The sequence below is a fragment of the Osmerus mordax genome, chromosome 20, assembly GCF_038355195.1.
Source record: "Osmerus mordax isolate fOsmMor3 chromosome 20, fOsmMor3.pri, whole genome shotgun sequence".
Taxonomy (NCBI): Eukaryota; Metazoa; Chordata; class Actinopteri; order Osmeriformes; family Osmeridae; genus Osmerus; species Osmerus mordax.
In genome coordinates, this window is record NC_090069.1 from 6,918,767 (window position 1) to 7,062,945 (window position 144,179).

The 144,179-nt window shown below is 41.2% G+C and overlaps 3 protein-coding genes and 1 long non-coding RNA gene across 7 annotated transcripts; 3 read left to right on the plus strand and 1 right to left on the minus strand.

Annotated features, from left to right (window-relative positions):
• The first annotated feature begins 1,167 nt into the window (after positions 1 to 1,167).
• On the plus strand, positions 1,168 to 5,706 carry LOC136964424 (uncharacterized). Its single transcript, XR_010879068.1, has 3 exons — positions 1,168 to 1,238; positions 5,464 to 5,514; positions 5,626 to 5,706. It is a non-coding gene; the product is annotated as an uncharacterized lncRNA (long non-coding RNA).
• A 19,813-nt stretch (positions 5,707 to 25,519) lies between these two features.
• st8sia4 (ST8 alpha-N-acetyl-neuraminide alpha-2,8-sialyltransferase 4) lies at positions 25,520 to 49,594 on the plus strand. Of its 2 annotated transcripts, none has more exons than XM_067258608.1 (5): positions 25,520 to 25,713; positions 27,770 to 27,901; positions 36,002 to 36,259; positions 45,219 to 45,512; positions 47,227 to 49,594. In XM_067258608.1, exons 1-5 carry the CDS (start codon positions 25,598 to 25,600, stop codon positions 47,504 to 47,506), a joined length of 1,080 nt encoding a protein of 359 aa, XP_067114709.1. In that variant the 5' UTR covers positions 25,520 to 25,597; the 3' UTR covers positions 47,507 to 49,594. The 2 variants fall into 2 exon arrangements, with proteins under 2 accessions (XP_067114709.1, XP_067114710.1); XM_067258609.1 differs by lacking the exon at positions 47,227 to 49,594 and adding an exon at positions 36,824 to 36,903 and having other exon boundaries at positions 45,219 to 45,278.
• Positions 49,595 to 59,333: 9,739 nt separating this feature from the next.
• Positions 59,334 to 111,568, plus strand: chd1 (chromodomain helicase DNA binding protein 1). 3 transcript variants are annotated; one of them, XR_010879052.1, is made up of 38 exons: positions 59,334 to 59,620; positions 61,299 to 61,432; positions 62,440 to 62,641; positions 62,747 to 62,863; positions 64,241 to 64,299; positions 64,399 to 64,542; positions 69,013 to 69,284; positions 79,190 to 79,415; positions 79,588 to 79,688; positions 79,832 to 80,010; positions 84,799 to 84,923; positions 85,081 to 85,297; positions 85,466 to 85,555; positions 86,942 to 87,132; positions 87,399 to 87,587; positions 87,830 to 87,992; positions 89,360 to 89,512; positions 89,747 to 89,818; positions 90,105 to 90,254; positions 93,532 to 93,680; positions 93,835 to 93,931; positions 94,025 to 94,120; positions 94,274 to 94,450; positions 94,706 to 94,866; positions 95,156 to 95,197; positions 95,320 to 95,453; positions 95,657 to 95,795; positions 96,510 to 96,660; positions 96,782 to 96,904; positions 97,497 to 97,634; positions 97,840 to 98,085; positions 98,219 to 98,356; positions 99,388 to 99,566; positions 99,893 to 99,992; positions 100,100 to 100,151; positions 100,308 to 100,548; positions 109,869 to 110,434; positions 110,586 to 111,568. XR_010879052.1 is itself a non-coding variant. In XM_067258122.1 (37 exons), exons 2-37 carry the CDS (start codon positions 61,380 to 61,382, stop codon positions 110,200 to 110,202), a joined length of 5,400 nt encoding a protein of 1,799 aa, XP_067114223.1. In that variant the 5' UTR covers positions 59,334 to 59,620; positions 61,299 to 61,379; the 3' UTR covers positions 110,203 to 111,568. The 3 variants fall into 3 exon arrangements, 2 of the variants coding, with proteins under 2 accessions (XP_067114223.1, XP_067114224.1); XM_067258122.1 differs by having other exon boundaries at positions 109,869 to 111,568; XM_067258123.1 differs by having other exon boundaries at positions 59,336 to 59,393; positions 109,869 to 111,568.
• Positions 111,569 to 114,276: 2,708 nt separating this feature from the next.
• Positions 114,277 to 117,699, minus strand: reep5 (receptor accessory protein 5). The gene is made up of 5 exons (XM_067258494.1): positions 117,490 to 117,699; positions 117,148 to 117,241; positions 115,743 to 115,881; positions 115,075 to 115,243; positions 114,277 to 114,638 (listed from the first exon to the last, which is right to left on the minus strand). The coding sequence occupies exons 1-5, from the start codon at positions 117,605 to 117,607 to the stop codon at positions 114,589 to 114,591; spliced, it is 570 nt and encodes a 189-aa protein (XP_067114595.1). The 5' UTR covers positions 117,608 to 117,699; the 3' UTR covers positions 114,277 to 114,588.
• Positions 117,700 to 144,179: the final 26,480 nt, after the last annotated feature.

A 144,179-nucleotide genomic window follows, 5' to 3' on the forward strand; every position in this document is an offset into this window, starting at 1 on the left:
TATAAAAAATGATTCCAGATCCGGAGAACAATGTTGCAGAATCACTGTCACATCTACACACCAGCCACTGTTGATGTAGAAACAAATACCACCGCCTTTGGTTTTGCCGGAGAGTGCAATGTCCCGGTCAGCTCTCACGAGTTGAAAGCCTGCCAGATGTAATGCAGTGTCCGGGATCAAATCGCACAGCCATGTCTCCGTGAAGCACAAAACGGAAGATGAAAGAAAGTCTCTGTTTTTCACCATCAGTAGCTGAAGTTCGTCCATTGTATTGCACAGTGAACGTACGTTGGAGAGGAAAAAACTTGGAAGCACTGTTCGGATTCCACGTCTGCGAAGCTGAACTAACGCTCCCGCCCGCTTTCCCCTTCTACGGCGTTTCACTGCATGACCAAAGCCTAGCCTAAGCACTGGCAAGAATTCCCACTAAATCTGCCGCTGGAAGCAGAAAAGTGGGAAACAAATCCACAGGAGTTGTAGTCCTGATGTTTAGAAGTACTTCTCTTGTTAGAGAACCCCGGAAATCTTGGCAGAACACTGAATTAACAGACAAAACAAGACCTAGCAACCGAGGCAGCCATCATCGGCGCCATCTTGGAAAGAGAGGTTTATCCAGTATGGTTTATCCAGAGATGGAGATCACACTGGACTGCTCTCAGTTCTGACACTTTTGTAATGTAGCCATAGTCTACATGAATCTCAATCACACACAATATTAAATGTTGAACCCAGCACGTATAAATGTAGACAATGTATGTAATTCATGTGCAGCTCAGCCCCAGCATGTCATTGGTCATCAATTTTCTCAAATGCAGGAACATAGCTTTAATAAATAAAAGACTGAATTTGGAATATAATTTAGTCTTTCATTCTTTACTATAAACATGTACAAAAGCAATCAATGTGTGATGTGTAACATGATTAAGCAAACATTCTTTGTACAGCACACCAAAGCTGTATGACACACAATGCAAATTTGTGCTCCAATAATTTTGTAATACAAAATTGTTAAATGTGACCAAAAGGTAAACGACTCTTAAGAGTTTCATTTCCAAAGACAAGTCATCACAGAATATTACAATTCTTCCTTAGCAAACCTGCCCCTCAGTCTGCCCCACTTTGCGCATGCCCATTTCAACGCATTGCTGAAACTGGGGTTTCAGAAGAGATTTTGCAGGGGTTCAACCGTCTTGTAGGACTACGCATTGGATTTCAACTGGAAATTAGCTACATCAAAGGTGAGTTTCTTTACAGAAATTGTTTTAAATTTAAAACGTATTTTCAGAAATTGGATGGGGCATGCTATTACGTATAGGTTTGAAATTGAGGCTATTAGCCTGGTTATCTGCTATCAGATTCACATTGTTTACGTTATGATTTCTCTAGCTTAGGTACTACCTCGAGGTAATAGGTTAAACCCTCCAGAAAGTTATGTTGAAATACTGAAAATGCATACATCAAAGTTTAGCATCTCACAAATCACCCACAGAAGAATCAGTGCAAATAAACGTTCAGAACTGTTAGAAAAAACCTTGTCCCAAAATAGCTTATTTAGCCCTGAATTTTCAAAGACTGTGGAGCTAGCGTGGCTGATCACGTTTTGATCACAGTCGGTCATGGCATGCACAGCAATGGCGTCTATAAAAGTATCATGTCACAAAATTTTTCAATTTGTACATGAAAGATTCAAATATTGTGTCTATTCTTCATGCCCGTGCGCTGACAGAGACATGGATCCGCCCTGAAAACACTGCAACTCCAGCTGCTCTCTCCGTCAACCACTCCTTCACTCACTCACCCCGCTCAACCGGGCGGGGTGGTGGGACAGGGTTGCTTCTTTCCCCACATATTAAATACACATCCACACCACTCCCTGTTACTCCCAAATCATTTGAACACCATTATGTGATGCTAACTGATCCTATCAAAGCATGCTTAATTGTTCTTTATCGCCCACCAGGCCCGCTAGCCGACTTTGTGGAGGAGCTGGACATGCTCCTCAGCGTCCTCCCGGATGATGGAACCCCCCTTGATAGTCCTTGGGGACTTCAACATCCACCTCCAAGGAACACAGGCCGTCGACTTCTTATCTCTCCTGACCTCCTTCGACCTGACGCTGCTGAGCACACCGGCGACCCACAAGGCAGGCAAACAGCTAGACCTCATCCTGACACGTAACTGTATCACTGACTTAACCTCTGTAACCCCACTGCATATTTCTGATCACTACTTTATCCAATTCTCTGTCTCTCTCCCTCCAACTCCTCCTACCTCCCCTCCCCTTGTAACTTTCCGGCGCAACCTCCGCTCCCTATCCCCCTCCCATTTCTCCTCTATTGTAACATCCTCCCTCCCCCCCATTGACGAGTTCTCGTCCCACCCCACTAACACTGCCACCGACACCTTGTTAACCACTTTAACTGCATCACTTGACTCTCTCTGTCCCCTGTCAACCAGGCCTGCACAATCTTCTCCCTCCTGCCCGTGGCTTACAGATGTTATTTATGAAGAACGGTCCACCCTTCGGGCAGCTGAGAGGAGATGGCGCAAGTCCAAAGGTGGTCTGGACCTTGATAAGTATCACTCCCTCCTCAAATCCTTCTCTTCTCACATAACAGGTGCTAAAACCCTCTACTTTCTGAACAAAATTAACTCAGTTTCAAACCCCCACAAACTTTTTTCTACCTTCTCCACCCTTCTTAACCCACCTCCCCCACCCCCTCCCTCCACCCTGACAGCAGACGACTTCTCCTCCTTCTTTGAGAAAAAAGTCGCCGACATTAGCAGTCGGTTCCCTAAACCCACCTTTCCTACCCTCTCACCCTCCATGACTGACCCAACTAAATGTCTAAACTCTTTTTCTCTCGTCTGAGGCAGAGATCTCTGACCTCATTCTCTCTCATTGCCCCACCTCCTGTACCCTTGATCCTATCCCCTCCCCTCTCTTTCAAACCATCTCCCCCTCCATCATAACTTTTCTTCTCCATGTCCTAAACTCCTCTCTTACCTCCGGAACCTTCCCCTCTGCCTTCAAACAGTCTGGAGTTACCCCTCTACTCAAAAAACCCTCCCTTAACCCTGCCGTCCTCCAGAACTACAGACCGGTATCACTGTTACCCTTCTTTTCAAAAACAATTGAACGTGCTGTATCTAACCAACTGTCAAACTTTATCTCTCAGAACAACCGGCTTGACCCCAACCAATCGGGCTTCACGACTGGCCACTCCACAGAGACTGCCCTCCTTTCAGTCACCACTGCCCTCCAGTCTGCCAGAGCGGCTTCCAGGTCATCCGTCATCATTCTGCTGGACCTCTTCTCTCAGTACACCACCTCACTTGGACCAATCATCACCTCCCATGGCTTCTCCTACCACTGCTACGCTGACGACACGCAGCTGTAGCTGTCGTCCCCCCCGACCGATCCGGGGATCTCAGCTAGGATTGAGGCCTGCCTCACAGACATCTCCGCCTGGATGACCGAGCACCACCTCCAGCTGAACCTCGCCAAAACAGAACTTCTCATCATCCCGGCTAAACCCTCCATCTCCCACGATCTCTCAATCACCCTGGGATCTGCGACGGTGACCCCTTCATCCTCTGCCAGGAACCTTGGGGTTACCATGGACGACGAGCTCTCCCTCACGGCCCACATTGCTGCAGTCTCCCGGTCGTGTAGATTCACCCTCTACAACATCCGGAAGATCAGGAGATATCTGTCTGAGCACTACACCCAGCTGCTAGTCCAAGCACTTGTCCTCTCCAAGTTGGACTATTGCAACTCGCTGCTCGCTGGTCTCCCAGCATGTGCAACCCGCCCTCTTCAGAGGATTCAGAACGCAGCGGCCCGCCTGGTCTACAATCTACCCAGACGCTCCCATGTTACCCCGCTCCTCATCTCTCTCCACTGGCTACCTATCATGGCCCGTATCAGATTCAAGACCCTGGTACTGACCTTCCGAGCAGTGAACGGGACTGCACCCGTCTACATCAAGTCTCTCCTGCAGCCTTACACCCCCACCCGTCACCTACGGTCTTCTTCAGACAACCGCCTGGTGGTCCCACCGCTCAAGACCGCCCGGTCCCAACACAAGCTCTTCTCCTGTCTGGCCCCCCAGTGGTGGAATCAACTCCCCACCTCCATCAGAGACACTGACTGTCTCTCCACCTTCAAGAAAAGGCTCAAGACGCACTTGTTCCGGGAGTACAACGGTACTTAGGAATGGTTCGCTTGACCCGATGTTAGTTCCTCAAGGATCACAATGACTCTTGCTTAGAGACGTAAAAAAAAAAATTGTACTCACTGTGATATATTGTTTTTATTATTGTTGCTTGTTTTTTTCCACAGGTACACTTGCACTTATAGCGGTTCATGTTGTTTAATTGTAACTTGTTTAACTACATGCTCTTATGGTTCTTCCCTTTGGCACTTACTTTGGTTGTTCACAATGTGTGCTTCATGTTTTGGCTACTCGCAATGTTTTTGTGGCTATCTTGTTGTTATGATCAGTGACCTATGCACTTTGTAAAGGTCTCTCTTGGAAGTCGCTTTGGATAAAAGCGTCTGCTAAATGAATAAATGTAAATGTAATGTCTATTCCAATATGTAATGATGGTATTCAATGACACAAATCTGTGTTCTAGAAAGAGTGGTCTGGAGTCGCAGAGGTCCGATAATATCAGCTTTAATGCAGCAGTTGGAAATCAACAAGTACAGAGCTCTGGGGTTGTCTAAGTTTCCCTACCCGCAACAGAGTTTGGGCTGGTCCGAAGTCTTTCCCTGCCCCAGCATATCATATACAGTGCAATTAAAACACAAGTATGAAAAGAGGGTTGAGCTTGTTCTCTTGTGCATCAGGGAGTTGTTCTTGCCTACGCGTCCCACCTGCTCGGGTGCCATCTCCACCCAGTTTCAAGGTTGTTTCTGAAAATGAAGAGATAGAGACACAAAGAACAGCCTGCTTCCCACACTCAGTGTGAGACCCTATGTTTAAGCCTGAGCACACTTCTAAGTTTCATAAGACATAACTTTAATAAGCACAATATATTCTTTATACATGACATATGTTTTTGGATAAGTTTATTAATTTTAACCTTTAGATGCGTGAGTTCTAAATATTTCCGACGCTTCCACCAGTTATTTTTCCAAAACGGCAGCTAGGTAGCTTTAATTAGCTTCCGTTACCTAGCAACCTAGCATAATACTCGTAGCAATGCTACTACCTGCTAGTGTTACTTGTTAGCCTACTAATTGTAAATTTTGAAGCCATACTATAGCGTTTGTCATATAGTTTTTGTCTATCGGAAAATAGTCGGTTGGACAGCGTAGCGTCACACATGTGCGACGCTACGCTGTGGGGCCCTGCTTTCGAACGATCACATATGTGCAATGCTACTCCTTTAATATCAATAGCAATATGCTAAAACTATGTACATAAACTACATTCCACTTTCATTTCTGTACAGATTATCCTACCACCGTCACACGGCCTAGCACTGTGTCCCTGGGAAATGATGGTAAAGTAATGAATGACCGTTTATAACAGTGACGATAATTGTATGAGCCATGGCAACCCTAAAGGCTTTGTTTTGAAGCAAAAGCATGACTTAAAACTTTTGCATCACCAGATGCCATACCCCTAGATGTCAACTCTGGTCTGGTGGAGGTGAACCCATTGGGGAGCCAGGAAAACAGCTGGCAGCCAGGCAAGTGCAAATATAAGACACTCAAAAAAATACTCAAAGCTTCTCAATAGCATTGCCAACTCATTGTAAGGCATACCTAAGTTGTTCTGATCGTGGCGGGGGGATACATATTTGTCAAAACAACAAATGTTGTCATACTAATGCTTTGTATACAACCATTCAAGGTAACATTTGTTATTTACATCAATGTTACAGCTAATCTAGAAGAACCACAGTGTATGCCAATCATGCTAACTCTTGTAAACTTGTTTTACTTGTCTTCAATGACAGACACATTACAGGTTATGCTCCGGAAAATGGAGACATTGGAGGAGAACCAGCGAGAGGCTCTCCTATTCAAGCGACTACAGGGCAGACACACTGAAGAGGTGCCAGTGATGGACCTACAGGTGGCCCAAACACAGGCTGAACTCCAAGACCTTGAGGAGCGCCTTAAGGTGCTGGAGTTGCGAAAGAGACTGGTAAGTGTTTGGAGATGCCATGAACTATGGCTTACACGCAGCGTTCAACGTTCATATTGGTGCTGACAATAAGTTCATGACTTCTAATTCCAGACGCTGTGATGAAGTGGAAAACGGAACTGGGAGAGAAAGCTGTGGAGCTCCTCATAGAGGAGACACACCCCGGCAGCCCATTCAAAACAAGCCAGGTGAATGAATCATGATTGCAGCTTCCATATCCAACCTTTCACATGGATATGTGACACAAATCTAGAATCACATATTCTTTTGATGATGTATATTTTTTTAGATGTGATTTTTTATGACTTGTATAGCCCCTTTTTACACGTGCAATTATGTTGATAGAACACTAACTTATTTTGTGTTTCATTGTTAGGGCCAACAGACAGGACCTGTAGCGGGGACTGGCAGAAGATTTTAATTCACTGTTTGGCACTTTGTTTGAAATAAAATGACAATGTTACATGGAAATGCTGCCTTGTTTATGATTAGCTGGAGTTAGGCTACACATCACACAAACATAGTCCTCCTAAAGTTGGCTACCATGTAGCCTATTATACAAGAACAAGTAGCATTTTGGGCAAATGAGGTCTGCATATGAACCGCCCCAATATAAGCAGTAGAATTGAGAAATATAGGTTACTTAGTTAACGTTGCAGTTATCGACTGGCAACGTCACAAAATTACGTTGCTAGGAGGTCGCGGTTACAGACTGGCAACGTCGGAAAATAACGTTGCCACGACGTCGCGGTTACGGACTGGCAGCGTGATTTTGTGACGTCGCCAAAGACGTTGCGGCAACGTATGTTTGGTCATCGAATGGCGTTGCGGCAACGTAACTGTGTTAGCTGGGTAGCTACCAAGACAAACACAGTCTAGTACTGCAGCTTCTCCACACAGGGCTATATCGCATTTTGCGTTGTTACTGACAATGATCGCTACCACTGAGCTTTTTATGAATGAGGGATTTTCCCCTAAATAAATGTCAAGCTTATTTACGTTTTTGGGAGCATATTTTCAGTTAGTAGATGGTACTATTTGAATCGCAATTCCATCTGAGATAGCTACTGCCGGTAACGTCGTTGTTAGAATAAGCTTCAAAGGGGGTTCTTTATTAATGAATGAATGCAATATGAGTAGGCTAAATGCCTGAAAATATCACGAGAAGGGAAAAACTTAAAATGACGTTTAAGTAATTTTTACCCCGGTCTGCCAAATGTATTCATTTTGATTCAACTATGAGGCTGCTGATCACCATTCCCTCTTGCAGGGGAAAGACAACTATTTCCTTCTACTCTTCACTCTTTGCATTTTGAGTGGTAAATAAGCAGAAAAAAATATGCTTTTAAATCTATGTAATCTTTATAAATAATAAGTAGGCTATGCATTTTTTATATAAAATATACAGAAATATCAGTTGTAAAAATGTCATTAAAAAACGGACCCCTCTGCAAGCAAGCACACCCTACAATTTCCCCAGAAATTGTACCCTCTCTAGTTATTAGGGGCCAAGCAGCGAAGCTGCGAGGCACCTATTGTAATTGGTAGTATTATTATTATTCTTCCGCCATGGGTGTCAATGGCAGCCCCCAGAAGCGCTTGGTCGAAAGTTGTGAAATTTGGCACACTCATTAGGGACAGTCCCCTGGTCCAATTCACAAAGTTTCATGTCCCATACTTGGGCACTCTAGCGCCACCAATGGGTCAAAGTTGGACTTGTGTTTACACACGCAACTTTTGAACCGTATGACCCATTTTCAAAAATGAGGTACCATTGGATTCCCTGGACCAAGACGAGTTCAACACACCCTATGGGGTCAATTTACGGTTATATAGATTTTCCGCTAATTCCGGTTGTATCAAAAACCTTTGAAAGCCTACTCCTCCTACAATCTTTGTCAAATCTTCTTCAAAATTACCAGATATGCTCTTCAGACCAAGCCGCACAAAAGTTATGGTAGAGCATTTTGATACCCACAACCGTTTGTCCGTGACAGCCAATCAAAATCAGCAGAAAAGCCACCAAACAGGAAGTGAAGTCATATCTCAGCAGTTGTTTGAGGCAGTGAAACTAAATTTGGTACGCGGCCTCGGAACCTTATTCTGAGAATGTCCTCGAAAGATTGTGTCATGTGACTAAAAGGGGGCGTGGCCGGAAGCATAAACGTGTTTTGGCTAATAACTGTTGAAGTGTTTACCTTAATAAAGTAATTTCTTTGTCTGTTGATGTCTTGTGAGATATCAAGCCTGACTATTAATAACTTTTCATAAAATTCGACTGGACGTGGCCGCCATTTTGGATTTCATGGAAAAGTGTAAAAACCTTTTGCACGCCCCAATTTTTGTCCAATGTTTACCAAATTTGGCAAAGATGATCTTTAGACCCAGTTTCACAAAAGCAATCAGATGGATTTTCAATTTTCAAAAACGTTTGTTCGGTAGAGACGATCAAAAGCGGTGGCGAAGCCGCCAAACGAGACGCAAGAGCATATCTCAGCAACCATTTGCGCAATTGTCACCAAACTTGGGTTCCATCGTTCCCATGAGGAGCAGAGGAGCCTGCAGTGTTATACCAGAAAAATAACTTTGAACTCTCAGTACTCTTGAACGCAAACATATATTTCAACCAAACTTGGTGTGTTGGATGAGTGCAACAGGTTGTTGTGACTTAATTGTTGCACAAGTGCTATGGAGGCCATGTCCTGCTCTGGACTGCTTGGCCCCTCCATTGCTGCTTGCAGCCATATTTAGGATTCCTCCGTAAGGAGGAAACCTATTATTAGGGTTCCTCCGGTAGGAGGAAACCTATTGTTATTGGTGGTATTATTATTATTATTATGTTTTACCCATGGGAGTCAATGGCAGCCCCTAGACCAGTACCGTAAAAAGTTGTGAAATTTGGCATGTTGAAACTGCAGACCATTAGTAACTAACATACCAAACATGGGCCATGTGAGACAATAGGTGGCGCTACAGGCCACGCCCCAATATGTCAATTTTCAAATTGATGCCATTTGCAGGCCATAAGTCCCAAAATTCTGAAATTCATTACATATGCCTTATTTCTCATGAGGAACAAAAAAGCCTCTGGAAGCTATAACGGCAGCCATATTGGATTTTTCTGTACAATAAAGATTAAGGAAACACGTTTTTTCGCTACTCCTCCTACATTTTTGGTCGAATTTTCATCAAAATTTCCATAGATGATCTCCAGACTGAGCCTCACAAAAGTTATCGTAGGGATTTCTGATTTTCAAAACCGTTTGTCCGGTAGAGCCAATCAAAATCTGCAACAAAGCAACCAAACAGGACGTTTGGTCAAATCTAAGCAAATCTTTGAGATATCAACACCAAACTTGGTATGTCACGTGGAAGACACTACAACATGTTACCATGTGCAAAGGCAACTTCATACCTCTAAAAATGATTGATATAAAGCAAATCGAATTTATCGCTAACGCTAAAATAATGCATTACACATCCGCCGGCCAAAAACTTATACTCTGATCCAATCACAAGGTCATATGAAGACTCTTGAGAATGTTTAGTATACAAATCTGAGAAAAAGTTGACTGTAAGATGAAAAGTCGATTTTTAGTGAATATTTGAAACATGCATGCTTGGCTAATTGCTCCCCTCGCCTGCTCCAAATTCTCACACACTCAGCCTTCCCTTGACACACACGCTTTCTTGAAATTGTGTGCTGACCAAGCCCCCACCCTCGTTTTTTAGCCCCTGTTTCATTTCGCTTCCAATCGCAGCTCGCCGTTACCAATATAAATTCTTTTTCGGCGGCCATTGTTGTTTTCAACTGGAGTCCCGTAATAGCCGTGTTTGAGGCAGCCACTTTCGGTAAGTCCTGTTTTTACACATTTTAAGCTAGAATTAATGATTGGGTTTGTGAAAGTACACTACTCTTGAATTATTGTGAAGGTTTAGCACTTTTAGACCTTTTAGATCGTGATTCTGAAGTGACGGAAAACCGAACTCGAAAAGTAGCTACTGTAGCTCTAGCTTTTTTCCTCTCTGTTTTTAATTCGTGAGTCATTTTGCATCTCGGCGAATTGTTCATCAAAAAGGTCGAGGAGAGCAGCCTTTAGGAGAAAAAGCACTTCCCCACAGACCTGCCGGCTCATAATTGTGATTTGGGGCGTGAAAGTCTTTGTAATAAGCCTATGCGGCAGGGAGACCGCATAGGCGCTTACATTGTTTTGACGTTAGCCTCAGAGTCAGGCTCGGCTCGCCCACTGGCAGTGTGTAAACAATTTTGTATTTCACTCAATTCTACTCCAAAAACGTCAGGGAGGACTGCTTTTTGTAGACAAGGGCCTGCTAAAGATAGTCAGTATATCTGATTTTTCAAGGCGAGCCTGTTTCATTCGTCATATGCCCTGAGAAAGCGACCTACGTTAGCCAGGCTAGTTTAGCCAATTTCGGTAAGTCAGGCTATTTAAAAGTCTCTGACAGTCAGAATCACTGTTTACAAGCAAAGGTCGAGCTGGTCTTTTGTCAGATGTGTATATATTGACCAGTTTAGAGGTAAATACTCTTGCCAGAGCCTGGAATCGAACCCGTGTTTTGAGTGACTCCATGGGTCTCCATGAGGTCAACCCATTTGGATTCAAGTTCAAGTAATGACACTGCATTTCACAGTCAAAACTGAAGTTTGTATCAAGTGTAGATGGGAAAAGCTTCATTTTTCACAACTGACATGGACCCTTTCTTCACTTTGACAGGTCTGGAGGGTCATGCAGAGGCCTGCTCAACAGAGTTCAACAGAGGATGCAACAGACTCGAGGATGGTGAGATCCACACAGACCCCTTGCTGGACTACCCCTCTCTAGCTGGACAGCTTCTCTTCAGACCTGACCCCAGGACAGCTTCATCCAGCTGGCCTGCCTGCCTGCCTGCCTGCAGGCCCTGCTTGCCCCTGCCTGCCAGCCCTCCAGAGACAGTCACCCCACAGACACAGTAGCTCTGCAGCCTGCTTTTTTGAGGACATTGATGAAAAAGGACAAGCCAGCAGTACTTTGATGAAAGTCTAAATGTTTAATCCTTTCCATGTGCCAGTATGCCAAGCTGCTGACTTTGTGTCTTAAGTGATGAAACTAGTTCAAGTGATAGACTTTTGACCTGAATCCAATGATTATTCATCTGAATAAAAACCACTCAAGAGAAGTACTGCTTCTTGGATCATTTGTGCTCCACATCAGTACATCTCACACATTTGCCTTTGTTTCCATGGGATTCATGGAATTGTTAGTTTCTGCTCCACCATTTCCACCCTAGTGTAATAATAAGTAGGGAGTCAGTTGGCTGAGCGGTGAGGGAGTCGGGCTAGTAATCCGAAGGTTGCCAGTTCGATTCCCAGTCATGCCAACTGACGTTGTGTCCTTGGGCAAGGCGCTTCACCCTACTTGCCTCGGGGGAATGTCCCTGTACTTACTGTAAGTCGCTCTGGATAAGAGCGTCTGCTAAATGACTAAATGTAAATGTAAGTATAATTTAGAAAAGCAATTACATTTTTGTGTTATCCTTTCGCATTACACACATTTAGTCAATGTTCTTAAACTCAACCGATTATTGTCATTTTACCATACTGTTCATATTGAACAGACATCAGTGTTTACTTGGAAAGATGACTGTATATTTCCACTTTTGATTTGTATTTCCATCGTAAGTTTGGTCTTTAATTTCATTTGGAAGTGGTATTAAAAGGTCTTACATTTAACTTGTTTATACCTGTAGACACCCTGTGAAGCCCCCACCCCCCACTCCAGAGACAGTTGGTGACAGAGAGGTGCAGACATTAAGTTAAACATGCCTTAAGAGTAGAGTAACAAATAGAGACTAAATGTGTAAATGGCTGTTGAAACTCAGTTCTGTGAGTTGGTACATGTCAGTTTAGGCAAAGGTAACCTTTTAAACCTCTGGGGCTGGGTTGCACCAACATGGATTAAATTAATCCTGGTTTAGAGTTAATCTAGGGTTAGTAAATCTATGTTTAAACTGGTTTATAATTAATCAGAGATGTGTTGCACATCTTAATTTTAACCTTGGATTAGTTAAACTAGTTTAAACAAGGGTTAAAACAGGATTAGTTTATGTTCAATGTCCGCCATGATGGATTCCGACGAAATGTAAACAAATTCACAACGTATGTTTAACAAATAGCCTTTGGAACTAAATAGCCCTAAATGAATGCATGCGCTCTTTTTCCTATAGCAGCTTTTTGAATAAATACCGTTACTGATACCGTTAGTTACCGTTTATAGCCTAGGCTACCACTACAGCGGCTATAATAAACTACGTTACAAATAGCCAGCTAGCTAGCTATGGCACGTCAAAGAGGGTCAAACTTTTCAACATTTGAAAAGATGTTGCTGACTGAATTGATGGAGGAGTTTGGGGTAATAATTTAGGACAAGAGGACTGACAGCAGTACTCTAGAAAAGAAGGAGCGGAACTGGGTCCGGTTAGCTGAGTGCTTCAATGGCTCTACCGGTATTAAAGAGACGAGGGACAGGGCGCAACGTAAAGGCTGCTGGAAAAACCTCAAGACTAAAGCCAAAAAAGATGTGGCGGAAGAGAGGCGTAGCCAATTTCAAACAGGCGGAGGACCACCAATCAATGCTACGGATCCTCTGTCAAAGAAGATCATTGATATGATCCCGCAGCAGATTTCCCCCCTCCCCAACCCCTACGACGATGACGGCGCATTAGATGACAGTACAGCCACAGAAGCTGCAAGTAACTACGAACTCCAACGCCGTTGGTTGCAGCAATAACGTGACAAAAATGACGAAAATAGGCTATAATTTTGCCTACAAAGCATTTGTTAGAGCCTATGTATTACTGTACATACACCTCAGATGTTAATAATTTTCTAATTGAATAGCACATCATACTACAGAAATAACAGTTCCATGTTCTCTTTAGTAGCCTATGGTAATTTATTAAATTAGTTATTTCCTATGTCATTGGACGTCAGAGACCTCAAGAGTAAAGTGCATTGTGCATAGTTGTAGGTAGCCTCCTAATGTTTTTTATGTTTTTTTGTTTTGTCTAGCTGACACTATCATCGTACTGGAGCAAGTGGAGCCTCATGGAAACATCAAAGCAGCAGCATCACCTGTGAAGCCCCCTGCTAAGCACCCTAAGCTTAGCTCTCACCAGGAGCTTCTCACATTAGAGAAGGAGAGATGCATGCTCGACATATAAAATGCAAAAATTAAAAAAAGATGTCCTGTTGCTACAGAAAGAGGTCCTAACTCTTCAGAAGCAGAGGCTACTGGATCTAAGCCAGTCACAAGAAATAGAAAGATTTTTGAATGAATTCTGAAACTGAAATTGTGTAATGTATTTATTTGCAGCATTCTGCACTTGAGCATCTTCCATATCATCCTCAAGTGGGTGCTCATCCATCCTGTCGTTCTTTATAAATAAATAAATCCACTAGGTGTCCTCCAAGGACCATAATTGCCTTCAGTGCAAAGTCTAACAAGTTGTCAAATTGTGAGATCACTCACTTTTATCAATCTCATGCTTTTTTCTTTGACCAAGAAGTTACAGAAATCCCGAGGAGAGTTGGAGAAAGGTGGGGGCTAAAAGAGTCCAGTTACGTTGAGATCTTACAAAGGTGATCCCAGAGGGTATACCCCTGGTTTATAAATTGGTTCTAATACAATTGGAAGAGTTATACTAGAGCAAAATTAAGTGAATAGACGGTAAACGCTAAACAGCTGTGTTGGTCAAAGAATGGTTTGAGGAAATGTATGTGAAAAATTATGAGGAAGCAATTGGAAAGTTACATAAAGGATTGAGAGATTTAGAGAGGTTCATGGAAGGTTATGAAATAAAACAAGAACGTTTTGTGGATGTGAAGAGATGATTGGTTTAAACACTGATGTTTTGAAGAGGAAACTATGAATATACTTTGAAGGTATATGGGATAACATTTTAAGTCAAAATAGTAAAATCTAGGGTTTTTAAGAGTTTTGATAAAGGTATTAGATAGAATTTGGTTAAAAATGAGAAAGAGAAAATAACTAAATGTACTTTTATTTGGAGTTTAATTGTAATTTGGTTTTAAGTTTTATTTGAGTTTTATCAGAGACTGGCATACTGTTTGGGATAAACAGTTAGGCTGTGATAATGTTGTATTATGAAGAGGGTTATTATAACATTAAGTTCTGAAATAATTTGGGAAGACTCATCAAGTCTGATAAATTGTGGTTATGATGGTTTGAGCTAATTGGCTCGTTTTGAACTGCAGCAAAACGAGTTATGAAGTTCTACCTATCTGACCTTTATAGAAAATATATTTGGGAAAAATGTTTGGTTAATAGCTACATTAAGAACATTATTTGGTCTATATTTCATTTAAGAAGCGTACGGATTCTGGTTTGGCATAATGAAAATTGCTTTTATCATATCTTTGATAAAAAGAGGTGTGATTTGGTAAAATAGAGAATCTAAAACAATATTGGTCTTAAACTTAACTGTTTTAAAAGACAGAAAAGGTTTTTTGGAGTGAAAGAAATTAGACTAACAGTTGATTTTCTAAAGAAGGGAACAAAGAAACAGATTGTCATTTCTAGGAATGACTAATAGGAGTTGAATATGGGGGCTCGTTATTAGATGCTGTTACATGTGTTTGCTCAACAATAAGAAAACTGAAGGGAAAATACTGCCTGGTAATTATAGATACAGTATGTTTACTATGTGAATTGAAGTCTTTCCCAGTCCTATACCAGATGCATAACACCATTTGAATTGATTTATTGGAGATCATATGTAATACCACAACTTAAACCTTTCACATAGCATGATGAAGAGGCGAATCAAATGGTTAACCAATTTTATAAAAAATGCTAACTAGAAAAGAGATGTCTTCTGCTAAATTCTGTTCCAGGTGAAGCAGTAAACCAAAGAGTGGAGGAGTCAAACGAGGAGATTGGGTATTGATTAAAGTTATCAATGAAAGGAGGGATCTTATGAAGACTTTAAAATATCCTGTCTAATTTCTGTTTTTTTATTTGTTTTGAATTTAGTTTATTTTATTACAATTCTAAAAGCTTGGCTAAAGTTGTATGTATGTGGTGAAGGGGGCCTGTGAGCATGTCCAGGTCTGCCGTGGATACATGGATGTCGAATGTCCACTCTGGAGTGACGGTGGGTTTTCCCCTATAACATCATTAGGGTTTTCCCACTGTGTCCAGTGTGTCCACACCACTTGGCCATAACGCTGCATAGTCTCATCATTATTGTTGATTTGTATGTCAACATTGTGTAATCGGTAATGGGATATTTTTTTAATTTGGGTTTGTTGTCACACCTTACTGTTCGCATCTCATTTGACTCAGTTACTGCTTGATCATGGGAGATAAGGTGAGGTGGGACTGTAACTCTTTTCTGCTTCAGGACGAGTCAGACCGGCGGGTCTGACTACATAACCCCTGTTCTAAGGCCCCATTCCCCTGGAGACAATGTCCCCCCCCCCTTTCTCACTGGATGATCTACCCCTTCCCCTTGGAGACCCTGCCCCATCTGCCCCTATGCCTCATCAGACCTATGAGTGATCTGCCCCCCCCTTCCCCTTGAAGACCCTGTCCCACCTGCTCCAATACATCATCAGATGTTCGGGGAAGCCTGTTGTACATTTATGGACAGGACCATTCAAGGTCATCGAGAGAACCTCACACGCCCTAAGGGTGCTGGGGAAAGGAAGTACGTGGTACCACTGGAGCATGTGTTGTGCTGCTCCAGAATCCAGTTGTACGTTGCAGGAGTTGGTGGAGAAGGGCCAGGAGGGCCAGTGAACCTTTTGCTATTGCTACGAATGTGAGAGTCCAGAAAAGAGGGTTACGACTAGGTCAAGAGTGATACTGCTTGACCACACTAGAATAGTACTGGACTAAGAAGGTTTCCGCTATTTTACTTAAGAGTGGGCTATATCAATATCAACATGATTGTTGCTCTATCCCGTGTATCAGGTCCCTGTGCAACAGGATCATTGTCTCGGCTGAGGAGAACCCGACGAAGGGGTTCCAAATGCCATTGCTGGGGCTGGCTGACCAGGACGAGGAGGCGGTGGTTGGTCCGGGCTATGTTGATTGATCTCTGGTGTTTTCAGAGATCAAAAGAGGGATTAAAGAATATATTGTGCTTATTAAAGTTATGCATTGTGCTTATTAAAGTTATGGACTTAGAAGTGTGCTCAGGCTTAAACATTGGGTCTCACACTGGGTGTGGGAAGCAGGCTGTTCTTTGTGTCTCTATCTCTTCATTTTCAGAAACAACCTTGAAACCGGGTGGAGACGGCACCCGAGCAGGTGGGACGCGTAGGCAAGAACAACTCCCTGATGCACGAGAGAACAAGCTCAACCCTTTTTTGATACTTGTGTTTCAATTGCACTGTATATATGCTGGGGAGGGACAGATAGCCAGTTGGACTTCGTGAACCAGCCCAAACTCTGTTGCGGGTAGGGAAACGTAGACAACCCCAGAGCTCTGTACTTGTTGATTTCCAACTGCTGCATTAAAGCTGATATTATCGGACCTCTGCGACTCCAGACCACTCTTTCTAGAACACAGATTTGTGTCATTGAATACCATCATTACATTGGAATAGACACATAGATTTTGAATCCTTCAGTGTTTGGAGGAGGAGGAATGCTGCCTATGACCCTAAAAAAAACATTCTCGCAACATTATTCTTTGGGGGTGTTTTTCTGCTAAGGGGACAGGACAACTCCACCGCATCAAAGGGATGATGGACGGGGCCATGTACCATCAAATATCAGGTGAAAACCTCCTTCCCTCAGCCAGGGCATTGAAAATGGGTCGTGGATGGGTATTCCAGCATGACAATAACCCAAAACACACAGCCAAGGCAACAAAGTATTGGCTCAAGAAGAAGAACATTAAGGTCCTAGGTGACCTAGCCTAGGGTCTCCAGACCTTAATCCCATAGAAAATCTGTGGAGGGAGCTGAAGGTTCGAGTTGCCAAACGTCAGCCTCGAAACCTTAATGACTTGGAGAAGATCTGCAAAGAGGAGTGGGACACAATCCCTCCTGAGATGTGTGGAAACCTGGTGGCCAACTACAAGAAACGTCTCACCTCTGTGATTGCCAACAAGGGTTTTGCCATCAAGTACCAAGTAATGTTTTGCAGAGGGGTCAAATACTTAATTCACTCGTTTTCTGGATTTGTTTGTTGTTATTCTGTCTCTCACTGTACAAATAAACCTACTATTAAAATTATAGACTGATCATTTCTTTGTCAGTGGGCAAACGTAAAAAATCAGCAGGGGATCAAATCATTTTTCCCTCATTGTATGGATGATATTCACCTGTGAAAAGCTTATTGGGTTCGCGGATAGTGTATTGAACTGGCTGAAATCATACATCACAGGAAGGAAGTTTTATGTTAGTTTAGCTGACCATAGGTCCAAGAAACATGAGAACTGCTACGGGGTTACTCAAGGAAGCTGCTTAGGTCCATTACTTTTTTCTCTTTATATGTTACCACTCGGCGACATAATCAGAGAACATAACATCGATTTCCATAGCTATGCGGATGACACACAACTATATATATCCACTGAACCCAGCGATGCAACAGCCATCAATTCCATTACCAACTGCCTGTTGGCAATAAACAAATGGATAAATGATAACTTTCTTAAATTAAATGAAGACAAAACCGAAGTCCTACTATGTGGCCCCAAATCCAAAAGAGAGATGCTTATTAAGAATCTTGGAGGCTTAACCCCCTGTCTTAAACCAGAGGTGTCGAGTCTCAGTGTAATCCTGGACTCAGATTTGAATTTCATCTTTCACATTAATAAAGTGACCAAAACAGCTTTCTTTCACCTGAGGAATATAGCAAAGGTACGACCATTCATAAACCAAAATGCAGAGAAGTTAATTCATGCTTTTATATCCAGCCGGCTGGACTACTGTAACGCACTTTTCACTGGTCTTCCCAAGAAAACCACTGAAAGACTACAGCTCATTCAAAATTCTGCAGCTAGATTATTAACCAAAACTAAAAAGGAGAGAACACATTAGTCCTGTCCTAGCTACTTTACACTGGCTCCCTGTTACCTTCAGAATTGACTTTAAGGTCCTTTTCCTCACATACAAATCTCTACACGGACAAGGACCTAGCTACATTGCTAACTCCTTTATAAACTACACACCAGCTATAACACTGCGATCATCAAATGCAGGCCTATTAGAGGTCACCAGGGCCCCGTTCGTCGTAAGGGTTGAAGCTAAGTTAATCAATTGTCCCTTTAGTCCGTTAACATTAGCGAGATGAGTGAGAACAGCAAATATCGGTTCGTCAACGGCTGATCCGCATCCAAATCATGTGGTTAATTTCAATCAGGCTAAACTTATCAGGGAAATTGCACGTGCACGTCCTACTTCAAAAGGCAGGAAAGGTCGATCACCAAAACCGTGATTTTCTAACGGTATGATGGCGGAAAAGACGAAAGAGAGAGCGGTGATCGGCTATTCTCGCCATCCGAGCAAACTATTATAATGAGTCTCTAGACAATAAGCATATAATCATGGCTAAGTCAAACACCGCCACCGCTGCCAGAGCAAAACAAGCAGCTTGGGAAACAATTGCCGATAAGCTAAATGCGAAAGTTTTGGGGAAATGTATAGGCTCATCTTAAGTGCCTCATTAACCCAATCAATCATATCACATTTCTTTAATTGTGCCTGCTGGTATAGGCTTAATGGAAATTAATAATCGAATGACATCTTGCTAGCGAAAATAATGATCTCAACTCTTTCAGAATAAGTAGGCTAAATAAAAACAAGGCGAAAGAGTATCTTAATTGATACGGATTCATAGACAATTATGAGGATATATGTAGGCTACTGCGCTTATATCATGTACTATATATGTGTATATGCATGTAGGCTTATGTGTAAATCCCTCTTTGATGTCATTGACTAGGACATGGCCAGGGAATATGATGAATTGATTCATCAGCTGGTTAAGTGCCAAGTACACTTTTCTTACAGCAACGCATGCTGCGGCTTTGCCAATGTTTTCTGCATCGCCTATACTGTATAAAAATGTAGCCTATAGCCTACCTGACGCAAAAAAACCTCAAGGCTATGCAGTCTGAAGCACAGTTAAAGTTTCAAGTAGCTTTATTGTCAATTCTTCACATGTCAAGACATAAAAAGGAATCGATATGACATTTCCCACAGTGAAACATATAAAAAGCACAGGCACAACAGATAAGACAAGACATTTCGTAAAACATAGCGTTACATATTCACATACAGCAGCATAAGCTCATAATAAAGCATAAAGCTTGCTGCGGCGTGTGATATTTGCAATGTACGGCCCGAGAAGGTTTTGCAAATAAATGAGTCCATGTCGGCTGAATCGATATCGCTCAAACAAGAACTCATCCGTGTGAAATAAAGGATCTTGGCAATCTCGAAGAACTGTATTGGTATGGAAAGCTAATCGAACTAAATTATAGCTCCTTGGTCAACTGGGTCTCTCAAAAAGGGAGCTGCCATGTTATTTTCTGGGGGTGTGGCAAGCTTATCCAGCTACACTTACGTTAACCTGCTCTGGAGCAGGTTAGTGCTAATTGATATGTTACTATGGTGATTTATCGAAAGTTGCTTCCACGAACCAAAAAGAGGGGCGTTTTTTTTTATCTTAGCCTGAAAATTAGCTCGCTAAACCGCTTAGCGAGCTACGACGAATACCCCCCAGAAGCAGTCATAAGAAGATTGGTGATTCGGCCTTTGTCAATTACGCCCCAAAACTATGGAACAAATTACCCATAAATATTAGGGAAGCAAACACTCATTTTTAAAAGACAGCTTAAAACCTAACTTTTTACCGAAGCATTTAAGTAATTTAATCTCAAAAGGGTTTTCCTACTTTTAAAGTTGTTTTCTCTCTTGAACAGAGATCTTATTGGGATATTTATTTTTGTTTGAATTGTTTATCACTTGTATTATTGTTTTTATTGATTTTATGTAAAGCACCTTGAGCTACAATTCTTGTATGAAATGTGCTATATAAATAAAGTCTTACTTACTTACTTACTTACTTACTGTCAATTGGCATCAAATGCGAAGAGAGCAAGCAAATTATTGGGTTCATTATTGGGTGTGCTCAAGCCTTCGGCTACGGACAAACGGTTTTTCTCTGCAAAAATGGTGCAACAGTGGGTGCAACTCTGTCCCACCAGTCAGCCAGTTGGTTCCGGCGTCACATGGACTCCGGCGGGCTAATCCTGCCGGTCCTGCCGTTTCCACCAATGGGTGAGCCGGGTGGGTGAATTTTTTTCTAAATTTTGGGCCAATCGTGGCTCGCCGATGCGCATATTATGCGGGGCGGCCATTGCGAAAATAATTCTACACTTTTCTGCAGAAGGACTGCCGGTCAACGTTTACCGTGAGTGCTCTCTCGTTCGAAACTTTGTTTTAAAATGATTTGTCATAACGGTTAACGTCGTGGTCGTCTTGTCGAGCTGTGGCGTGAGTTTGAGCCGTTAAATGTGTTCGGATCCTTAGTTTTAAGCGTCCGAACGTGGTCCGCGCAAAGTTTGTAGTGGCGAGCTGTCTGGTCTGCCGTAGAGACGTTTTAGCCTGCGACTTGGAGCGCTGCTTTTGAGTGAAAAATGTCACCCAAAAAATTAATGAACCGTGGTGCCTTGTCGAGAAAGCGATTTAGAGTCGAACCGTCGTCTCGGATTTTTGATTCGGGTCTCGAAAGTCTTAGAATTTGAGCGAGTTCGGGTCGCCCCCCCCCCCCCCCCTATTCTCAGGCGGCAGCCATGCTAGCGAGCGTCTACTGGTAGAATTTTCATAATTTTGTAGCTCGGTCAATTGTACGCTAAACAAGAGGAGGGCAGTTTTGAGAAGCTACGACTACTGTGATCAAGGCCAGGGGGTTACGTTTTAATGTGGGTTGCTGTAAAAACTTTAAATTATGGTGCTACGCGAGGGCCCCGCCGTTCTCCGTTGTGATTGCGGCAGCCGTTTCGCCTCCGCGGCTCATGAGTATTTTGCTAATTTCGTACCGGGGTCAATTTTGCAATAAAAATCAAAAGGAGGGCAGTGTTTTAAAGGTACGGCGATTGCGAAGACTCGGATTTTAATCTAGGTCGCTGTCAAACTCGTCGTTTGCGTGCAAAGCGAGCGCCCCCCCCCCCCCCCCCCCCCTATATTACATTGACGTTTCTTTTCTAGCGTCACTCGGTCCCTTTAACGAGCGTGGGTGCGCAGTGAAACCCGTTTACTGTCCATTGGAGCTACGATAGCCGGCTAGATGATCCTATTCGACCTTTTGAAGTTCGACACTCTAACCTAGGAGCGGGAATCGAACCGGCGACCTTGGGATCGACAGGGGCAAAAGGTGACATTTTGATTGACGGCTGAAAAAGGGTCACTGTGTTTTTGTCTCTTCTAGATGGAAAAACACATTTGGATTCGAGTTAAAGTATCGCTGCTGCATTTCACAGTCCAAACTGTAGTTTGTATCACGTGTAGATGGGGAAAAGCTTCATTTTCCACCACTGACAATGACCCTTTCTTCACTTTTACAGGTCTGGCCGGTCATGCAGCGTGCCACAGAGGATGCAGCGTGCCACAGAGGATGCAGCGTGCCACAGAGGATGCAGCGTGCCACAGAGGATGCAGCGTGCCACAGAGGATGCAGCGTGCCACAGAGGATGCAGCGTGCCACAGAGGATGCAGCGTGCCACAGGTGGATGCCGAGAGTAACACGGACCCCTTGCTGAACTACCCCTCTCTAGCTGGACAGCTTCTCTTCAGCCCTGACCCCCGTATCTAAGAGGACAGCTTCATCCACCTGCCCTGCCTTGCCTCCTCGAGGCAGAGGAAGCTCGACGTGGATGGTGTGGTCCACGTCCTCCCCCGCCTCTTCGACGCACTCGTCCTCCATCTCGATGTCTTGGCGGCCTCCTCGTCCGGAACTTCAGGGTCCTGCAGCACTCTGCCTGTCTGTCTGACTCTGGGAGTACAGGTACTCCACCCCCAGGAGTTCTCCTGTAATGAAACGGGGAGAGAGCTTTGACACACGAATGCAAGACGGACGAGACGGAGTGCGTTTGAACGATGCGCCCGCGTACTCTCTCGGGGCGGTGTAATCCTTAACCGGACTCACCCCGAGCACCCGTCGGCTCCGTCCGGGAGGAACGCCCGAAAGTGGAGGGCGTTTGCCATGGTTCCTGAGATGGACCCCCTCGTTCCACCGGTCCGTCCGGGAGGAACGCCTGAAAATGGAGGGCGTTTGCCATCGTTCCTGAGACGGACCCAAACACAGAGGTGACCCTGGAAACAGAGGTGACCCTGGCCTTCGCCTCGTCCGGCCGCCACGGGAGGTCGACGCCGTACACGGTCAGCGGCCAGACGGGCGAGGGGCCCGAGGCCGGAAAGGGCTGGCGCTCGCTGAGATACTGCATTGTGCGCCGCGCCTCGGTTGTTGTTGTTCCACGCGAAGAGCACCCGGCCGATCCACCGTTGTCGACCGGTGCTGAGCTTTCCCCGCCAGAGCGCTCTCCCTCAGCGTGGAGATGACCTGAAAAGGGAGAGACGGAGGGTGGTTTTACCGTCTCTTTAATTCCCAGCATGCCGCGTGGGGTGTAAAATGTTTGCTTTGTGACAAAACCTAAAGCTTTAAAGTCATTTTCCATCGCTTAGCCGTGGCGTAGACGCTCGTATTGACGAGGGGGTGTTTTGCATTGGGGGATTTCTGCTTTGAACACGTCACCGTCTGTGGGCTTTGTGAAAAACGGCGCAGTCGTTTTCGCCTCGAGCCAATCGCGTGTCCCGAAAAGAGTGTAAACTAAAACTGTGTATTCAAAGAGTGTGCTTAAGAAACTGTATTCAGAGAGTATGCTTAAGAAACTGTATTCAAAGAGTATTGGGTGAATGTGTGAATAATGGGGGAGAAAACATGCACTGCTGTTACATTGAGTTGTTGTTGTCGTTGTACATTGTCTTGAGAAACATTGTGACTTTTGTCCTGTTTTACTGTATTCAAAGAGTACTGTATTGGGTGAACGTGTGAATCGTGCACTGTTGCTGCTACGTTGTTGTTGTTGAATTGGCAAAATACATTGTCTTGAGAGACATCATTGTGACTTTTGTCCCGTTTTCACATTCGAGATACAGTTGTTGTTGAAAAGATTGACTTGTCTGATTTATTGTGAATAAATAAAAATGACGCTTTTAACGTCCATCCGTTGCCTCTTGGATATTTATTACAGACGACACCTTTTTGGCCAGGTCTCCATTGACCTCCGTTGAAAACTAGCCAAAAAACTAGCCAAAACAGACGTCAACAAACCCTCCCATGCACCTACATTTTGCACACGTAGGAGTCACTAAAACCTCCTTTTGACCTCCGAGCACATGGCTACCTGTTGACATCTTCGTCCGGGCCTTCCTCCCGAAATCCTCTTCACCCTACTCATCCAAAAGGTGAATAACGGGCAGTTCCCCTTTCGCGAGAGTACAACCATTGTTCTCTCTTATATACATTATTATTTTCCTACCCCTAAGGATCCGTCAATATTTGGACTACATAGACAACGTCGGTGTCAAAAGGTTCGTCTTGTTAGCGATTGCGTTGCTTCTATTGGAATTTACGTTCCGTTGCACGGTTTAGGGGCAAAACGTGCCATCTGTGCACCTAGGGACCTCAGTGCTAGCCTAACGTCACAGCGTCAGCACACGTCAGAACACGTTAGCAACAACGCAATTTTAGTAAGACAGACAGTGATATCAGCGAGCCCTCAGCATTAGTACCGTGGCTAAAAGTCTGGGAAAGTTGAGGTTACTTTTCGCTAGGTACCTACGAACATGTCTTAATCTGCCAGATAAGTGGGTTCCCCTTTGTTCATTTGGTGAGCAGTCTCACGAGCCCTACTTACCAGGCGTCATGGAGCCGACCAGATAAATACTTATTTAGCACTGGTGTTGCTACCTGCATATATCTACAGCTGGCAGCTGTGTTCTGTTTTGCTCCTAGATTCAGACCTAGCCCCGGTAAATTGTAGAGCTAGCTAACTACTAGACTTCTGCTGTGTGGGAATCGCAGGAGCTAACCAGTCGAAGGGCGTACAAAAATACATTTACATTTTGTCATTTAGCAGACGCTCTTATCCAGGGCGACTTACAGTAAGTACAGGGACATTCCCCTGAGACAAGTAGGGTGAAGTGCCTTGCCCAAGGACACAACGTAATTTTCCCATCCATTTCATTCTTTTCGCATCAGCTTAATCTTGCTAACTCCCTCCACAACGATGGTTTAGGGTCGTCTCCATGGCAACAACCTTGGTACACGCGCTTGTGTTTGAGTAAGAGAGCATGCGCGACAACTGAAAACAGCACCAGGGCCCGTCTATGGAGAGCCTGTCCATTCCCTATTAAGCCCCATTGTACCGAATTTGGTTGCAGTTCCACCAGAGTTCCACTGGGGGTGATCGCCGGCATGAGGCAATGAGTGCAAAATGAATGGGAGTCTATGGAGCTAGACGGCTAAATTTGTCTCTTTCGCCTGATTGTTGAGAAATCTCAGATGTGATTGTAGTTTTTGCAAGTTCAACATGGATTGTAGGTCGAAAGTTGAATGAACGATTACTTAAGCAGGCAATCTACCGGCCCAATTTATGAGCGGGTAGAGTGGCCCACCGGGAATTCTCCCGATGGCCACTCCGGGCCTGCCCACATCTCAACCATTTGGACAAAATTACATATATTTTATAGCAGTAATCTGTAGCCTACATATATTTGCTACAGGTCGATACCACTCAACTTTGATTTTTGGACCACAAAACAACGTATGGTTAGTTGGTAAGAAAAGAGCCCGTAGGCAACCACTGTGGAGTGCAACCAACCATATTGAAATAACATATCCCAAGTCAATCCTTTTTTACGTCGTAATTGTGTTTAGAGGACCATGAGAAATGTGGTCCCAAACTCAAGTCCTGCTGTTGTAGCCTACATCACAGCAGCCAGACAGTTCCTTTTCCATCTCTCTACTACCGCCGGTTTAGTAAATCGAAAAAATAAATTAGTATCTGTTACATTTCCCGTCTGGCCGCACTCAGGCTGCTACTGATCTCAAACATTACTAAAAGTCAATGATGACGTCCCACCTTAACACCATTGGTTCATACAGCGATGGATATTTGCATGTACAAAAGCGCGTGAAGGGATTGGATAGTCTACTTTTCCATCACAAATGGGGCTCTGTAGGATGGGCATGGCGTGCAGCTGCTGAGCATTTGAGCAAGTAATGGAAATACGTGCAACAGAAGGAACTGGCCCGGGCACTGGAGGGGAAAACAGTTTTGCCAATGAAGAAATTATTAAATTAACCTATCGTTAAGATTTTAATACCGAGATGTTGCGTCTCACGCGGAAACGTTGGACTATTTGCACTATAAGCATCCTTCTGATTTTCTACAAGACAAAAGAAATATCTAGAAGTGAAGAACACCAGGAAGCTCGACTCAATGGGTACGATACGTTCTTTTGCCATTATACGGCCAATAGAACACACACAGGTAGCCTATTATTCCACCATGCGGCAGTGCCTCTCTAGTCTACCATAGACATGTCGAAGGCAACCAGTTTACTGCTTTTGTTTTTAAGAATTACTTTGTATTTATGTAATGTCTTGCTTGTAATGTCTTACTTTGACTTTTCTGCTATGGTCCAGTAAGTACATGGCAATTGTATTGAGATGGGATATTTTCCTTTGTTTGGACAGAACAGGCAATCACTGTCACACTGATATTTAGTCGCAATTGGCGGTATTAATAGTTAATTCTTTGCCAGGTGCGTGTTAGCTACATAATCACACAATAAATGTTGATATGTGCATTTTTGTGGGGGAGTTTCGAAATTATCTCCCTCCCTGAATGTGCTTCTATGAGACCGTGTCTCCTTCAAGAGCCGCCAGGCATACAAACTGGGGCTATATCTTAGTCAAAACCACATTGAAGAATTGGTCTCAGTGTACTATTTTGTACATCCTCAGGCCTACTAGCTATATACACTTTAAGAGACAGTACCTACTTAAAGTTCAATAGTCAAGTAATCACAAATTCTAAATAGCTGATTTGTTAAAATAGTTTGTAGCTACAATTAAAACACGTGAGATCCAAAGACTGGAATTTCTGTCCCGTGTCACACTGTTTCAAGGAACATCTTAAAGAGATCATGTATGAACAAGTTGAATGAGATCCTTCAGAACATTCAAACTGATGTTCCAGTTGAGAGGTTTCCGATGAATGAAATGCAGTATCAGTGTAAAAAGTTTTTTTTTTGCATTAGGTCCAGTTGTGATGGTGACAATTGCTCAGACATTTGGTTGTTTTTGCACTAGGGGATGAAAGACAGGAAGGTGTTGAGGTGTGTCTATGTTTCTGTCTGGTAACAGTCAAAGTAGCATTTTCAGAAGTAAGGCCTGTGGTTTCCCCTTTAGCACTCTTCAGCATTTTAACAAAGTAGGTCAAACAAACAAACAAACAGGAAGAAATATTTTTTAAGCAGTTAAGCAGTTCTGGCTTGCATTATCTAGACATATGAAATTGTCCCATTATAATAATATAAATATATTTCACTTAAAGTAGTCCATAAAATGTTTTTATCTAGAAGACAGTTTTATTCAGTCAGATGTTTAGCAAGTTTAATAAAGCAGAACAAGATCTCCAGTATTTGTGTTGATCAGACAATGGGGTATTTCCTCTCATGAACTGTACACATCTGCTGAAGTACTTCACAAGAGATTTTTATCTAAAAAGAATTATTGCTCACCAAATGCCTACTGACATTTGCTATCAAGCTGTAGAAGCTATGGATCACATGTTTAATCTTTATGATAACATAAGACAGGCAGAGGCAAAGCATTGGTTGGCATGTTGGGACAAGGATGAGGGGTTGAAGAAAAACTCAAAAGTAAGGTTAATGGTGTCCAACTCCAACCACCAGACACATATGTTTAAAAGGTTGTGTTATACTGGGTGACTATGTAATGAATTTAATTCCCCTCTCCAGAAAGTTCATGTGAAAATTAAGACTCCAAGTGTAGCTCAAACAAGGACAATAGACCGCAAGACAACAGTGGAATAAAAACAGTTGAAATTAACTGTGGCAGTCTTTTAAAGAATACACAAAAACATTTAAACAATGAAGCAGGATGAAAGATTCCACAGAACCAGTTCTGACATAGAATGAGGGTACTACTCATTTGATGCTAGTAAATTATGTTATAACCAATACCTTAATAACGGTCGTCAATCCATCAAAATGAATGGAATTCGATTGTGTGAGAAGTCCTTATTTTAGCACTACTACCGCATGTAAAATTGTATACAAAAAGACGGTTATTGTTGAAAATGAGCTGTGTTGAATTTACCTCAAGAGTTGCATGGGACTGGACCGTTGATGTAACTTGTATTGAGTACACTTAAAAACTGTTTATATTTCAAAAAGGTCAAAGTGTTTCAGATAAGGTTTTGCTAAAGACACAGACTTGACAACTCTTCTTTTCTCCTCTCACAATTCTCAGGGAGAATGAATTTAGCACTTTCAGACTGATGGTTAACGGCTCAGAGAAAGGCTTCAACAGGAGAGTGCCTTCCTTTCCCCTGCACTCCATTGAAGGATGGCGAGTCAATTCATCGCTAGTCGTCATGATAAGGTGAGTATGCCCCTTTAGTGTTATTGATGTTGGATTCGAGTGGGTCGCATTGGCAAAGGTAAATGTCTTTTGTAGCGGGATGGAGAGCAGTGTGTTGGGACATGGGCCTAAAATAACCCAACTCCTTCATTAACCCTGTCTATAGCAATACTTGTCATAAACTGTGTACATAGCCGGGATCTCTTGAGGGGAGTGGGGTGAACACATTGCCAGGGTCAATCTAATACTTTGTTGCTTTCATATACACCATATTATGTAGATTAGGCACTGAACCAAAGTACACATCTACTACCTTGACTAAACTTAGGCTTATTTCTTACATTTAAAGGGGTGATTGACTGTTTTTTGGGGGTATTTCACACTGTTCCTTAAGGTCTCCGAATAGGAGACGCTGATGCTTCCTGTGAATTTGTCCTGGGGAAAAACCATAGAGTTAATATTACTAGAGGAAGCAACTTTTGTCTTCCAAGATGGCGTCCCCATTCATTTCTATGGAAAGTGCTCAGTGGCGCAGTGAGGCAAGCAAGAGCACGAAACTGGACCGCGCCATCTTTCCACTCTCGGTAGACTCTTCCGGTCTAGCTTTAAACAGTGGCTCTTTTTTTCCCTAGCTCCGAGACCTCGTGCACGCTTGCAACTAGCTGTACACGTCATACTTTGCGACAACCAGTCGCGAGCATAGATGTATATGGTTGCGAGTGTGTGAGCTAAGGCATTGCAGTGGCAGAATGGGGTACAAGTCCGATAAGAATCAGAGACATGATGCAAACTTTACGGAAATGTATGCTGTCACTGTATAGTATTCCTTTCACTTGGTTTTTAGAAATAGGCTATAGGGCTATTCTAGATGGAACTCATCACATATGTTGCTTTTTTTCTTTGTGATATGAGTATGATTTCCAACGCATTGTATCGGATTAAATAAACTGTTAACATGAACACTTAGCTCCGTTGTTGTTCTCGCCAGGCAAAGAAAGCTTAATAGTTGTTTTTGTAACAGAAATCTTCCATAATGCAGACTTACCGTAGCTTACTGTCAACTTTATATTCAAACGAAATGCCACAAAATTCACACTGCCTTCAATTTAACATCAGTGTAGAAATGTGGCCTGTGTTTTATATGTTCAACCTACAAAACCAAACGCCTATTAATGGATATAACGTGATCTAACAAGACTTGGTAATAATGTAATACATTGAGAAGTGTGTCTAAAATATAGTCTACTTTATTGAACATGTGCCTTTGAAAGGGGCATATTAACAGAACTATATACAAGACGTCACTAGAGTCACTGAGGACCTTCATTGTCCCTCAAAAGCAGTCTGGCTTGATGACACGATCAAAAAAAGAGTAATGAGTGTGTTTAACAAAAGCTTCTGAAGGCAATACTAATATTATTTAAATATATATAATTTCCTATTGTGGTTATCAGTTAAAGTATTAATCTTCGTCTTTGCTCCAGATAGACATGTCAACAATCTATGCTCACGCTTAACATAATATAATATTTGCCATCATGTCATGAAAGTTTTTACGAAAAATCAAATCTGTTTAAAAATTACGGGAATAAACTATATTAACAACATTTCATGTATGTGTGACAACCATTTGCTGAACTTGCTACAACAGGGCAGGCAACTCAAGCTATTTCTTTCACCTCCAGGTAAATCGGCTATCGGCCAATGTGAACTTTTGTGCTCGTGCCCTGTTAGTATCCGCAAGCACATTTGCAGGCAACTTTTATTGACGTAAGCAAATACATGGGTTGCTAGTTTACCCATTTCGGATTGGTTTCAAACTTAGCAAAAATCAGGAAAAATTATGATATGAAAAAGCTAGTAGTATGAGCCAGGTTCGAGAATCGAACAAAAAATATTGGGGGAGATAGTTCTGTAAATGTTGCCTGGAGTTAATAGAATAAAAACAACCGGAAGAGCCGGAAGTCTAACAAGAAATGCAATATCATCTACATCCACCGGGGCCGTTGCTTCAAGCCGAGGGGCGAGGGGTGGGGGCTTGGGAAAAACGCTAGGTTTTCTACTTTATGGTATGCCCATGGATATATAGATGAGCTGCGCGCTGATTGGTTCGTTTACAACGGGTGAAGCTGCGGAGCAAAGACGCAACACGGCCAACCGCACTGGAAGGTGGAGACTTGAAATAAAAATGTTCAAATTAATCTATTGTGTTTTAACAATACAGTTATTGTTCTGTGTTTTGAACAGATTGACTAGATAACATTTGAAATGATTACGTTAGTTGTTTCCACTTCTGTTGTCGAAGCAAACAGGATCGACTTAGGTGGGTAACGTTAGCAGTAAAGCTTAGCAAACAAACTATCGTGATTCAACTCAGCTTCAGTTAGCTCTAGCGTCACTGTGTCCAATCCCGACCGGTTTTTAGCTAACATTCTGATAAAATGCCACTTCAAATATTGATAAAAATAATCGTATCACGTTTTCAGCTGATTTACTGATTTCATGTTAATCTTTAACTTCTTACCTTTCGAGCTAAATATTGTTTAAAAATTTAGAGTTAGCTTAGCCTTTACTAGAGCCGGTCAAAAGACACTGGCGCCGGTAAATTAGCCATGCGCTACCCTTGTCCAAACCCGACCGCACTTCTAAACACTGGCCGCTGCTGTTTTTCTGGGGATATTAACTTGATCCAGGGTCACCAAACTGACCATCAATGCTGTCAACATATCCGGGGACGTAGTTATGTCCTCCACAATAAGATATCACGCTTCAACATCTCCAAACTATGTGATAAAATCTCAATTTGACTGTATACCACCACCTGCTGGATGTTTTGTTGAACTCTCAAAGTTTGCTAGCCCCCATCCCTTCATCCCCTCGACTACAGATCACGTCACACATGATTGTGTATTTTCATTGGCAAGACAAAGTAGTGTTAAGCTAGCATTGAAATACACTCATATGCTAACCCATAGTAGCAGTACGATGACAACACAGACACACTTGTCAGAGTAAAGATCGTCGCCCGAGTGTCGCCGAGTGGTCTTTCGGCCAAAGTAACTTTCCTATATTATTTAGACATGTAAACGTCCATATATGTTCATGAAATTTTACACGTAGATTGTTTGGTATGCCTAAAATAATACTACTTACACTTTGCTGGCGATAGCAAAAGAAAATGCTGGCAAAAAGACCAGAAACTGAGTGTCCAAACCCCGTTCGGGTTTGGACAATAGTAGTTTACAGCGGTCGGGATTGGACACAGTGACGTTAGCTATCTTGCTGAAAAATAGATCTGGACAAAAACATGCATCTTGAATTGTAGATTTACATGACAACACAGGTTATTTATTTGAATGAAACACAGTCACAAACATGAAATAACGTTAGCCCCATTGCCAATAAACGAAATCATCACACATTCTACCGATGCTAGATACAGGCAGGATACGTTAGCATTGCTAATAACTGTTAGTGACAACATCATACTAAAGCTTGCTGTTGTGATGAACATACATTTTTTAATTGTGAGATTTGCATAGGAAAGAGGTGTCAATGGACTGAGGTTCACTGTATGTCCATTTTACCCACTGAACTGTCATTATTCAACTGTGAAAAGGTAAATTCGGTTCTGCAATCAATGACCCCTTTAAAGATCCTTTAAAGTGGAATTAAAACGAGTTCTCCACACCACAGAATAATGTGTTATTAACTACCCATCCAAATTCGAATGAAACACCGACAAGTAGTATGTTAAATTAGGCTTTGAAATCGTAAGAAAATCAGCAGTCTTCTCTGTTCGAGACTGGGTGGGCGTGTCGCCTGAAGGAGCTGATGCTCGGCCCCCTCGCTGGAAGGCCCCACCTCTCTCAAGTAAGCTACCTACGACCCAGATAATGGACGCTACGTCAAGCCGAACAAAACAGTATAGAATTCGAATTTATTTGTTCAATGAGTGAAACATACAGATGCATATAAATGAAATGTTCCCCTGAGCTGTAACACAGGAGTAACAATTGACACCAGAGTCAGCAGACAGTGAGCTCTCCAACTACTTCTAGCACCATTTCACCAAAATAACCATCATTCTACACCGAGTAGCCTAATATCAAGTTAGCGGTTTGCACTAACTCATAGCAGAGATACCTCTGGAAAAGTTATCTAGTATAATTATAACAAGCACACAGAACTGAGTGATGAACTGTTGGCGGCGGTGGATGGTCCAGGTGCGACCGGAGGATGAACTGGGGGATGCTCGGTACGGCTCCGGGCTGCAAGAGAAGCCGTGTGTTGGTGAACCCCGTCTGTCTCTGGTCCATGTTAAAACTGTCCGCCGTGAAATGGTCAGTGCAGAGGCGGCTGTTGGAGTTTATCCGAAGCTGTCCATGAGCATGGCTCTTCACAAAATCTATCCACCTATTTTTCCTTTCATTATCAATAGGGAACTTAAATGGCGTTGCAGCGCAGCTGGAGTTCTTGCATCAGGGAAGATGAAGTTGCGGGTGGTGGGAGACATCCAGAAGCTAGCTAGCTAGCTGATGTAAGCTACAATAACAGTACAGCAGCAGGAGCCATTCAGTGATCTGACGTAGATTGGTCGAAATGACGTAGATAGGTAGTTTTTTTTGCTCCGCCCATTAAAACCTGATCTGAAAACGGAAGAGAAACTGTTCTTCGGTCTAACTCCACATTTCAGTGCGACAAAGTTTAGCCCTTTGCACATGCTTTCAGGAACTCCTTTCGTACGTATATAATGTACTTAGAAGCAAAACATGGAATTTACTTTACAGGATCTTTAATAATACATCAGCGATATCGAGACAAGCCAATGGGCTTGATTAAAACAATCATGGGGTATCACAAGCCTATAAGCCATATATTATTAGTGTGGAGAGTGAGTACCATTTAAATCACAAATGGAAAGTCACACTGGCATACTCCACAATACTTCTATATAAAAGTGCAATTCATAATTTTCACTGCAGCCCAGAGATGTATAGTTCCTCTGTTTCTCTCGATCCTGTCCAATTACACAGACAAGTGTCTGTCTCTGGTGAGGTCACTCCACTGACCTCTATCAGGGACACACCTAATAGGGTCTTGACATTACAGCTCATACTGGTGTGCCTCGTTTTGTGGTGAGGAGACATTTTTTTTGTTGAGGAAATGTGCTCTGTATGCTAAGAATAGCAGCCTGCCCCTTCGTTCCTCTCTTGTCTAGGGGATTTTCTAAGTAGGGCTGCAGTATAATACTCCTTGGAGAAAGATGTCCGAATGCTCAAACAGCAAAACGTCATTACACAAGCCTTTTGCTAATTTATCCTTTTCAGGAATTTGTTTTGATGCAGTTTTGTTTGTCATAGTGACAGAACCAATAAAAAAAATTGCTATTTGACTCACTTTGAGTAATGTAGGCCACATATTTGTTTTCAGTTTTCAGATTAATGGTGAAGCACTGATGCATCATTTATTCTGTTTCAAATTTAGCCTTTTCAGGAATTTGTATACATATATACATTAAAAAAAAATACATACATATATATATATATATATGTATTTTTTTTTAGCTATTCACCCCATACTGATGACTTGAAAATATGTTTTGATCTCTAAATATCAAATTTATGTAAGTATTCAAACCCTTTTGTCAGTACTTTGTAAAAGCACAAACACTATGCCTCTTCCACCTGCACATTTGGTTTTGGGAAGTTTAAGTTCCTGAATCAAGATTGCATAGGGGACCATTGGCACACTGCGGTCTTCAGGGGCCTCATGTATAAAGGATTGCGTAGCTTTCATACCAGAAGATGGCGTACGGCCAAAACTCAAAGTACCTACGCACAGAAATATTCACATGTATAAAAACGGTCGTACGCCAGGTCCTGCGCACCTTTCCTTTATAAATCACAATCAACGTGAAATTGACCGCATGTGAACGAGCCACTGACCCCGCCTTGCCTCCTCCCATAAATGAATATGCAGATGGACTATAAATGCGCTCCTGAGGTCATTTCTTTGTCTGAATTACCGTATTTCTTTGAATATACGCGCCCTCGAATAAACGCTGCACCAAAAATGAACGTTATTTAATAAACGCTGTGGCGTTTATTCAAAGAAATACGGTGACCGTGAGCTCGAGGTTCTGACAACAGAGGTGGAGGCGAGAAAATGTGTCCTGTTTGTCGGCCTGTCATCGGGTATTAGGGACAAAAGAAAGTCGGCGGAGTGGAAAACTGTCACTATTTGCGCCCTTTCTTGTTTTTAACCTGTAGCACTTTAAGATTTAGCTAAATGTAAAGTGCTTTACAAATAAAATCATTATTATTATAGGGCCATACATGATGTGGGTTCAGAGAACCGGACCATGGCAGAAATTAAGAAGAAATGGTCCGATGTAAAACTTAAAATGAAGAAACGAGTGGTGGCGCATCGTAACAGCATGGCAGCTATAGGGTTAGCGTGACATGCATTTCCTGAGTGATTTTGTTGTTCGTTTGACACCCTCAAGTTTAACAGAAGTTATTAAGTGGTGGCGGATTAAACATAAGGCTATATAGCAGTTCCCGTTTTGGGTTTTGGCATTTTGATGTGATCATCCATATTAATGATCAAACTTTTATTTTTATGTTTTTGAATAGTCAACGCCATAAACGTAGTAGTGGAAACTTTATTTTGTAATGTTTGGTGAGTTTCGGCACTTTTCAGTTAGAATTGTTATGTTATAGAGCCAGACAAGACTTTGCGGACGGTCCACACATTCTCACGTCTGCTCAAAAGTTTCCGTGACGGCCCGCACATTCTCACGTCAAGTAAATTTTTATACATCACCCCGTGTGCGTGAAAACCGGCGTACGCAAGCTTTTTGTGCGTACGCAACATTTATACATGAGGCCCCAGGTCTTGTCACAGACTTTCTGTGGGTTGTAGTGATGTCATAGTGATGTCATTCATCACTACACCATCCAGTGCCATCCTTTCTGTGACTCTGTTACTAGGGCTTACATTTTTATCTTCTGGTAACACAGTACATGTCCAGGACAGCTATCAGATGTCATTTATGCTGCTGTGTCAGCTCATCTGTTGATTGTATGCTGATACATCAGAGATTTGCTCTCCTCAGCATGGGCGGAGCGGCTTCTGGGGCTTCAGCCCTGAATGTTTTCTCAAAAGCCCCAGAATCTTTTAGGTGAAAATTAGCGTTGTAATTTTCAGCAAATATAAAAATGTGTCCAACGTAATGTTTATTTTACATAAAGCTCATTAAACTATTTTGTGCAAAAACAGAGTCTATATCTAGCATCACATTATACTCAGACTATGTCCTAGATTGGGGCTAAGCCCCGAATGTACTGGCTCCGCGTCTGCTCCTCAGGGTGATGAGTTTTGTTGCTGGGAGACACTACTATAGGGATTCAGTCCAGGCTTTGACTGGACTACACAAGGACATTGAGAGGCTTGTCTCAAAGCTACTCCAACATTATCTCGGCTGTGTACTTCAGATTTTTGTCATGCTGACAGTTAAATCTTTGAGGTTGATGTGTTTTGGAGCAGGTTTTCTTCATTGATTTCTCTATATTTAGCTCCATTAATAACTTCAATCCTGACCAGTACCTGCCACTGATAAACATACCCACAGCATGTGCCTCATCAGCATGTGCCTCATAATAGGGATGGTATTGACCAGCTGATGAAAGGTACCTGGGTTCTGGTAGGCGTAACGCTTGGCTTTCATGCCAGTGAGTGCCACATGTGGACGTTTCCTTTGATCATCTTTGAAATGTCTCTAGGACAAGTAACTGAACTCAATTTGGAGTGTCATAGCAAAGGGTCTTGTTGAGTATAAATGTTACAAAACAAATAACCTCTAAAGCTTTTTTTTATGTGCCGTTCTAAGGTATTGTATGTAGATTGATCTAAAGTATTCTAATTTAAATGAGATTTACCACAAACTAAATGTGAAAAGCAAGACTTGAATAGCCTACTTTAAGGGTATAATGAATAAACATAGCTTAGCTGTTAAATGTGGAGTATGCCTTTTGTTAAAATATGCATTGGTAAAACATGAAGATCAAAAGATCTAGAAGATAACTCACAAATCTGCTTTATGTGCTATTTTTACAGGAAGGAGATTCTTCGTTTCCTGGATGCAGAGAGGGATGTTTCTGTAGTGAAGAGCAGTTTCAAACCTGGGGACACGATACATTATGTCCTTGACAGACGTCGGACGCTGAACGTCTCACACACACTGCACAGCTTGCTACCCGAAGTCTCACCGCTCAAAAACAAGCGATTTAATACTTGTGCCGTGGTGGGCAACTCTGGTGTTCTTCTCAACAGCAGCTGCGGGAAGGAAATTGACAGCCATGATTTTGTCATACGGTACTTCTTCTTTTTAAACTATCTCTGTATTTAGTTGCTGTATTTACGTTTATTGATTTTTATTCAGACCAACATACAAATAGAGCATATAGAAAGTATGGCAGAAAGTCAAGGTTCAGAAGTGCATAGTTCTCAAAGTATTTTGGTGTTCAGAGTCAAGGATTGATATCCAGGCACAGTGCAAAGTAACTACGTCACAGCTACCAGGCATATTGCAACAATAATAATAATATCAAGTACAATATTACATAGTACAGTGCAGAATGGGTTTGGTTATAATCTGAAGTGCAACACTACACAATTTAATGGGTGCTGTCTCTTACAAGGGTGTTACAACAGGATCTCAAATATAAATGTCAAGAAAAGACACATTTACAGGTATTACAAAAGTAATGCACTGCTAAGATGCTTTTGTAGTAGTTAGTCCAGGTGGAGCTTGAAGAAATGTGTCTTGAGACCTTGTTGGAAGAATGGTAGAAATGGGTAGATCGTTCCTCCACTGTGGAGCACGGAAGGAGAAGCACCACATGGTAGGAGTGTGAGGACCCCTCTTTCTCTGTGCAGGGGTCATGGGACCACGTCACAGAGCAAAGCCCTGAGTCGGTGTGTACGGCTGGATGAATGCATGTTACAGTAGCCACAACGTAGGTAAGGGTCAGGGTTTTGTTTTATTTAAATATATTTTCAGGCCCTTTTTGCTTTAATGGGAAAGAATACAGTGAAGAGAGAGAAGGGGGAGGAGATGCAGGAAATCGTCTGGGCTGAATTCTAACCCATGCTCTTGCTGCAATGTCTTAGCCTACATGATATGTGCACTCGACCGGTGAGCCATTGGGGAGCCTCTGGTCAGGGTTTTGTGCCTGATCCTCTGCAACTGGCAGTGGAGCTATCTCAGCAGGGGAGTTGTGAAGTACTTGAGATGCTTGAAAATGAGCCAGGCAGATGCCTTTAGTCTTAATTAGTTAGTCAAGACTAGTACTTCCTGACAACGTCCTACTTCTAGTTCTAGTTTTTTTTTTACATTCCACAGGAATCGGTTTGGCTTGAATGAGCAATAGAAGGAATGTCATTTTTCAAGGTGTTGTGTAACACCTGCATTAATTTAAAACAAGCCACAGTAATGGTAAGATTAGCAGTCATTTCCAATGACTGTCAGGCAGATATTGGGTCAGCCCTTAAATAAAAATGTCCAGAAACTGGGTTCAAATGATTCCCCCATATGCCTTAACAGGTTGTCTTGAGTTGTATATGCTGTTTCAGCCTGCATTCAATTGTGAAATGCTGTCAAGTGCTCCTATAAAATAATCCATTACAGTAGTTAGACATTTAGTTTTCTCTCTTGCTCAGGCCTACTTAAAAAGATACTTGAATGGTTTGAGTTGAATTCACCTGACACTTATCGTTTATTTATGGAAGTTACATACTGGTTTATGTGTTATACATAATTATCTGTGACTAAGTAACACGAAGCAGTAATATGTGTGGACCATAGACTGTAAAAATAATGGACGGCATCACAGCTCCCCAAAAGCGAAGCCAAAACATCTTGATCCCTCCCTGGTGGCTGGCTGCAGTATAGGTCAAAAGTCCCACCCCTTGCATGTTAGCGTATGGGGTAGGGCTGGGCGATAAATCGATAAAAAAAAATATCGAAGTAATGACTTCTCTCAATAAAGATATCGTAACATTAATTCAGTTTCAATAATATCGATAATGTCGATAGAGAATAATTAGGAACAGCAGTCCATTAATTTCTGTGATGCAGCAGGAAGTTGCGGAGAAATAGTAGCCTACGCTCACTAAAATATACTGAGGACCTCGAGTGGAGTAGCTAATGTTAACTGCGGAAAATGAGTCTTATTGCCGAAAACAGTGGCAGCGATAGCCATGGCGAGGGAGCAACTTCCAATGAAGAAATTATTGATAAAAAGGGTTCGTCTTCTTCAGTTATTTGGAAGTGGTTTGGCTTTTTGAAATCCGACAAACAGCAGAGCAATGTTCGGTGCAAATTGTGTAGTAAACAAACAGGTGGATACCAAGTCTGGTAATGCTACAAACTGCAAATATGGTCTACAAACGCCTTTGTAAGCAGAGATTAGTTAAAACGTTTGTTAACCGCGACAAAGCGTTTGCAGACCTGTCAAAGTCCATATTTGGTTTCTTATATACTACAACAATACGTGGGAAAATCCCAAATCAAACCCGACAAATATGGAGCAGACGCCATGTTAACATCTCCAAGGCAACCCTTGCTAGGTCCGTAAATCGTTTGCGGACCTTTGGAGAGGTCTGGTTTTGCGGACTTCTTAGAATGTCTCTGGACCAATAAGAACAGCGTATTGGTCCAATTATAATACTAGTATATAAGAAACCTTTTTTACCAGCTGAAGCAAAATCACTTGTTGGAACATGCAGAAAGTGTGAGTTTGCGCCAAGGTATTGATAAAAAGCAAGGTTTTAAAAAGCTTTAATTACTTGACCCCAGGTACGTGCTCCCTGGCCGCAAATATTTCTCTCACACCGCACTGCCTAAACTTTATGCCGAGTGTAGGGAAAAAGTTGAGGAAGAGACTTATTTTGCTACTACTACGGATCTGTGGTCTATTGTCTTAATTATCGTTATCAAATGGAAATATAAATATCGGTATCGATAATTTTTTACCCATATCGCCCAGCCCTAGTATGGGGCATGAGCCAAACCAAAAAAACATGCATGGTTTCTGTCATTTTAGGTTGTTCTTATCACGCAGATGTCTGTTCAAGTGCTCAAAAACTTAAGCAGCAATACATAAAAGTGCGTGATGTTTTATGGAAAATGGTAGCTCGGGGGACGGGAAAAATGTATTCCCATGGCTTGATATAATCCTGGGTACAAGACCAACTAGCAACCCAAAAAACTTGGTCGTGCAACACCAAATCATAACAATTAAAGATAGTAGGGGCCTATCGCAATACGCTGCTGTTGCTCCATTGTTGTTCGTGACAATGTGATTGACAGGAAGTGATTTTCCCTCAGATTTTCTGTAGGATAGATAAACGACTGTGTCATTGTTTTTTTTCACAAATGTTGGTTTGCTTAACACAGGACCGTGTGAACATTAACCGGACCTAATGAAAAATTCAACAAAGTAGCAACTCATCCACTGATTCGGACCAAGCAAACGAACTATAGGTGTGAAAGCACCCTAAGACACAATTTCTCAGCTAACAACTCTACTTCTGTCTGGAGAGGGCTCAGGAAGATCACCAACTACAAACCCAAAGCCCCCCACTCCATCAACGATTCTTGCCTGGCCAACGACCTGAACGTTGTCCCCGGTGTTCACCAACATCTTTAACACCTCCCTGGAGACATGTCTCAAGTCCTCCACCATCATCCCAGTGCCCAAAAAGCCAAGGCCAACAGGACTTAATGACTACAGATCCGTTGCCCTGACCTCCATAGAAATGAAGTATTTTGAGCGCCTGGTGCTGGCACACCTCAAATCCATCCCAGACCCTCTTCTGGACCCCCTGCAGTTTGCCTACAGAGTCAACAGGTCTGTAGATGATGCAGTAAACCCCTCCACTTCACCCTCCAACACCTGGACTCCCCGGCATCCTACGCCAGGACCCTGTTTGTAGACTTCAGCTCTGCTTTCAACACCATCATCCCAGCTCTGCCTCAGGACAAGCTCTCCCAGCTGCACATGCCAGACTCCCCAGTAGGTGGATCACAGACTTCCTGTCTGACAGGAAGCCGTGCGTGAAGCTGGGAACACATGTCTCTGACTCCCGGTCCATCAGCACCGGATCTCCTCAAGGCTGAGTCCTTTCCCCTCTGCTCTTCTCCCTGTACACCAACTGCTCAACCTCCAGTCATCAGTCCGTAAAACTTCTGAAGTTTGCGGACGACACCACCCTCATTGGGCTCATCTCTGGTGGGGATGAGTCTGACTATAGGTGGGAAGCTGACAACCTGGTGACCTGGTGCAGACAGAACAACTTGGAGCTCAATGCTCTTAAGACAGTGGAGATGGTTGTAGACTTCAGGAAGAATACAGCCCCACTCAGCCCCATCACCAGGGCTTGACATTAAGGCTTGTCTGGGACAAGTGGATTTTTTTGTAGGGCAAGTGGAGGAGAAATTTACTTGCCCCACTGGACAAGTTAAAACTCAAACAAAATAAAATGCCATGTTACTTCACGTTATGTGCCACTCATTCCGTTTATTTTTATTTGACCAAATTCTGCATTAGCAAAACACAAAAGTGGCTTTGTCCCAAGATATCTACAGGCTTGCAGCTAATTTAATGCTCAAAACTTGAACGGGGGCTTATTACTTAAAAGAGGAATTATTTACTGTGTCGTCTCAGTTACACTATCAGGGCTTGGAAATATTGTGACTTGCTAAAGTAGGCAAATGGCTAGTAGAACATAACATTTCATAATTATTTCAGTCAATCAAACAGCTGCAAGACCCAGTGAAATTTTATATACAGCTAGCAAACGTTAGCTGGTGTTAGTGTTAGCTAACCCTTGATTTTGTCTGCAATGTGTAGTTTTACAAAGGCAGGAAACGTGTGTCCAGTTCGTCAGTTCATTCACCTGGCACAAATGACAATGAGTTGGGACTCCGTAGTACAGTAGCGCGGATCACAACATTTTATGCTAATGTAAGAGGGAGATGACATATTAGCTATCCACACTTGCTATTTTGAACTTCGATAATATATAAATTCAGATGTGCATAATTACTCAAACAAACACACTATTTACATAAGGACAGAATGTGGAACACCTTTTCATAATCAGTATGGATTTAGGACGTTCAGTCATTGCATTCTAAAATAATAGTGTAGAAGCTCTCTTTATACACAATTTCATCTTGGTGAATTCTGCACCAAAAAGGTTGAGAAGGACAGCCTTTAAGAGGGAAAGCAATTTCCCCATTGATCTGTCGCATCCAAATGTTGATTTGAGTCACGAAAGTCTTGGAATTTGAGGGAGAATGCGTCTCCTGCATAGTCTTAGGGCAGCAGCTATGTCTTGGTCCCCCGTTACACTGTTTTGATGTTAGCCTCAGTCAGACTCGGGCCACTCACTGGCAGTGAGTGTGTTCACAATGTTACATTTCACTCCATTCTACACCAAAAATGTCAGGGAGGACTGCTTTTTGTAGATACGAGCCTGCTGAAGATCTCGGATTTCTTTAAACGAGCCTGTTTCTTTCGTCATTTGCCTGAGAAAGCGACTTTCGTTAGCCAGCCTATTCGAAAACCATTCAAACAGGTTGACAGCAGTGGATTTTTGGAACTACAGCAAGCTACTTGAACCACGTGATCACGTGTCGGCGAGACCAAAGTGTGTAGCAACTCTCTTTTTGTATGGCTCTGGGTAGGCTATCCTCAGTATTTGCAAGCTAGCTAAACTTATACTATATCTAAAATAATTTTGTAGACATAACAATGGATTTTGCCACAAAAAGTTGGTGTTTTTTATTTTTTTCTACAATTTCACTTTCTGCCCGGCAGAGGCTGATTTACAAAGGGATCCTTTAAAGGTGTATACTTTACAGTTGAATATTAGCTTATATTTAATTACGTACATTTAACTAATACAAATGCTGCTAATGCTTGCTAGGTACACAGATGCCGACGCTAGCTATCTAACGTCAACACTAAACATTTTTTTTATTATATGATAAATCTTTACCTGGACAAGTGACTTTGTACATGGACAAGTGAAACGTTAATGTACTTGTCCAAAGGAAAAGTGCCTTAAAAAAATAATGTCGAGCCCTGCCATCACCCTGTGCGACTCCCCAGTCAACACTGTGGAGTCCTTCGCTTCCTGGGCACTATCCTCTCCCAGGACCTCAAGTGGGAACTGAACATCAGCTCCCACACCAAGAAAGCACAACAGAAGATGTACTTCCTGCAGCAGCTGAAGAAATTCAACCTGCCAAAGACAATGATGGTGCACTTCTACACAGCCATCATTGAGTCCATATTTGCCTCCTCCATCTCCATCTGGTACATACTGGCAAGGTTTGGCCGTCTGCGCCCCCCCGGTCGTTCGGGTACGAGTCTTTGGATAATTTTTCACGTAACCTGCATAGGCTCAGAAGAGGAAACGGAAAGGATTTGTTTATCTCATTCACTTTTGCGTGACTACTAGGTTAAGTGAGACGTGAATGAGTTCGTTCACAAGTAATAATTACAGGTTTTATCATTTTTACTTTTTTTAACTTTACTTTTTTTAACTTTACTTTTTTTAAACTTTACTTACAGTTCAGTGCAGTGGAGCCCTCACGTATCACGTTGCCGTGATAATTAAATCTAGTGTGATAATGAATGACCATTTCAAGTCATAAAAACTCATGATGTATTGTATTTAATGCGTGAGTTTTTCTTTTTTAAATATTATCTGCCATACATGTGCTATTTCCTTCTATCTTACTTATTTTATATTGGCTGGTTTAGATGCATTAAGATTTCTTCCTGATGAAACAATTATCCAAAGACTCGTACCCGAAGACACAGTCGGGAGATGAACAAATAATTTCTGTTACCTCTACTTAGCCGCAACAGTCCCGATGCGCAGCCACGAGAAAATGAACAAATCACTCTCTGAGACTAGGGCTTGGCGATATATCGAATATTAGCGATAATATCGCTATAATTTTGACTACGATGTAAAATTAGAAAATATTGTTATCGATTTTTTCTTTTCTTTTGCTGGTCGTTGTGTTGCTTGTGTTTAAAGATCCCCGTCTGGCTCCTCTTTGTACAGACCCACACAAACACACACTCAACTCCTCGAGCAGAATTTCACTGCACACGCAGTTAACTTTTTTAAAAAGTTGAATGAGTTAATATCTCCGCGTGTAAAATGATATATGCTCTCAATTTATGATATGAATCTGACGCCATAATGTTCATTCATTGAACAAATTTAAAGCAGAGTAACAACTGTTATGAACCACAAACCAAAGTCAGTGGCAGGAAGTTAAAGTTCAAGTCATTTATTGTCAGATGCACAGAACAACCCAAGGTCAGACTGGGGACTGAAATTCTTAGGACAAGACATCGCAAAGCAACCGGCCATAACATGACATAAGTACTCAGGTACAATAGGTTACACCTATGATGAGCTAAAATATAATATTATAGACCTCCTAAATATACAGAATAATATACAACACAGTATACTCAACCTCTAATACACAGCGAAAATGCGAAGGCAGTCGCATTTTTCTCTCCTCCCCTCCCTGACCTTCCCTGCTTGGCTGTGTCTTATGTCTTGTCTTGTCTCAAGATACTCTCTCATCATCACTCTCCGAAACTAGAAGCATGGAATTAATTAGCTGGTCTCTCAATGCTATTGACACCATTTTCTCGAAGAGAAGCTCGGGTTCGGGGGAACCCAACTGTCCGGACGGGACGTTCGCAGTTGGCTACACGATGGACGCGTGGGAGAATTGGCTTGTCGTGTGTCTAGCGGCGCTTTCCGTGGAGGACGTTGAAGACATCTTCATATTCGGAACCATGATTACAGGCTTTCTGCTGTTTGGAATAGGCGCTGGCTTTGTATATCGGAAAATTAAGGAAACGGCTGCAGCCATCAAAAGCCCCGTTAGGCTGCCCGATATGATTGATGCGGTGGGCAGAGTTGTTGGAGCTCAGACTGTGAACTTACAACGCAGCATTGATTACAACAGGGATAAGTTTGCGGCTCTGCAAAGGAAGATGGAGGACATGGAGACCTTCCTGAAGGGTGGACGTGAAAATTGAGTTGCGGCTACTCGTCAAAACAACTACCCCAATCTTATCCACTTTCGGCCCCGTAACCAACACAGGCCTTGGCCAAGGCCGTCGCTGGAAAACAACTCCCCTGGAGAGCGCTGAAGCGAGACTATCTTGCTCCTCCCTCCCCCCCCCCCCCCCCCACCGACATCTGTGGCTTGGTCTCTGCCCGGGTCATGACCAAGGATGTCTCCTGGCCAACACAATCTGCATAGGGAGAATCGGACTGATTGTGGCCTAGGTCGAGGGCGCCAACCCATACCTACTCACACATTAACTTTCACCTACTACAGAGATCACCACCCCCCCACCCCCATCCAACGCCTTCGCCTGCTTGTTTCCCCAGGGTGGGTGGCGGGTCTGTGTCCAGCGCCTACCATGGCTGCAGGTCCAGATGCTGCTTGTCTACCCCCCCACTCGTTGCAAGTCACGTGTTTTTGTAAATGTTGTTGTGCTTATGTGCTGAGGTTTTCTCCTCCTCTCTCCTCATGTTATGCTCGTCCTGTCTACCCCCTTGTCATGTTTGTGTATTAGAAACTGCAAGTGGCAGCTCGGATCTAAGATGGATTCGAGAGACCGCAGATAGAGTGCGGCTAGTTTGGTTTGTTAAACGTTTTAGATCAACACTTGTATTATTGTTTTTGTTGATTTTATGTAAAGCACTTTGAGCTGCAATTCTTGTATGAAAAGTGCTATATAAATAAAGTCTTACTTACTTACATAATAACCTATACTAACCTAAAGACGTAGGGTACAATTAGTGCAATATTGCTGATAGTGCAACCAGTAGCTGAAAGTGCAACTAGTAGCTGAAAATGTCTAGTGTGAGTGTCGACAGTTTATCAATGTCCATATCAATGTCCCATTCAGAAGCCTGATGGCCCTTAGAAAGAAACTAGTCTTTTGCGTGTCCGAGACCGATTGGAAGGAAAGAAATGGATAATTGTAGATTTAATGGCTTAATCGGTCACAGATAAAAAAGACGTTCTTCATGTATGCAATTTAAACTCTATGTTGAAGTAACTTTGTAGACTCACTGTAAATTGAGTTTGCTTACTTGCTATGAGATGCAGCAAAGGTTTTAATATGATGCTGTTGGTGGCTTTTTGCTTTCTTGCCATTTCCCTATATTCCTTTTCATCTATCTCTTCTGCCTGCTCAACTGGCCTTAGATGCAACCTTGCGCCGTTGACTGAGTATGCTGACGACGTGGGCGTGAGGTCTGATTTCACCACTATGAATCCATCGGTCATCCAGCGGGCCTATGGTGGCCTGAAGAATGTCAGTGACGCTGAACGTTTCGTCCAGCGCCTGCGGATGCTTAACAACAGTGTTCTCTGGATTCCCGCCTTCATGGTGAAGGGCGGTGAGAAGCATGTGGAGTGCGTCAATGAGCTTATCATCAAGCGCAAGCTGAGGGTGAAGACGGCTTACCCGTCCCTCAGACTGGTACATGCAGTCCGAGGGTGAGTTCTGAGCTGTGCACGTTACTACACAGAATACTGTGTACACATATGAAAAATCCTAAGGATTTGAAAACATACGTACACTATCAATACCCAAACAAGGTTGGTTCTACAGCACAGTATGAAAGTGGCATAAAGACTTCCTAAACAGCATTTATATCAAGTTGAAAAACTATACAAAGATGACCTCTGTTTTGTTCATGTCACGTTCATGTTCACCTCCTATTACAACAATTTAGCATAACCCTGCAAATAAAGTATGAACACTCAAAGGGAGTGCAAACCAATGCGCATACATACTGAATTTGGGGTAGCCAGGGGAGAGGGTTATTGCACTCCAATCAAATGGGTAGGAGTTTGTGCGTGGAGGGTCACTAGCTACCTGTGTGTTCCTGCACGATGGCACCAGCCCAGCATGGGAGAGGACAACCCTGTGATTATATCTCCCGCATTTAGCCAGCTGTTCCTCGTGCTTGCCCAATGTGCACCGTTTCTGTTGGAGTATGCTCACACAAGTTTAACAGTATACATAAAGTATACAAAATTCCTCTGAAGAAGCTAGAATGAAAATATAAAATAACGTTAAGATGGTAATGTCTTTCAAATGACAGTCTATAGTTACAGAATGTATTGTACTGTTGATCTGGGATCAGCTGTATAAATGAGATTACATGGGGATTGAGGGCTGATCCCAGCACTCGTACTGTGATATTCCAAGTCATCAAAGACCCTGACTTTGAATTGCTGTCATGATTGTACTGAACACAGATTGAGCATGATGGCATGATCATTTTGGAGGTCGCTTCTGGTATAGCCTACATGTAGCTCAAGAATTGTATTGATTGATTAGTTCATTGGCATTTGCTAATCTTTAGCCCAGCTATGGCAACCGTGGGCCCTGGTCTGTCTTTCCCGGGCACCTTCAATGTCCTTGTTGCCATAGCAGCCAATCACCATGCTCTTTCAATAACATCTAACTGACTCCCAGCCACAGCGCTAAATATAGTTTGGTTGAAGTGTGATGCGGCTTGCAGGTTCACAGTCACTATATATACACATATCTTAATTTCCCTGTTTGTTGGGATTTCCCATTACATAAATAAATTTTATTTCATAGTAACATGTGCACAGGAAAAAAGTTTATTCCATGTTGGTGTAACTCCCCCTCAACTAGTCTCGTCACCATCTGAATACTATGGATCGTTCTTTAATTGATGAATTGCTATGAGGCTCACTTGAATTTTCAGTTTGTTCTTGATGTCAGTCCTCAGAGAAGACAGAATATCAGCCTTAAACTTGAATCTAAACCTTGAGCACAAAAAAATGTCAATCCATTAAATTGCCAATATGATCTTCTGTTCCATCCCAAAATAAGACCCTACGTATTATCCACATATGATTTTGATTTTATTGTCACTACAAATCAGGGGTGTTGATTTCATTATACATCCACTTCATCTAACATCCACTTTTTGAAAACTGCAAATCTGTTCCCCCACTTTTTACTTAAGTTATAGTTTACGGCCGCATACTCAGTTACTAGAAAAAAGCAACAAACAAAAAAAACTACGCCCCTGCAACTAATAAGTTGATGGATGAATTTACTACGTACATACTGTGTATCATAGTCTGCATGTGTGTGTATCCATTTTGTATTATTGAACGTATCTTGTGAAACCTCTGCAAAGCATAACTATTCGTTCTTGTTTTCTAGGTACTGGTTGACTAATAAGATCAATATAAAACGACCCAGTACTGGACTGTTGATGTACACTTTGGCCACTCGCTTCTGCAATGAGATTCACCTTTACGGATTTTGGCCTTTTCCAAGGGACGGAAATGGAAATCTGGTGAAGTACCACTACTATGATATGCTGAAATATCGATACTTCTCCAATGCAGGTCCTCACAGGATGCCTCTTGAGTTCAAAACTCTGAAAATGCTACACAGCAAAGGTGCCCTGAAGTTAACAACTTCTAAGTGCACACCTTAAAGTGCTCACATGACTTCATTTTAAAAAGAGCTGTGTGACATTCACCAAGTAAGGAAATGCAGTGTTTTAAGAATGGGGTGTTTTTTGTTTTTTTTACAATTATAAGTACTAAAAGTGAGTGTGCCTTTTTAATGAACAATGATAAGGTACTTAACAGAATGTAATTGGGTTTGTTCAGAATGTGTGAATGTCTGGTTTGGCATTTTAAGCTTTAAATCAGGAAACCAACCACTTAAATTAGGTTATTAAATTGATCACACGTTACTTCATGGGTCATTTCAGTAGTTGTCTAAGAGACAGCAAATGACTAGGTTTGTTCAGTTATTACCTTTTGGATTTGGGGAGAAAAAAACGTGTCCACAAATTTGATTCCAAAGATGGATTGCGTTGTTCTTCTTGAACTGGAAACATATGATTTAGAAGCATCAGGGCAATTTCTTTTTTTATATTTGTCTAAATGTCAGCTTAAATTTTAAACATGGATACAGTTTGTAAATCATGACTCTTTCACATGTGTAATTGCCTGGACACACCTCTTCTAAAAACTTAAATGTTTAACTTAACTGAATGTATATTTGCCCAAACCTTTGGGATGAATTGTCATATGTAGCAATTGCAAATCAAAAAGTAAAACCTTATTAGGAAAATACATATCTGAAACATACCGTATTTCTTCGATTTTAACGCTGCAGCGTTTATAACACAATGTTTATTTTTGGTGCGGCGTTTATTCGAGGGCGGCGTTTAATTAGTTAGAGAGATTTAGTGAATTGTAGCTGCAGTGCAGCCATAGACAAATAATAGATAAGGAGGGCAAAGTCTAGTGTAAAATTGAAGCCGTGCGTGTCTACACTGTGTAGAAATCTGAAGCAGCATGCCGAAAAGTTCTTACACTTTAACTTTCAAACAGAAAACTGTGCAGAAAGCACTCACGTCAGTCACGTGGCGAATTACATTTTACATTGTACACTTGTGATTTAGGCTACTTGTGTAATAAATACTGTGTTTTAATTCAACCAATAAAATAACCGTTTTCTGATTTTTTTTGCTGCAGCGATTAGCCTAATCGAGGGCGGCGTTTATTACACAATGTTCATTTTTGGTGCTGCATTTAGAGGGCGGCGTTTGATCGAAGAAATACGATACTTCCATGTCAGTCGTATTTCACACAGAAGCACCCATTAAGGATTTGATACAATGTTTTGAACTACTGTATGCTCATATTACCAATTAAATTGTGTGTGTGTGTGGTGAGACATTTACAGATTTCTTGAATCGGCTTGAATGTAATGCATTTGTCTTCATAACGTTTGAGGTAATTCATATTAATGTTTGATAGCCTATGTTGTCTTGAAGAGCTGAGTATGCTCTTCAATTGTTATTGCCTGCCAAGTTTGAACAGATTTAGGAATATAATTAATTTTACAAATCTGGTTGCTAGCAGCTGAGCTTGATTGTGTCCGGGCCCAACAATTCATTACGAAGGCAGTGCACTTCTTCTAAGTAATGGCAAGAATTTATGAAAATAAAGTTAGTTTAACAATCTGTAAATTTTATCTAATTGGATATATGTCTAGATTTTTAAAAATTGTTATATAGGCCATAGAATGTGAAAATGTAAATACATGGTATTGAATATGAAATCCAATATGAATGTTGATTAATCACTGTAGGCTATTACAACAATGTGACAGAGTTGAATACATTCTCTCATTGAACAGGGGCTCGTGTCTCTCACTTTTTAATTTATTGAATCACCAAAGGACGCAGTTGGACATAAATGCCTTATTTATTTTTCCTGTATGAAATAAGGAGAGTTTCTGGTTTGTTTCCATATTCTTCCATTGTTTTGAACTGTTCATACGTTTGTATTTTATACACTGGCGATGTTTTAAATGTAATCTCTGTCCTTTTGAGTCAGTCGTTTCAGATGTTGAATGTGGTGTTTTCATAAAACATTTTATACGAATTACTTTGCAAACTTTACAGCTTTAATTGTTTTCACTTTTTTTTTTGTACAATGTAAGATTTCTTTTTGTGAAAGTTTGTTTTAGAAAAACGTAATAAAGTTTTTATATTGTAAACATTTCTAATCAAATTTAGTGTTTGCGAAAAGAACATTTGCCTGTGAAATAATGACATAGTGACGCGCAATTTCGTACTCAACAACGGTTGTTAACTGACGTAGTTGTGCTAGCTAGCTAGTGTAAAGTAGCTATTTGAAAGTGGGTTACAGTTGCACCTTAAATTAACTAAAGTGCCAATGAGTTAACAATTTAACTTGCGAAGCTTCATCCCTGCATGTGAGTATGTTATGCCATGGCTCAGGGGGTAGAAAGGCTCGCAAGGTAATATAAAAGCTGTCCATTTACCCTTTTAACCATTTACTGTACTGCTGTAGTACTGTACTGTAGCCTAGTTCATTTGAGATTAGCCTTGGGCTTGCTAGTTCTACTGTACTGTACAATCTTATATTAACGGATTTGATTAACAGAGCAACAGTACCTTATTCTAAAATTAGCAAACTAGCAGCGAGGGGTTGAAGTAACAAAAGTAACTAGAAAGGTACATTTCCAGAATAAAATGTGTGTTTGCTGAAAGCAGTTGAAACGATTGTTTTGATGGCTTGAATAGTGAAGGTTTTACAAACATCTTTAAAGAGGTATGTGCTTCAAAAACAAAATGGTGAGAAAAAGTGTTAAAAGTATATCTGTCATTGTTATGCATTGCGATATTTTCTTACTGTTGAAAATGGAGAAAAAACAGTGATGAAAAGAGTATCTTATTGCCTTTCATACATTTTTAAGCGTTAAAAGTATTAAAGAATGAAATATTGAGAAACAGAAACAAGTTTGAAGTTAGAAAAATGAGCAAATATAGTGATGAAGAGTATATTGCATAACAGTTATCAATATCATAGCAGACAAAAGTATGTCATCAGTATGAAGGTGAAAAAAAGTGTTGCTTTGAAACCTGTCATTGTTTTGCATTGCAATATTTTCTCACGGTTGAAAAAGGAGAAAAAATAGTGATGAAAAGGGTATCTTATTTAATTTCATAAATGTTAAAGCGTTGTTAGAGCCATTTTATATTTTATTTCATTCTAAACCTCTTACATTTTTAAACCCTTAGTATTAGTTAGACTTGTACACTTCTTATTTAAGATTCTTATATGTTTAATGTGTGCACCTTCCTGCCACAGTAAATTCTTTGTCTGTGTGATGTTTCTTGGCGAATAAAACCCATTCTGAAAAGTATTAATAATTGAAAGATGTAGAAACAGAAAAAGGTTTGAACAGTGGAACAGTGAAGAGCGTTGGCCAATCGGATTGGTTCCTTGTTTCTTGTAACGTAGCAACTGTTGGTCATTGTCAACATTTCTAACCTAGAATCTAGGTTTTAGGTTCAAGATGAAGGAGAAACTAATCATGTGTGCCTGCACAACCAGTCCTGTTCAGACACTTAATTTAAATATGACATCAAAATAATAATCCATAGTGCAGGGTTGCCGATGTTGTCGTTGTCCCTGGTGAGTTTTTTAAATTCAATCTCGTCACATTATGTGACTTTGTTGTGCAACTGGAAAAGCTAGCTACTCTAACTCAGAATGCTGCTGCAAAAAAAGCAGAACTATTGTGGGTGGTAAAGATCATGCTACATCTAGCCAGCGGATCATTTCTTGCAAGTGTGTCAAAGTTGTATTTTTACAGACTGTATTAACACCGTAGGCGTGAATAATGCATGCATCGTCATTGTCGTCCATCTTTAGCCGAAGAAGCTAGAGAGGATGCAATGGGAGATTTCCTACAGTAAGGTAGATACTGCTTCAAATTGAAAACGGAGACGATCTTTTTATTAAAGACAGGTTCCTTAACCTCTGTTGTCAATATCGCCGATAAAAAGTAAATACTGAAGCATTTGTTTGTAGGTAACGAATGATAGACGTAGCTAGTTTCGCCGTTCTATGGCAGCTAGTACAGTACTTTATGATGACAGTCGTAGCTAGAGTTGTAAGGACTCGTCACTAGAATGACCAGAACTTTAAAACAAAAGATCATATTTCAAATCTGTCTGCTGTTCTACATTGCCCACACAATTTATGTATATCAACTCTAACATGGCCTTTATCTTGTATTGAAAGTGCTCGAAAATTAGCTCGTCTAATGTATGGTGGACTGAGAAAAAATATTTGTCAAAGCAGAGCGAGCGGATGTCGTGGGAGAATTCCTAATGTGTTAGATTTACTGCTTAAAATTGAAAACGGAGAAGATATTTAGAGTAAAGACAAGTTTCTTAACGTCTGTGTTCAATATCTTCAACTAAAAGTAAAAACTTTTCAGTTACGAAGCTTTTGTTCGTAGTAATGCCAGCTGCAGTAAACATTTCGTGACCCCGGATTAACTGTTCGTGACAGTCGGCTATGACAGTGTTGAGCCTCGATTTTTGCAGATTTCTGTGAAACTTTCTTAAAGAAAAATAATATAGCTAGATTATGTACACTTTAAACTCAATGTACATACCTTGTTTGGCCAATTTGGTCGATTGTGGAAAAAAGTAGAACCGTTTTTAGTTATGGAGAGCCATCGCGCTAGCTTGGAATTGCGTTATCCCACTCATCACTTAAGTGGTCATAACCTTTAAACAAAATAGTCTATCTTAAATCTGTCTGCTGTTCTGAATTCACGACAAACGTAGGCACATTTCATACGCTCTAACATATCCTCTATCTTGTAGTGAAAGTGGTTAAAAATGAGGTTTTCTAAAAAAGTAATGCAGACGGAGAAGATTTGTCAGAATGGCTCCGTGAAATCGTCTTGATAAAGGATGATTTGCCTAACATGATCATATAAATATTTACATCATTAGAAAGCCCTAAATCTTGTCTTCAAAATGGTATAAACAGTTCAGGTATATTATTTGAAAAAAGTCTGCATATTCAGGCAGGAAAGTGTTAAACAGTGTCAACAAATTCTCACCGCGAGCTGTTTCTCGCGGTGAGAAACAGCTCCTGTCAGTGCATGACGTCACAATTGAATTTGACTTGAACATTCTGAACCATTGAAACCCATTCATTTCTTTTAGCACTTTAAACTTTAATACCTTAAAAACTTTTAAAGTTATCAATGAGAAAAGTAATAGCACACTAGAGCAGTTCAGACTTTATCAAATGAAGGTTGAACGGTGTTTCTAGCTTAAACGGTGTGAAAGGAGTAGGCGACGGAAAAAAGAGGGATAAAAAAATAAAATAACTAGAGAGGGTACAATTTCTGGGGAAATTGTAGGGTGTGCTTGCTTGCGTCGGTTGCACAGGGGTCCGTTTTTGAATGACATTTTTACAACTGATATTTCTGTATATTTTATATAAAAATGCATACTTATTATTTATAAAGATGACATAGATTTAAAAGCATATTTTTTTTGCTGCTCATTTACAACTGAAAATACGAGTGAAGTGTAGAATGAAATAGATGTCTTCTCATTTCCCCTGCAAGAGGCAGCCTCATCGTTGAAACAAAACGAATAAATTGGGCAGACCGGTGTAAAAATTGACCTAATCTCTATGATTTAAACGTCATTTTAAGTTTTTCCCTTCTCATGATATTTTCAGGCATTTAGCCTACTCATTGCATTCATTCATTAATAAAGAACCCCCTTTGAAGATTATTCTACGACGTTACCCGGCAGTAGAAGATGGAATCGCGATTCAAACAGTACCATCTGCTAACTGAAAATATGCCCCCCAAAACGTAAATAAGCTTGACATTTATTTAGTGGAAAATCGCTCATTCATAAAAAGCTCAGTGGTAGCGATCATTGTCAGTAACAACGCAAAATGCGATATAGCCCTGTGTGGAGAAGCTGCCCCGGTAAATTGTACTACTACGGTACAGTACTAGACTACTGCTGTGTTCGTCTTGGTAGCGATTGCGTTGGTTGAATTGGATTTAACGTTCCGTTGTACGGTTTAAGCTGAAATTAATTATTTTCATGAACAGATTGACAACGTTTAGGCTGTGGCAATGAAGTTCAGGTTAGTAGTTAGATAGACTTTTGATTTAAGTAAGGGGAGTGCCGAACATGTTCTGTCGCCGTTTGACTTCCTAAACAGCTGTTTAGTGTAGATGTTTTTGTACAGTAGTGTGTCTCGCGTAAGCTACAGCGTTGCAGTGAGCTACACTGGTTTGAAACCACAGGTAATGGTAATTTCACCAACAAATCGTTTACTAATGTCAGAATAAATCCTACAACGAAAATGTATATGTGAGGAATGTTTATTTTAACGATTGAAAACAGATACATCATAGACCACTGTAGTATGTGTTGCCAGTGAAATAGTAGACTACTGTTTCCGAAAGTAGATGTACTTCCTTAATAATATCAGCTTATATTGTACATTACACATCACAATTGTGTGTCATATCACAAAGTAAAATGAGTAAATATTTATCACCCTGGCCTCTTTGCTTGTGGCGTTTCTGCAGCTGCCTTGCAGTAAAGCTATAGTTAGCCTAGCTATCCCCCAAGTTAACAGATGCGAAACGAATGTTCTGCCAAAGGTAGTCACGCGTGTTTTCGTGACGTTAGTGACGTAGTGACGTTAGTAACGTCAGTGACTGTGGCTAGCAAATTAGCCACCGTTAGCTTCACTTTTCGCCACAAAAACTTAACTTAAGCCCAAACCATGCAACGGAACGTAAATTCCAATAGAAGCAACTCAATCGCTACCAAGACGAAACTTTTGACGCCTACGTTGTCTATGTAGGCCAAATATTGACTGAGTTTTAGGGGGGCAAAAATAATTAAAATAATAATAATATATATATATGTGAGAGAACAAAGGTTGTGCCCTTGCCGAAGGCAAAGCACACCCAATAATAAGTATGCAGAATAACAATAGTGTTTTTGCTTGCAGCAAACACACTAATAAATAACTATAGAGGGTACAATTTCTGGGGAAATTGTAGGGTGTGCTTGCTTGCGTCGGTTGCACAGGGGTCCGTTTTTTAATGACATTTTTACAACTGATATTTCTGTATATTTTATATAAAAATGCATAGGGCTTACTTATTATTTATAAAGATGACATAGATTTAAAAGCATCTTTTTTTTTGCTGCTCATTTAGCCGCCAACTCAAAATACTAGTGAAGTGTAGAATGAAATATGATATCTTCTCCTTCTGCATTTCCCCTGCAAGAGGCAGCCTCATAGCTGAATCAAAACGAATACATTTGGCAGACCGGTGTAAAAATTGACCTAATCTCTGTGACTTAAACGTCCTTTTAATTTTTCCCTTCTCGTGAAATTTTCAGGCATTTAGCCTAGCTACTCATATTGCATTAATTCATTAACCCTTTTGAAGATTATTCTACGACGTTACCGGCAGTAGAAGATGGAATCGCGATTCAAACAGTACCATCTGCTAACTGAAAATATGCCCCCAAAAACGTAAATAAGCTTGACATTTATTTAGTGGAAAATCGCTCATTCATAAAAAGCTCACTGGTAGCGATCATTGTCAGTAACAACGCAAAATGCGATATAGCCCTGTGTGGAGAAGCTGCCCCGGTAAATTGTACTACTACAGTACAGTACTAGACTACTGCTGTGTTCGTCTTGCCGATTGCGTTGGTTGAATTCGATTTAACGTTCCGTTGTACGGTTTAGGCTGAAATTAATTATTATCATGAACAGACTGACAAAGTTTAGGCTGTGGCAATGAAGTTCAGGTTAGTAGTCAGATAGTTTCACCTATTGAAAGACTTTGGATTTAAGTAAGGGGAGTGCCGAACATGTTCTGTCGCCGTTTGACTTCCTAAACAGCTGTGTTTTTGTAGTGTGTCTCGCGTAGGCTACAGCGTTGCAGTGAGCAACACTGGTTTGAAACCACAGGTAATGATAATTTCACCAACAAATTGTTTACTTGTAATGTAATGTCATAATAAATCCTACAACGAAAATGTATTTGTGAGGAATGTTTATTTTAACGATTGAAAACAGATGCATCATAGACCACTGTAGTATGTGTTGCCCGGGCAACAGAGGCTAATGTCATGCTAATGCTTCAGTGAAATAGTAGACTCCCGTTTCCGAAAGTAGATGTGGGCCTACTTCCTTAATAATATCAGCTAATATTGTACATTACATTTCACAATTGTGTTTCACATCACAAAGTAAAATGAGTAAATAGTTATCACCCTGGCCTCTTTGCTTGTGGCGTTTCTGCAGCTGCCTTTTTTCTGCAACTCAATCGCTACCAAGACGAAACTTTTGACACCTAGGTTGTCTATGTTGGCCAAATATTGACTGAGTTTTAGGGGGGCAAAAATAATAATAATAATAATATATATATGTGAGAGAACAAAGGTTGTGCCCTTGCCGAAGGCAAAGCACACCCAATAATAATAAGTATGCAGAATAACAATAATGTTTTTGCTTGCGGCAAACACACTAATTAAAGAAATAGAGCTGATTAAAATGTAAATCTAAAACCACACCCAATGACCTAACTGGTGGAGTTTCTGACTCGCAACTTGCAGGCCTGCCCACTAGCACTGAAGGCCAGGCACTGGCAATTGAAAAATGCATTACAATTCAAATAAAAAGTCTAATAAACGTACATATAATGGAACTTAATTCAGTTAGATTATTCAATTCACATCCATTTGTACCCCTCATTTTCAAATTCACACGGCCTATTTTCATCACCTCCATATTTATCCATTGTTGTTACTTCCACCTCTCATAGCTATCTAGCTAACATGTGGTATGGTAGTGTAGCTACTAGATAAAGTTCAGATAAAAAAACAAATGTTATCATGAATTAGCTGTCTGCAGAGCTGTATTCAATTTGATGGCAAGCTAGTTGGCTATTTCAGATTGCTCTGGCTGGATGTATAAAATAGCCTATTCCAATTTTGTCCAGACCAATTAATTTAATTTTCATCAGTGCAGTACATGGTAGCTAGGTATATTTAAGGTTGGCTCAGTTTTCAACACTTAACCTAGCCAAGTGATATAGCCAGGTAAGAAAAGCCCATCTACAGACAGTCACAGTGCACAGATACAGACAGCTATCTGGCTACTCTCTATACTAGTTACTCTTTTTTTTCTCCATCAGGTGCTGTTTTGACACTCTTGGGTTGTGAACTGTATAATCTGGCAGTGAATATTCCTAGTTACATCTAGAGCATCCTGTATTGTTTCTGTCTTGAAAGGTCACCATGAGACTGCTCCTGTCCTCTGGCTTTTGTGGCATGTCCCCTCTTCAGGGCTCTATAGCAGGAGGATCATACTTCCTTATTGAGGGCTTGATGCAAGTTGTCTTCGAGTTTGGCCATCTCCGTGCAGCCAAGGAGGACATGAATACAACAGTTTTGCTACACCTTCCTGAGAGATGCCCTCCATACTACTACTTTCTGCTGGTTATGGAAATCCTCACCCTCTTTCTGTGCTTGTGTCTGTGGGGTTCTATATGGGCCCAGAAGCCCATAGGTATACTAGGATTTGCAGTGTGGTTGACACTGTTTGATGTAGTCCTGGTGGTGGTCACTTCCTTACTGCAGGTAGAGAAATTGGCAAAGGGGCTGGTTCCACTGAGTTCACTGTCTTGGTTTGGGATAACGTGCAGGTTTGTGGGAGACTCCTTCTGGCTGTCCTTTGTAATAACACATGGACTGGAGACGTATATTGAGAAGCGGATTCCTGGGGCTCGATGGTGCAATTCGCTGACAGAAGATGAGATAGCACCCCATCTGAAATTGAAATCCTTTGATGGTGGTGTTTAAAATGGTGAGCTGAAAAAAAAAATATGTATACCAACACAGAACACAATGAAAAATGACTTGTTACAGTGGTTACAAATGTTACGGTATACGTCAGCCTCAATTGCATTTTATTTTATTCTGACAGGTGTCCTCATTCATGGAAATATGATCCTCATAACAGCATACATACTCACAGATTGTAATTTAAAAAAAATACCTGGAGTATCTTCCATCTCTCATAATAAACTTATCATTGGAAAACTCATTCAGTAACATTTTTTTGTACGATTTTAATAAAGATTAAGTGTAGGGTGTCTATCACGAGCAATATGATTTCCTGCTCATAACATATGAATCTACCAATACAGTAAGAGTTATGAATTTAGATAGCCTAATACTGTCTAGTCAAGAGAAGTTCTGATTGGTAGTTGAAAGACAAACATGGCATCAAAGATTTTGCATTGGTTCGGCATACGTTTAGCAACTGCATAGTAGTACACTGTATATCAGTAACAAACTATTGGTTTGATTGCTTTTACATCACTTGTGACATATTCAGAAGGGTACTACATTAGGGTTAGTTTTCTGATAATGATGTTTAACTGAGTTGAAACAGTCAAATTAGTGAATCTATATTTATATTTATATTTAGTCATTTAGCAGACGCTCTTATCCAGAGCGACTTACAGTAAGTACAGGGACATTCCCCCGAGGCAAGTAGGGTGAAGTGCCTTGCCCAAGGACACAACGTCAGTTGGCATGACCGGGAATCGAACTGGCAACCTTCGGATTACTAGCCCGATTCTCTCACCGCTCAGCCAACTGACTCTAGAACACAATCAAAGCAAGGCACAGTATTTTATGGTATAGAAATATGAATATGTCATAAGATTTTGTTTGTATACATGTATATTCAGTGCTTATGAATTAAATGTATTCATATACTATACTGTAAGTGCATATGTATACGAATATGCAGTATAGTAATATGTTTCATTTGGTTGTTTTGTCTGTGTCTTGTGGACCCCAGGAAGAGTAGCTGATCTGGGTCAGGGTTCTGGGCCCTAATGGGCATCTTAATAAAATCCTAAATGAGTGTGAACTTGAATATTGATATACTGAAGCCAGTCAGAATTCAAGTCAACACATGAAAGTAATTCATGCTAAATTGACTTTCTAAGATTTCCCCAAGAGGGCAACAGACAAAAGCTGCTTCAGACATTCAACCCGAGTGGCTGATTGAGTCGAAATCTAGGTCATGTCATGTGACTTGTTGTTTGAATAACAATAGTGTATGGAGGCCCGAAGACAACAAGCCTCACAGTTTGTTCGACTTTTCCTTCATGATGTTCTTTGCTTTACAAAAGCGCAGCAACACCAGTTGTTTCCACCACCTGTCTCAAGGGTTTCTGTTATGTGGACAATTACAAATCTGAAATAGTTTGTCATACACCTCTTACATTTAGTCATTTAGCAGACGCTCTTATCCAGAGCGACTTACAGTAAGTACAGGGACATTCCCCCAAAGCAAGTAGGGTGAAGTGCCTTGCCCAAGGACACAACGTAATTTTTCACGGCCAAGAATCAAACCGGCAACCTTCTGATTACTAGCCCGATTCCCTAACTGCTCAGCCACCTGACTCCACCTCTTGCATATGTTTTGATGTTTTGAAAGCAATACAGTTTAGTGTGTTGACAAAGTACATTGCATTGCAAGTTTACTGGTATTAAAAAGTTACACACAGAAGCTAAATCCAGAAACGTGTTGAGGGGTAGTTACTTTTTGTGTCTAGGCACCTGAAAATAATTAAAAAATCTTTCCTAGCTGAATGTCAGATGTAAATACTTTTCATCGACAGCTTTCAATAAAATTCCAAAACGTGATTGCAGGCCTTTGCCTACATTACATTTGCCTTTACCTTACATCTCTGCACATGTCCTGTTTAAAAAATGTTATGTCAAATTGTTTATGTAGTTTTAGAAGGAGACTGGGAAGCATCTCTGTTACGTCACTACCCGGGGTTTCCACACTCGAAATCACTAGTGTGAGCTCGACGGCGTCATGGCGGAGGCCGGTTGTTGTAGGACCCTCAGCTGAAATGCTGTCACTCCGCAATCGCAGGTGAATAAACAGCACTTTCTGTCGTATATTCGCTGAAAAATAAAGAAGGAAAACTATTTTGCACACCTGGAGGAAGAAACCAAGAAACTTGGCACAAATTCAAGCAAGATCGGCCGGGGCTGCTCTCCCCGGGAGCCAGCCAGCTAGGCTAACTGGCTAGCCTATATAGTTAGCTCCTAGCCACAGAAAATAAGAAAAGGCAGTACCAGTTTGCCGTGGCTATTCAGGTAAACAAAAAAGCTCAACAAAGCCTGTTGGATTTTTATTATTTGGAAAACAGCTAACCGTTTTAAGTATATTTGCATGGGGGAAGTAGTGTGCCTAGTAGCCTATGATAGTGAAAACAACGCTTGAAGCTAAATACAGTAGCTATCGTTGCGATTACATAGCTAAAACATTATTAGCAACGAGGTACTTGGCTAGACTTTGGTTTAGGAGTGCGGGAAAAGGGTAATTGCAAAGCATGTGTAGTTGGCTATCTGGATTTGTTTAAGGTAATCTAAATGATGATATACGCGAACACACGCAAGATTTAAGATTGGAATAATAGTTTAACATGTAAATATTTTTATTTGGCTGGATTAGCCAAGCTAAAGTAAACTGCAAATGCGTCTGCTATAATGGCTAGGCTATCTTCGTAGCAAGAGTAACTAGTTTTGGCAACCATTTTAACCGAATCATGTAGCTCTACTATTAAGCATTGTTTACTTGTACAATATTCTAGTTAGTTTACTTAACCCTAACCCCCCCCCCCCCCCCCAACACTACCAATGTAGCTTGCGAGTTTGAAGCTACTACCTTGCCAGCTAGCAACCTATAAACTTAGCTCTTCATCGCTAAAGTAATACCACTTTAGCCTAGCTAGTATATTTGCCTGTATAATTTATTGGCTGATGGCTAAGATACCAGCATCATTGGCATATCGGTTTGATGTCAGAACAACTTCGGAGTCAGAAGCGTATCTAATAGATAGTTATAAATTGTTGAACATGCTGTATTGATTTACTCAGCCGTTAACAGTTCAAGCTAACGTCTTGGCTACTACAACCGCGCAAATAAGAAACGTCAAAGCGGCTTGTAGGACTACTGTAACGAAAGCTAGCTAGCAACATGAGTTCCCAAATAGTTATATGTAAATCTAGCCGCTTTCTCCTAGTAGACTGACCGTGAATTGCTATGTTTTTTTACTACTTCGGTGCTACTATGGGGAGAAGGGAGAAGAATACATGTGTAGGCGTGGTGCCATTGCTCAAGCCTCCCACAGTAAGCGCTCTGTGTGCGGAGCATTGTCCAAGACAGTGCGCGTGAAAAACACATGCTGTGCAGGCCTCACAACAGGCCTATGCAGTCATGATTGCGCCGCTGCTGTACCAGCTAGCTAGCTTGACATGCTAACGTGAAAAAACACTGTCCTTTGGTTGGAGAGGGCTACCTAGCGAACAACTTACCAAGTAATACATGATGTTTGTTTTTTGTGTATTCCCCCCCCCCCCAAACATACTTTTTAGTTTGATGAATTACGTAGATTTTGTACCTTAACCGCCACTACCGAGCCATCTCAGGCTGGCATGGTTCATACTCAGTCTGGACATTATACAAGTTAAACAATACAGGAGCTTCAATCTAAAGCTAGCTTTACTGAAGATCTGTCATACTGAATTGTGTGTGGAATTGCTTTCCTCGGCCTATTATACCCTGCTGGTCCGTACGTAATCTCAATATCTGATCACAATAGCAATATTCATTTATGGTATCTTTATTATTATATTTTAAATGATAGCAACAGTGAATGACTTGTTAACTAAGTGAAATTGTACGTTTTTTTCAAGGAACATGTGCATCTTAACTTCCTGAGTAATTCACACCAGTACTAACTGTGGCAATGCATTCCATGTTGTTGTACAGGGGAGCTGCATTCAACCATTAAATAAAGTCTGAAGTTGGATTATTGGATTTTTCAGAAGCCTTTATCATTCTGACCTGAACATGGCTGGACGAAGTGACGATGAAAGTGTGAGCAACAGCAGTGGAGAATCAAGGTAAGGTTTTATCTGTTTGACAATAAATAACAGTGTTATTATGTTAGAAGTGCCCATGATTGATGCTTTAGTGCCACCTAGGTGAAACTGAACCCCGGCAAGTGATGCTACAGTTTGTATAGATTAACTTCTTTGAGTTTGGATGCCTTTCCTGTTCTGAACAGTGTGGACAGTGGTTGCATTAATTATTGCAGTTTGAATTGTCATTTCTTTTACTTAGATCTAAGTTGTGAAGCTGACTCTTATAGGTTTTGTTATTTCACTGACGCTGGGTGATTAATTGTTTTATTTGGGCTCAGTTCTTTCTGATGAATTCAGACTAAACAATGTGATTAAGTGAAAGTGTCTGAATATGACTGAAAAAAGGTCTACCCTGTTGCACGTTGTAAAGGAGTGACCAGAGTTTTTTGTAGCTTTATTGTTGCCTTGTGTGGGAGGTCTGAACATAAATACTGTTGTAAATTTTCTACATTTTATATGTAAAACTCTATGTTTACCATATGTACCTTCCTGCCATAGTAAATTCCATGTTTGTGCAAACTTACTTGGCGAATAAAGCTGATTCTGATTTGGAGGCTTTTTGGTGTTTTATCAAGCCACTTGAAGTTTACAAATTCTAAAATAGCAGCAACAGCCATGTGTGTTCACGCCAAAGCCATCAAATACACAAAATCACAAATGCTTAGCCTAGACATGGTGGCAGTATTTCAGCCTCCAATCCTTATGTAGTAGTAGTAGTTGTAGAAACAGTATATCGTTTTTTCATACCATGGGTAAATTGCGGTGGTGCAAGAGGCAAAATAAAGAGAAGAAATAGAAAATCCAAAACAGGTTACCACTACAAGTTACCATTACATAATATTTATCTTTAATATGTTGTGTAGTGCTGTTCTTTTTATTTGTGTCTGCCCATTCAAAAGTCTGTGTAAAACATAATGTCCTTCAAGAGAAAGTCTCAATGGGCGATCCGGTATTTGAATGAAATGGGTGTGTTGTTTGTTTTACAGTAACTCTGATGATGAATCTGGGTCTGGATCGGGGTCTGGTTCTGGCTCAGGCTCCAGTTCCAGTTCCAGCAGCAGCAGTAGCCAATCAGGGAGCAGCGACTCAGGAAGTGGCTCAGATTCCGGCAGCCATTCAGATTCTGACTCTGAAAAATCAAAGGAGAAGAATGAACCACAAAACAAGGCCAATATTGATGGGGCGGAGGTATGGATTAAAAAATATATATATCTTTTTTTTTTTTTTTACCATTTAAAGATGGTGTAGCATGTAATATGCACTTTGATTTGTGCCCAAACCTTTATTATTCAGTTTTGGAAGTCCAACCCCAGCATCCTAGCAGTGCAAAGGTCAGCCATGCTCAGGAAACAGCAACTCCAGCAGCAGCAGCAACAACAACAGAGCTCCTCAAACAGTGGATCAGATGAGGTGGGTTGACATTTCACCTTCTTCAATATTCAAAATTTGCAGTATACTACAGTGTTTCCCATACATTGATATATTTGTGGAAAATGCTAAAAAATATTTCATTGTAGAGGTAGGTGCAGCACAATTGATTCGCTCAGCCCCTTCTTTCCCCGCCTGCTCTCTCTCACTACAACGGACCTGTCTGTGAATAGCCCCCTCTCTCTGCGCATGCTCTGAATCAATGCGTGGGACACTGCTTTTTCCCTCAGAGAAGACGTTAGGAGAATCAATTTGGAGTTTATGAGCGGTTAGGCCCGATCCCAATGTCCACCCTCGCAGACTCACAGACTTTGAGGTGCGTTCTCACTAAGTCTGTAAGGGCTTAGGGCTGTCCCACTGTCAAATCGTCAAGTGTGCAAGGGCTCTTTCGCAGACATTTTGAGCCCTTTATACACCATTTTCGTAAGTCCGCATTTTTGCAGACTTTGGCTAAGGGAATTGGCCACAATTCACAATGTTGTGACGTGAAACACAAGGGTTACCAGGGAAAGCCTGGTAGTGAGAGAAAAGTCACTGCAAACCCGCCTCATAAAACAAGGAAGAAGAATGGTAAGGAAACATACATGGAAGGAGCAACCAACTCTGATAAACATACTTAGAAATAAAAGTTAACATGTTCATTTAAACACAAAGCTCACTGATGGTTAATATAGCCCGAACTGTGTAGTTTGTCCTTTTGATGATACATTCCAAATATGCTTTCAACAGATTTGATCCAACAACATTACTGTTTCGCTGATAATGCAGCAAAGTGCTGTCCCATTTCAAGTTATAGTATTTTGAGCCCTTGCAGCCTCTTGTGATCACTTACTAGGTGATGTAAAGTAAGTCTGAGGGTTTAGGGTTGAGGAGGGACATTGGTATTGGGCCTTAGTATCATAATTCTCTGCACAAATGTGTCCACAACTGATAGATTCACGTTAAATATAATAATATTCATAGTTTAATACATTCGGCAATTATTACAATACGAGTCCAACGAAATGTTTAGAATACATAAAGCTCCCCCACGCTATTACTTGTTGAAGTCTATGTACACTCACATCAAACCAATACTAGGACCTAGGTTTCGGCTAAGTCCCTAATGTTTACAATGTCTGGCTCCGCCCCTGCCTACCACCACAAATATAATCGAATTCTGTGGGAAACACTGTACTAAACTTCATAATTAAAGTAATAATTTTATTAACTTAAGGCTAGCCTTTGATTATCATGTTTGTGTTCTGTAAACATTACTTTACATTTTAAGTGGTTTTCATGGATGTTGGGAAGGATGACATGCACATAACAATCAGTGTCATTCTCGTCTAATCCAATAATACCTTGGTGGATTTTAAGGATTCGTCCAGCAGTGATGATTCTGATGATGTCTCGAGTGGATCCAGAAAGAAAAGAAAGTGAGTTCACACTTGTTCTGCACCTCGGCATCACACAAAAAGATGCATTACACACATTCTAGGCACATTTATTGACGCAACCCTTTCCTTGATTTCCAGATCAGAATCTAGTTCAGATTCTGAATCTGTGTCTGGGAGTGGTTCCGGGTCAGACTCGTCCGCACAGGAAGAGGAGCGCAGTGATGAGACAGTGTCCGACTACGAGCCCAGTCACAAAGTCAAAAGCAGAAAGCCACTGACGAAGTAAGTGCTTCTGTTGCCCTTTAAAGCTTCTGTCTGCATACAGTCCCTCAGGTACACGTCTCCCATTTATGTATGTTCTCTGTCCACCCTGAAGCCACAGATGTAATTTATTTACTAATGGAGGAGAATGGCCAAAGTTGAAAGTTTTTTCCACCAGAAATCGCAAGGCTTTAGCCTCTTAACAATCCTGTAAAATTTGTCTAAAACTCCTAAACAAGGCATAGCAAAAGTAAATTGAAAGCTTGAACAATTTGTAGTACATGCATGGTTGTGGTCTCTTTTGAAAGGTGACACCCTGAAGTTCTTTACCCTAATCACTGTAAGTGCTACTGGTTTTGGGTAATAGACACAATAAAATAGAACGTTTTTATTTCCGCATGAATTTTGTTTTGCATACAGATGCCTGATTCATCAGTATTTATTGCTGATACGGATGTACTTATATTTTTTAGCATTTATTTGTATAATTATTTCTGCTTTGTATTTCCCAATATACTGCTTGTTTTGTTTTTTTAAGATTAACGAGTAATAATAATAAATAGAAGCACAAGTCTGGGGATTTTTTTTATGCCGAGTGCAGTCCTTGTCCGTTTTGCCATGATTTGAAATCCAAAAGTGTCAACAATTACCAAAACTACTCAGTTTACCTTTTGTGCATGTACACACACAACTTGTGGCAATTGTGAGAAGGCTATACAAAAACCTTTTAAGTTGAAGGTTCAAAACTTTCCCCTACACCTCTATTTCACTTGTGTTCAACCAATTGGAGCTGGCTCAATCTTCACACAAAGAAAGGGGGGGGAGTGGTATGGCGCATCACTTTCAATGAGGCACTCGTTGGCTATTGAAGGCTATAGACAATGTATTTAAGCTCCTATTGGGTCAAGTGAGGTGTCAATTGAAAGCTCAGAGTGCAGTGGCCATTTTGAAAGAGATTTTAAGATTAATTCAGGGCTCAACAGTAACATTTTTTGCGATTGGCCCCACGGGCCAGTGGGTTTGAAACTTACTGGCCCCACGGGCCAGTGGGTTTGAAACTTACTGGCCCCACGGGCCAGTGGGTTTGAAACTTACTGGCCCCACGGGCCAGTGGGTTTGAAACTTACTGGCCCCACGGGCCAGTGGGTTTGAAACTTACTGGCCCCACGGGCCAGTGGGTTTGAAACTTACTGGCCCCAAGGCCATTTTTACTGGCCCCCCCTCCAAAAGTTGTAATTTATCATTGTTACAACAAAACCAAAGACTTATAAGTTCTGTTATTCTGTTAACATGTAAAAACCATTTATTAAACACATCCTGGATATAAAAAGAACCAAAATGAAATCACATTTCTAGTGATAAAAAATAATAAGGTAATAGTCAGCAAAACAATTGACTTTCAACCTCAAACATGACGTGCTCTCTTCCCTGCTGACAGCCATCTCTGCACAACTCTGTGTGGCTGAAACTGAAACCTTTGGTCCCTCAATGCTAATTTATAAAAGCTTCCATTGCATTTCATCAGTATGATACTAAGTACCCAAGTCGACACCATTCTTCTGCTGCAGTTCAATAGCCCGGGGGAACGAGGCGAACGGCTGGCTCGTCTTTACGTGAAATGCCGTTGTTATAAGTCGTGCAATAACACGATGGGCATCTGCATTTAAATTCCTGACCAGCATTGTCAGGAATTTACGGCCTGGAAGATGGATTGTCAACCATCCGCTTAACTGTCACGCAAACCAGGTGCTGTCTGCTAGCATGGCTGGTCAGGGACTATTTTCGAAAATTGTCGCTGCCTGTGTAAAAATATCCACTTTTGTCTGCTTTAGACGGGAACATACGACAGACTGTAAGGCTGAACGATTAATTGCATTTGCGATTATATCGCGATGTGACAAAACAAGATTTTGTAATCGCAAAGGCTGCGATTTTACTTTGGTGCACGTTGCACTTTACCTTGACCTGTACGATGGCCTCAGGCTCAACAGAACCTGACACTACAGACACTGCCAATTTAGCCTTTAAAAAAGATGCTCCGCAGTGTCAAGTATGGTGCAAAACCTGCCTGGCTAACGTTGCTACCTCACGGGGCAACACCACCAACCTAATTTGGCCCTAAAAATACACCACAAAGCCATGTACGATGCATAGCTAAAATGCTGAACACCAGTGTGTCAAATAAGACAAATAACACCCGACAGGATCACGGATCGAAATGTTTCAAAGCCTAACTCCATATTCATGCACGAAATTACTCAAGCAGTAACAGCGTTTATCTCGAACGATATGATGCCCCTCGGTGATGCACATACAGTAGGATCGCTATGTCTGTCAGTGCCATTATGTTTCTGTTAGGCTACTGACTGGATCAGAAATGTTCAGACAGTGTTTCTTTTGCTTTTAAGATTTAACCTTTAGATGTGTGAGTTCTAAATATTTCCGACGGCCCCCACAGCGCAAGTTTTTTTTCCAAAACGGTAGCTAGCTAGCTTTAGTTGAGAAAGTGCAACACACATTTGATTCATTTTTGAAGAGGTAGGCGGGTATGTTTTCCTTAATTTTTCTGAACTTTGTGCGTTATGTTGCTGACTGGAGATCAGTAGTATATATCTATATTTATTCATAAAAACTCGTATAATAATCGCATATTTAAAAAGCGCAATCCACATGTCACATGTTTACAATTACATTTACATTTAGTCATTTAGCAGACGCTGTTATCCAGAGCGACTTACAGTAAGTACAGGGACATTCCCCCCGAGGCAAGTAGGGTGAAGTGCCTTGCCCAAGGACACAACGTCATTTGACACGGCCGGGAATCGAACTGGCAACCTTCTGATTACTAGCCCGCTTCCCTAACCGCTCAGCCACCTGACTCCCAATGCTTTACATGTCATATGTTTATGACAGTGACTTTAAATACTGAGTGTCGTAAGACAAAGACTTGTTTTTATAGGCCCTATTTCAGATTTTCTGTGACTTGTTACTGACTCTTACATTAATGTTTACACCAGGCTTATTTGACAATGCTTTGTTATTTTTACATGTTTACAAGGCTGGAAAAATCTGTAAATATACTACTGTGATTCAAGTAGGTAAATAAAATGTGTATTCATATTAAGTCACGCATCACCTAATTTCATCATAAGTTTATTTTGAATCTAATATTGTGAAAGGTCATACTATACAGTTATTCGTCCGTCTCTGTTTAATATTACAGAACATAAAAATAAATAATCGCAAATGCAATATTGGTAACAAATAATCGATATTATCATTTTTTCCAAAATCGTTCACCCTAGATGACAGGGTGCATCTTAGTTCCATAAAAAAATTGCTTCCGTTTGAGCTCGTAGCTCTACTTTGCTGCCATCTTCACTTCAGTGTCTTGTGCCAGTCTCGCGCCAGTTGTTAAATTTATTGAGATGATGCAACAAGAGTCCAATGCTATTTTATCAGGGTATCTATTTTGCCCACGGTTCGGTTTGTATTGCGGGTTTATGGGTCACTGTTTCGGTTACCATTTGTGTTCTCTGTATTTTCTCTGCATGAATAACATTGTCTTACATCCAGAGATTTGATAACATATGAAACAACATTATTTCCAAAGCAAATGTTACTCAGGCTCTTTTTTTCTTTTTTTCTATTTAAAGCAAACATAAAAATTCTTCATTCTTGTTTTTCCTTTCGCTAACCTTTTGCCTCCACGTGCCATATCCATTCTCCACACATTCTTATCTTGCCTAGCTTCGTATGATATTCATTGATATACTGACAGTTCATTGGACAGGTACTCTCCAGGAAAGGGGAAGGACAAAGGGTGTTAGATTGTTGTGTTTTCTCGTAGACCCCAAAAAACGCGGCTTACATGTAAAAACCGGGCCGTGGTTTGTGTGTTGAACAATTCATTTTTTTTGTGGTTCGGTTTTGCACCCCTACTTTTTATAGATGTAATACATTGTTTTGGACAAATTATATTACTTGATTGAATTGTTTTGACCTTTGACAACGTAACAAATGTCCGTTTTTGTTTTTTTTTATGTATAATTGGACTACTGTGAGGCTCGATAGGTGTCGTCTTCGTTTTGTTACTGTTTTATATCGGTGGTCAGACAAAGGCGTTGATTGTATCTGCTTTTGCGACTCGGAACATGGTTTACATCAATAGAATCCTAAGAATCATAGCTTTACGACAGTATACAGCCATGTATGTGTACCAATGGAAACAATAGTTTTGTCCATCACATTGTTTATTACTCAACAATCCCATGGCCTGGTGGTGGCAGGCCAGCTAAGAGGTTAATTGTTTGTCATCCATTGATTCTAAACTTCTTTCCCATCTATACTCTCTTTAAGGAAATACAGATTTTCCAGCACAATTGAAACAATGTTCCTTTGTTCAGTTACATGTTACATTTTGACTGTCAAGGTCTTCACAAGGCACAGTAACTCACTATTAAAGACTTCCTTCCCTCCCTCCCTCTGAAGGGCGAATGCCAGAAATGGGAAGAAGAGCAGCGTTCAGAAGAAGAAGCCCCATCAGGGCGGTTCATCCTCAGAGGGTGACTACGACAAGAAGGCAGTGCCAGGGGGGCCCAGACGACAGGCCACGGTCAATGTAAGCTACAAGGAGGACGACGAGCTAAAGACTGACTCGGACGACCTGGTGGAGGTAGTGGGTGAGGATGTGCCCCAGCCCGAGGAGGACGAGTTTGAGACCCTGGAAAAAGTGATGGAGTCACGGATAGGGAGGAAAGGAGGTAAGCTTGGGAACCGATTACCATTTTTCGGAAATAAAGCCGCGGCCTGTGCCCCGATTTTACAGTTTTCTTGTGGTTGTACGGCTTATATTTCGAAGAGGCTTATAACCCGGTTTTAGAACAAAAAAAGTGGCTTCGTCCCAAGATCTCTACAGACCGTGCAGCTAATTTAATGCTCAACACTTGAACTGGGGCTTATTACTTGAAAGAGGAATTATTTACTGTTTTCTCAGTTACACTATCAGGGCTTGTAAATACAGTGACTTGCTAAAGTAGGCTAGTAGAACATAACATTTCATAATAATTTCAGTTAATCAAACAGCTGCAAACCCAGTGAAATGTTATAGGCTAGGCTAGCTAGAAAAATAACGCTAGCATCGCTAACAACATTACTAATTCAACTTTGGTAGTCTAACCGAGCTCTTTGTAAGTTCGTTTTAGATATAATTGTATATGATAGTGTGGACAATAAGACACGGACGCGGTCTCTTTTCATAACTTGTATTTGACCACTGATCTTCTTGACATCGCCATTCGAACAGCCCTCACTGATTTCACGTAATGCTTTCAGTATCAAGCCTACGGCAACTCCCGAGGGACGAAACACCCTTGTCCGTTGTCACATAGAAAGGTCTGCTACAGTAGGCTATCCTCAGGATTTGCAAGCTAGCTAAACTTATAATATATCTAAATAATTTTGTAGACGTAACAATGGATTCTGCCACTAAATGAGTGACTTGGATTTATTTCTGAACATACTATCCACAACCGAAGTGTGTTACACAATGCTGTAAGATCGCCTATACTCGTGCATTGCTCTTGGTACCCAGAATGCCCTGCGGCAAGCTGAAAAGCTACTAAGTTAAGGGCATTAGCTTAGTTAAATAAGCATTGTTTGGAGTTCTATTGTTGTTTTCGTTCTGTTATGATATGTGTAATGCTATGGTCTATAGTTTAGATAATTTGAGTGTTCACCCTGATTGGGAATGTTGTCTAGTTAGATCGCTATCCAAGCTGTCCGCTGCCGTAGCATGAACGTGCAAGTGATCATTTGTCAGCATTGGGCCACACAACAGTAACATTGTTTGCTTATAAAATGCGGCTTGTACTCCAGTGCGGCTTATACTCTGATTTACAAACACAAAGTGCTCATTCTGGGAGGGTGCGGCTTATACACGATGCGGCTTATTGGGTGTGCTTTGCCTTCGGCAAGGGCACAACCTTTGTTCTCTCACATATATCTTATTATTATTATTATTTTCCCACCCCTAAGGATCAGTCAATATTTGTACTACATAGAAAACGGCGGTGTCAAAATGTTCGTCTTGGTCTCGATTGCGTTGCTTCTATTGGTATTTACGTTCCGTTGCACGGTTTAGACTGAACTAAGTTTTTGTGGCAAAAAGTGCCTTTTGTCAACAAAGGGTATCAGTGCTAGCCTACGTCACAGCGTCAGCACAATGGATACAACGTGCATAGATGTTGCACGATACAGCGAGTATCGTGCCGTGGTGTACAAACAGCATCATACATGTACATTTAAGCAAATAAATTAATTAATTACAGTAAGTAATGTAACATTAAATAATGTATTAAACTCAAGCTTGTGTGGTGCGTCGCTGGCTTCAGTGCTACAGCCTAAACTTTGTCAAAAGAAACGTTCTAATTTCCGGCGCTTTCAAACAATCCCCTCACAGTTCCGCTAGCCACCACAACTAGCTTGCTCGTAGCAAACCTCTTTTGAAATAGCCAATTCTCCCTAAATAGATGTCAAGCTTATTTACGTTTTTGGGGGCATATTTTCAGTAGGCAGATGGTACTGTATAATCGCGATTCCATCTGAAATACTGCCGGTGACAGCGTTTATTACAGTTGTTTTTTTTTATTTTTATGAATTACGCAATATGAGTAGGCTAAATGCTTGAAAAATTTCACTAGAAGAGAAAAACTTAAAGGGACGGACCCACCTGCAACCGACGCAAGCAAGCACACCCTACATTTTCCCCCGAAATTGTACCCTCTCTAGTTTACCATAAAATACGGTATATAGATTTTAAATGCAGCGTTGAAATGCTTTTGATGCACATGAAATAACATGTAATACAAATCTCATCAACTCGATGAGCTTTAAGCGCAGCGTTTTAAAGTGCTGTCCATTGCAGGGTTCCAAAATTTTAATTTAATTGGCGTCATCCTCCTTTTTCAATGCATTTAGTCTGCATTTTGTACACAAGTGTTTCCTCTATGTTGATTTTGCCGTGGCGGCCCACGGTATCAGAAATAGGGCACGAAAGGCCGTCTATCAGCAGTGATTGTTAGAGTGCATGTCGCAGAATAGCACGGACACGCGAAACTTTGTTTCGGCGGGGGGGGGGGAGGGACAGACAGACCTGCCCCCACTGCAAAAAAAAAATCCTAGAGGAAACACTGCACAAACTGGGCAATAGCCTCAGACCTAACACGTTCTCCCCCCAGCCTAGCAGCAATATGAACTTAAGTTGGCTGTGACATCCTCGGTAACATCACACTATTTATATTTGACTGTTGCCTTTCTGGAGGATATGGGCCGAATCCCAATACTCTGTCTTACCCCTAGCCCTTAGTTTACCCCTAGCCATTGTGTCTCGAAACTGAGGGGTAAGGGCTACATAGCCCTATGAAATGAGACACCACTTGGTTACAGTTACGTATATCGATGTCACCAAAGCAAGTAGTGTTATGCACTGATATCAAACGAAATTCGTTTGAAATTCGCTGCTAATGGAGTTTAAATAAAACTGTAGACATGCATGGAGTCCATTCAAGGCTAATTAATCAGAGAAATGCCGGACTGTTGTGCAAATCAGCAATGTAATGTTAGCGTAGCAAACTAGTGATTTTTTTTAAATGTTTCAATTAAGAACATGGTTGCAAATACATATGTATAGGACTGTGTAGAGCACAAAACCAGACTGTCATAATTTTTTAATCAGTTATTTAAGCAGAAAATATTACAAATATGGGACTCTGGATGATATGTCCGCCATTGTTGCAGGTAGCGCAGTATTCACATACCCAAGCTTACTTGGTTTTAAGGGGTGTATACCCCTTCGTCTTAGCCCTACCCCTCGATCAAAAAGAGTATTGGGACACCACTTACTCTCACAGGAACGCGCAAAACTAAGGGCTAGGGGTAAGGGGTAGGGGTAAGACAGAGTATTGGGATTCGGCCATGGTCTCACACCAAGCTTTGTTTAGCATACTTAATTTTGACTGCTAGCTAGTAATTAATATGGTGATTACATATGTTTTAAATCAAATGTAAAAGGTGATTAGAGGTTAAGTAGGGGTGCTCCAATTAGGTTTTCTGGGGCCGATCACCAATCACATGGTCTATTTACAGCCTTCTATTTACCATACAGCGAGATTATAAAGAATCGAGTTGACTACTGTTTATTTATTGTCAGGTAGGGGTGGGCGGTATACCGGTATGAACGCGAATACCGGTATGAACGTGAATACCGGTATGACGTTGTGCCATGATATGGATTTTGCCATATCATGGATATCACGATATATTAATAAATGTATTAAGTGTTTCTGTTTGGTATAACATATAAGTCAAGTGATACAGCCTAGTGGGCTAGTTTAAATTTGTATCTTTTACTAAAAAGGACATTTAAGCATGGACGCTGCCCGCATTGTGCCAACCAATGAAAGTCAACAAACAAGCTAGCGCAACTCCAGAGGAAGCAAACATTCATTGGAGTAAACTGCTTTTGTTGGCAAGTGTAAGCAAGCGTTAATGATGTCTGAAAATATTAACACCAGTGGGGTTGATTTGCCGGATGAAGAAGAATTGGTAAAAAAAAGGGGGGGGGGGGGGGCCCTCTTCTGTCATTTGGAAATTGTTTGGTTTCAAGTTATCCGACATCGACCAACAAACAGTAGACTACTCGGTAAGTTGTGTCGTCGAATTGTACTAGCCAAATGTGGAAACACTAGCAATCTTTTTCACCACCTGAAAAGCCATGCATGTGCGCGAATATGAATATGATCTACCAGAATGCATTTAACAAATCCAATGCCAGGTTGGTTACAATTGCAGGGCTCGACAATAACGATGGCCCGGGGCCAGTAAAAAGTAACGTCGGGACAGTTAAACTAGCAACTCACTGGCCCGATCGGGCCACTGCAAATTATTGATTGGAAAAAAAATTGCATTGTAAAAGTTAACATCCTTCATATGTTTTGCTATCTGCTAAATGCATAAATAACTTTGCAGCTCGTGGGGCGCACAGTTGGCAAATCAAGAGTTGAGTAGTGAGTGACGAGTGGTTGTCAAATTGTAATTCTCTAATCTCGATACATTTTTTAACAACTGGCGCGAGACAATAAAGTGAAGATGGCAGCAAAGTAGAGCTACGAGCTCAAACTGAAGCAACTTTTTTTACGGAACGAAGATGCACTGTGTCGTCTGTCGTATGTTCCCGTCTAAAGCAGACAAAAATGGATCTTTTTACACAGGCACCGACAATTTTCGAAAACAATCCCTGACCAGCCATGCTAGCAGACAGCACCTGGTTTGCGTGACAGCTAGCGTTAAGCGGATGGTTGACAATCCATCTTCCAGGCCGTTGACCATGCTGGTCAGGAATTTAAATGTAGATGCCCATCGTGTTATTGCACGACTTATAACAACGGCATATCACGTAATTAAGACGGGCCAGCCGTTTGCCTCGTTCCCCCAGGCTATTGAACTGCAGCAGAAGAATGGTGTCGACTTGGGTACCATTCATCATACTGATGAAATGCTATAGAAGCTTTTATATATTAGCATTGAGGGACCAGAGGTTTCAGTTTCAGCCACACAGAGTTGTGCAGAGATGGCTGTCAGCAGCGAAGAGAGCACGTCATGTTTGAGGTTAAAAGTCAAGTGTGATTTAATTTTATTCTTTTTATATCCAGGATGTTTAAATGGTTAAACATGTTAACAGAATAACACAACTTATAAGTCTTTGGTTTTGTTGTAACAATGACAAATTACAAGTTTTGGAGGGGGAGCCAGTAAGAATTGTCTTGGGGCCAGTAAGTTTCAAACCCACTGGCCCAGCGGGGCCAGTGCCAAAATAATTTAATGTTGAGCCCTAAATTGTGAAATGTTTGTTGTAGGCCAACAGAATAGAGTATTCAGCCACGTAATAATTGTTTATAGCTAACTCACTACAAATATTTAAGAGTTTTCTTGTGATCCCATAAACGTAGGCTACTGTTGAGCGCTCAAGTCGCTCTTCTGTGGCAAAGCACTGCAAAAGTTGGAAAATTCAACTCAGTTACCCAATCCAAATCTGCCGAGTGTGGTAGATTAGCCGCTGCGGTGCAGATTGCATTGTCATGACATTTTAAGAATAACTAAAATATTGTGATATATACCGTTACCGTCAGTACTTACGAATTATACCGTGATAAACATTTGAGGCCATACCGCCCAGCCCTATTGTCAGGAAGCAACATGTCCCTCTGTGACACCCTTAGAGACTACTTAAACCTATTGAATTTCTGAGAAAAGAGGCAAAACTGCACCTCAAGAAAATAAAAAGTTTACTTCATATATTTATATATCTATATGGATAATGCCAATGCCACTTTTAGAGATGAGTAGAGGAAAAAAGCTTAATTCTTAAGCATCACTGGCAGGTTTTTCTTTATAAATATAAGCATCTGCATTTTTGGCAGACATCTTGTTCCTCTTCTCATCTACAATATTCCCTGCTGTGCTAAAAGTCATCATCTGCAATGATGTTGAGCTGCTGATGTCACCGCCACCATGTTCCCCATCTTCATCTCCGCATACATAACATACAAGGAACCAGTTTGAGGAACCTTGTCTGGGGGCTCAGAGCCGCTCGCTTCTGAACTCGCCTCACCATTCTGCTGCTCCAGTCCAGCCTGGACATCAGAAAGCATCCCACGTATCTTGGGTTTGGGAGTCAGGTGGCTGAGCGGTTAGGGAGTCGGGCTAGTAATCTGAAGGTTGCCAGTTCGATTCCCGGCCATGCAAAATGACGTTGTGTCATTGGGCAAGGCACTTCACCCTACTTGCCTCGGGGAGAATGTCCCTGTACTTACTGTAAGTCGCTCTGGATAAGAGCGTCTGCTAAATGACTAAATGTAAATGTTTGAGTGCGTTGGGGAAATATCTGACATACCTTTTTATTAACAAGAGAAACAAAACATTAATCATAGCAACAACAAAATAAATGAAACAGAAATTCTTTATTGATCCCAGAGGGGAAATCTGGTTAAGTTACAGTTGTCACATTCTAGAAAATAAATATGTGAAAGATTTAATGACAAATTATAAGAAATGTTCTATTTATGCATTTTTTAGGTTATGCTTGGCTCTTGTTTTGATTATTCATAGTATTAGTAAGTAAGTAAGACTTTATTTATATAGCACATTTCATACAAGAATTGTAGCTCAAGGTGCTTTACATAAAATCAATAAAAACAATAAAACAAGTGATAAACAATTCAAACAAAAAGAAAAATCCCAATAAGATCTCTGTTCAAGAGAGAAAACAATTTTAAACATGCATCTTAAAAGTAACATATACATTTGGTTCACCCCTGGTCTGTATATATATAAAACCATACACTCTGTTAACAGATCCTTTCCCCAGGTCAAGAGTATGGGCCGTATTCTCTGTTAATAGATCCCTTGCCTCAGATCAAGAATACAGATTGTTTTACATATTTGTTAAAATACTTCACGCGACCAGAGTTTTTGTACGCTATCAGAGTTCGCCAACTCTGACCTAGACAAAGTAAAAATAGCAAGTCAAATTATGACCCAAATTTACTAAACCAAGAATCTACAATAATATAACTAAAAGTAGGAAAACCCACATTTATACAAATTAAGGAAATGCCAGCCAGTCTACTGCCTACACATTAGATTAGCACAACAACACTGTATTTATGTCAGCAATAGCTACTTTTCGCTATTCTTGCAATATGAACACACAGAAAAGTTCTCACCTTGGATCAAGCATTGTAGCAATGGTATACAGGCGCTCAGATTCAATGTCACAATCTGTTCTGGACCGCTTCCAACAATGTGTCTTTTTACACTATGGCGGGTCTCTGCTATTTTCTCAAGACGACGAGTTAAAACTCTGATGAATGGTATTACATCTGCTGCCGATATGTTTGAAATAACCGACGATGCCCAGAGGCTATAATATCAGCGATATCCCTCGGCTACGGCGAGCTGGAGTGTATGAGCCATGTCACGATACCAGATTTTCAAACTCAATACCGATACCCAGGAAAATACTCGATACTCTATACCATGTTCTATACCACAGGGGAAAAATTATTAATTAAAGAGGCATACAATTATTAGACATTAGAACAATACAAACAATAACATCAATGACAACACTATTTTTAAGTTGTCTTAACGTAGTGCAGCAACAAAAAAACAAAGTAACATAACTAATAGGGGTTTGAATCGTGTTTTTCTTCTAGCGATTCACATCGATTCACAAATGTAAAACATCAGGGTTTTTTGATAGTGTATTTATTTGATTAAAAAAAGTTTGTTGAGAAATTGCAGAAAATCGTGAATCGATTTTTTTTATCAATTCGTGACTCCAAGAATCGAATTGTGAGGTACCAAAAAATACACACCCCTAATAACTAAAGTAGATATATTACAAATATATTAATATAACTATATAGCCTATAAAAAAGGTAGTGCAAAAAACTAAAAAGACAACAATATTTTTAGGTAAGAAGTAGGGGTGGGGGAAAATCGAATCTGAATCGCGATTCAGTCTGCTACAGATTCAGATTGATTCACAAATGTATGTGAATCAATATTTTTTATGATGTTTGTGTATATATATATTTTATTTTTTTTGTGATAAAAATTTAAAAAAAGTGAATTGATTTTTTTATTGAATCGTGACCCCAAGAATCGATTCCGATCGAATCTTGAGGTACTAAAAGATTCCCACCCCTAGTAAGAAGCACAAAGAGATACTACACAAACTGCACTACATTTAACTTTTATTAGCTAATGTTCAGTATTGGATTATTTGCCCCATTTATCAAAATCACCTAGGTCTACATGTAAATCTTCAGGTGTCGCTGCCATTGTTCCATCCACTGTCAGGTGTAATAGCCTGTATTATCACTGTGCTTCCTGTATCGGAAGCTGTCAAGGTACAAGGATGTCGCTGTGGCAGAGGTGTCAAGTAACTAAGTACAAATACTTTGTTACCTTACTTAATTAGAAATTTTGGGTATCTATACTTTACTGAAGTAATTTTTTTTCAGCCGACTTTCTACTTATACTCCTTACATTTTCACGCAGTTATCTGTACTTTCTACTCTTTACATTTTAAAAATAGCCTTGTTACTCCAATTTCAGTTCGGCTTGTTTTCATTCCAGCTTGTCATCATTCAAAAAAACACAAACACAAAAAAAACTATCCAGAAAAAACGCGCCATCCGGATAGAGTGAATTTGATTGTGGTTGGATGAGAAGTATAAACATATACCATTCCCACACCCTATTGGTTTATACGTGATCCATCACCTGCACATGACACAAAATCACGTCAAACTCCAGCAAGGAAAGCAGACGTATGTAGCCTACGAAGATGTCCGTGGCAGAGACTCGAGAACTCGAGTAAAATGTCCGAACCAAGCACCAGCGAGGAGGTTGGTAGCTATGAAGATTATCCAACCCTTCTACATCCCTGGCCGTACCTGGAATGTTTGGATGCAAAAACAACTACTTTCGAATGCGCTGCAAGCTCTCCGCACCAAAGTAGGCTACCATGAGCTAATTGCTTTCACAAACTCGCCGCCTAATTTGAATAAAGGCTATTGATAACATGCCTCTGAAGTTTGACTTTTTGCAACATTACAATACTTAAAGGCAACTAGTCATCATATCTTCTGCTCCATGAAACACATGTTAATGCTTAGTAGTAGGCTACACATATATGGTTCTTTAATGTATTTGCATTGTACTAAAACTCATTCATTTTCAATGGGCATAAACAGGTGCAGCCCACATTTTTCAACATTCAGCATTTCAATATAACAAGTCATTATTGCCTTTGGAAAACAGTTTTTTTGGGGGGAAGTGGGTCGTGCATTATAGACCCCTGTGCCTAAGCTTTTGTCCTTAATGGCATTTTTTCCCCTTACTACTTTTACACTTTAAGTAGTTTTGAAACCAGTACTTTTATACTTGACTAAAAAGCTTGAATTGATACCTCAACTTCTACAGAAGTATTTTGAAACCCTAGTATCTATACTTTTACTTGAGTAATGAATGTGAATACTTTTGACACCTCTGCGCTGTGGTAGTGGTCGCGTTGAAAGCGACAAATCTTAAGGGGGTCAGTGCCACCCCCACTGTTAAAAGTAATTTAGACTTGCTCAAGCAGAAATTCCCTCTGCAAGCAAAAATCCACTACGCGAGAACAACCTAAATTCTGTGCTTGCAGAATTTCACTGCATGCGAGCAGAATTTCACTGCGCAAGCAGATTTAACCTATGAGAGCGTGCCAGGCGCTCGCTCGCAGCTACCTGTGCAACTCTGTTGTTGAATTTGTGCGCAAGTACTAATTTCTAGTGAGTCAAAAGTCAGTATCTGCATGTGAAAGAATCTATGCGCTTGTGACTTGTGACGCCATAGGAGGGGCTGTGCCTGCCTCTCTGCAGCGCTGCTGTGTGTGAAGTTGTGTGTCATCTGGAGGAGGCGGCACTGTTGGTATCGATACTGTTACAAATGAGTATCTAATCCGATACAAATTCTTAGTATTGATTACTATCCAAGAATACATTTTTTGGACAACCCTAATAAGCCAGTAGGCCTACTTAAGTTATTTTTTCTCTTGCAGCAACGGGTGGCACCACAACAGTGTACGCGGTGGAGGCCGACGGGGACCCCAACGGGAATTTCAATCCAAACAAGGAGGCCGGGGAGACGCAATACCTGATCAAGTGGAAGAACTGGTCACACATCCACAACACCTGGGAGACGGAAGACACTCTCAAACTGCAGAATGTCAAGGGCATGAAGAAGCTGGACAACTTCAAGAAGAAGGATCAGGAGAAGAGGAAATGGTAAGTGTGTGTGGCAGGGGACTAGTCAAATTATGAACATAAACTGAAAATGTCTACTTGAGTTCTGAGTTCTTTAGCTAACAGTAAGAGCTTTCTTGGGAGATGTTAACAATCATTCAACCCAACCAACATTGCAAAGCTATTGACATGATGGTATACTGTTTTCTTTCAGGCTCAAGGCGGCTTCACCAGAAGATGTTGAGTACTTCAATTGCCAAGAAGAGCTCATGGATGACTTGCATTCACAGTATCAGCTGGTAGAGAGAATCATTGGTAAATGAAAAAATATAGAAATAATGTATTTTATGTTTGATTCAGTATAGAAAAATAAATGGTATACCCAACTGACAGATAAACATCAACTACACATGTCCACAGACAAATTACTTCAAAAACCTATTTTTTTGTCCACACAGGGCATTCCAATCAGAAGTCAGCAGCAGGCTACCCAGACTACCTGTGCAAGTGGCAGGGTCTGCCGTACTCGGAGTGCAGCTGGGAAGATGGAGCCCTTATAGGCAGAAAGTTCCAGAAGTGCATTGACGACTACATGAGCCGGAACCAGTCCAAGACCATTCCCTACAGAGATTGCAAGGTAATATTGCTTGCAGGATTACTGTCAATGTGGTATGTTATGGTTTTACTGACAGGAAATGGGGGTTAGAAGCAATGTTTTGGTGTCATTTTAGGACTAAATAAGTATTTTATAAGTATTTAAATAGTATTATAAGGACTGTGGTAACAAAGTTGGACAGACCTGTGTGCATACAGTTAGGTCCATAAATATTTGCACACAAGTTTTGCTATTTTGGCTTATTACCGAAATATATTCAAGTTACAGTTAAATAATAAATATGGGTTTAAAGTGCAGTTTCTCAGCTTAAATTTCAGGGTATTCACATCCAAATGGACCGAGGGTTTAGGAATTACAGCTCCTTAATATGTAGCGCCTTTTTTTAGATTTATTTTACAAGGGACCAAAAGTAATTGGACAATTGTCTCAAAAGCTGTTTTATGGACATTTGTGGGCTTTTCATTATTTATTCATTGATTTATCGGCGAGACGATATTATTGGCTGATATGAGCCAAACTATCGGTATCAGCATTTATAATGGACGATATATATATATATTTGTAATGTTTTATGCCTTCACAATACAAACAAACAAACAAGGTAAAAAATCAAGGCTCATAATGGCCGCTTAATGAATATAAAAGAAACAGACGAAACACCCTTCAACCGTGTTATAAGTGTTTTGACGTTGCATAGTTTGTCCACCAGAGGGCACTACAACGTCCCTGTTGGCAACATTTACATTGACATTTATTCATTTAGAAGACGCTTTTATCCAAAGCGACTTCCAAGAGAGAGCTTTACAAAGTGCATAGGTCACTGATCATAACAACAAGATAGCCACAAAAACATTGGGAGTAGCCAAAACATGAAGCACACATTGTGAACAACCAAAGTAAGTGCCAAAGGGAAGAACCATAAGAGCATGTAGTTAAACAAGTTACAATAAAACAACATGAACCGCTATAAGTGCAAGTGTACCTGTGGAAAAAGCAAGCAACAATAATAAAAACAATATATCACAGCGAGTACAAAAATTTAAATCAGTTACCACTAACCACAAGAGCAACAAGTCTCTAAGCAAGAGTCATTGTGATCCTTGAGGAAACTAACATCGGGTCAAGCGAACCATTCCTAAGTACCGTTGTACTCCCGGAACAAGTGCGTCTTGAGCCTTTTCTTGAAGGTGGAGAGGCAGTCAGTGTCTCTGATGGAGGTGGGGAGTTGATTCCACCACTGGGGGGCCAGACAGGAGAAGAGCTTGTGTTGGGACCGGGCGGTCTTGAGCGGTGAGACCACCAGGCGGTTGTCTGAAGAAGACCGTAGGTGACGGGTGGGGGTGTAAGGCAGCAGGAGAGACTTGATGTAGACGGGTGCAGTCCCGTTCACTGCTCGGAAGGTCAATACCAGGGTCTTGAATCTGATACGGGCCATGATAGGTAGCCAGTGGAGAGAGATGAGGAGCGGGGTAACATGGGAGCGTCTGGGTAGATTGTAGACCAGGCGGGCCGCCGCGTTCTGAATCCTCTGAAGAGGGCGGGTTGCACATGCTGGGAGACCAGCGAGCAGAGAGTTGCAATAGTCCAACTTGGAGAGGACGAGTGCTTGGACTAGCAGCTGGGTGGAGTGCTCAGACAGGTATCTCCTGATCTTCCGGATGTTGTAGAGGGTGAATCTACACGACCGGGAGACCGCAGCAATGTGGGCCGTGAGGGAGAGCTCGTCGTCCATGGTAACCCCAAGGTTCCTGGCAGAGGATGAAGGGGTCACCGTCGCAGATCCCAGGGTGATTGAGAGATCGTGGGAGATGGAGGGTTTAGCCGGGATGATGAGAAGTTCTGTTTTGGCGAGGTTCAGCTGGAGGTGGTGCTCGGTCATCCAGGCGGAGATGTCTGTGAGGCAGGCCTCAATCCTAGCTGAGATCCCCGGATCGGTCGGGGGGAACGACAGGTACAGCTGCGTGTCGTCAGCGTAGCAGTGGTAGGAGAAGCCATGGGAGGTGATGATTGGTCCAAGTGAGGTGGTGTACAGAGAGAAGAGGAGGGGTCCAAGGACGGAGCCCTGTGGGACACCAGTGGAGAGCTGGCGAGGGCCCGACAGTTTGCCTCCCCAGGAAACCTGGTAGGATCTTCCCGACAGATAGGATGAGATCCACTGGAGTGCAGTGCCAGTGATGCCCATCTCAGAAAGTCTGGCGAGCAGGATCTGGTGGTTAACCGTATCAAACGCTGCAGAAAGGTCCAGCAGAATGGTCCAGCAGAATGATAACGGATGACCTGACAGTTTAGACATTTAGTTGGGTCAGTCATGGAGGGTGAGAGGGTAGGAAAGGTGGGTTTAGGGAACCGACTGCTAATGTCGGCGACTTTTTTCTCAAAGGAGGAGGAGAAGTCGTCTGCTGTCAGGGTGGAGGGAGGGGGTGGGGGAGGTGGGTTAAGAAGGGTGGAGAAGGTAGAAAAAAGTTTGTGGGGGTTTGAAACTGAGTTAATTTTGTTCAGAAAGTAGAGGGTTTTAGCACCAGTTATGTGAGAAGAGAAGGATTTGAGGAGGGAGTGATACTTATCAAGGTCCAGACGGCCTTTGGACTTGCGCCATCTCCTCTCAGCTGCCCGAAGGGTGGACCGTTCTTCACGAATAACATCCGTAAGCCACGGGCAGGAGGGTTACAGAGGTTAAGTCAGTGATACAGTTACGTGTCAGGATGAGGTCTAGCTGTTTGCCTGCCTTGTGGGTCGCCGGTGTGCTCAGCAGCATCAGGTCGAAGGAGGTCAGGAGAGACAAGAAGTCGACGGCCTGCGTTCCTTGGAGGTGGATGTTGAAGTCCCCAAGGACTATCAGGGGGGTTCCATCATCCGGGAGGACGCTGAGGAGCATGTCCAGCTCCTCCACAAAGTCGGCTAAGCGGGCCTGGTGGGCGATAAAGAACAATTAAGCATGCTTTGATAGGATCAGTTAGCATCACATAATGGTGTTCAAATGATTTGGCAGTAACAGGGAGTGGTGTGGATGTGTATTTAATATATGGGGAAAGAAGCAACCCTGTCCCACCACCCCGCCCGGTTGAGCGGGGTGAGTGAGTGAAGGAGTGGTTGACGGAGAGAGCAGCTGGAGTTGCAGTGTTCTCAGGGCGGATCCATGTCTCTGTCAGCGCAAGGGCATGAAGAAAAGCATGAGATGCAAACGCTGGGATGAAGTCTGCCTTGTTCACAGCAGACTGGCAGTTCCCGAGCCCTATAGAAAGAGAGAGGGCAGGTGGAGAAGATCTAGTGAAGGTTAGAAGTTGACCGTATATACTTTGTGATATATCTACGTCTACGAGTAGTGTAATGAACGGGAATGCTGAAGAAACACATGCTAGCTATGAGTATGTTCTGGGTGGATTAGAATTCAAATAGGGTGATGCTTATCAGAAGAGGTGATCCGCCTTGTCGGCCATCCTCGGTGGACTCCCATAGGTAGACTCCCTGTCTTTGTTCGACCGAGTCTTCGTGCACCGAGGCTGCCAGACGAGGCTGCCTCTGCAGTGCTAATTGGCTAAATATGCTAATGCGCAGATACCACGCCCCCAATTACTATCAAACAAAAGGCAGCTCGAGTACCCTGAAACCGAAACTGACTCACTGGCTAGCTATTCTTTGACCAGTGTAAACTAGTTATCTAACTGCTGTCCCTTAAGTTCTTCCGATGAGACTAGGGTTTAGCTAAACTCAATGTTAAACAACAGCCGTGATCACTCGCAGTCAATGCGGCGAGGAGGCTGAGGTGCACATCGAGACGATGTGCACCTCAGCAGGACACTATTTGCTCTCTTTGGCAACACTTGTGTTTAGAACGCCACAAACCCTACAACCAACTGATCCAGCCATAGTCGGGCAGTGTTTTGTTACGTGTTTCTGGATTTTTTTATATATATATATATATCGGCCGATATATCAGATTTTTAAATCACCAAATATAAGTATCGATATCGGTCTTAAAAATCCTTTATCGGTCAGCTCTAGTTTGATGGCATGGGAAGGCATGGCTTCCAATGGCACTGAGACACTAGTGTTTTTTGATGTGACAGAAGACGGAATCAGCCGGATGAATTCTAAAGTGTATAAGGATATATTGTCTGCCCAGATTCAGACCAATTCAGCAAAGTTGATTGGACAGCGCTTCACTTGACAGATGGACAATAACCCAAAACATACTGCGAAAGCAACCAAGGAGTTTAAGGCAAAAAGGTGCAATATTCTGCATTGGCCAAATCAATCACCTGATCTCAACCCGATCGAGCATGCATTTCACTTGCTGAAGACAGAACTTAAGGCATTTAAGACCCACAAACAACTGAAGACAGTTGCAGTAAAGGCCTGGCAAAGCATCACAAAGGAGGAAACCCAATGTTTGGTGATGTCCATGGATTCCAGCCTTCAAACAGTCATTGCCTGCAAAGGTTTCTTGACAAATTATTAAAATTTTTATTTATGATTATATTCATTTGTCAAATTCCACTTGAGCCCCTGGAATAAGGGGACTGTATAAAAATGGGTTGCAATTCCAAAATGTTTCATAAAATATTTTTGTTCAACCCCTTAAATTAAAGCTGAAAGTCTGCACTTCAATTGCATCTCAGTTGTTTAATTTCAAATCCATTGTGGTGGTGTACAGAGCCAAAATGATAATCATGTCACATTCAAATATTTCTGGACAGAACTGTATGAGAACCATATCAAACACATTTATACCACAATGGCAGAAATTATTTTAAACCTGGAAAATGCTTTCAGTGTCATGTGACGCCCTGTAATCTGTCCTTTCCACAGGTGCTGAAGCAGAGACCCAGGTTTGTACCCATGAAGAAACAGCCGTCTTACATCGGAGGTGATGGACTTGAGCTCCGAGATTACCAGCTAGACAGCTTAAATTGGATGGCCCACTCCTGGTGCAAGTACGTCCCTCTCCTCCTTGTTTTTCCTTTCCTTTGTATAGTTTTTCTAAATATTTTAAACAGCTATTTCAACTGCTGACAATTGATTAAACATCCAGTTTGAAAGCCTCAAAAAGGTTAATAGAAGTTTGTATTCCTGTTCTCTTCCTCCCTCCAGAGGGAACAGCTGTATCCTGGCTGACGAGATGGGCCTGGGCAAGACCATCCAGACCATCAGCTTTCTTAACTACCTGTTTCATGAGCACCAACTATATGGGCCGTTTCTGCTGGTGGTGCCCCTGTCCACTCTCACGTCCTGGCAGAGAGAGGTGCAGCTCTGGGCCCCCCTCATGAACATTGTTGTCTACCTGGGTGACATTCGCAGCAGAGGCATGGTATGGAACAACCCTCATGTTTAGTTTATTTTTGTGTTTGCTAGTAATTGTTTTGTTTGAGTATTTTTTCCTTTTTGTTGTGTATAATTGTTGGTCACCTTAAGGGAGCTTGATAATGGGACTTGAGAGGTGTAGACACTATACCTGTACTCTTTCATACCCTATTAGATCAGAACACATGAATGGATGCACGTCCAGAACAAGAGACTGAAGCTAAACATCCTTCTCACAACATATGAAATTCTCTTGAAAGACAAGGTAAGGTCATGTTTCCCACAGAATATGATTATATTTGTGACGGTAGGCAGGGGCGTAGCCAGAATTGGTCAAAATTAGGTGCTCAGCCATAGCTATGTCCTAGTATCGGTTAGATGAGTGTAGATAGGGTTTTCAACAAGTAATAGAAGCGTGCAAAAAAGCTGTTGGTCCCTCACATTTATTCACAGACTGGTCCGTTGTTGTGAGAGAGACAGAACGCAAGCGGGACTAGAAGGGGCTGAGTGCATCAATGCGCTGCACGCAGCTCTACAATGAAAAACTTTTTTTGCTATGTTAAACAGAAAAAAAAAAAGGTTGGGTATCATATGGGTTTTTACGATACTTTTAAAATGGTTCTGGTGCTGAACCGATAAAAAAATAAAAAGAGCCACAAAACAACGGTGGATGACATTAAATAACAGATTTTTTTAATTGGAAAGAAATGTCACTGTTGTCTGCCATGTTATTCAACTTTACGTGTTGTTGTTCCGACTTGCATTCATGTGAATTTTCTCAGTCTGGAATTTTTGCCCAGATTATTCTGACACCAGATGAATGCAGTATAATTTAACTAGCTATCATGTGAGGTGATGATGCTTCTTACATCTGTTTCGGAGCACCTGAGGGCAAATATTTCAATCGTCAGCTCATGCATTTAAGTGGCATCGAAATGAGGCACTGAAATCTGCGTTCTGATTGGGTCCTGTACATCATGGTCATATACACTACCGTTCAAAAGTTTGGGGTCACTTAAAAATGTCCTTATTTTTCAAAGAAAAGCACCTTTTTTTTTCAATGAATATAACGTTAAATTAATCAGAAATACACTATACATTGTTAATGTGGTAAATGACTATACATTGTTAATGTGGTAAATGACTATTCTAAGTGGAAATGTCTGGTTTTTAATGAAATATCTACATAGGTGTATAGAGGCCCATTTCCAGCAACTATTACTGTATGTGTTCGAATAGTACATTGTGTTTGCTAATTGCCTTAGAAGACTAATGGATGATTAGAAGGATTAGAATTAGAATGCCAAAGGTCTGCAATGTTGTAATTGCTGCAAATGGAGCATTATTTGACGGAAGCAAAGTTTGAAGAACAAAATTTATATTTCAAATAAAAATAATTATTTCTAATAATAATGCCATATTAGCACCGGATTCTGGTACCCAACCCTAATGCATGGTGGATTGAGGAAATGGATTGAGGGAATGGATTTTAAGTGAGCTCCCCTTTTAATAATTGAGCTTCTTTTGTATGTAAAAGTTTCAACTTTAGTTACTTAAAAAATGTACTGCATCTGTAGTGTCACGCATCTATATTCTCAAAATATATTCCGGTTTACACTGCCTAATATAATATTTATTTGTTTGCCTACAGTCATTCCTGGGTAACGTGAACTGGGCCTTTATTGGAGTGGACGAGGCCCACCGTCTAAAGAACGATGACTCTCTCCTTTACAAGACCATGATTGACTTCAAGTCCAACCACCGGCTTCTGATCACAGGAACACCGCTGCAGAACTCTCTCAAAGAGCTCTGGTCCTTGCTGCACTTCATTATGCCAGAGAAGTAGGTCATGTGTTTTTGTGCATGTGTGTTTGAGGGGCATGCCATATTTATAGTCTTATCTAGCTGCTTGGTTCGGTGGGCTGTCCCTGTTCCTAAGTAGGTTTCTGATCCTTTGTAGAGGTCAGATGACATCTTGTCCCAGTATGCTTGTGTGTGGATGTCTACACTTGCCCATGTGCACGTCTGCCTGTGCGTGTCTCTTTCGAAGTTGCTGGCACTGCATGCTCATGTTGTGTGCATGATCGTTTCTTCATGTGTGTGCCCAGGTTCCACTCATGGGAGCTGTTTGAGGAAGAGCATGGGAAAGGCAGGGACTCGGGCTATACCAGTCTGCATAAGGAGCTTGAGCCCTTCTTGCTGCGGCGAGTCAAGAAGGATGTGGAGAAGTCTCTCCCTGCTAAGGTGGAGCAGATCCTCCGAGTGGAAATGAGCGCCATCCAGAAACAATACTACAAGTAAGAATACCACTGCTAAATAAAAAACACTATTGATCTAGAAACTATGGTATGCTGAAATAATTGTTCTGCTCTACTGAGCAGATAGGCACAGTTTTGATGGGAACAAAGACCTGAATGCACTCTGTTCTTAACATTTACAAAGAACACTGTTGCTTATCTACTAAATGGGAAGACCCCATTTTCCTTATCCTCACTTCTAACCTGGTTTTGTTTGTTTGTGTGTGTGTTTGTCCTACCAGGTGGATCTTGACGAGGAACTACAAGGCCCTCAGTAAAGGCACCAAGGGCAGCACTTCTGGCTTTCTCAACATCATGATGGAACTTAAGAAGTGTTGCAATCACTGCTACCTCATTAAGCCCCCAGAGGACAATGAGTGCTACAACAAAGCTGAGGCTTTACAGGTGTGTGTAATGCGTGTGTGTAATGCGTGTGTGCGTGTGCGTCGATACTGGTACCGTACCGAGATACTAGCTTTTTAGAAACGGTGCTATCAGGGGTGCAAACTTGTCACCTTTTGGCGAAATTTGCTGTTTTTGAGGGGGGGGGGGGGGGGGGGGGGGGGGGTCCTCCAAGAAATCTGCGAACGCAAGCTGTCATGAATAGGGATGGGTATCGAGAACCGGTTGTTGTTTAGAACTGGTTCCCAGTGGATCGATTCCTTGGAATCGTTAGCAAAATTTCTTAACGATTCTGTTAACGATTCTCTGTGCCGTTAAACTATTAAAATGCTAAGTTTAATAATGGATAAAAAATATATATGCTCAGTTTAATAATGGGACACGCGAATGTCTGTAAACTATAACAGTTTGCGCATAGACAGACTGCAGCAAACATGGCAACTAGGAAGAATAGCGTTCTAAAGTTTGGTTGTATTTCACACGACAAAATGACAACAACGCCACTTGTAACGCGTGTAAAAAGTCTATTTCGTCGAAGGGAGGAAATACGAAGAAGCATTTGAACACACATTATGGAATGAAGTTACTGGAACGTCATATGTTCGATGCATGCAGCAGCGCAGCTAACATTCGCGCTTCATCTCTAACTATCTAAGGTAGAGCTAAACTGCTCAAAAGTGATCACAACCACTTGTTACTGTGTGAAGAAATTTGCCTTTATTGTGTGTAGTCGATCTAGTTATCTTCTGTCCCGTCGTTTGAAGCATACATTTTAGCTCCGGCATTCGTCTCCCATTAGTATTGATCTTATTGATCATTTCACGTTATCGGGGCGGCGTGTGTTATCAGCAAACGTTCGCGTGTCGCATTATTAAACTGAACATATCGATTTTTAATCATTATTAAACTTAGCATTTTAATTGTTTAACCTTTTAATAGTCCTGTTAAATGTGCCTGAAAACGCCTAAACAACATACCCAAAGTACATTGAAAGCTGTTGTTGAACCATTTGGAGTACATGCATGTAAATGGTCTCTTTTGAAAGGTGACACTGAAGTTATTTCCCCTGTTGTTAGGACCCCTGTAAATCCTACTGGTGTTGAGTAATAGAAGCTTGAACACAAGGAAACTGAAAGTTTCTATCTCCGACTAGATTTTGTTTTAAAAACAGAGGCCTGAAGAGGCCTAGAGGTGGTAGGTATTAGCTCATTTCAGAGCCAGTCAAAGCCAGTTTGAGAAATTTGTTTAGAACGAGTGTGTGTGTGGGGGGGTGCAGGACGCACAGACCTATGGCTGTAGAGGGGAACATCGATAAGAGAATCGATAAGGAATCGATTTCAAACTCTTCCCTTGCTATCCCTCTTTTACAGCACCTCATCCGTAGCAGTGGGAAGTTGCTGCTGCTGGACAAGCTGCTGCTGCGTCTGAGAGAGCGTGGCCACCGCGTCCTCATCTTCTCCCAGATGGTCCGGATGCTGGACATCCTGGCCGAATACCTGAAGAGCCGCCAGTTCCTCTTCCAGGTCATTGTCCACACTACACTACCCACAATTCCACAGGCAGACTCCAATTCCCACCCTCTCTCGAATGTTATGTCCAAAATGACGCTTATTATCTCAATCTAGTTTCTTAACTTACGATGCACATGTATTTACTTAAAGTAACAAGTCATATGTTACATCTACCAACATTGGTATTTACTGGACCTTAGAATGTTTTTATTTATTTAGTTATGAATGTATTTTACTGTGGTGTAGAGATTGGACGGCTCCATCAAGGGAGAAATGAGAAAACAGGCTTTGGACCATTTCAATGCAGAAGGCTCTGAGGTAGGTGTTAGCTGCATGTTTTCAATTCCTCTGTGGACCAATGGTTGAATCATGAAACAAAAACATAATTAACCATGTGGTCAGATGGCTGAGTGGTTAGGGAGTCGGGCAATTAATCAGAAGGTTGTTGGTTCGATTCCTGGCCGTGCAAATGACGTTGTGTCCTTGGGCACTTCACCCTACTTGCCTCGGGGGGAATGTCCCTGTACTTACTGTAAGTCTCTCTGGATAAGAGCGCCTGCTAAATAACTAAATGTAAATGTAACCATGCTGCTTCGTCTTTAAGGACTTCTGCTTCCTGTTGTCAACTCGAGCGGGAGGCCTTGGCATCAACTTGGCATCTGCCGACACAGTAGTTATTTTCGATTCTGACTGGAACCCCCAGAACGATCTGCAGGCACAGGCCAGGGCTCACAGGATTGGCCAGAAGAGACAGGTAATATGACCACTTGCCCAGTTATGTATTTACTAGTGGTGGGCATAGATTTTTTTTTAATATATAGATTAATCTCACTGTAATCTTGGCGTTAATATAGATTCATCTAGATTAAAATGGTTCATTTGAATTCCGCTGTAGACATTCAGAATATGTGTGCTACCCAAATAATGACTAAAAGTGAGTCTTTGAGAACGGGTTTCTCAAGCCAGGTGGCGCATTAGACCAGGAGCTCATCTCCTGTTTCCAAAATGCATCACAAACTGCTTGAGAAAGCTGTTCTACTATGATAATTGGTGATGAAAATAAATTATGTTCAATAAGATGTACTTGTGTTTATTAACTGTTTATTAGATTAGTTAGCTTGGCTGATAGAGCTGTGCTGACGGGCTTGCCTCGGTTGCACTCAAACATCGTAGTTTGACGACAACTCTTCCCCTGCGCTACATCAGTGCTTGGCCCGGCATCTTCCGCATTAGCTAAGGGATGCTTTGCGTTTAGGTGGTATTTGAGACCGGAAGAACTCCTACAGTAAACTAATTCTGCATAGCACAAGGTGCAAACAACCTTAGTGTTGTCGAGGTTTCCATTGGGAAGCTTCTTAAAAATACATTTTCCCTAAAGCAAACCAGGCGGCTTCATAGCTGCATCCATGTTAGCACGTCACGTTTGATGTGATAATTTCATACACAAGGCATACACACAGGTTCGAAGACTCGTTCTCGCCCCCTACAGTGCAATTCGGCTAGGTATACATCCCCGCTAAAATATCAAGGTGAAAGTCATCATAGCTTGCGTAGTATAGACCCAGCTCCAAACACAACTTTGAGAATAGATTATCGCCGATAAGTCGCAGCGCGATAACGCGCGTTAACGCCGATAACGGCCCACCACTAGTATTTACATATTCACAACATGTGACTGCAAAGTAAAAAGCATTGCATCCAAAATAGTTCAAAGATTTGGAAGTTTAATCAAATGTTCCATAACCATTGAAAGCTACTTTTCATATGTAATCTCTCCAGCAAAAGTCCATTCTCATGAACTGATCTCTTAACACTAGAAGCGCAGAGTGCTTACTAGAAGCACGGTTAGGGGTCAAATGACTGAGTCTTCCGACAGGGACGTTGTTACTGACACGTAATGGTCTCTAGATGGCGCTTCATGCACTATTAGTTCATTAGAGAGTTTGTTGTCTAGCTCAGGCATGCAAACTCCTCACCTTTAGGAAACTGAAATGGGTTACCTACGTGATTCGTGCAATCAGGGGCTTTTGACAAAGTTTGCAACACTTAGCAGTCCGTCGACAACTGAACTGAAGTTGAACACTGCCAAACGAAATGCCCGTCGGAAAGCAAGCTTAAGGTTTTGCTCTCGAAGTGCACCAGATTAACTTTAAAATGTAATACATTTCCTTCCGGGGGAGCATGCCCCCGGACCCCCGTAGAGGATCGGGGGTTCGCCGTATTCTTCTCACCTTTTTTACCCCTGACATGATGCATGCCTTCTAGCTGTAATGTAATTTATTGGCTCAAGGATGTCAAACGGGTCTAATTAGATCCAGTTATACTGGCAAAACAAGTAATGTTCTTCATTTATTTTCTTGACACGTCCAAGTATTGCAAAAATGAATGTCATTTGTTTGGAAATTCTAGGCTATAGACTTATTTGATGTTAGCCTACATGTTGATGCTTAGCCTAATTTAACAACTTTCGAAATGACAAGACAGGCAGTGTAGCCTTTAACAGGCAATGGATAATATCATACTGGTTGAGAATGTGTATTTTGGTTTTATGTAGGCTATTACTGTAACATTTGGGACTTCAGTTTCAAGTGTGGATGGCGGGCAAAGGCAGTAGCGCATATAAAACTAAAGTTGCATTTGATAAATCAAGTAGGTGGCCTATCTACTACAAACAACTAGCCTAACAGACAATTTGGAATAGCCTACGTTTTGTTCCCTTTACATCTATGGACTAAATACAATAAACAGGCTAATCAGGTATTGCACAGGATATCTGTAAAGGCATCTTTCAGGTTGTTTGAAAGGTACGATATCTCCCCCCCCCCCCCCCCCCCCCCCTAATGAGCGATCGCATAGTGTATCAACGGATTTGGCCTCAACAGGTTTTTTCAATGTTGTCTAGCTTACTCAAATCCAGTTAGCCAACATTCCATTCTGATAGGCCTACTTACAGCCCAATAATAAATTTAATTTAGCTTATTGTATTATTCACGTACTTTGTACAAAATATGGGCATTCAGAGGTTGTAAAATGCTCACTCACGCATTTATACCTCTTGATATTTCAGAAATGCTGTTGTAAAATATTTTATTTAGTGGACTGTTATAATGTTAGGTGGGAATTTGAAAAGGGGGACTTTGATTGTGAAGGAGGAAGTCGTGTGCAAAGAGAGTGGAGACGGTGTGGCTGGCCAAATCGGGGAGTCACGGAGCCCTGTAGTCTTTCTGTGTCTAATTATAAATTATAAGCCTTCAAGAACACTTCAAGCCTTAATGTTACACTATTGTTGATCATATGATCCTAACAGCTCTCGCCCATGCTGTCATATCCTTTTATTAGGCCTACCTTATTGTATTAATAAATGGTTTAGCCTACCATATAGAGAAATAGTTGGAAATGATCAGTTATATAATTTGATTTGTTTCGCTTATGTCTGAATTTGCAAAATGCATTTATTAGTTATGTTTATCCGCTTTACAAAACATACTTGCATTTTACGATTACTAAAATTATTGTTCCTGCTATGTCATGACATAAGAATTGTGCTTACCAGTCAACACACAAACGCCCATGTGAAGCTAATGCACTTCATAGAATTCACATTCATTTTTGTCATAATTTTGCTCTTAATTATAGACTATATATAAACTATAAAAAATGTTCTAGACATATCTTATTTAGGCTATATAACCTTTGTCTGAATGACAGAATTGTGCAAGGAAACCCTTTTGACATCTGCTGATGGAAAGGCAAATTGCGTCCTTGAATGGCAGGGGAAAAGATTGCAGAATGCGCAATTAAAACAAAGCATGAGCAAAATAGCCTTAAATGAGATTTCCCCGTAGTATTTGTAAAAATACTACGTGATAAAACACACATCTAGGAAAAGTCAAGAAAACATTGTCCTGGAATTTGAGAATAAAACAAATTGTCACTGGGGTCAAATGAGCCCTGCTTGGCACTTCTAGTGTTAAGTGCCAGTGTGGTATCCTTCAGAGTTTAACTTGGTTGTGCACCTGTGCGGCCTCCAGGTGAATATCTATCGTCTGGTGACAAAGAGCTCGGTGGAGGAGGAGATCATAGAGAGGGCCAAAAAGAAAATGGTGTTGGACCACCTGGTCATCCAGAGGATGGACACTACAGGAAAGACTGTCCTTCACACTGGCGCAGCACCTTCAAGGTAAGACAGCGCATACATGCACTATCATTAATCCTCCTTTTTCACTCTTGCCAATACAAACATACATTAATTTGTTCAATAAGCGCTGTTCACACGTACGCACTTTTTTACAAACAGACTCATCATCTAACCGTTGGCATTTTCCCTCTTGTAGTTCCACTCCATTCAACAAGGAAGAGCTGTCTGCTATCTTAAAGTTTGGTGCTGAAGAGCTTTTCAAGGAGCAAGAAGGAGAGGAGCAGGAACCTCAGGTTTGTGAAATCAATGTACACATCTCTTTAGCATTTGTGCTATTTGACAATACATATTTAACTCATTGCTCGTATCTACCCATCCACCTACAGGAGATGGACATCGACGAGATTCTAAAAAGAGCAGAGACTCGAGAGAACGACCCAGGCCCCTCTACAGTGGGCGAAGAGCTGCTCTCTCAGTTCAAGGTACCCATCTCCATCTCTCAACAATCTCTTCCTCCATTCTTAAAATGTGTAAAAGGAGATATTTGTCCAGACCAACAGTGCCCTGTGTATGACCTAAATTAAAGACTCATATTTATTCATCTCTGTATATCTTTCTCACAAACACTTTCTCAGGTTGCTAACTTCACTGTAATGGAGGAGGATGGAATCGAGATGGACTCTGATCGAAATCCACGGGGCTGGGATGACATCATCCCTGAGGAACAGCGGAGGAGGATGGAGGAGGAGGAGAGGCAGAAGGAGCTGCAGGAGATCTACCTGCTGCCACGCATGAGGAACTGTGCCAAACAGGTAAGGGAATGATGTGTCTTTACTCACTCACACACTCTGGAAATGTGGACATGCACTCAAAAAAATAAGAGTGGTCCAGTGTTACAAGAGCTCCCCCAAAAACCTTTAAGTGTATTCTTCCTGGTGAATAGTCATAAATCTAATTTAATTTCAATGACTGCCCCATGTTAACCATTTCAAAGAATGCACCTATAAAATAATTTCATTCCCCGCAAATCAGTCACGGTTGATTATTTTGTTACTCTGTGGTCACAGATCAGCTTTAACGGCAACGAAGGTCGGAGGAGCAGGAACCGGAGGTACTCCGGGTCGGACAGCGATTCTGTGTCAGATCGCAAGAGGCCCAAAAAGAGAGGGCGACCACGGACCATCCCGCGCGAGAACATCAAGGGCTTCAGCGATGCCGAAATCCGAAGGTTACCTCCACACCAGTTTTTTCTCTACAGAATTTGGGGGGTATTAATTTGTAATGAGTACATTTAGTAATTTTAGTCATTTATCAGATGCTCTTATCCAGAGCGACTTACAGTAAGTACAGGGACATTCCCCCGAGGGCAAGTAGGGTGAAGTGCCTTGCCCAAGGACACGTCATTTTGCACGGCCGTGAATCGAACCAGCAACCTTTGGATTCATAGCCCAATTCCCTAACCGCTCAGCCGCCTGACCTGGCACCTAATTTGTCAATGCACTTTTTTTTTTTTACAGATTTATCAAAAGCTACAAGAAGTTTGGTGGACCATTGGAAAGGTAAGGAATTACAAAAAATGTCCTGGATGGAAATGGATTGAATGTGGCAGTTTGAATGTGTCATCTCCTCTGAATGGTCTCGAATGAACTGTCCTCTGTCTACTCCCCCTTTCTTCTCTCAGGTTGGATGCTATCGCCCGAGATGCAGAGTTGGTAGACAAGTCGGAGTATGACCTGAAGCGCCTGGCGGAGACTGTTCATAATGGCTGTCTGAAGACCCTCAGGGAGAACCCCTGTGGACCGGAGAAAACCTCAGGTAGGACACAAGTCTTCATTCTCTACTAACTAGTAGTATCAGAACTACTCATACATTTATACATTCTCCAGACAGCCATGAAAATACACATCTTCAGCCAGCAGCTCCTTACTGCTGTTTCAATAGTGAGAGACTGCTTAATAATGGTACAATTAGATACCAGTAGGTAAAACCCCTATTCTATTCTCTGTTCTTGCCACCAGGTGGTAGGAGAGGCAAAGTGAAAGGACCCACGTTCCGAATTTCCGGCGTCCAGGTGAACGCCAAGCTGGTCATCTCCCATGAGGAGGAGCTGGCGCCGCTCCACAAGGCCATTCCCGCTGACCCAGAGGAAAGGAAAAGGTAGAGCCACTAGCTGGTTTGAGTCAAATGCTCCTCTCACCGCTCTTTATGTCTGTTTTCTCGGGAGTGTGTCATGTACAGTTCACAATTAAAATTTAATGTAACAAAATACAAAACCTTTTAGAGGCTGTATTCTTGTCCAACTCACCAGCCTACATAATTAAGGTTCCCACGGATCCTGGAAAACAGTTGACAAATTTTCTAGTAATTGAAAACACATGGAAAAAGTAAAATATCCTGGAATTCTTTTACAACATTCTCCTGTTTTCCTTTATCAGAGATCCCCAAAATGGATAACTTGGCAATCTGAAAAGGCTGTTCAGGATCATATTAACGTTCACATGGTAGTTTATGGATGAAAGTATTTTGAGGCTGCTCTCGGTTATGTTGTGGAAACATTGTGAACAAGTCATGTCACATGGTTGCCCAATAGTAGCACAAATATTAATTTGTCATAGTTTGTAAGCATGTAAGAAAAGATGATTTAATAGATCAGTTATAGCCACAGACAGCACATCTTTTAAATCAAATTTCCACAATTAAAAGATCCTGGAAAAGGATCTCTAGAAAAAAGTGAGAACCTTGATAATTATCACTTTATTGCTATTATCAATTATCACTTTATATTACACTTTATTTATTATTAAGTATAGCCAGCTGGCAGAATGTGATATAAACTGCCTATTTATTTGACAAACCTTTTTTTCGCCACAGATACACAATTCCATGCCACTCAAAGGCAGCACACTTTGACATAGATTGGGGGAAGGACGACGACTCAAGCCTCCTTATTGGAATCTACGAGTACGGGTATGGCAGCTGGGAAATGATCAAGATGGACCCCGACCTCAACCTGACACACAAGGTCAGTCCAAATTATTGTTCCTTTGTCTTACTTAGTTTTTCTATGAAGGAAAACATGGGATTATTGGGGAAAGATTTCTTGTTGTGGGTGCTAGTTTATTTGGCGTATTCGTGTCAATCAGCTCTTACCAGACGACCCAGATAAGAAGCCTCAGGCCAAACAACTGCAGACAAGAGCCGACTACCTCATCAAATTACTGAGCAAGGACCTGGCCAAAAAAGAGGCGCAGAGGCAAGCGGGGACGGTGAGTTTGGCTGTTGGATTTTTATACCTTTTTAGACTACACTTGAACATTCAAATTTTGGACAAGAGACTGCAGTTGAAAAGTTAACACAGGCAAAGTAAACACTTTACCCTCGCAAAATAAACACTGTCACACGTTTGTCTGGTTGTGAACAATGCGATGCTCTGCCTTTTTGAAGTTATATTAGCAGAGTTGACATAGCTATAATACCTACTTTTGTTGTATTATGGTAATTTAGCAAAATAGTTATTTCTACACAAATCTCTTTCAGAAATCTAAACTTAATGTAGCCTGGACATTTACAATCCAGTAGCTCTGTTCTAATGGCTTTAAGCAAAAGAAAGACAATTCACTCAAAGTTTCTGAAATTGTTTACATTTACATTTAGTCATTTAGCAGACGCTCTTATCCAGAGCGACTTACAGTAAGTACAGGGACATTCCCCCGAGGCAAGTAGGGTGAAGTGCCTTGCCCAAGGACACAACGTCAGTTGGCATGACCGGGAATCGAACTGGCAACCTTCGGATTACTAGCCCGACTCCCTAACCTCTCAGCCAACTGACTCCCTTGTCATGTCATGTTTGTATTGCAGGCAAACTCGCGGAAGAGGAAACCCAGGAATAAGAAAAACAAAGCTGTGAAACCGGCCAAGGTGGACCAAGTGGTGAAGAGCCCATCCTCAGAACCCCCTACGGACAAGACCTCTGAGGACGAGGAGATAGAGGAGAAGGTATTTGAAAACTTTAAAACATGTTGCCCGTCTCTTCAATGAATACAACAAAAGGGAACCTATACAGACCTGTGTCCTTTACACCTAGGTTGTTTCTCTTCCTGCCTCCTATGCATGTTGAATGCCAGCAGGTCAGCTGCTTTCACCAATAGGCTTAAAATGAATGTTTTAATATGCGTAATTATTTTCTTCTGTCCCATCCTAGGAGGTGGTCCCTGTAAAGCCACCACCTAGAAGGGGCAGGGCCGAACGAGTGGTGGTGAAGCAGGAAGAGGAGCCCGAGGCAGAGGACGTGCCTTCACCGCTAGAGGAGAAGGAGCCCAAAGAAAGGGAGAACAAGAAAGAGGTGAAAAAGGAGAAAAAAGAGGAGAACCGGGATGTAAAAGAGAAAAAGGAGTTAAAAGAGAAAAAAGATATCAAGCCTGTGGAGACTGTAAATATACAGGAAGAGGTCAGTGAAAAGGGAAGATGGTTGAGAAATGTTAACAAATGGTCACTTTTTATCCGGGTTTAAATACTTTGTTCTATTTAAACATGTCCATTTAGCTGTTCTTATGTAATCCTTCCTTTGCCTTTCCCTGCAGCTGAGTGAGGTAAAAGCGGAGGTACGAGAGAAGGCCAAGAAATCCTCAGACACTCCTGTCCACATCACTGCTGGGGGGGGGGAGACTGTGCCCATCACAGAGGAATCTGAGGAACTTGACCAGAAGACCTTCAGTGTGGTAGGTCCTTCAAAGGTTCTCAGTTGGCCTCTAATCCTTGAACATTTGTCTTTGCATTGACACTGAAAAGCTTGTTGTTCTTGTTGATTAGTTTCATGGAAGAAAGTATTAAATTATATGGGATTCATAGGGTGATGATCATGCGTGCCGTGTCCTTGATGTAGATCTTGATGTAGATGTTAAAAAAAAACTCGCCCTATATCCGATTTCTTTTTGTGATTGGCCCAACACTTTTCATGCCGGAGTATAATCTGTTTGAATGGGAGGGTGGCCAGACCCATCTGCCAGAGCAAACCAATCATGAGCTTGCCGATTGGTCTGGTACCCAGGCTAGTGTTGGATTCAAAAAGTACATAATAAATGTTTAGAAATGGCAGATTCATCCAACGGGGGTCACTTACTGGCAGTTTCTTTTAAATGAGAAATTGCTTGTATGATGTGCATAAGTAACTAGATGATGTGGAGGTTTAACAAGTACTGTTGAGAATTTCACTTGTGATCAGAGAAATGTAGGTACCAAAGCCACAGAGAAGAACTGGCATCAGCAGTTATCAGGGGCACTGCAACATCTATAATTTTGGAAATCTGTGTGTGTCACTGTCATCTTGCTTACCGACTGCATCATGGGCACTGTGTTACGTCACACACACATAATTACGTGTGTCACCTACATCATCACAGGCACCGTGCACTGTATGTTTCCAGGAATCTGTTGGTGTCTCTCATCGACATCTTAATCACCAACTGAATCACGGGCATTGTGCACTAGTACAATTAAAACTGTTATAATATGTCTTGAAAAGGCATTCAGTCTATCTTAAGTCTGTCAGTGTTCAAATCCCAGTGTTGTGGTAGTATTCAACCTGGTAATTAGGCTTTCTTAACCCTACCCGACTCTCCATATTCAAAACCTTTGTAGTTGTGATGCGATTACGGGTTCAAGGCGCACAGTACAATGTCACACCCTTAATCCCGGAAAGGACTGTATATCTCAGATTCAGACCCATTTCTGACAGTGGTCTTTCTCCTAGTGCAAGGAAAGGATGAGGCCAGTGAAGGCAGCGCTGAAACAGCTGGACAGGCCAGAGAAGGGCCTGTCGGAACGTGAGCAGCTGGAGCACACACGCCAGTGCCTCATCAAGATAGGCGACCACATCACTGAGTGTCTCAAGGAGTACTCCAACCCAGAGCAGATCAAACAGTGGAGGAAGTAAGTATCTGTCCCCACTTGACTTTTTATTACAAGGCATATATTCTCCTCTTTGATTCAACTAGATTAGGGTCACATCACTAAGGGGAAATTATGAGTCCTGTGTGGGGGTCACCAGAATGTGTCAAAAAAAAAAGACTAAATGTAAATGTAAAAATTAAGATTACTTGATTTGAGTAACTTGGGTTTTTACACTCCTACACAAATTCTTGCACGTTTAATTTGTCATGTAGAGAAGTGAAAGTAGAGAAGTGAAAGTATGTTTTCAAAGTGTGTTGGACATGTTTAGCTGAAATTGTGTCACTAAATGTTAAACTTCTATACAGAAACCTTTGGATATTTGTTTCAAAATTCACGGAATTCGATGCGAGGAAATTGCATAAATTGTATAAACACGCTATCAAGAAGAGGCAAGAAAATGCGCAGGTATGGGAAACTCCCTTTTTTTAATAATTAAGTTATAAACAATAAAGTTCTTAATATCTCTAAGAGGTTATGGTTGGTGTGGTTTCTGACAAGATACTATTTTGTAGGCAGCTGACCAGAACACTAGCACTGTAAATACCCACGGCTTTAAACATTCAGGTACGTTTGCATCACTTTGTGTACAACTAGTTTATGTTTGCCAGCTCACTCCTTTTTTTGTATGTATGGCTATGAGTGTTAAAGATAATAATTCTAAACCCCCAAGTCTTCATGTACATATCACCTACTCTTGTCCTTCCTCTTCGTCGCCTCAAGACATTGAGAGGCTTAAGGACAACTCTCACCATGACGACAGCAGCAGAGACAGCTACAGCTCAGAGAGGCACCACCCCCCATCACGCTACCATGAGCGTGAACACAGCAGCAGCAAGGACCGACACACACCGTCTGACCCCTACAGGAAGTCAGAGTCCAGGAAGAGGCCCTACTCCTCCTTCAGCAACGGTAAAGACCACCGAGACAGAGACCACTACAGGAGCGACCGACAGGATAGCAGGTGAGAGAGAAGACTAGTAATAAAAACACATTTTATGTGAATACTGTATGCATTATGGTATCGTTAGGTTTAGGACAGTTGGTTTTAAGACCTTTAAGACTTTAAAACCTTTTTAATACTACGCAGAATGACATTTAAGACCAGTTTAGTTGTAAAATGTTTGTAACGAGCACACAATACCACCAATTACCATCCGTATGAAGTGTTTATTGATATATACAAAAATAAATTGCAACATAAGTCTTTGAGCAACTGTCTAAACATTAGGCAGTGACTGCACTGAAAACTTTGATCCCTGTCGTTCAGAGTTTTAAAATGTTCTTGCAGAATTGACACCGGAACCAGTTTTAATTAAATTTGCACTTCCCCCATGGTTAAAGCACAAACGTTTCTCCATGTAGGGCCCCATTCCCTATGTCCCACTAAACCCTCACAGATTTTCTTGACGTCGCCTAGTAAGTGACTGAGTGCAGAGGCTGCAAGGGCTCAAAATGCTATAAATTGGAATGGTACTGCACTTTGCTGCATTATCTGCAAAATGGTAATGTTGTTGGATCAAATCTGATGAAAGTATATTTGGAATTTATCTTCAAAATACAAACTACACACAGTCCTAGTTATATTAACCATTAATGAACTTTAATGTTAACTTTTATTTCTAACTATGTTTACGTCAGGGTTGTTGGTTCTTGTCTTATGAAGCGGGTTTGCTGGGATTTTTTTCTCGCTTCTGGGCATCCCCTGGTAACCCTTGTGTTTCACATCACAACGCTGTGAATTGTGGGCATTTCCCTTAGCTAAAGTCTGCAAAAATGCTGACTAATTAGGCGGTGGGCCGAAGCTCAAAATCGTACACCATGGGGAAACACTGTACATGACACCTTCATAAAATCCACCAATCGTAAACCCCGATATTTAAGGCGAGTAAAGTAGGAGTACAATCACATGTGCATTTCGGTGAGCCGGTATATTGTCAGTGGTTGACTGGGCTTCAAATGTATGGAAAAAAGTCAAACAAATGGGTAATTCAGGTATTCTCTAAAGAAACATTGCAACATTCCACTTAAACAAGCATATTTGTTATATTATTGCACTGCTATTAGTCATCAGAGCAAGTTATCAGTTAAGTGATAATGAAATGTACAGTATTGTTTTAAGTGTGTGTCGCCTAAACATATAATAATGAAATGAATCAATGACATATGTAATTATAATTATTAAAAGAGTAGGTATACCACATCAGTAGGGGTGGAACGGTACATGTATTCGTACCGAACCGTACGGTACGGGCGTCGCGGTTCGGTGCGTGAAATTACACGGAGAATACACGGTATAAAAATTAATAAAACTTACGTGCAAATTAATTCATGTAATGCGGAACTACTGTTAGATACTCGTGTTCTTTAGGGACATCTAATCTGTAGCTCTGAAGCTCTGATTGGCGCCGCCATGAGTCAGAGCTAGCAGCACTAAGGATGAGTATGGCGAGATAGAGGCCCCGCCGGCCTTTTTAAGATTGCAAGTTTGGGAAAACTTCGGTTTCCCATTCAGTTACAGTAGTACAGGTGAGAGAGTGATGGATAAGAAAAGCACTGTGTGTCATCGTTGTTCAGCAAGGTAGGCACTGCCTACCCTGCCAAAATTCAAGCGTAAACATTTTTATTCCCATTCAAGTGCTTAGCCTCTTACTGACATCACCGCATGTCACTGGTTGTGGGGTATGTGAGTGGAAATACATCTAACATGCTAACGCATATAGCGCATCTGGGGTGTGCTAAATGACTACAAATGTCCGACGCCATCACCAAAAAAAAAACACAAAAAAAAACTGTTCAACTTCTCCTCCCTACAGTGCTTAACCAGCCATTGGCTACAAATAGGGCCCAAAAAATTACTGACGCATTCGGAATTTACATGTCATCTTCAATGCGCTGTATTCACTCGTAGAGGAACCTGGTATGTTTTCCTTTTCCCTCCGTTGTACCGAACTTGTACCTAACCGTGATGTCTGAACCGCGCGGTATGAACCGAACCATGACTTCAGTGTACCGTTCCACCCCTACACATCAGTACGGTTGCAAAATTACGGGAATATTCAAAGTTGGAAACTTTCCACAGGAATTAACAGGAATAAACTGTAAATTTTGGGGTAATTTAACTGTATTTAGCTTGTCATAAGCAGAAATGCATGCAAACATTTATAATACAACTTTTGTGTGGACATACATACATCCTACTCTCACTGCTGTAAAAAGTTAGTCTACTGTATACAAATAAACGTGGTATTAAAATGAACATGGCTTCAGTTTACCAAGTAATCAATATGCTAGGTAATGACAAACAGTGTTGGGAAAGTTAACTTTCTACATGAACTTCAGTTTACCAAGTAATCAATATGCTAGGTAATGACAAACAGTGTTGGGAAAGTTAACTTTCTACATGAACTAATTCAGTTCATAGTTTGCAATGAACTGAACTAGTCTGCAATACCGCTCTTGGCCTCTACGCAATTCGGCGCTCTCACACTTGCCAGGCATAGGGCTGAAACGTTCAGACGCAACACTGATGACAGACGTTCAAAAACAACAGAACGGTTTACGTTTAGGTTTGTTTCTGGCAGACAATGTTCCCAACCAACTGCATTCAGGGTCCAGCTGAGCTAGGCATGCATTGTCTTGTTCTAAACTACATTGAAGTTCCCTGTTATATGCTTTTGCAAAAAAAAACTATGGCCCCTTTTTTCTTTTGTTTTTTTTTTAATTCCCGTGCCAAAATTCCTGTGGAAACTTTCCGGAAATTTACCGGACACATTCCGCCCCTTTGCAACCCTACACATCAGTAACACTTATCAATACATAGTGACATCTCTGCACACTTGGCAAGTTGGAAAACTAACCTCATTAGCATAATACACGCATGTGCACAATTAATTATATGGCTAGCAGTGTATTCAAGGCCACAAGTAGTTGCAATCAGCTGTATGCATGTAGGTAGCAAACCAAAAGATTTAATCTACCCATTTACTGAAGCTAGTTGGTCCGAGTTTGTTCAAAGTCCATTGCAATTGCAACATTTTGACAGCAAGGAAAGCATTTTTGCAGAAAAAGCAGTGGAAAGATTCAATTTAAATTCAGCACCTCAAAACCATATGTTAGGTAATGTTGGATTTCACAAGGGTTCTACAATAACTTAACCAACACAACAAATATAGCTAAAGCACGTAAGAGGAGTAAAAATGCAGCTCTGGAGAAGGTTTTCCAAACAGAAGGGTGTGTATGAAATTCTGTATGGCAAGATGTACAGTGGGGTCAGTGTTATAACCTACTGCAAAATAAATGTTGCTGTTACCATCTGTGCACCACATTTTATTTAAAAACGAGTTGACATACATTGCATGCTTATTAAAAGCACAGGCAGGACGGGCAGGACAAAGAAGACCTATAATCTGATGTGGAATACCATGCCCCTCTAGTCGTGTTTTTTTTTTTTCATACGATAAGGTAAACTATGAAGCTGCCTTCTTACTGGCTGTAGATGAACAGTCTAGAGGACACACATTTTGTTTCTCTGAGACAACAGGAGTATGGTTTTGCAAACACTGCCTGTGATCAAGTCATAGCGCAAACAGCCAAAAGTGACTCCAAAAGTAAAGTTGGACTGACTGGATTCTCCCTAAACAAAGATCCAGTGCATAGATGCACCGCATCATCATGTCAACAATCAAATGTATGATCAACCCATTTGACCAGACATTGGAGGGAGACAGTCACATAACATCATGAAAACTAGCTTCAGACGCTGTTGTCTGTGACCTTTTTGAGGCTGAAGAGAGAGACAATGCCTTTGTAGAGTTTGTACAATAAAGGCTATAGTGAAGAGATTAAAAAACATAATCTGTAGATGTTTAAGGACAGAGCAAGAAAGACAATGACGAAGGTTAAGGTCGGGAAATAACTTTTAGAGCAGACCGGTCTACAGTACACTCAACGAGGTAGACACAAGACAGCTTACCTGGAACACATTATAGCATCAGATGTTTAAAAACACAGTCCAACTCAGATGTTTTGTATTACGTTTTACAGGGTTTTGGGGGATCACTTGCAAGGGCTTACCCCATTCAGGGTCAGCCAGAGTTGATTTTAAGTCTCCACTAAACACAACAAGAGGAAGAGCCAAGACTACATAAACACTTTCAACATAGCCTACTACATATTATGTATGTATTATTCGTTGTATAAAAACGTCTCAATAATGTTCTCATATTTATTTGTGTTTTTTGGCTATCCTGAGCACAGCCAGCTAAATCTCCAGTGTCAGTGAGTGCCCAACAGTTTTAATCACCGCCTCTGATTTTAAAAAATGAAGAAAATAAGGTAAATTGAAGACAGACAGTGACACGGAATGCAAGTATTTAATTAAAGCTCAACCGATCTACCATTGTGGTGCCGAGACTTACTAGGCTAGCTACTTGACGCATGGTCACTTAAGTTGTTTTTCAACCTCAACTGATCCTGTCACAAACCATTCGATTTACGTCACTGTGTCCAATCCCAACCGGTTTTTAGCTAACATTCTGATAAAATGCCACTTCAAATATTGATAAAAATAATCGTCTCACGTTTTCAGCTGATGTACTGATTTCACGTTAAGCTTTTTACCTTCTTACCTTTCGAGCTAAATATTGTAAAAAAAAAAATAGTTAGCTTAGCCTTTACTAGAGCCGGTATAAAGACGCTGGCGCCGGTAAATTAGCCGTGCGCTACCCTTGTCCAAACCCGACCGCACTTCTATCCTCGTAGTAAACACTCACCGCTGCTGTTTTTACGGGGATATTAACCCGTTAAGGAGTAGCGTCACACATATGTGATCGTTCGAAAGCTGGCCCCACAGAGTACCGTCACACGTGTGATTATGAACATTCCAAACGACTATTTTCCGATACACAAAAACTATATGACAAACGCTATAGTATGGCTTCAAAATTTACAATTAGGAGGCAAACAAGTAACACTAGCAAGTAGTAGCATTGATACGAGTATTATGCTAGGTTGCTAGGTAACGGAAGCTAACTAAAACTAGCTAGCTTCCGTTTTGGAAAAATAACTCACTCTGGTGGAAGCATCGGTAATATTTAGAACTCACTCCTTAAAAGGTTAACTTGATCCAGGGTCACCAAACTGACCATCAATGCTGTCAACATATCCGGGGACGAAGTTATGTCCTCCACAATAAGATATCACGCTTCAAAATCTCAATTTGACTGTATACCTCCACCTGCTGGATGTTTTGTTGAACTCTTCTCAAAGTTTGCTAGCCCCCATCCCTTCCTCCCCTCGACTACAGATCACGTCACACATGATCGTGTATTTTCATTGGCTAGACAAAGTAGTGTTAAGATAGCGTTGAAATACACTCATATGCTAACCCACATAGTAGCAGTACAATGACAACACAGACACACTTGTCAGAGTAAAGATCGTCACCCAAGCGTCGCCCGAGTGTCGCCGAGTGGTCTTTCGGCCAAAGTAACTTTCCTATATTATTTAGACATGTAAACGTCCATATATGTTCATGAAATTTGACACATAGATTGTTTGGTATGCCTAAAATAATACTACTTACACTTTGCTGGTGATCGCAAAAGAAAATGCTGGCAAAAAGACCGGAAACTGAGTGTCCAAATCCCATTCGGACAATAGGAGTTTACGGCGGTCGGGATTGGACACAGTGACGTTAGCTAACAAGATGATACACGAGTTCTGGGTTGTTGGAGAGTTTAGGTAGTTGAGAAGATTACTTTGTTTCTGTAGCTTAGTTCAATGTGCAAGAATTGGATATGTTTTAAGAAAAAAAACGACTACGATAATATCAAAAATCCAGCTCCTCCATCGACGGATCATTTAAAAAACTAAAGCAGATACGTGGGCTCGGCCCACCACCTAAATGAAAAGGGTGCATAAAGGGCTCAAAATGTCTGTTAAAGAGCCCTCGCGCAGCATGGTAGTAGCATTGCTAAGAGTATTATGCCAGCTAACTTAGCCCGGAAGCTAACTAAAGCTAGCTAACTACCGTTTCGGAAAAATAACTTATGCTTTGGGGACCGTGGGAAATATTTACAACTCACACGTCTATAGGTAAATATTAGTTAATTCCCGGGCAATAGAAAACATACATTACGCACTTTCGTTTTCGAAGTGTGTTGCACAACGGCATGCTGTACTGCCTATACTCGTGCATTGCTTGGTATCATTGTTCCCATCTCAAGTGCGGCATGCAGTTAGGTCCATAAGTATTTGGACATTGACACAATTTTCATCATTTTGGCTCTGTATACCACCACAATGGATTTGAAATGAAACAATCAAGATGTGCTTTAAGTGCAGACTTTCAGCTTTAATTTCAGGGTATTTACATCCAAATCAGGTGAACGGTGTAGGAATTACAATACATTTTATATGTGCCCCCCCCCCCTTTTTAAGGGACCAAAACTAATTGGACAATTGGCTGCTCAGCTGTTCCATGGCCAGGTGTATGTTATTCCCTCATAAAGGGAGTTCGTTATTTCATTGACAAGGAGCAGATAAAAGGTCTAGAGTTCATTTCAAGTATGGTATTTGTGTTTGGAATCTGTTGCTGTCAACTCTCAATATGAAGTCCAAAGAGCTGTCACCATCAGTGAAGCAAGCCATCGTTAGGCTGAAAAATCAAAACAAACCTATCAGAGAGATAGCAAAAACATTAGGTGTGGCCAAATCAACTGTTTGCTATATTCTTAAAAAGAAAGAACGCACTGGTGAGCTCAGCAACACCAAAAGACCCGGAAGACCACGGAAAACAACTGTGGTGGATAACAGAAGAATTCTTTCCCTGGTGAAGAAAAACCCCTTCACAACAGTTGGCCAGATCAAGAACACTCTCCAGGAGGTAGGCGTATCTGTGTCAAAGTCAACAATTAAGAGAAGACTTCACCAGAGTAAATACAGAGGGTTCACCACAAGATGTAAACCATTGGTGAGTCTCAAAAACAGGAAGACCAGATTAGAGTTTGCCAAAAAAACATCTAAAAGAGCCTGTACAGTTCTGGAACAACATCCTATGGACAGATGAGACCAAGATCAACTTGTACCAGAATGATGTGAAGAGAAGAGTCTGGAGAAGGGAAGGAACTGCTCATGATCCAAAGCATACCACCTCATCAGTGAAGCATGGTGGAGGTAGTGTTATGGCGTGGGCATGTATGGCTGCCAATGGAACTGGTTCCCTTGTATTTATCGATGATGTGACTGCTGACAAAAGCAGTAGGATGAATTCTGAAGTGTTTCGGGCAATATTATCTGCTCAGATTCAGCCAAATGCTTCAGAACTCATAGGACGGCGCTTCACAGTGCAGATGGACAATGACCCGAAGCATACTGCGAAAGCAACCAAAGAGTTTTTTAAGGCAAAGAAGTGGAATGTTCTGCAATGGCCAAGTAAATCACCTGACCTAAATCCAATTGAGCATGCATTTCACTTGCTAAAGACAAAACTGAAGGGAAAATGCCCCAAGAACAAGCAGGAACTGAAGACAGTTGCAGTAGAGGCCTGGCAGAGCATCACCAGGGACGAAACCCAGCGTCTGGTGATGTCTATGGGTTCCAGACTTCAGGCTGTCATTGACTGCAAAGGATTTGCAACCAAGTATTAAAAGTGACAATTAGATTTATGATTATGTTAGTTTGTCCAATTATTTTTGGTCCCTTAAAAAGGGGGGGGCCACATATAAAATGTGTTGTAATTCCTACACCGTTCACCTGATTTGGATGTAAATACCCTGAAATTAAAGCTGAAAGTCTGCACTTAAAGCACATCTTGATTGTTTCATTTCAAATCCATTGTGGTGGTATACAGAGCCAAAATGATGAAAATTGTGTCAATGTCCAAATACTTATGGACCTAACTGTATATTCCAGTGCGGTTTATAGTCCGATTTACCAACCCAAAGCTCCCATTCTGGTGTGGTTTATAGAAAATGCGGCTTATTTTCCAAAACATACGGTAGATTCAGAGCGTGCACGGAGACGGGCATATTTACAGACAGGTCCATTGTAGTGAGAGAGAATACGAGCAGGGCAAGAAGGGGCTTAAAATCAATGGGCTTCGTGCAAATCTACAATTATATATATTATTTTTTTACATTAATTTGTGGCGGTCAATTTTTTTTATTGTGGTCGGCTGCCACACATAAATCAATGTATGGGAAACACTGGGGTCAATTCGTTTTTTTTGTAACATTTGCATATTTGAACCAAATCCAACATAATATGCACACTCCTTAAATATACAATAAAGTTGTCAGGTACTACCTAGTCTGTGACCCATCCTCATCATAAGATACCTGGTGCTGGATCGTCAGCTGCCTCTTTCAAGCTGAAACTACTAACGCATAGCATTTTAATGTTCTTTTAGGGCTGTCGAAGTTAGCGCAATAATAACGTGTTAACGCAATCTCATTTTAACGCGATAAAAAAAAAAATTGGGCCCTTAACACAGGTTTCTTTTTGACCCTGGGAATCACCTGTCGTCACATGACTTTGACTGCCGACGGTAGCTGAATGATGGAGAGAGGGCTTTTAGATAGCAAGTTCCATTTAAAAAAGTTGCCGTCAAAGGCTGTGTGTACTGATTGTCAGGCTTTAGTTATCACCGGAGTAGGCCTACTTCCAGCGTAAAATATCACATGCAAAAAAGCACACAGCTAGCGGCGGCGGCGTTAGCGGCGGCGGCGTTAGCGGCGGCAGCAACAGCGGTAGCTCCGGTAATATACGGCAGACAACACTTGACAATGTTAAATTTGAGATTACATTTCCTACATTTCCTAAATATATAACAATGTGTATGTTCAATATTGTGCAGCCTATGTGTGAATGAATAAAACTCACAATTTCCTGTTGTTATCCTCCAGTTATTTGAAGTTAAGTACACCATTTTAATGTTATTCAACAAAGAAATCTTTTATTTGTGTAAAATTTGAACATATTAAATAAATTGAATAAATTTGCGATTAATCGAGTTTAACTATATGAAAATGTGATTAATCGCGATTAAATATTTTGAACGCTTGACAGCCCTATCTTTTATACAAATTCAGCTGTGAACCAGATTGTTCCTAATTACTGTTGGACGGTACGGAATGATGACATATCATCTAAGGTTACAAACTAGCATCAAGAGATGCAAGTTCACTCTTTGGATTATACATCCAAAAACTCTTAATGGATCAGTGTTATGAACAGTCTTATCCCCAGTGTTCTGACTGTGTTCCTCCCAATCCCCCACAGATACTACAGTGACAGCAAGCACAGGAAGATGGACGAGCACCGCTCCAGCAGAGAGCACCGGATGGACAGCAAAGAGCGTTCTCACTCGGACCACCGCTCCCATTCTGACCACCGTTCGGGCTCAGACTACCACAAGTCGTCGTCACGGGACTCCTACCGCTACCACTCAGACTGGCAGTCGGAACACCGGGCGTCGGCCAGTGGGCCCCGTTCACCCAGAGACCAGCGCTCCCCTTACGACTCACGGTCACCCATGGGCCACCGGTCACCCTTCGAGTACTCGTCCGACCACAAGAGCACGCCGGAGCAGATCTGGAGCAGCCGCAAGACATAACGGGAGGCTGGGCTACCCTAGTCTGGCCTAACATGGACTGGCCTGGTTAAGACTAGTCTAGCCTAGACCTGAGGCAAGGGTATCAGCCATAGACTCACAATGAACACAGGAAATGCCTTATGGGGGACTGGATAAAACTATAAAAGCTGTACTACGCACTGTTCATCTGATTTCTCAGTGCGACTGTGGTCTCCACTCCCCAAAGGTGCACCACATATCCCAGGAACTATTGGTGAGGAGGGGGTGCATACAAATGACATATTTTTGTATTTAAGAGTTAAAAGCTGCATTGTACCATAGGTGGAGCAGCATAGGTTTTGATTATTTTTATAAAAAATCTTCTTTTTTTCTTTTTTCTTTTTTTTTTACTGAATTGGACCCAGAATGACCTTGAGTGCTGCCCTGCATTTTCACTAACCGACCCATGACACTGGATCCAGCTATTGACTGTTGTCTCTCCATCGCTCTCACAAGCTTACTGAGGTCCTCAAACGTATTTAAGTGTTAAATCAAGAAGAAAAGTAACATGTTAGTATTTGTCTCGTGATCATGTATTAAGAGTGGACATTATAAAAGGGTCTTTTCTAAAGCAGTCTGAAGGTCTTGGGCTCACCTTCCAAAGTACCTCGTTTACAGTGTTTCTTTTCTTCTACAGATTTTCTTTTTTTGCATCATGCTTGAATTATTTAATTTCTGTCCCAGCTGTAAAATAACCTGGACATTTTTGAGAGCAACTGAAAATGTATCGTTTTCACATATTACTACTGTAAATTATTGTAAAATAGTAAATGAATGGGCTTTTTCTTCTCAGGCTTTGTTGGGTTTGCTATATTGTGAATCTACCTTTCCCCATCAACTCAGGCTTTTTTTTGTCAGTGGTATAAATGAATTTGTTTTCATACAACAGTATCTTAACAAATGCTATTCAGAATGTAACTTTTGGTATACTTGGGGGGGAAATAATTCCATTTGTCTATTCCTCTAGCAGGACTTGTAGTACTTTGATTTCTGTCTCTTTCTTAATTTTGGCGGAGTGGGGGATGTCACAAAACACTCACATTACTACATCATGAAGTAGACATGAGAAAGGTCTATACAATAGAGCCGCCTGATAGATGTCTAATAAACAAGTCTTTTACAGAAATCTTTTTTATTATTATTCTTGTTTCTATGTAGGCAATAATGTCAAATCTTCTATGCAGCCAAGTGTATGTCTAGCAAACAGCCCAAGTGAGTGATGATGCTGTTACAGTTCACACTGTTGTACATAGATTTCCTCTATATTTCAAAATGAATTTACACTGAAAATGCATGGATTTTTAAGAATTGTTTTATATAGTTGTTTATAAAGTCATTAAACTCAATCACTGTACTCACTTGTAACTGGTCTACATTTTTAGGTAGGTTTGCTTTCAAGGAAAAGCTCAAATGTTGAATAGAACTTTCCAAGGTAATTGTAAATGTGGCCTTACGCTTTAACAATGAAGTAACTGATGACCCAGAATGCACAACGTCCTTATATCTGCAAGTTTTTATTATGGCTGCATACCTTTCTTTATATATACACCGATCAGCCATAACATTATGACCACCTGACTATTGTGTAGGTTCCCCTTTTACCATCAAAACATCCCTGACCCGTCGAGATATGGACTCCACTAGACCTCTGAATGTGTGCTGTGGTATCTGGCACCAAGACGTTAGCAGCAGATCCTTTAAGTCCTGTAAATTGTGAGGTGGAGACTCCATGGATTGGACTTGTTTGTCCAGCACATCCCACAGAAGCTCGATTGGATTGGGGAATTTGGAAACCTTGAACTCATGTTCCTCATACCATTCCTGAACCATTTTTTCTTTGTGGAAGGGTACATTAGCTTGCTGAAAGATGCCCATGCCATCAGGGATGACGGTTTGCATGAAAAGGGTGTACATGGTCTGCAACAAAGCTTAAGTAGGTGGTACATGTCAAAGTAACATCCACATGAATGGCAGGGCCAAAAGTTTCCCAGCAAAACATTGCTATCACTGCCTCCGCCAGCTTGCCTGCTTGCCATGTCAGAATCAGAATTCGGTTTAATCGCCATGTATGTTATACAAACACGGAATTTACTGTGGCAGGGAGGTGCAAAACACTAAACATATACAGATCTTAAATTAGGTAAAAGTACAAAAGTTTAACTATTTCTAAGAACTAAACAATCTAAGAATACAACAATTTAAATATAAAATAAAATATATATACAAATAAGAATAATGAGCAACGTGAATGGTCAACACAGTGCAGTCGGATACTGAGATAAAGTGGCTTGTGCATACTGAATTGCCATTAGATGGACTTCTATCTAAATGTGTTCCCCAAGTAAGCGACACGCATCAAATTATCCATGTGATGTAAAAGAAAATGTGATTCATCAGACATGGCCACCTTCCATTGCTCCATGGTCCAGTTCTGATGCTCACATGCCCATTGGTAGGCGCTGTTGGAAGTGTAGAAATGTGGCTTGTATATTAATGTTCAATCTACAAAACCTAATTTACATTTTCTTTGGATAGGCGAGATGAAATGGATATAACAGTTGATAAGTGAAATTAATATAAGCTTGCAGTGTCTAAAAATTGTCTGGATATTTTATTTGAGCACTAATGGGGTGATAGTTTAACCATTTTGGATTAGTTTCAAACTCAGCAAAAACCAACCAAATTCTTATTGAAAAGCTAGTAGTTTGAGCCAGGTTTGAGAGCAGAACAAAAAACTGGGGGAGATAGTTTTAGATATTTTGTACAACAACATATTAGCCTATAGGGCCATTAGAGGCAGGCCAGGCTCCAGCAATTTGTAGTAATGTGGGCCATTACAAATTACTGGTGGGCCAGAGGGGGAAGGGTACTTTATTATGAAAGATCTTTTGGGGGGGGGGACATTTAAAGCTACATTAAACTCAAAAAGCTTATGTGTCTACAATTAGCACAAGGGCCACAATACATACATTCATATAAGAATGTATATTTATTGTATTTTGTCATGGTTACAGTGATATATTGTGGACAAGGGTGTAGGTTTGATTTCAGCTTTGATAGGGACAATACTAGTTAGTGAGCACACAAGCAATTTTCTTTCTTTTTTTGCATTGATTTGAGGAATTTAAAAAAGTATCATTACGGAGCCAGGGGAGGGGGCTAATATTCTGAGTAAAAATCGTAAATTTGCAAGAATTTTGGGGGGATATTCTCTGAGATTATAAAGTCACATAATTGTGAGAATAAAGTCAGATCTTTTTTTAACCTACAATGGCCTTATAATACGACATTGTAATTTTGACTGGAGCTGATAGAATAATATCGCCGGAACAAGTCGTGGAGCTAGGGGTGGGGGCTTGGCCCAATCTGAGGCAAAAATATGTGTTTATAATATAGCTATCAGCTCACACCTTAAAGGCAGGGTAGGTAATGTTGTTGAGATGACCTTATGTCATAGTTGCTGAAATTAACTTCACATCCAAATAGCAACCAATAACTCAAAAGGTTTACCAGTGAAATTAAATAAATCCATTATCTGTGGGCATTGCAGGACTGTAATAAACACAACCAATCATTTAGTTGGGAGTCAGGTGGCTGAGCGGTGAGGGAATCGGGCTAGTAATCCGAAGGTTACTAGTTCGATTCCCGGTCATGCCAACTGACGTTGTGTCCTTGGGCAAGGCACTTCACCCTACTTGCCTCGGGGGGAATGTCCCTGTACTTACTGTAAGTCGCTCTGGATAAGAGCGTCTGCTAAAATGACTAAATGTAAATGTAGTTCAGACCGAAATTAATGATTGGGCGACATTCAGACCGAACAAAACAACTGGACAGGCTGTCTCCCAGCAGTAACCATGCAGCGGGAGGAGGGGATAGGATGACGGGAGGAGGGGATAGGATATTTTGGTTTGAATCCTTTCCAACTCAAGTTAAAATTGCTAGGTTCGCAAAATGTACCAACCCTGCCTTTAAAGGAACTACAGAAAGAATGTCACCAAATTTTCACAATGCCTTTGCGCTACATCCTACCAAGGATGGACATGAACAATGACAAGATAACAGCACATTTCTTTATTTGGTTACATAAAGCATTGCAGGGAGGGAACACATTGCAGGCTTTGATTAGATTAAAGGTATTTGAAGTTAAAGGCTTTTCAGTTGTCTCAGGGAAATGGCTTAGTTCACTTGAGAATAACATTACCATTGATTTAAGTTTTTACAGACAAAGTGTGCAAGATCAATATACTACCGTTCTGATATAATTTATAAAATAATAACAAAAATTCAAAGGCAACATTTATTCGGTTGTTTCACAGTCCACTTCAGAGATGGTTCTGTTGAAAGATAACTTTTATCCTTCGGTTGAATCTAGGAGCTCTTTTTCTCCTCAAAAATGATGTTTGCTGTAGCTTTCTTTGCTGTAAGGCAAAAATATAACACTTAGATGCTACAGGCCAACCTAACCATGAATTTAAATTAATTTTAACTGTTTTGTTGGTAGACCACTTCTTATCCCGATTTGACGGGATTAATTGACAGGACATACTGTATGTACGTATCAAAACCTTCCTGGTATAATCTGTATCTTACATACTTGGAGTAATAGCTCCAACATTATGCAAACATTTGTGAGAGAAGATACAGCATATTTATTAATACCTTTTAAGGTTAAGCAAAGAACAAGATCAGCTTCTTCCTTTCTCTATCTGACAGAATGCAGAATATATTGTGTGAAGATTGCTTTTCCCCCCCAAAAAAGGTTATGTTTGTATGTAATTCAAAGAGACTCAAAAACATTTGTATACAGTTGGGTTTCTGAGACTCGTCAAAACATATGCTGACAGTTGGTCTTACCTTCATCTTTGAACTTATCAGCTGCCTCTGATGCCTTGTCCTTGAGGTCCTTCACCACGTTGTCAATCTTGGCCTCATTCTTGAGGAAGACAGGGCGTATGATCCGTGTGTAGATCTGAATGGACCCATTGGAGGGAGTGGGGGCCATACACCAAACCAGGAAAGCGCTCTAGGCAAGGGAACCAAAAACCAGTAAAACAACCCTGCCTTTCCAGAAATGCAGTTAAGCATAAAAGACTCTGTGAGAGCTCCATTTAATTATTTAATGTGGCTGATTAAGGAGACGCTGATATGCCAACACAAGATATGAAACAAGGTGACTGAGATATTCTAGAAACTCTGTAATGCTGTGATTTCTTTATGTATGCTTCTATACATAAAGTATGTATGCTTCTACTACTAAGTACTGGAACATGATTATTTATTTATATATTTTCTTCAGTGGCCGTCTACAAATTAAGCATTATTAGTATTATAATTCACAAGCAGAATGTTATGTAAAGGGTGGTAAAAGTAGCTTTATACACAGCAACAGGTACTTTCCTCTACAAATTACTCATGCTGACCTCATCTTTAGACACAGATAGTACATTTTACGAGTATGGCCAAGCTAACTCATCAAATAATCGACAGCGATACTTTGCAAGTTTTTTCAACACCTGCATTACCTTTCCAATATAATAGAAGGGGAACCAGGACAGGAAGATGTCAGCAAAAAACTCGGACACACTGAAGACTCCATACACCACCCAGTAAGTCAGCCATTTTGTGTCGTCCTCTTTGGTTGCACTCTCGATGGCTTTGATCCTGAAATATAAAAGAGTCTGTCACAATTACACAGAAAACGACATGCTTTATAAGGGTGTCACATATCAACCTCAGTTTGAAACACAAGCAAAACACACACGCATGTATTTCACTATTAAACTACTACAGTTATGTTACAAAGACTTTCCACATTCCATGACCAACCAAGCAAAAAAATCTGTGGTAATTTTGGTGCAAAGTACCAATGTTTAGAAGGTAAAATAACAGTAATAAGAAGATTCTATTCTTGTCCTCAAAAAGTCAATTTTTTAACTACAGTAGCACTAGAAGTCCATGACTAAACTAGTCCAAAACTGAACTAATTTGATGAATTAAGTCATAACGGAAATGTCTTCTGTTGGCTACAATTCTACTGATTATTTAAATATTTCACTTCTCCACAATTCCAATTATAGTAAGTCACTTAAAGTTTTGTGGTTAGGCATGGGTTGACTATGGTCTATCTCAGCATTTTCTTATCTGTGCTTACTTTCTTTTAACAGACACTGCAAGAGTAGTTTCAACTTGAAACATCCATTCATACAAGTTCCAAGACAATATATAAGCACTCTTATCTGCAGAGCTGTCATGTGTCATGTGTTGTGTCCGGTAGACACTTCGAGAAATTAGAGAGGGTAATTTGATATCCTCTATATGTGACACTGTTTTAACTTGGGCAGTGAAGCTAGAACACTCCACACGCAAGGCCATGACTCATAACAGGATCACATGATTAACCAGTCAAATGCTCCATTTGTCAGTATTTATCGCCATGGTAACATGCTGTGACATGAGTGACTTTCTCATATTCTGCATAATGTAGTGCAGAATATGAGACTACTAGGTTGACTAACGTGTCTCGCGGCTCGTCAGTCTTCCCGATCTTTGCCCCTCACTGGTAGCCTACTTGATCCAAAGACCTCTGACTCGCAAGCACGACTAGCTTACACTATAGTTACATAAACAACCTTTTACCTAACCTTTTCATTCGTTTTACAATATAACATTAAATGTAGCCCTATACAAATCTGACAGTGCATACCAAAACTGCTTAGAAATGTGTAATAAAATTGGTTAATATCTAGGCTACAATGTTACAAATAAGTAATTGCAATAAATAACTATAGGCTACTGGATGATGGAGGGTAGCGGTGGGTTGGGATGACGTACGTCTTTGTTGATTGCTCCGATATTGGATTTAGAAAAAAAAATTATACGCTAGGCCCCTACAACATGATAGCTTCACAAGAATATAGACCTACTCACGATATGTAAGCTGGATAGACGAATCCAATAAGATTGCACAATAGGGAGGCTCCATAGCCAATAACCAGATAAAGTGCGATGATGGCAATGATAACTGCAAATAAGAAACCTATAGATTAATGTTTTCAAATCAAAATAGAGTCACAGATCACGATCACATCGAATCACATTTATTCAGACAGATCCAATTAAATACATGTATAGACTTTAACTTTTTAATTGAGATCAAACATTCTGTACCACTGGCCGAAACTGGCTTTTAACACCATTCCGTCAGCATTCTCAATAAAAAAAGGACCCTTGTGCATTCTTAGTTTTTCCAATGGACAAACACATTCTTACCAATTGCGATATACGACCTGTTTACTCCGGTTTTTACCTCGATCTTTGCCAAGGTATCTGTCAGAAGATTCTTTTCCTGCAAAAACGTATCAAATCTTTCTTTTAATCCATGTGCCATGGTTGCTGTTTCGTCCTATGTAATTCTATTAAAATATGAAGTTGACAACGGAACTGCGACACCCATTCAACTCCAAGCTTAGAAAACTAAAGATGGAGCAGATTGTCAGAAACACGTTGAACCGTACGTCACTGCAAAATGTCTGCAGCCACACCCTGCCTTGCGTTGATGACAGTGCGAAATGACATTTTTTTTTCTTATTCACCTCACATTACGTTTCTCTGGCAAACCATATTTCCCCCATATTGTCGTTGGTACATATAAACATGAATAATGTAGGCCTATGGTTATTTGGCTTTATTTTTTTAGTCTAATGCAAGTATGGTAAAAGGCAAGGCATAAGCGAACTAAGCGGGCCCCCAAGAGCACATGAAATTACATCTTAAAGATCCTGTAAAGTGCCATTGAAAACGAGTTTTAAGTTTACCACACCACAGAAAAATGTGTTATTAACTACCCATCCAAATTCAAATGGAAAAAAAACAACGACAAGTATTTTAAATTAGGCTTTGAAATCGTGAGAAAATCCTTCAGGCGTGTTGCCCGAAGGAGCCGAAGCTCTGCCCCCTCGCTGGAAGGCGCCGCCTCTCTCAAGTACCTACGACCCAGATAATGGACGCTACATCAAGCCGAACAAAACTGAATAGAATTAGAATGTATTTGTTCAATAAGTGAAACATACAGATGCATATAAATGAAGCTTGTTCCCCTGAGCTGTAACACAGGAGTAAAAATGGACACCAGAGACAGCATTCAGTGAGCTCTCCAACTACTTCTAGCACATTAGCTACCATTTCACCAAAATACCATGATTCTACACCAAGTAGCCTAATATCAAGTTAGCGGTTTGCACTAACTCATAGTTATCTAGTATAATTATAACAAGCACACAGAACTGAGTGATGAACTGTTGGCGGCGGTGGATGGTCCAGGTGCGACTGGAGGAGGAACGGCCGGGAGGGCGATGCTCGGTACGGTTCCGCGCTGCAAGAGAAGCCGTGTGTCCGTGAACCCTGTCTGTCTCTGGTCCATGTTAAAACTATCCGCCGTGAAATGGTCACTGCAGAGGCGGCTGTTGGAGTTTATCCAAAGCTTTGCATCAGCGTGGCTCTTCACAAAATCAATCCACCTATTTTTCCTGTCCTCATCAATAGGGAAATTAAATGGCGTTGCAGCGCAGCTGAAGTTCTTGCATCCAGGGAAGATGCAGTTGCGGGTGGAGGGAGACATCCTGAAACTAGCTAGCTAGCTGATGTAGGCTACAATAACAGTACAGAAGGAGCAGCCATTCAGTGATCTGACGTAGATCGTTCAAAGTGACGTAGATCGGTCATTTTTTGGCTCCGCCCATTAAAACCTGATCTGAAAACGGAAGAGAAACGGTCTAACTCCACATTTCAGTGCGACAAAGTTTTCACGCTTTGCACATGCTTCCAGGAACTCATTTCACACGTATATAATGTACTGAGAAGCAAATCATGGAATTTGCTTTACAGGATCTTTAATTAAAAAATTATATATATTATGTTAATAATAATTACACAAATTCGGAGGGGCCCCCAAATCAATTCTGCTTAAGGCCCCATAAAGGCCTGGGCCGTCCCTGGTAATAGGCCTAGGATACATGTATTTTCTTGTGTATTGCTATTCTCTATAATAATGACAGGAATCTGGTGTGTGTACAAATTAGAATGGGTTTAGTTTCCCATGATCATAGAAATAACCGGGCAGTCTGCAAAATTCATATTCTGCATATGTCCACTTTATAATCCAGAGTGCAGTGCCACGATTGACGTTGTTTGGGTAATAATTTCGACATCAAATAATGATACAAAAAAATTTAAAATTCACATCCAGTTTGGCTTGCTCTCTTCCGTCCCATCCCTTTCACTCTGATTGGTCCTCGAACCGGACACTCTGCAAAGTTAAAGGGGTCAATGATTGAAGGACCGAATTTACCTTGTCACAGTTGAATAACGACAGTTCAGTGGTTAGTATCGACATACAGAGAACCTCAAAGTTCATTGACACCTCTTTCCTATGCAAATCTCACAATTAAAAAGTGTAGCTGTAAAACGGTCGGTTTTGAAAAAGCCACCGAACTGACGTCAGTTCAGTGGCTCCACCTTTTTTGGCTCTCGTCTGTACCTTTGTCATGCCCCAAAATTTGCTGTGCGCTGCTCTGTGTACTTCCACGGAATTACAAAGAAGAACGTTTTTCAAGGATATAGAAAATGAACTACAGTCGTAAATGCAGTGTTCCAGGCTGTACAGGGAATGCTGACACTTTTTTGAGTATTCCCAAGGAACCAAACACTCGACGGGCTGTGATGTTTTGTCTATGAGAAGATCCCTGTGCACGACCCTCAGTTACACATTTGCTCGAACCATTTCACTGAGGACAGTTTTGAAAACCTGGGACAATGTGAAGCAGGATTTGCTATGAAGCTGTTGCTGAAAAGAGGTGCTGTTCCGACCTTATGTTCATCACAACCGCAAGCTGTAGTATGATGTTGTCGCTAACAGTTATTAGCAATGCTAACGTATTGTTAACCTTTCCTGCTCTGTCTGTTACTTCATTAGAGATAACCATTAGAGTTATCTCTACCATGCATAGACTACAAGTATCTAGCTACTGTGGTGAACCTGGCTTGTTTTGTGGTTTACACAGTCTCGCTAAACAGATGATCAGAGTGTTGTGATGGGCTCAAATAAACACGCATTGCTATGTTTTACAACCGGAGGATTTATCGGGAGACTAGAAACCGTTTGGTCAGAATAAAAAATTAAAAACTATGCCTCTGACTGGTATTGAACCTTGATTACCAGCACAACATCTCAGCCAATTGAGCCATTCCCAGACATGGAATACACAAAGTTCAATAACTGGATAATTAAAAAAAGCTGTTTCTGCAATGGCGAGCATTGTCAGATTTGGTCCAAGTTCAAACAGCTGTAATTCAGTCATATTTTGACATATCAAGGTGAAACTGTGCATGGTACTTCAGAGGCATGTCACCTTAAAGCTTATTAGGTTTGAACCATCCTTCAAAAATACATTTGATTTAGTGACACAAACATATTGAGGCAATGTGGACATTTACATAAATACGCCCATTTCAGCCATTTTGAACTTGATTCAATTGCCTTAAGTAATGTTTTTAAATACGTCAATGATACATATCTGTACCAAATTTCAGGTTAATTTCACCTTTGGTTCAAGAGAAGAGGAATTTTGAAGGTTTTCCCAAATTATCACAGTACAGGAAAATCCATCATGGCGGACCTTATGGGTCCTTGAGGCTTTTTTGTTCCTCATGCAAAATGAGGCATGCACACCAAGTTTCAGAAGAATTGGAGCAATGGAGAGAAATGCCATCACTTTGAAAATCAGACTTTTGGGCGTGGCCTGTGGCGCCCCCTATGGTCCGATGTGGCCCATATTTGGTGTGGGGGTACCCACTTGGATGTAGTATCAATGTGCCAAATTAGAAAATTTATGACCAGGGACTTTTTGAGATATTGGGGCGCAAGGAGAAGAAAAATAATAATAAGAATACCAACAATAACAATAGGTTCCCTCCTACCGGAGGGACCTAAATATAACTGCAAGCAGCAATGGCGGATTCCTCCAAACATTGCAAACCACTGAAAAATGTATATTCTTTACAAATTGTCACTGTAAAATTCCATGCTGCAGACTTACCAATGGGATACCAAATCTGAAATGCAATACCATCAAGATCCACAAAGGCTTTTATTTCAAGCCAAGGAGTGAAGGGAGGGGGCTTGGTGAGCCTACCCATTCCAGAAAGCCTTGTATCTTTGTGTATCAGGGCGTGGCCTGTAGCGTCACTTATGGGTGATATTGGGCCATTTGTGGTGTGGTAGTTACTCTTGGCCTATACTATCAATGTTTCAGGATTTTGAGAACTTTTTACCATTGCATACAAAATCGGAAATGCAATACCATCAAGATCCACATGGGCCTTTGCTAAAGACCAAGCAATGAGTGGGGGCTTGGTCAGCCCACAATTGCCTGAAATGTTGTGTATGCGTCTCGTCAAGCTTGCGCGTGTGTCAAGGGAAAGGCTGAGTGTGTGAGAATGTGGAGCGTGCGCGCTGAGGAGCAGAGGGAGACATTACATTGGAAATTTCATTAGCAATTAGCCAAGCATGCATGTTTCAAATATTCACCAAAAATCTACTTTTCATCTCACAGTCAACCTTTTCTCAGATTTGTGTACTAAACATTCTCAAGAGTCTTCATATGAACTTGTGATTGAATCAGAGTATCAGTTTTTTACTGGCGGATGTGTAAAGTATTATTTTAGCGTGAGCGATAAATTCGATTTGCTTTATATCAATCATTTTTTGAGATATGAAGTTGCCTTTGCACATGGTAACATGTTGTAGTGTCGTCCACCGATATACCAAGTTTAGTGTTGATATCTTAACGATTTGCTGAGATTTGACCCAAGTTCCTGTTTGGTTACTTTTTTATTAAAAAGTTATCCAAGGGTTCTAGGGGCTGCCATTGACTCCCATGGAACTAGAATAATAATAATAATAAATATAGCTGCAAGCAGCAATGGCGGATTCCTCCTAAGATTGCGAACCATTGAAAAATAGTATATTCTTCACAAATTGTCACTGTATAGAAAAATCCATGCTGTAGACTTACCAATGGGATACCAAATCTGAAATGCAATACCATCAAGATCCACAAGGGCTTTTATTTCAAGCCAAGGAGTGAAGGGAGGGGGCTTGGTGAGCTAGACCCCGAAGCCATTTGTTTTGAGAATAATGGCTGGCTGATGAAGTTATTGGCTGGCTAGCCAGCTCAGCCAAAACCTAAATGGCTGCTGCAGCCGCCAAAATGTTAATAGCTACAAATGCCTGAAGCTGCCACTTCATGTCTACAGATGTTTATGTTATACTGATTTACTAGATCTCAATATTTCCAAGTTTTAAAAGAGTACAAAAATATCGACAAAACCCTAGTCCTGACAAAACGGCATTCTTACTTCCAAAAACTGAAGATCTAACAAACGTCTGAGTATGCAACATAGAAATTAAGAAAGTATGTAACAAGTAACAATTACCTTTTCTAGTTGTTTCCGCCATTTCAGCTCAGCGTGAGAGAAAAACGCATTGCTTCTTTTACTGTCTATGTCTATGATCATCACTATCGGAAAACGCACAATTTTAATTGGTCATCAATTCACTGTGAGTCCTGTGTATCATAGCAACGAGCACAAGACTGTGGCGAATCCGGTGTGCAAAATTGATTTAGTTTATCATTGATGTTTTGTGTGTGTATGTCTCTATGTGATAGATATAATTATTGTTTGACGCAAATAATTTCATCTTGCTGAGCCAAATAATATCAGATGGTGGCTCAATTTGGCTTACAAAATATTAGCTGGCTTTGGCTGAAACTCAAATGGCACCGCTTGGTGGCACTTGGCGTCGGCTTCAGGGTCTATGGTGAGCCTACCCATTCCAGAAAGCCTTGTATCTTTGTGCATCAGGGTGTGGCCTGTAGTGTCAAGTATTGGTGATATTGGGCCATTTGTGGTGTGGTAGTTACTCTTGGCCTATACTATCAATGTTTTAGGGTTTTGAGAACTTTTTACCATTGCATTAAAAAATCGGAAATGCAATACCATCAAGATCCACATGGGCCTTTGCTAAAGACCAAGCAATGAGTGGGGGCTTGGTCAGCCCACACTCTCCTGAAATGTTGTGTTTGCGTCTCGCCAAGCTTGCGCGTGTGTCAAGGGAAAGGCTGAGTGTGTGAGAATGTGGAGCACGCGCGCGCTGAGGAGCTGTACCAGACAAACGGTTGTGAAAATAAAAAATCTGTTGAATACATGAGTGAGGGTTGCTCTGACGATGATGTGTGCCAATTCTGGGGAAGATTGCACCAGAATTGAAGGAGGAGTAGCGAAAAAACGTGTTTCCTTAATCTTTATTGTACAGAAAAATCCAATATGGCGCCCGTTATAGGTTCTTGAGGCTTTTTTGTTCCTCATGAGAAATAAGGCATATCTAATGAATTTCAGAATTTTGGGACAAATGGGATGCAAATGGCATCACTTTGAATATAGGCAAATTGGGGAATGGCTGTAGAGGTTTAAAAAGCTACCTCTGCCTAAACTGACATGCACCAACTCAGAGTATTGCGTTTCAATAACCTCCTCATTGCATTCACTCTTATTCCCATAGCTATTGTGGTAGCAAACAAGCATAACTACGTGTGGCCTACACATCAAACCAAATTTCTAGTCAATTGGAGTCATGGTTCATAAGAAGATATTTGTACGTTTTCAAAATGTTCACCGTACATGGTGGACTGTATGGGTCACCACTGTATAGTTTCCCATTATAAATAAGGCATGTATAGTTTCCGACGTTTTAGACTGATGGTGTGGAAATGCCATCACTTTGAAAATGGACAATTGGGGCGTGGCCGTAGCGCCACCTATGGGTAATGAAGGATTCTAAATCTATGTGTCTATTCCAATAAGTAATGATGGTATTCTATGACACAAATCTGTGTTCTAGAAAGAGTGGTCTGGAGTCGCAGAGGTCCGATAGTATCAGCTTTAATGCAGCAGTTGGAAATCAACAAGTACAGAGCTCTGGGGCTGTCTACGTTTCCCTACCCGCAACAGAGTTTGGGCTGGTTCACGAAGTCCAACTGGCTATCTGTCCCTCCCCAGCATATATTTATACAGTGCAATTGAAACACAAGTATTAAAAAAGGGTTGAGCTTGTTCTCTCGTGCATCAGGGAGTTGTTCTTGCCTACGCGTCCCACCAGCTCGGGTGCCATCTCCACCCAGATTCAAGGTTGTTTCTGAAAATGAAAAGATAGAGACACAAAGAACAGCCTGCTTCCCACACTCAGTGTGAGACCCAATGTTTAAGCCTGAGCACACTTCTAAGTTTCATAACTTTAATAAGCACAATGCATAACTTTAATAAGCACAATACATAACTTTAAGACATGCCTCCTTCATAAATCCTGTTGTTATATTCACTCGTGCACAGTGCCCGTGATGCATTCAGTGATTAAAATGCCACACATATTAATAACTGGGATCATAGTTAGTGCCGTGCCTGATATGCAGCTGGTGATTACAGTTCTAGAATATGTGTTGTAATGTATTATACATTCTTTAATCCCTCTTTTGATCTCTGAAAACACCAGAGATCAATCAACATAGCCCGGACCAACCACCGCCTTCTCGTCCTGGTCAGCCAGCCCCAGCAACGGCATTTGGAACCCCTTCGTTGGGTTCTCCTCAGCCGAGACAATGATCCTGTTACACAGGGACCTGATACATGGGATACAGCAACAGTCATGTTGATATTGATATAGCACACTCTTAAGTAAAATAGCGGAAACCTTCTTAGTCCAGTACAATTCTAGTGTGGTCAAGCAGTATCACTCTTGGCCTTGTCGTAACCCTCTTTTCCGGACTCTCACATTCGTAGCAATAGCAAAAGGTTCACTGGCCCTTCTCCACCAACTCCTGCAACGTACAACTGGATTCTGGAGCAGCACAACACATGCTCCAGTGGTACCACGTACTTCCTTTCCCCAGCACCCTTAGGGCGTGCAAGGTTCTCTCGATGACCTTGAATGGTCCTGTCCATAAATGTACAACAGGCTTTCCCGAACATCTGATGATGTATTGGGGCAGGTGGGACAGGGTCTTCAAGGGTAAGGGGTAGATCATCCAGTGAGAAAGGGGGGGGACAGGGTCTCCAGGGGAATGGGGCCTTAGAACAGGGGTTAGGTAGTCAGACCCGCCGGTCAGACTCGTCCTGAAGCAGAAAAGAGTTACAGTCCCAGCATCACCTTATCTCCCATGATCAAGCAGTAACTGAGTCAAATGAGATGCGAACAGTCGAACACCAATGATTAAACACAGATATTGAAATCAAGAACCCATTTAAGGATTTAAAGTGGATATTTTTAAAGTTCAAATAAATCCCTCCTTTCACACCCTTTTAGGGTGTGACAACAAACACAAATTTAAAAATATCCCATTACTGATTACACAATGTTGGCATACAAATCAACAATAATGATGAGACTATGCAGCGTTATGGCCAAGTGGTGAGGATACACTGGACACAGTGGGAAAACCCTAATGATGTTATAGGGGAAAACCCACCGTCACTCCACAGAGTGGACATTCGACATCCATGTATCCACGGCAGACCTGGACATGCTCACAGGCCCCCTTCACCACATACATACAACTTCAGCCAAGCTTTTAGAATTGTAATAAAATAAAATAAATTCGAAACAAATAGAAAAACCAGAAATTAGACAGGATATTTTAAAGTTGTCATAAGATCCCTCCTTTCATTGATAACTTTAATCAATACCCAATCTCCTCGTTTGACTCCTCCACTCTTTGGTTTACTGCTTCACCTGGAACAGAATTTAGCAGAAGACATCTCTTTTCTAGTTAGCATTTTTTATAAAATTGGTTAACCATTTGATTCGCCTCTTCATCATGCTATGTGAAAGGTTTAAGTTGTGGTATTACATATGATCTCCAATAAATCAATTCAAATGGTGTTATGCATCTGGTATAGGACTGGGAAATATTTCAATTCACTGTAAACATATCTATATAATTAGCAGGCAGTATTGACCCTTCAGTTTTCTTATTGTTGAGCAAACACATGAAACAGCATCTAATAAGACAGTATCATCATTTGATAGTCAACTCCTATTAGTCATGCCTAGAAATTACAATCTGTTTCTTTGTTCCCTTCTTTAGAAAATCAACTGTTAGTCTAATTTCTTTCACTTCAAAAAACCTTTTCTGTCTTTTAAAACAGCTAAGTTTAAGACCAATATTGTTTTAGATTCTCTGTTTTACCAAATCACAGCTCTTTTTATCAAAGATATGATCAAAGCAATTTTCATTATGCCAAACCAGAATCCGTATGCTTCTTAAATGAAATATAAACCAAATCATGTTCTTAATGTAGCTATTAACCAAACATTTTTCCCAACTATATTTTCTATAAAGGTCAGATAGGTAGAACTTCATAACTCGTTTTGCTGCAGTTCAAAACGAGCCAATTAGCTCAAACCATCATAACCACAATTTATCAGACTTGATGAGTTTTCCCAAATTATTTCAGAACTGAATGTTATAATAACCCTCTTCATAATACAACATTATCACAGCCTAACTGTTTATCCCAAACAGTATGCCAGGCTCCGATAAAACTCTCAAATAAAACTTAAAACCAAATTACAATTAAACTCCAAATAAAAGTACATTTAGTTATTTTCTCTTTCTCATTTTTAACCAAATTATATCTAATACCTTTATCAAAACTCTTAAAAACCCTAGATTTTACTATTTTGACTTAAAATGTTATCCATATACCTTTCCAATTGCTTCCTCATAATTTTTCACATACATTTCCTCAAACCATTCTTTGACCAACACAGCTGGTTTGCTCTAGTATAACTCTTCCAATTGTATTAGGACCAATTTATAAACCAGGGGTTCAATTTCTGCATTTTTACTGAATACCATCACACATCACAGATTTTCCGCCCATAAATCCAAGTTCTGGTCGGAAAGGCTTCAAAAAACCTCCCTGTTTGGCTAGGAATTATAACAAATGTTTATCACGCATTTGTTAACCACCAAACTTGGGATTCATCTAAACGAACACATCTATCAGCATTAATACTCACATAATTATGCAGAACCATACCCTCTGGGATCACCTTTGTAAGATCTAAAGTGACAGGGCTCTTTTAGCCCCCACCTTTCTCCAACTCTCCTCTGGATTTCTGTAACTTCTTGGTCAAAGAAAAAAAGCACGAGATTGATAAAAGTGAGTGATCTCACAATTTGACAACTTGTTAGATTTTGCACTGAAGGCAATTATGGTCCTTGGAGGACACCTAGTGGATCTTTTTATTTTTTTTTTATTATTTTTTTTAAAGAACGACAGATCTGTTTAAAATACCGTTCAACTCAACCCGACTCCACACAAATATTACTTTTTCACATCAATTCAATTCTGTAACCCTCTTGTACCGGAGAGGACAAAAAAAAAGACACACCACACTCCTCTCTATTTTTATTACACTCAATCTGACTCCACACAAATAGACAGTATTCAGAGATTCTAACCCTTGGAGAGGACTCTAACCTCCCTCTGGACAAAGACAACGAATTTAGGGACTCTAACCCCTGGAGAGGACTCCAACCTCCCCTTGGACAAGACAACGAGTTTAGGGACTCTAACCCCTGGAGAGGACTCTAACCTCCCCTTGGACAAGACAACGAATTTAGGGACTCTAACCCCTGGAGAGGACTCTAACCTCCCCTTGGACAAGACAACGAATTTAGGGACTCTAACCCCTGGAGAGGACTCTAACCTCCCCTTGGACAAGACAACGAGTTTAGGGACTCTAACCCCTGGAGAGGACTCTAACCTCCCCTTGGACAAGACAACGAGTTTAGGGACTCTAACCCCTGGAGAGGACTCTAACCTCCCCTTGGACAAGGACAACGAATTTAGGGACTCTAACCCCTGGAGAGGACTCTAACCTCCCCTTGGACAAGACAACGAGTTTAGGGACTCTAACCCCTGGAGAGGACTCTAACCTCCCCTTGGACAAGGACAACGAGTTTAGGGACTCTAACCCCTGGAGAGGACTCTAACCTCCCCTTGGACAAGGACAACGAGTTTAGGGACTCTAACCCCTGGAGAGGACTCTAACCTCCCCTTGGACAAGGACAACGAATTTAGGGACTCTAACCCCTGGAGAGGACTCTAACCTCCCCTTGGACAAGACAACGAATTTAGGGACTCTAACCCCTGGAGAGGACTCTAACCTCCCCTTGGACAAGACAACGAATTTAGGGACTCTAACCCCTGGAGAGGACTCTAACCTCCCCTTGGACAAGGACAACGAGTTTAGGGACTCTAACCCCTGGAGAGGACTCTAACCTCCCCTTGGACAAGGACAACGAGTTTAGGGACTCTAACCCCTGGAGAGGACTCTAACCTCCCCTTGGACAAGGACAACGAATTTAGGGACTCTAACCCCTGGAGAGGACTCTAACCTCCCCTTGGACAAGACAAAACACAAAAACGGTTGATTTCCCACCACTGTTGATTTGACTAGGTATGATGAAACATAGTAATCGTCTAAATTTGGTTCTCAGTTCCGAATAGCAGTACTTTGAATTAACAGGTGTCTGCTTACCTTTTTTTTTTTTTATGTTGAGGCGCCTCTGACGATTACGTCTGCCTCCTCGTACCGGTGTATGGATCTTTCTCCCGATCTGTCGGTCGGGCCGGAACCCTCTGGACTCCCTCTTTTCAGCGTCGGGGTCACCAGTTGAAGGATTCTAAATCTATGTGTCTATTCCAATAAGTAATGATGGTATTCTATGACACAAATCTGTGTTCTAGAAAGAGTGGTCTGGAGTCGCAGAGGTCCGATAGTATCAGCTTTAATGCAGCAGTTGGAAATCAACAAGTACAGAGCTCTGGGGCTGTCTACGTTTCCCTACCCGCAACAGAGTTTGGGCTGGTTCACGAAGTCCAACTGGCTATCTGTCCCTCCCCAGCATATATTTATACAGTGCAATTGAAACACAAGTATTAAAAAAGGGTTGAGCTTGTTCTCTCGTGCATCAGGGAGTTGTTCTTGCCTACGCGTCCCACCAGCTCGGGTGCCATCTCCACCCAGATTCAAGGTTGTTTCTGAAAATGAAAAGATAGAGACACAAAGAACAGCCTGCTTCCCACACTCAGTGTGAGACCCAATGTTTAAGCCTGAGCACACTTCTAAGTTTCATAACTTTAATAAGCACAATGCATAACTTTAATAAGCACAATACATAACTTTAAGACATGCCTCCTTCATAAATCCTGTTGTTATATTCACTCGTGCACAGTGCCCGTGATGCATTCAGTGATTAAAATGCCACACATATTAATAACTGGGATCATAGTTAGTGCCGTGCCTGATATGCAGCTGGTGATTACAGTTCTAGAATATGTGTTGTAATGTATTATACATTCTTTAGTAATGGTGGGTCATTTGTGGTGTGGTAGTTTCTCATGGCCTATACTATCAATGTTTCAGGATTTTGAGAACTTTTTACCATTGCATACAAAATCGGAAATGCAATACCATCAAGATCCACATGGGCCTTTGCTAAAGACCAAGCAATGAGTGGGGGCTTGGTCAGCCCACAATTGCCTGAAATGTTGTGTATGCGTCTCGCTAAGCTTGCGCGTGTGTCAAGGGAAAGGCTGAGTGTGTGAGAATGTGGAGCGCGCGCACTGAGGAGCAGGGGAGACATTTAATTAGAAATTTCCTTAACAATTAGCCAAGCATGCATGTTTCAAATATTCACCAAAAATCTACTTTTCATCTCACAGTCAACCTTTTCTCAGATTTGTGTACTAAACATTCTCAAGAGTCTTTATGAACATGTGATTGAATCAGAGTTTTTTGACTGGCGGATGTGTAAAGCATTATTTTAGCGTTAGATAGAAATAAATTAGATTTCCTTTATTTCAATCATTTTTTAAGATATTAATTTGCCTTCTCACATGGGAACATGATGTAGTGTCTTTCACGTGACACACCAAGTTTGGTGGTGATATTTCAAAGATTTGCTGAGATTTGATCCAACTTCCAGTTTGGTTGCTTTGTTGACGATTTTGATTGGCTGTACCGGACAAACGGTTTTGAAATTCAAAAATCTGTTGAAGTATTCAGTGAGGGTTGCTCTGACGATGATACCTGCCAATTCTGGGGAAGATTGGACAAAATTTGTAGGAGAAGTAGCAAAACAACGTGTTTCCTAAATCTTTATTGTACAAAAAAATCCAATATGGCGGCCGTTATAGGTTATTGAGGCTTTTTTGTTCCTCATTAGAAATAAGGCATATCTAATGAATTTCAGAATTTTGGGACAAATGGGATGCGAATGGCATCACTTTGTAAATGGAAAATTGGGGCTTGGCCGTAGCGCCACCTATGGATAATGGTGCGTCACTTGTGGTGTGGTAGTTACTCCTGGCCTATACTATCAATGTTTCAGGATTTTGAGAACTTTTTCTAAAATGCATTACCATCAAGATCCACAAGGACCTTCACTTCAAGCCAAGGAATGAGTGGGGGCTTGGTCAGCCCACAATTGCCTGAAATGTTGTGTATTCGTCTCGCCAAGCCCGCGCGTGTGTCAAGGGAAAGGCTGAGTGTGTGAGAATGTGGAGCACGCGCGCGCTGAAGAGCAGGGGAGACATTTCATTGGAAATTTCGTTAGCAATTAGCCAAGCATGCATGTTTCAAATATTCACATAAAATCGACTTTTCATGTTACAGTCAACTTTTCCTCAGATATGTGTACTAAACATTCTCAAGAGTCTTCATATGAACTTGTGATTGAATCAAAGTATCAGTTTTTGATCGGCGGATGTGTAAAGCATTATTTTAGCGTTAGCGATAAATTCGATTTAATTTATATCAACCATTTTTGGAGATATGAAATAGCCTTTGCATATGGTAACATGTTGTAGTGTCTTCCTTGTGACATACCAAGTTTAGTGTTGATATCTCAAAGATTTGCTGAGATTTTACCCAACTTCCTGTTTAGTTTCTTTTATTGCTGATTTTGATTGGCTGTGCCGGACAAACGGTTTATAAAATCAAAACGCCATGGGATAACTTTTGTGAGGCTTGGTCTGAAGCTCATCTCTGGTCATTTTGAAGAAGATATGACAAATATTGTAGGAGGAGTAGGCTTTCAAAGGTTTTTGATACAACCGGAAATAGCGGAAAATCTATTTAACCGAAAATTGACGTCATAGGGTGCGTTGAACTCGTCTTGATCCAGGGAATCCAATGGTACCTCATTTTTGAAAATCAGTCATACGGTTCAAAAGTTGCGTGTGTAAACACAAGTCCAACTTTGACCCATTGGTGGTGCTAGAGTGGTCTGATGGGATACATGAAACTTGGTGTAGGTATAGAAGGAACTGTCCTTAATGAGTGTGCCAAATTTAACAAAAAGTTATCCAAGGGTTCTAGGGGCTGCCATTGACTCCCATGGAACTAGAATAATAATAATAATAATAAATATAACTGCAAGCAGCAATGGCGGATTCCTCCAAACATTGCAAACCATTGAAAAATTTATATTCTTTACAAATTGTCACTGTAAAAATCCATGCTGCAGACTTACCGATGGGACACCAAATCTGAAATGCAATACCATCAAGATCCACAAGAGCTTTTATTCCGAGCCAAGGAGTGAAGGGAGGGGGCTTGGTGAGCCTACCCATTCCAGAAAGCCTTGTATCTTTGTGCATCAGGGCGTGGCCAGTAGCGTCACCTATGGGTGATGTTGGGCCATTTGTGGTGTGGTAGTTACTGTTAACCTATACTATCAATGTCTCAGGATTTTTAGAACTTTTTACCATTGCATACAAAATCGGAAATGCAATACCATCAAGATCCACATGGGCCTTTGCTAAAGACCAAGCAATGAGTGGGGGCTTGGTCAGCCCACAATTGTCTGAAATGTTGTGTATGCGTCTCGCCAAGCTTGCGCGTGTCAAGGGAAAGGCTGAGTGTGTGAGAATGTGGAGCGCGCGCGCTGAGGGTCAGGGGAGACATTTCATTGGAAATTTCCTTAACAATTAGCAGAGCATGCATTTTTCAAATATTCACCAAAAATCAACTTTTCATCTTAGAGTCAACTTTTTCTGAGATTTGTGTACTAAACATTCTCAAGAGTCTTTATGAACATGTGATTGAATCAGAGGTTTTTGACTGGCGGGTGTGTAAAGCATTATTTTAGCGTTAGATAGAAATAAATTAGATTTCCTTTATTTCAATCATTTTTTAAGATATTAATTTGCCTTCTCACATGGGAACATGATGTAATGTCTTTGAAATTCAAAAATCTGTTGAAGAATTCAGTGAGGGTTGCTCTGACGATGATACCTGCCAATTCTGGGGACGATTGGACAAAAATTGTAGGAGAAGTAAAGAAAAAACGTGTTTCCTAAATCTTTATTGTACAAAAAAATCCAATATGGCGGCCGTTATAGGTTATTGAGGCTTTTTTGTTCCTCATGAGAAATAAGGCATATCTAATGAATTTCAGAATTTTGGGACAAATGGGATGCGAATGGCATCACTTTGTAAATGGAAAATTGGGGCTTGGCCGTAGCGCCACCTATGGATAATGGTGCGTCATTTGTGGTGTGGTAGTTACTCCTGGCCTATACTATCAATGTTTCAGGATTTTGAGAACTTTTTCTAAAATGCATTACCATCAAGATCCACAAGGGCCTTCACTTCAAGCCAAGGAGTGAAGGGAGGGGGCTTGGTGAGCCTACCCATTCCAGAAAGCCTTGTATCTTTGTGTATCAGGTCGTGGCCTGTAGCGTCACTTATGGGTGATATTGGGCCATTTGTGGTGTGGTAGTTACTCTTGGCCTATACTATCAATGTTTCAGGATTTTGAGAACTTTTTACCATTGCATACAAAATCGGAAATGCAATACCATCAAGATCCACATGGGCCTTTGCTAAAGACCAAGCAATGAGTGGGGCTTGGTCAGCCCACAATTGCCTGAAATGTTGTGTATGCGTCTCGTCAAGCTTGCGCGTGTGTCAGGGAAAGGCTGAGTGTGTGAGAATGTGGAGCGCGCGCGCTGAGGAGCAGGGGAGACATTTCATTGGAAATTTCCTTAACAATTAGCCAAGCAAGCATTTTTCAAATATTCACCTAAATTCAACTTTTCATCTTACAGTCAACTTTTTCTGAGATTTGTGTACTAAACATTCTCAAGAGTCTTCATGAACTTGTGATTGAATCAGAGTTTTTTGACTGCCGTATGTGTAAAGCATTATTTTAGCGTTAGAAATAAATTAGATTTCCTTTATTTCAATCATTTTTTAAGATATTAATTTGCCTTCTCACATGGGAACATGACGTAGTGTCTTTCACGTGACACACCAAGTTTGGTGTTGATATTTCAAAGATTTGCTGAGATTTGATCCAACTTCCTGTTTGGTTGCTCTGTTGACGATTTTGATTGGCTGTACCGGACAAACGGTTTTGAAATTCAAAAATCTGTTGAAGATTTCAGTGAGGGTTAATCTGACGATGATACCTGGCAATTCTGGGGAAGATTGGACAAAAATTGTAATAGAAGTAGCGAAAAAACGTGTTTCCTAAATCTTTATTGTACAAAAAAATCCAATATGGCGGCCGTTATAGGTTATTGAGGCTTTTTTGTTCCTCGTGAGAAATAAGGCATATCTAATTGAATTTCAGAATTTTGGGACAAATGGGATGAGAATGGCATCACTTTGTAAATAGACAATTGGGGCTTGGCCGTAGCGCCACCTATGGATAATGGTGCGTCATTTGTGGTGTGGTAGTTACTCCTGGCCAATACTATCAATGTTTCAGGATTTTGAGAACTTTTTCTAAAATGCATTACCATCAAGATCCACAAGGGCCTTCACTTCAAGCCAAGGAATGAGTGGGGGCTTTGTCAGCCCACAATTGCCTGAAATGTTGTGTATGCGTCTCGCCAAGCCCGCGTGTGTGTCAAGGGAAAGGCTGAGTGTGTGAGAATGTGGAGCACGCGCGCGCTGAAGAGCAGGGGAGACATTTCATTGAAAATTTCGTTAGCAATTAGCCAAGCATGCATTTTTCAAATATTCACCACAAATCGACTTTTCATGTTACAGTCAACTTTTCCTCAGATTTGTGTACTAAACATTCTCAAGAGTCTTCATATGAACTTGTGATTGAATCAAAGTATCAGTTTTTGACCGGCGGATGTGTAAAGCATTATTTTTGCGTTAGCGATAAATTCAATTTGCTTTAAATCAACCATTTCTGGAGATATGAAATAGCCTTTGCACATGGTAACATGTTGTAGTGTCTTCCTTGTGACATACCAAGTTACGTGTTGATATCTCAAAGATTTGCTGAGATTTGACCCAAGTTCCTGTTTGGTTACTTTTTTGCTGATTTTGATTGGCTGTGCCGGACAAACGGTTTAGAAAATCAAAACGCCATGGGATAACTTTTGTGAGGCTTGGTCTGAAGATCATCTCTGGTCATTTTGAAGAAGATATGACAAAAATTGTAGGAGGAGTAGGCTTTCAAAGGTTTTTGATACAACCGGAAATAGCGGAAAATCTATATAACCGGAAATTGACGTCATATGGTGCGTTGAACTCGTCTTGATCCAGGGAATCCAATGGTACCTCATTTTTGAAAATCAGTCATACGGTTCAAAAGTTGCGTGTGTAAACACAAGTCCAACTTTGACCCATTGGTGGCGCTAGAGTGGTCTGATGGGATACATGAAACTTGGTGTAGGTATAGAAGGAACTGTCCTTAATGAGTGTGCCAAATTTGTCAAAAAGTTATCCAAGGGGTCTAGGGGCTGCCATTGACTCCCATGGAACTAGAATAATAATAATAATAATAAATATAACTGCAAGCAGCAATGGCGGATTCCTCCAAACATTGCAAACCACTGAAAAATGTATATTCTTTACAAATAGTCACTGTAAAATTCCATGCCGCAGACTTACCAATGGGATACCAAATATGAAATGCAATACCATCAAGATCCACAAGGGCTTTTATTTAAAGCCAAGGAGTGAAGGGAGGGGGCTTGGTTGAGCCTACCCATTCCAGAAAGCCTTGTATCTTTGTGTATCAGGGCGTGGCCTGTAGCGTCACTTATGGGTGATATTGGGCCATTTGTGGTGTGGTAGTTACTCTTGGCCTATACTATAAATGTTTCAGGATTTTGAGAACTTTTACCATTGCATACAAAATCGGAAATGCAATACCATCAAGATCCACATGGGCCTTTGCTAAAGACCAAGCAATGAGTGGGGGCTTGGTCAGCCCACAATTGCCTGAAATGTTGTGTATGCGTCTCGTCAAGCTTGCGCGTGTGTCAAGGGAAAGGCTGAGTGTGTGAGAATGTGTAGCGCGCGCGCTGAGGAGCAGAGGGAGACGTTTCATTGGAAATTTCCTTAACAATTAGCCAAGCATGCATTTTTCAAATATTCACCAAAATTCAACTTTTCATCTTACAGTCAACTTTTTCTGAGATTTGTGTACTAAACATTCTCAAGAGTTTTCATGAACTAAAGGCAAACAAATCAACAGTTATTGGCCAAAAAACATTTTTGGTTCCTGCGGCCACGCCGATCACATGACACGATCACATGACACCAAATTGATTGGACATCCTCAGAAGACGGTTCCGAGTCATCTTACCAAGTTTGGTGTTGATATTTCAAAGATTTGCTGAGATTTGATCCAACTTCCTGTTTGGTTGCTTTGTTGACGATTTTGATTGGCTGTACCGGACAAACGGTTTTGAAATTCAAAAATCTGTTAAAGAATTCAGTGAGGGTTGCTCTGACGATGATACCTGCCAATTCTGGGGAAGATTGGACAAGAATTGTAGGAGAAGTAGCAAAAAAACGTGTTTCCTAAATCTTTATTGTACAAAAACATCCAATATGGCGGCCGTTATAGGTTATTGAGGCTTTTTTGTTCCTCATGAGAAATAAGGCATATCTAATGAATTTCAGAATTTTGGGACAAATGGGATGCGAATGGCATCACTTTGTAAATGGAAAATTGGGGCTTGGCCGTAGCGCCACCTATGGATAATGGTGCGTCATTTGTGGTGTGGTAGTTACTCCTGGCCTATACTATCAATGTTTCAGGATTTTGAGAACTTTTTCTAAAATGCATTACCATCAAGATCCACAAGGGCCTTCACTTCAAGCCAAGGAATGAGTGGGGGCTTGGTCAGCCCACAATTGCCTGAAATGTTGTGTATGCGTCTCGCCAAGCCCGCGCGTGTGTCAAGGGAAAGGCTGAGTGTGTGAGAATGTGGAGCACGCGCGCGCTGAAGAGCAGGGGAGACATTTCATTGAAAATTTCGTTAGCAATTAGCCAAGCATGCATGTTTCAAATATTCACATAAAATCGACTTTTCATGTTACAGTCAACTTTTCCTCAGATTTGTGTACTAAACATTCTCAAGAGTCTTCATATGAACTTGTGATTGAATCAAAGTATCAGTTTTTGACCGGCGGATGTGTAAAGCATTATTTTAGCGTTAGCGATAAATTCGATTTGCTTTATATCAATCATCTTTTGAGATATGAAGTTGCCTTTGCACATGGTAACATGTTGTAGTGTCGTCCACCGATATACCAAGTTTAGTGTTGATATCTCAAAGATTTGCTGAGATTTGACCCAAGTTCCTGTTTGGTTACTTTTTTGCTGATTTTGATTGGTTGTGCCGGACAAACGGTTTAGAAAATCAAAACGCCATGGGATAACTTTTGTGAGGCTTGGTCTGAAGATCATCTATGGTCATTTTGAAGAAGATATGACAATAATTGTAGGAGGAGTAGGCTTTCAAAGGTTTTTGATACAACCGGAAATAGCGGAAAATCTATACAACCGGAAATTGACGTCATAGGGTGCGTTGAACTCGTCTTCATCCAGGGAATCCAATGGTACCTCATTTTTGTAAATCAGTCATACGGTTCAAAAGTTGCGTGTGTAAACACAAGTCCAACTTTGACCCATTGGTGGCGCTAGAGTGGTCTGATGGGATACATGAAACTTGGTGTAGGTATAGAAGGAACTGTCCTTAATGAGTGTGCCAAATTTAACAAAAAGTTATCCAAGGGTTCTAGGGGCTGCCATTGACTCCCATGGAACTAGAATAATAATAATAATAATAATAATAATAATAATAATAATAAAACTAACAATAACAATAGGTTTCCTCCTTACGGAGGAATCCTAATAATAAAACTAACAATAACAATAGGTTTCCTCCTTACGGAGGAATCCTAATAATAAAACTAACAATAACAATAGGTTTCCTCCTTACGGAGGAATCCTAAATATAACTGCAAGCAGCAATGGCGGATTCCTCCAAACATTGCAAACCACTGAAAAATGTATATTCTTTACAAATTGTCACTGTAAAATTCCATGCTGCAGACTTACCAATGGGATACCAAATCTGAAATGCAATACCATCAAGATCCACAAGGGCTTTTATTTCAAGCCAAGGAGTGAAGGGAGGGGGCTTGGTGAGCCTACCCATTCCAGAAAGCCTTGTATCTTTGTGTATCAGGGCGTGGCCTGTAGCGCCACCTACAGGTAATGGTGGGTCATTTGTGGTGTGGTAGTTTCTCATGGCCTACACTATCAATGTTTCAGGATTTTGAGAACTTTTTACCATTGCATACAAAATCGGAAATGCAATACCATCAAGATCCACATGGGCCTTTGCTAAAGACCAAGCAATGAGTGGGGGCTTGGTCAGCCCACAATTGCCTGAAATGTTGTGTTTGCGTCTCGCTAAGCTTGCGCGTGTGTCAAGGGAAAGGCTGAGTGTGTGAGAATGTGGAGCGCGCGCGCTGAGGAGCAGGGGAGACATTACATTTACATTTATTCATTTAGCAGACGCTTTTATCCAAAGCGACTTCCAAGAGAGAGCTTTACAAAGTGCGTAGGTCACTGATCATAACAACAAGATAGCCAAAAAACATCGCGAGTAGCCAAAACATGAAGCACACATTGTGAACAACCAAAGTAAGTGCCAAAGGGAAGAACCATAAGAGCATGTAGTTAAACAAGTTACAATTAAACAACATGAACCGCTATAAGTGCAAGTGTACCTGTGGAAAAAAGCAAGCAACAGTAATAAAAACTATATATCACAGCGAGAACAAAAATTTAAAACAGTTACCACTAACCACAAGAGCAACAAGTCTCTAAGCAAGAGTCATTGTGATCCTTGAGGAACCTAACATCGGGTCAAGCGAACAATTCCTAAGTACCGTTGTACTCCCGGAACAAGTGCGTCTTGAACCTTTTCTTGAAGGTGGAGAGACAGTCAGTATCTCTGATGGAGGTGGGGAGTTGATTCCACCACTGGGGGGCCAGACAGGAGAAGAGAATATCTAATGAATTTCAGAATTTTGGGACAAATGGGATGCGAATGGCATCACTTTGTAAATGGACAATTGGGGCTTGGCCGTAGCGCCACCTATGGATAATGGTGCGTCATTTGTGGTGTGGTAGTTACTCCTGGCCTATACTATCAATGTTTCAGGATTTTGAGAACTTTTTCGAAAATGCATTACCATCAAGATCCAAAAGGGCCTTCACTTCAAGCCAAGGAATGAGTGGGGGCTTGGTCAGCCCACAATTGCCTGAAATGTTGTGTATGCGTCTCGCCAAGCCCGCGCGTGTGTCAAGGGAAAGGCTGAGTGTGTGAGAATGTGTAGCGCACGCGCTGAGGAGCATGGGAGACGTTTCATTGGAAATTTCCTTAACAATTAGCCAAGCATGCATTTTTCAAATATTCAACAAAATTCAACTTTTCATCTTACAGTCAACTTTGTGTAAAGCATTATTTTAGCGTTAGAAATAAATTAGATTTCCTTTATTTCAATCATTTTTTAAGATATTAATTTGCCTTCTCACATGGGAACATGATGTAGTGTCTTTCATGTGACACATCAAGTTTGGTGGTGATATTTCAAAGATTTGCTGAGATTTGATCCAACTTCCTGTTTGGTTGCTTTGTTGACGATTTTGATTGGCTGTACCGGACAAACGGTTTTGAAATTCAAAAATCTGTTGAAGAATTCAGTGAGGGTTGCTCTGACGATGATACCTGCCAATTCTGGGGAAGATTGGACAAGAATTGTAGGAGAAGTAGCAACAAAACGTGTTTCCTAAATCTTTATTGTACAAAACAATCCAATATGGCGGCCGTTATAGGTTATTGAGGCTTTTTTGTTCCTCATGAGAAATAAGGCATATCTAATGAATTTCAGAATTTTGGGACAAATGGGATGCGAATGGCATCACTTTGTAAATGGAAAATTGGGGCTTGGCCGTAGCGCCACCTATGGATAATGGTGCGTCATTTGTGGTGTGGTAGTTACTCCTGGCCTATACTATCAATGTTTCAGGATTTTGAGAACTTTTTCTAAAATGCATTACCATCAAGATCCACAAGGGCCTTCACTTCAAGCCAAGGAATGAGTGGGGGCTTGGTCAGCCCACAATTGCCTGAAATGTTGTGTATGCGTCTCGCCAAGCCCGCGCGTGTGTCAAGGGAAAGGCTGAGTGTGTGAGAATGTGGAGCACGCGCGCGCTGAAGAGCAGGGGAGACATTTCATTGAAATTTCGTTAGCAATTAGCCAAGCATGCATGTTTCAAATATTCACATAAAATCGACTTTTCATGTTACAGTCAACTTTTCCTCAGATTTGTGTACTAAACATTCTCAAGAGTCTTCATATGAACTTGTGATTGAATCAAAGTATCAGTTTTTGACCGGCGGATGTGTAAAGCATTATTTTAGCGTTAGCGATAAATTCGATTTGCTTTATATCAATCATCTTTTGAGATATGAAGTTGCCTTTGCACATGGTAACATGTTGTAGTGTCGTCCACCGATATACCAAGTTTAGTGTTGATATCTCAAAGATTTGCTGAGATTTGACCCAAGTTCCTGTTTGGTTACTTTTTTGCTGATTTTGATTGGTTGTGCCGGACAAACGGTTTAGAAAATCAAAACGCCATGGGATAACTTTTGTGAGGCTTGGTCTGAAGATCATCTATGGTCATTTTGAAGAAGATATGACAATAATTGTAGGAGGAGTAGGCTTTCAAAGGTTTTTGATACAACCGGAAATAGCGGAAAATCTATACAACCGGAAATTGACGTCATAGGGTGCGTTGAACTCGTCTTCATCCAGGGAATCCAATGGTACCTCATTTTTGTAAATCAGTCATACGGTTCAAAAGTTGCGTGTGTAAACACAAGTCCAACTTTGACCCATTGGTGGCGCTAGAGTGGTCTGATGGGATACATGAAACTTGGTGTAGGTATAGAAGGAACTGTCCTTAATGAGTGTGCCAAATTTAACAAAAAGTTATCCAAGGGTTCTAGGGGCTGCCATTGACTCCCATGGAACTAGAATAATAATAATAAATATAACTGCAAGCAGCAATGGCGGATTCCTCCAAACATTGCAAACCACTGAAAAATGTATATTCTTTACAAATAGTCACTGTAAAATTCCATGCCGCAGACTTACCAATGGGATACCAAATATGAAATGCAATACCATCAAGATCCACAAGGGCTTTTATTTAAAGCCAAGGAGTGAAGGGAGGGGGCTTGGTTGAGCCTACCCATTCCAGAAAGCCTTGTATCTTTGTGTATCAGGGCGTGGCCTGTAGCGTCACTTATGGGTGATATTGGGCCATTTGTGGTGTGGTAGTTACTCTTGGCCTATACTATAAATGTTTCAGGATTTTGAGAACTTTTACCATTGCATACAAAATCGGAAATGCAATACCATCAAGATCCACATGGGCCTTTGCTAAAGACCAAGCAATGAGTGGGGGCTTGGTCAGCCCACAATTGCCTGAAATGTTGTGTATGCGTCTCGTCAAGCTTGCGCGTGTGTCAAGGGAAAGGCTGAGTGTGTGAGAATGTGTAGCGCGCGCGCTGAGGAGCAGAGGGAGACGTTTCATTGGAAATTTCCTTAACAATTAGCCAAGCATGCATTTTTCAAATATTCACCAAAATTCAACTTTTCATCTTACAGTCAACTTTTTCTGAGATTTGTGTACTAAACATTCTCAAGAGTTTTCATGAACTAAAGGCAAACAAATCAACAGTTATTGGCCAAAAAACATTTTTGGTTCCTGCGGCCACGCCGATCACATGACACGATCACATGACACCAAATTGATTGGACATCCTCAGAAGACGGTTCCGAGTCATCTTACCAAGTTTGGTGTTGATATTTCAAAGATTTGCTGAGATTTGATCCAACTTCCTGTTTGGTTGCTTTGTTGACGATTTTGATTGGCTGTACCGGACAAACGGTTTTGAAATTCAAAAATCTGTTAAAGAATTCAGTGAGGGTTGCTCTGACGATGATACCTGCCAATTCTGGGGAAGATTGGACAAGAATTGTAGGAGAAGTAGCAAAATAACGTGTTTCCTAAATCTTTATTGTACAAAAACATCCAATATGGCGGCCGTTATAGGTTATTGAGGCTTTTTTGTTCCTCATGAGAAATAAGGCATATCTAATGAATTTCAGAATTTTGGGACAAATGGGATGCGAATGGCATCACTTTGTAAATGGAAAATTGGGGCTTGGCCATAGCGCCACCTATGGATAATGGTGCGTCATTTGTGGTGTGGTAGTTACTCCTGGCCTATACTATCAATGTTTCAGGATTTTGAGAACTTTTTCTAAAATGCATTACCATCAAGATCCACAAGGGCCTTCACTTCAAGCCAAGGAATGAGTGGGGGCTTGGTCAGCCCACAATTGCCTGAAATGTTGTGTATGCGTCTCGTCAAGCTTGCGCGTGTGTCAAGGGAAAGGCTGAGTGTGTGAGAATGTGGAGCGCGCGCGCGCTGAGGAGCAGGGGAGACATTTCATTGGAAATTTCCTTAACAATTAGCCAAGCATGCATTTTTCAAATATTCACCAAATTTCAACTTTTCATGTTACAGTCAACTTTTTCTGAGATTTGTGTACTAAACATTCTCAAGAGTCTTTATGAACATGTGATTTAATCAGAGTTTTTTGACTGGCGGATGTGTAAAGCATTATTTTAGCGTTAGATAGAAATAAATTAGATTTCCTTTATTTCAATCATTTTTTAAGATATTAATTTGCCTTCTCACATGGGAACATGATGTAGTGTCTTTCACGTGACACACCAAGTTTGGTGGTGATATTTCAAAGATTTGCTGAGATTTGATACAACTTCCTGTTTGGTTGCTTTGTTGACGATTTTGATTGGCTGTACCGGACAAACGGTTTTGAAATTCAAAAATCTGTTGAAGAATTCAGTGAGGGTTGCTCTGACGATGATACCTGCCAATTCTGGGGAAGATTGGACAAAAATTGTAGGAGAAGTAGCAAAAAAACGTGTTTCCTAAATCTTTATTGTACAAAAAAATCCAATATGGCGGCCGTTATAGGTTATTGAGGCTTTTTTGTTCCTCATGAGAAATAAGGCATATCTAATGAATTTCAGAATTTTGGGACAAATGGGATGCGAATGGCATCACTTTGTAAATGGAAAATTGGGGCTTGGCCGTAGCGCCACCTATGGATAATGGTGCGTCATTTGTGGTGTGGTAGTTACTCCTGGCCTATACTATCAATGTTTCAGGATTTTGAGAACTTTTTCTAAAATGCATTACCATCAAGATCCACAAGGGCCTTCACTTCAAGCTAAGGAATGAGTGGCGGCTTGGTCAGCCCACAATTGCCTGAAATGTTGTGTATGCGTCTCGCCAAGCCCGCGCGTGTGTCAAGGGAAAGGCTGAGTGTGTGAGAATGTGGAGCACGCGCGCGCTGAAGAGCAGGGGAGACATTTCATTGAAAATTTCGTTAGCAATTAGCCAAGCATGCATTTTTCAAATATTCACCTAAATTCAACTTTTCATCTTACAGTCAACTTTTTCTGAGATTTGTGTACTAAACATTCTCAAAAGTCTTCATATATATATATATATATATGAAGTCCACCGATATACCAAGTTTAGTGTTGATATCTCAAAGATTTGCTGAGATTTGACCCAAGTTCCTGTTTGGTTACTTTTTTGCTGATTTTGATTGGTTGTGCCGGACAAACGGTTTAGAAAATCAAAACGCCATGGGATAACTTTTGTGAGGCTTGGTCTGAAGATCATCTATGGTCATTTTGAAGAAGATATGACAATAATTGTAGGAGGAGTAGGCTTTCAAAGGTTTTTGATACAACCGGAAATAGCGGAAAATCTATACAACCGGAAATTGACGTCATAGGGTGCGTTGAACTCGTCTTCATCCAGGGAATCCAATGGTACCTCATTTTTGTAAATCAGTCATACGGTTCAAAAGTTGCGTGTGTAAACACAAGTCCAACTTTGACCCATTGGTGGCGCTAGAGTGGTCTGATGGGATACATGAAACTTGGTGTAGGTATAGAAGGAACTGTCCTTAATGAGTGTGCCAAATTTAACAAAAAGTTATCCAAGGGTTCTAGGGGCTGCCATTGACTCCCATGGAACTAGAATAATAATAATAAATATAACTGCAAGCAGCAATGGCGGATTCCTCCAAACATTGCAAACCACTGAAAAATGTATATTCTTTACAAATAGTCACTGTAAAATTCCATGCCGCAGACTTACCAATGGGATACCAAATATGAAATGCAATACCATCAAGATCCACAAGGGCTTTTATTTAAAGCCAAGGAGTGAAGGGAGGGGGCTTGGTTGAGCCTACCCATTCCAGAAAGCCTTGTATCTTTGTGTATCAGGGCGTGGCCTGTAGCGTCACTTATGGGTGATATTGGGCCATTTGTGGTGTGGTAGTTACTCTTGGCCTATACTATAAATGTTTCAGG

What these genes read in the sequence shown, in the direction of transcription:
- st8sia4 (XM_067258608.1), top strand. Translation starts at nt 25,598, where the DNA reads ATGTTGCGTCTCACGCGGAAACGTTGGACTATTTGCACTATAAGCATC. An exon ending in TCGCTAGTCGTCATGATAAG is followed by an intron (nt 27,902 to 36,001) that starts GTGAGTATGCCC and finishes CTATTTTTACAG; the next exon opens with GAAGGAGATTCTTCGTTTCC. An exon ending in AGCCATGATTTTGTCATACG is followed by an intron (nt 36,260 to 45,218) that starts GTACTTCTTCTT and finishes AACTGGCCTTAG; the next exon opens with ATGCAACCTTGCGCCGTTGA.
- chd1 (XM_067258122.1), top strand. Translation starts at nt 61,380, where the DNA reads ATGGCTGGACGAAGTGACGATGAAAGTGTGAGCAACAGCAGTGGAGAA. An exon ending in CCAATATTGATGGGGCGGAG is followed by an intron (nt 62,642 to 62,746) that starts GTATGGATTAAA and finishes TTTATTATTCAG; the next exon opens with TTTTGGAAGTCCAACCCCAG. An exon ending in ACGAGGAGATAGAGGAGAAG is followed by an intron (nt 97,635 to 97,839) that starts GTATTTGAAAAC and finishes GTCCCATCCTAG; the next exon opens with GAGGTGGTCCCTGTAAAGCC.
- reep5 (XM_067258494.1), bottom strand. Translation starts at nt 117,607, where the DNA reads ATGGCACATGGATTAAAAGAAAGATTTGATACGTTTTTGCAGGAAAAG. An exon ending in CAGGTCGTATATCGCAATTG is followed by an intron (nt 117,242 to 117,489) that starts GTAAGAATGTGT and finishes TCTTATTTGCAG; the next exon opens with TTATCATTGCCATCATCGCA. An exon ending in TGATAAGTTCAAAGATGAAG is followed by an intron (nt 114,639 to 115,074) that starts GTAAGACCAACT and finishes TTTGCCTTACAG; the next exon opens with CAAAGAAAGCTACAGCAAAC.